The 144,179-nt window shown below is 43.0% G+C and overlaps 2 protein-coding genes across 2 annotated transcripts; both read left to right on the forward strand.

Annotated features, from left to right (window-relative positions):
• Positions 1 to 23,802: 23,802 nt before the first annotated feature.
• PHF19 (PHD finger protein 19) lies at positions 23,803 to 78,535 on the forward strand. The gene is given in 16 exon segments (XM_030207580.1): positions 23,803 to 24,105; positions 31,931 to 32,138; positions 36,429 to 36,510; positions 41,799 to 41,894; positions 44,310 to 44,413; positions 52,634 to 52,691; positions 52,694 to 52,784; positions 55,411 to 55,506; positions 60,158 to 60,226; positions 63,952 to 64,072; positions 65,025 to 65,092; positions 68,620 to 68,790; positions 69,958 to 70,045; positions 73,294 to 73,379; positions 75,686 to 75,778; positions 77,028 to 78,535. Coding segments are annotated over 16 exon segments (1,842 nt in total). The 5' UTR covers positions 23,803 to 24,043; the 3' UTR covers positions 77,377 to 78,535.
• An 18,450-nt stretch (positions 78,536 to 96,985) lies between these two features.
• PSMD5 (proteasome 26S subunit, non-ATPase 5) lies at positions 96,986 to 116,274 on the forward strand. Its single transcript, XM_030207582.1, has 10 exons — positions 96,986 to 97,368; positions 103,495 to 103,639; positions 107,168 to 107,281; positions 108,726 to 108,854; positions 110,584 to 110,693; positions 110,924 to 111,066; positions 114,331 to 114,522; positions 114,638 to 114,747; positions 115,318 to 115,458; positions 115,671 to 116,274. Exons 1-10 carry the CDS (start codon positions 97,202 to 97,204, stop codon positions 115,926 to 115,928), a joined length of 1,509 nt encoding a protein of 502 aa, XP_030063442.1. The 5' UTR covers positions 96,986 to 97,201; the 3' UTR covers positions 115,929 to 116,274.
• Positions 116,275 to 144,179: the final 27,905 nt, after the last annotated feature.

Below are 144,179 nucleotides of genomic sequence, written 5' to 3' on the forward strand. Positions count from 1 at the left end.
ATTACTATAGCCCTTATGGCTGAAGGGGGGCACCTACATGTGGGTACAGTGGGTTTTGGGGGCAGTTGGGAGGGCTCCCATTTACCACCACAAGTGTAACAGGTAGGGGGGATGGGCCTGGGTCCACCTGGGTGAAGTCCACTGCACCCACTAACAACTGCTCCAGGCACCTGCATACTGCTGTGATGGAGCTGGGTATGGCATCTGAGGCTGGCATACAGGCTGGAAAACAAAGTTGGTAAAGTTGATTTTTTTTATGGTGGGAGGGGGTTAGTGACCACTGGGGGAGTCAGGGGTGGCCATCTGGTCATTTAGGGCACTTTTTTGGGACTTGTTTGTGGAAAAAATGGGTCCCGAAAATGACCCAAATTCGTACTAAAAACGCCTTTCTTTTTCAATTATTGGCCGAAGGCGCCCATCTCTCCTCGGCCGATAAACACGCCCCAGTCCCGCCTTCATCATGCCTCCGACATGCCCCTGTCAACTTTGCCCATTTCCGCGACAGATTGCAGTTGAAGACACCCAAAATCGGCTTTCGATTATACCAATTTGGGCGCCTTTGTGAGATGGGCGCCCATCACTTTCGAAAATAAGGCTGATAATGTACCAGGATAGGGTTGCAGAAATTCAGGACTGGCTCAGAATTTCCTTCCTGGAACCAGGTAACTTGGCAGCTCTCCTTCTCTACCATTAAGCCCTCTCCATTCAAACCATGTGCTTGCATAGTCCCTATGCTCACTCACTATTTCTGCTATCATACTCACAGCTAGGCTCTGCACTTTCCCTGCTACTTCTGGAGAGGTAAAAATGATGGTGGGGGATGGGGTCCCTGGTAGTGGGGGGGGGGGGGGGGGGGGGCACAAATATATGTTGGCCAAGGGGCCAATATAGTGTTAATCTGGACCTGCTAAAAATCAGCTGAGTCAAACTGAGATCCCTGAATTGTCCCAAACCAGCCAATGCTCTGCCATCCTTGTGGGTGCTTTCCTGATCTCTCTCCCTGTGATCTACTGATTTCAATTACATATTGATTCCAAGCTTTCAGGATTTGGTTTGTAAATCATTATCAGGTTTTTGTGTTTGACTGATTTATTGAGTTCCAGTAGTATCCCTTTTCTGGATTTATTTTACAGCAGATATATGGTGAGAGTTTGGTAAGAAGGCCATGTGAACATTCAGCAGCTAAAATCCAGCCCAGCCTGGCCTATTCTCAGCCATGTCACTGGTCACCAGGGGTTCACTGCTACTCCCAATCCAGCTAGCTCTGCTGGCCTTCACCTTTGTTACATCTGGCTGTAGGTGTCAATTTTAGCAAGTGTATTTTAATGTTGATAACAGATCCTTCACCTTGGACAGGCTGACAATACACCAAACAATTTATACAAGAAATGTGACCATCTTCTAAGGGTCTTTCCGGAAATGAATTAATCATCTCTCCCACCCCAATCTTTCTCAGAAATGATCCTGTAGCTGAACTGTGGAGTTCCAGCTCTCCACAAGTTTTCCGGGAAGGGCTCACAGTGATGTGAAGCTGAGTGCACAGCATCTGATATCTGGGTCATGTTACAAACTTTTTTTTTCATTGGAAACAAAGCAAAAAACCCAAGGGAAATGTTCACTGTAGGCCACGTGTCATCCACTCAAGATAATTTAAAAACAAAACTGCAATTAGGTGAAGCCAAATGACTGGAGGGAGAAAGTTCTGATTTAAGAAATCATGCATGAGATTTAGCCTGGGATTTTTTTTCCCAGAGACATACAAGAGTAAAAACCAGCTCTTGACAACTTGGGCCTTGGATCTTTATTTAAGATCAACTTTTTTCTGCCTAACTACTCCTGCCAAACTCCACAGTTCTTGGCCAAGGGCCAAAGACCTCTCTACACAGAACCTTTCCATTTCTTTCCTTGATGTCACTTGTTTTCTGTCTGCTTTCTTCTCTCCTCCTCTTTATTTCCATAGTAATTTGAAATTATAGGGCAGTTCTAAGCCTGGCAAGCTGCTAGTGGCCTCCACAGTGGTAATACTAAAACTTACATCTGACCACATCCAGGCAAATGTTTCAGTTCCCTGTTGTGTTGCCCTGTGTGCCAGCTTTATCCAGGGCAGATGTTCCATTTTCCCCTTGTGTTGCCCTATCTGAATGCCAGCTTTATCCGGGCAGATGTTCCAGTTCCCCATTGTGTTTTTGATTTATTTAATACATTTATACCCCACATTTTCCCACTAGTTGTAGGCTCAATGTTGCCCTATCTGCATGCCAGCTTTATCCAGGGCAGATATTCCAGTTCCCCATTGTGTAGCCTTATCTGCATGCCAGCTTTAACAAGGGCAAGTATTCCATTTTCCCTTGTATTGCCCTATCTGCATGCCAGCTTTATTCAGGGCAGATGTTCCAGTTCCCTGTTGTGTTGCTCTGTCTAAATGCCAGCGTTATCCAGGGCAGATATTCCAGTTCCCTGTAGTGTTGCCCTATCTACGTGCCAGCTTTTTCCAGGGCAAGTGTTCCAGTTTTCCATTGTGCAGCGCTGCGTACATTTTGTAGCGCTATAAAAATGTTAAATAGTAGTAGTAGTAGTATTTCCCTATCTGCATGCCAGCTTTATCCAGGGCAAATATTCCATTTTCCACTTGTGTTTGCCCTATCTGCATGCCAGCTTCTGAGAGGGAAAAGGAAGGTATAGAATTCCGAGAAGATCCTGACATTCAGATCCTGTCCTCCCACTGGCTGTCTGTATGAATTTGGGGAAAGTCTTTTATCAACTATGGAATTACTCTTTATAACTTCGTAAGGGGATAGTAACATGTAAATGAACTGCTGAACAACAGGGATGAGTGTTTTTTTCTAAACTCCTATAATTGCAAAGCATGTTCTGAATTGCTTTCTTTGCAGTCTGAGTTCCACCTCTAGTGATGCCAGTCTTGGGACAACCAATTGGACAGGGCCAGAGCAAGGGTATGGGGTGCCCTAGGCAAATCTTCAGTCTTACGCCACCTACCTCCTGAAGTTTGAATAATTAAACTCAAGAATCATGATCATCCCAATGCTATCCCTTCCACAGCAAATTTATAAAATTCCATAATAGTAAATCATGTTTTTCACTATTAAACTTTGCTTTGTATGTAAACGTGTGAGTAATGAGAGCAAGTTCCAAATATTACTATTTCAGTTTTTATCTGCCATTATTTACCAGAAGGACAATTTTATAAACTGGGAGTTAACATTTACATACACTTCTGCTGGATTCTTTATAGGTCGCCCAAAGTTGTGGGATGCAGATCTGCAGATAAGCTAATTGACTACATTTATTTTTCACATTTATATCCCGCTTTCAACCAAAGCGGGTAACAAATCAAACAAACAATAAAAAGACATTATACAACAGGTTGACAGGTCATAATGAGTGCTCGTCTATTATTCCTGTCTTGATTGGACAGCCAGTAGTTCCAGTGGGGTGTTTACGGTATTTGGGTGTGCTGATTGATTCACACTTAATGTTTGAAGATCAAATTAGGAAGGTCTCGAGGGAGTGTTTTATCAGCCTGCATAAATTGCGCTCCTTGCAATATCATTTCAATGAAGCAGCTTTGCACACACTTTTGCTTGCATTGATAATTTCACACATTGACTATGCAAATGTCATTCATGCAGGGATGCCTGAATATAGATTGACACACCATGTATAAACTCCAAGTACTCCAATAGTTCAGATGAGTACAAAAATTTCTCTTTAAACAAATATAAATAAATTAAAAGTTCAATTAATGGTATAAGGAGGTGCTGTTGACCGATGATAACTGTGGTGTGTAATTCATTGTGGTAAAAGTATAATACCAGATATGGCACTTCTGAGAAATTTTTGTACTCATCTGAACTATTGGTGTTTTTCTGCAGTGTCCACTTAGGGGAAATTAACATCTGATATGGCACATGTTTCGCTTATAGCTTCTTCAAGGATATCCCCTTATTATAGCCCACGCTCATCCTGCCAACTGAATCTAATATGGCCATAGATTGAAGCATTTACAAACATTTCAAAATGTAGTGATTTGGCTCTTAGGCTGTAAGTCCAAATATAATCATGTTACACCATTGTTTATTCGATACCACTGGCTGCTGTTAAAATATAGAGTGAGGTTTAAGATGTTGGTTTTGGTGCATAAAGCATAGTAAAATAGTAACATAGTAAATGACGGCAGATAAAGACCTGTATGCTTCATCCAGTCTGCCCAACAAGATAAACTCATTTACATGGTATGTGATTCTTTATACCCGAGTTTAATTTCTCCTTGCCATTCTCATAGCACAGACCGTAGAAGTCTGCCCAGCACTGTTCTTGTACCAAGTTCTGACGCTAACGTCGAAGCCCCTTAAAATTTACACTCTAGCCCATCCATATCTATTCAGTCACGATCAGGGCATAGACCGTAGAAGTCTGCCCAGCATCGGTTTCGCTTCCCAATTACCAGAGTCGCCACCTAATCTCCGCTAAGATTCAGTGGATCCATTTCTTCTAAACAGGATTCCTTTGTGTTTATCCCATGCCTATTATATACAGCAACCTTTATATTAGAGTACCCTGGTTAAACCTTATACACCAACCAGGGCACTTAGATCCCTGCAGGAACATAGACTGGTAGAACCAACTAGAAATAGAATAAAAAGGGATTGGAGTAGAGATGGGTCTATTTCTTGTTCCACCCCATATTTGTGGAATACTTTACCAGAAAGTTTAAGAGCAGAAGCTAATCTTAAAATATTTAAAACTATGCTTACGAGTCTATTTATGTTAGGTGTCTGACATCTTGCTAGAGGGGGAAGTGAAAGTTTACCAAGATAACTGCAATTTTTAAAGACATTCTATATCAGTGAAATAGTTGTGACTGTTGGTTGGCTGGTCTTTCCTGTCTGGAACTGGAGTTCTTTTCTATTAAATAATATGGATATTTATTTTTATTGTTCACCGCCATGATCTGTACAAGCTTGGTGATATATAAAACTGTGAAATAAACATCCATAGATATCCCAGTGTGTTTATGATATTGTATTGTAAAATTGGATTCTTACAACAAATTACTTTTTTATGCATTATTCTCCTATACTGTTTATTGTAAGCCACATTGAACCCAAAGTTGTTTGGGATAATGTGGGATATAAATGTCACAAATAAATAAACAAACAAACAAACAAACATCAAACTACTAATTTCAACAAACTATCTCGTGGCATTACTCAAAATGGTGATAAGTCAGAATTGGCCGGCATAAGTGCTCATGCCCAAAATTAGGCACAAAATTGCTTGTTAAACTAATATTCTATAAAGACAGCTCCACGTGGAACTGCCTTTATAGAATTTTCACTTAGCATGCATCATCCTGGTGCCCAAGGAGGTTTAATTGACAAGACAGCATCATGTGACAAGGCTGAAGCCGTAGCTGCCATCTTGATACACTCAAACCAAAGCAAACTATTGATGCATGCCAAGCCATACATAGGCGGTCCTTATTTCTAATAAGCACTTGCTATTGTTTTGGGTGACTTAATATGGTGGCAAGTTCTGCCTACTGGGCCAAACACGCTCCCGCTGTCTCCTGTCAATTAAACCTCCATGCCAGTGCCTAACTATGGGCAACCTTTACTGGATTTTCCCATTATGTGCATAAATGTTTAGAATCAGGGCCGCCAAGAGACTGGGCCGGGCCCAGGGCAAGGGCGCCCCGGGGCCCTGCCCCCGCTGCCACCCCGAGGTCACCGCTGCCGCTCCCCCTCCACCCCCCGAGGTCACCACCGCTCCCCCTCCACCCGCCCCCCTCCGTCCGCCACTGGGCTGGGCCCCCTGCATTGAAATCACAGCGCCTCTCACCTCCGTGTGAAAGCGCTGCAGGCAGCAGGGCAGCAGATCGCCTCCCTTCAGCCCTCCTTCCCTCCTTGTGTCCCGCCCTCGCGGAAGTTATGTCAGATGAGGGCGGGACACAGAGAGGGAAGGAGGCCCGAAGGGAGGTGATCTGCTGCCCTGCTACCTGCAGCGCTTTCACATGGAGGTGAGAGGTGCTGTGATTTCAATGCAGGGGGCCCGGCCCGGTGGCAGACGGTCGACGATGGAGGACGGGTGGGACTGCGGCGCCGGGCCCCCCCTTGGAGGCCCAGGCCCAGGGAATTTTGTCCCCCCTGCCCCCCCTCTTGGCGGCTATGTTTAGAATGTTGGCCTCTCATTTACATGCATAACTTACAGTGTTTCAGTATCAGGTTACACTGATATTCTATAACAGAATCTAAGCACCTAGTGGGTTTTTCAGGGCACCTAATGGAGATGCCCTTCCCTTGCCTATCTACTATAATTCAGCATCACCACTTCCCTACTCCCTCCCCCAACATCCAGTATTCCCTGTACGCGCTGCGTACGCCTTGTAGCGCTATAGAAATGCTAAATAGTAGTAGTAGTACTTCCCCTACCTATTTCCCATAATCCAACATTACCCCTTCTCTTACCCCCTCCCATGTCCAGCAGCTCCTCTTTTCTTACCTCTCCATCCTCTCCCTTTCCTTCCCCCATCTCCTCACTGATGGTGCCTCAAACAAATTCACCAGGGTTGCTGCCCTGCTATGATAAAAGATGCGTGAAACCTTGGAGCACATGGGTGCACTCAAGGCTGTGTATCCTGCCCCTCTGAAGCAAAGTTCCTGTGTCTAAGGAAGTGGGACACAGCAGGAATAGAGTGTGGGTGTGTACCAATACCCCATGCTGACTCCCTGTTGGGTTGAGCATGGGATTTGTTTTAGCTCTGCTGCCAGAGGTATTCCAAACCTAGGCAGATACTCACATTGTCTAGTGCTGAGGCCAGCCCTATCATAGGCTGATCATGGAGGTAAGAAGCATAGAATCTTATTTTCTGCCACGTACTTGTGACCTGTATTGGCCACTGTTGGAAACAAGATACTGGACTTGATGGACCTTAGGTCTGATCCTGTATGGCTACTCTTGTGTGTACTTCCTCTCCCTGCTCCCAACAGTTCTGTAAATGCAGCAGTGATATGGGCATCCCTGAGTTGGTCTAGACCAGAGCTCAGAAAGAGTATGGGTGCAGTGCCTAGTGCACATTGAAGATGCCACTGGAAGTTAATTTGTTGCTTAACTCAATCTTTTTTTGGCTCGCCTCATTTAATTATTCTATTTGCCATGTACAGGCTGGTATCTCATCTGAGAACCCAGAGGAATCATCCTGGGTGATAAAATTACTCGTTTAGGTTGCTTACCAGATAGGTAAGCCTCTGTGTAACCAGATCACATGGAATTAGTTACTGTAACACAGAACTTGAACCATACTGCTTTTTTGATAAAATATTCTTGTCTAAAAGCCCAGCTGCCACAGAAAAGCTGAGGATTTAGCACTAACAGTGATGAGGCTGGTTCCAAACATAGACATGCCCTTTCTAAGAAAGCCTTCAAGCACATTGAACAACATATTATAACCACTCCCCCAATAAATATTTAAAAAATCATCAGTCAATCTTGCTTTGAGGATGCAGTATTTTTAAAGCCTAAAACGTATTAGTTCCTTTTCCTTAAATATTAAGATATACAAATGAATATTTGTGCATATAAATCAGAACTGTAGTGTTACTGGGTCTATATGAAAATCAGTGAACACCTTAACACTAGACATGACCCTAAAACCCTAATCTTCCCCCTGTACCTGACCTAATCCTGCCCCTGTCCCTAACTCTAACCCTAAAACCGCAAAACTAACCCTAAACCTAACCCTAAAGTAATGCTAACCCTGGCCCTATTATCTTAGAACTAACCTTAATCCTATTCTTGACCCTAACCCTAATCTAATGTTAGCTCTTACCTTAAAATTAACCTTAATCCTGATCTTGACCCTAAACCTAACTCGAACCTTGTCTAGCACCCTAAAACCACTAGATCTAACTTTAATTCAAATCCAAACGTAACCATTACCCTAAATGAAATCCTAATCCTTTCCCTGACTCTAACCCTAACCCTAATCCTTACCCTAACCTAAAAGTAAAGTCATGATTGTTTCTAACAATTTTTTTAAAATTAAGCACGATTGCATTTTTGGCATAAATATAAGTCCCATTATTCTCTCTCCATCTCAGAATTTGTTGATGTAATGAACAAAAACGTCTTAAAGTAGCACTTCATGAGAGCTTAATATTTTTCAGCTGTGCTGAGAGATCTTTATGATTGAGGGCTGTACAAATTTGGGTGCACAAGTTACAGAATAGTGCCAGTTGCATGCTTACGTAGGGGCCTTTTGCTAAAGCTTTGTGTGCACTAACAGAATTAGCAACGTTAAATGCTAAGATCAAAACTCCAGCGCTGTGTGGAACAGCACCGGAGAAATACCACTGGAACAGCGTGGCAGAACAGCTCCCTAATGCTGAATGCTAATAGTATGCAAATATAGGCGTGTTGTTAACGTTGAGCATTAGGAAGTAAGGATGGGGGAATATGCCCAGCACATGCTCACCAGAGTTGTGTGGTAAACACAGCTCTTGTGCTCATGTGCAGTCAAATTGGGCATCAGGGAGCCTTTTCCAGGGGGAAGAGGTGGATGTGGACCACTTTTAAAATTCCTCCAGAAAGTGCTACCCTTGCCCCTCTACAGTCTTCTCGCATAGAAGGCTGAGATCTAGCCTGGCTGTAGAGGAAGGAGCCCCCACGACCTGGGCTAAGATTTACTATCCCTCCCCATCCCAGGGCTGGCAGAGAAAGAGCAGAGTGAAAGAGAAGAGGCAGGAAAGTTTCCCTGAGGAGGAGGAGAGTGACTCAAAACTCACCGGACTTCGGTCCATGTCTGGCAGATATCCCATCTGCTTCTGATTTAAGCTGCTGGTTTGCTGCTATCCAGTCACCTAATGCCAGCTCCTAGTTGGCGTAAGGTTTCGAGTGGTAAGGGTGCCCTTGTGAAGAACGATGTTCTCTGAGCATTGGAGGGAATAGGAAATGCCCTTATTTACATCCTTCTGACTACATTAACATCCTATTTGCAGTGTTTCTTTGTGAGTTCCTTCTTTCCTGCAGTAAGAGCTTCTGTGCATTATGTACTGGTAATTGCGGGCAGTAGTCCAGTCATTTACTTCTGAGCATCAGGCCGCTATAGGTATAAAATGGGCTTCTTAGCACTCAGGGATCTTTTTACACAGAGGGTAACAAGCCCCTAAAAAAGACATGGCCATGTGGTAAGATTATTCATACCGAAATGGCCATACAGGAGGGGGGATCACTTACTGCCACCTATTAAGGTGGCGGTAAGGGCTCCCATGATAACCCAGCAGGAACCGGGCAGTGTGCAGTGCTGCCACATTACTGCCGGGTTAGTGCCGCGCTACAAAAATTATGGAAGTATTTTTCATAGTACCAGAAATGGTGCATTCTCAAGGCGGAACTAATGCCGGAGCCGTGTTGGTCCAGCTGTAGTTCCGGGTTGCTGGATGGCAAGCCTCTTGCTGCATGGCAACCCTTTAGTAAAAGGGCCCCTTGGTGCGCTAATTCTGCTAGTGCATGTTAAGCCTTAGTAAAAGTGTTCCTTTCTTGTTAAATTAGGGGCCAACTGGCCTTAAGTACCAATAATAGCCCTTAAGTGGTGTAAATTGGTGCTAATTGACACTAATTTATAGTTATAGTAACATAGAGGGGTATAATCGAACACGAACGCCCATCTCCATGGGCGTCTACTCCGAGGATGGGTACGTGAAGGGGCAGGCCGGACCGTATTTTTGAAAAAGATGGGCGTCCATCTTTTTTTTCGATAATACGGTTTGTGCCGGGCAAATGCATCGGATTTGGGCGGATTTGAGCTGGGCTTTATCGTTTTTCAGCGATAATGGAAACCGAAGGCGCCCAGCTCAAAAACGAACATATCCAAGACATTTGGTCGTGGGAGGGGCCAGGATTCGTAGTGCACTGGTCCCCCTCACATGCCAGGACACCAATCGGACACCCTAGGGGGCACTTGTAACAATTAAAAAAAAATTAAAATACCTCCCAAGTCCATAGCTCCCTTCCCTTGGGTGCTGAGCCCCCCAAATCCCCCCAAAACCCACTGCCCACAACTCTACACCATTACCATAGCACTTATGGCTGAAGGGGGGCACCTAGATGTGGGTACAGTGGGTTATGGGGGGTGGTTTTGAGGGCTCCCATTTACCAGCACAAGTGTTACAGGTGGGGGGGGGGATGGGCCTGGGTCCACCTGCCTGTAGTCCACTGCACCCAGTAACAACTGCTCCAGTGACCTGCATACTGCTGTGATGGAGCTGGGTATGACATTTGAGGCTAGCATACAGGCTGGAAAAAAGTTTTTAAAGTTCTTTTTTTTTTGGTAGGAGGGGGTTAGTGACCACTGGGGGAGTCAGGGGAGGTCATACCCGATTCCCTCTGGTGGTCATCTGGGCAGTTGGGGCTCTTTTTGGGGACTTGTTTGTGAGAAAAAAGGGTCCAGAAAAAGTGACCCAAATTCTCGCTTCTGGCGACCTTCTTTTTTCAATTATCAGCCAAGGGCGCCCATCTCTCCTCGGCCGATAAACACGCCCCAGTCCCGCCTTCACCACACCTCAGACATGCCCCCGTCAACTTTGTCCGTTCCCGCGACAGATTGCAGTTGGAGACGCCGAAAATCGGCTTTTGATTATACCGATTTGGGCACCCACGGGAGAAAGGCACCCGTCTCCTGATTTGGGTCGAAATATGGGCGTCTTTCTCTTTCAAAAATAAGCTGGATAGGAACATAGTAGATGACGGCAGAAAAAGACCTGCATGGTCCATCCAGTCTGCCCAACAAGATAAACTCATAGGTGCTACTTTTTGTGTATACCTTACCTTGATTTGTATCTGCCATTTTCAGGACACAGACAGTAGAAGTCTTGCCCAGCACTAGCCCCGCCTCCCAAACACCAGCCCCGCATAACTGTGCATAGGTGTTATTCTATATTTCTTTCATTCATTTATTGATCTTGATATACAGCAAATAGATCCAATACTGGCGACTAAGTGGTTTATGATAAAAACAAATCAAAGCTGATGGTGGAGGGGACAAGATAAGAGGGAAAGGGGAGGGGATCAACAAGGAAAGGGAAAAGAAAAACTAAGTGGGAGTACCTGAAGATTGAAGGGTGGCCAATAGAATGCTGATTTTTTTTTTTTAAAGGATTCCCCGGGTGATCCAGGAAATTACAGACTGGTAAGCCTGACTTCAGTGCCAGGGAAAATAGTGGAAACTATTATAAAGAATAAAATTATGGAACATATAGACAAACATGGTTTAATGGGACAAAGTCAGCATGGGTTCAGCCAAGGGAAGTCTTGTTTCACCAATCTGCATAATTTCTTTGGAGGCGTGAATAAACTTGTGGATAAAGGTGAGCCTGTTGATGTAGTATATCTAGATTTTCAGAAAGCTTTTGACAAAGTTCCTCATGAGAGACTCCTGAGAAAATTAGAGTCATGGGATAGGAGGCAATGTCCTTCTGTGGATTAGGAATTGCTTATTGGACAGAAAACAGAGGGTAGGGTTAAATGGCCATTTTTCTCAATGGAGGAGGATGTGTATTGGGACCGGTGCTATTTACCATATTTATTTATTTATAAATGATCTGGAAATCAGAACAATTGGGATGAATAAATTTTATTTATTTATTTGTTGCATTTGTATCCCACATTATCCCACCTCTTTGCAGATGACACAAAACTATTCAGTTGTTAAAACACATGCGGACTGTCAAAAATTACAGGAAGACCTTAGGAAATTGAAAGACTGGGCATCCAAATGGCAGATGAAATTTAATAAGGACAAATGCAAAATGATGCACATTAGGAAGAATAATCCAAATCATAGTTACCTGATGCCAGGGGCATAGATACGAGTGGGCCTGGATGGGCCCAGGCCCACCCAGTTTAGCTTCAGGCTCGCCCGCCCACCCACCCTGAAACAGATCCTTACCCTCTCCCACCCCTGCCACAGCGCTTCATTTAATGCTGTCGGCGCTGCTGTTGCACAGTCTCCCACCCCCACGGCGACGCTTACACTTTGCTATGGCGCTGCCTGACATCAACTCTACAAATGCGGCACCGACGTCCGACGTCCTGCTCCGGGGCCTTCCCTCTGACGCGCTGATGTAACTTCCTGTTTACGGAGGCGGGGTGCGGAAGGCCTTGGAGCAGGATGTCCGACGTCGGTGTCGCATCTGTAGAGTTGATGTCAGGCAGCGCCATAGCAAAGTGTAAGCGCCGCCGCGGGGGTGGGAGACTGTGAGGTGCAACAGCAGCGCCGACAGCATTAAATGAAGCGCTGTGGCAGGGGTGGGAGAGGGTGAGGAAGTCAGTGGGGTGCTGGTCCAGTAAGGGGAGGCTGGGAGGGGAGGGGCCTGAAGGGAACAGAAGGGTGCTGGACTTGCCAGGGGCAGAGGGTTGGAGGAAAGGGAGAGTGGTTTTGGATTTGCAGAGGGGAGGTTGGAGGGAAGGAGAGAGGTTTTGGATTTGCAGAGGGGAGTTTGGAAAGAAGGGAAGAGGTTTTGGATTTGCATAGGAGAGATTTTGGATTTGCAGAGGGGAGGTTGGAGGGAAGGGGAGAGGTTTTGGATTTGCAGAGGGGAGGTTGGAGGGAAGGGAAGAGGTTTTGGATTTGCAGAGGGGAGGTTGGAGGGAAGGGGAGAGGTGCAGGGAGAAAGAGCCAGATGCATAAGGGGAAGGAAAGAGAGGAAGAGAAGCTGGTTGGGGGGGTGGGATCACAGAGGAGAGGGACACATTGGTGTGGAGGAGGGAGAAAGGGGACATAGGGAAGTATACAGAAGGGAGATGATGGACATTAGGTGGGAGCATGGGGACAGGGACACACATGTGAGATGCTGTATGAGGATGGCACATGGGCACAGAGGGGTAATGCCTGACAAGGGGGGGGGGGGGGACGAGGATATGGAATAGAGATAAAATGCTGGACACTGGAGAGGGGGTTATATGGACACAGAGTGGGGAGGGAGAGATACCAGACAAGGGGGAGAATAGGAACACAGAAGGGATATGCTGGGCATGGGGTGCATAGGTGCACAGAGGAATGATGATGGATGAGGGGATATGAACACAGGGGAGATACTGGACAAGGAAATATAGGAAAACAGAGATGGGAGATGGATGATGGACATGGAGAAATAAAAAATGTCAAATAGGAGACCCTGGCAAGTGAGTTAAGAGAAGACAGAGGGAAGCAGAAACCAGAGACTGGAACCAATATGATTTGAGAAAAAATGACCAGGCAACAAAAAGATATAAAAATTATTTTATTTTCAATGTTGTGAATATAATAGGTTGGATTTGGAATGTACATCTTGCCAAAGTTGATGTTAAACATGGCTGGGGTCCAGGACAGAAATCATGGAAAGGACCCCAAAGTCCATTACCAGGCTGCGCCTTCAGCTTCCAGCATGCAGGCTTTCTCTGGCCAAGGAACCAAGCACAATTGCCCAAGTTGCAACCACTAACACCATCCCTGGCATATGCCATCTTTATATTTTGCACAGGAGCAAATGCCTTTCTTTCTTGTTTCTCTGGTGTTGTACTACATGCAAGGTCTACTTTCTTGGGGTTTCCGTTTAATTTATATTTCTAGAGTTTGTGGTCACTTATTCTGTATTTGGCATTTGTGTCTTGTGTGTGTGACTGAGGTATTCTGTTAGCATGAAGTTTCCATGTAGCATTCTGTAGTAATTTGGCTTGTTCAGCTTTCCTGATAAATGTATTTGTATTTTAGGGCCCTACTATAATATTTAAGGCACTTCTTTTTCATAGGTAGGATCTTTGTTTTTGGAAGTTAGTGTTGGCATGGTAGATTTGCTCTAGGTTCTGAGTGACTTTTGTTTTATAGATTTTTTTTAAATTAATTTATAATATGTCTGTAATTGAGATTACACTAGAAAACAACATTTCTTTGTATGATGAGTTTTATGGAGAATTGCCCTTGCTGTGCTCTGTAACCATTGTTGGTGGAGGGCCAGGAGGTTCTCTGGATGCAGAATGTGTTTGGCTTCAATACCATATATGTGTTGGAGGACCATGGCTCAATGGGGCTGAATAGTGCAGTATATTGTACTTCCCTTAGCTCTCAATTGGCCTGCAGCCACTGAAGCCTGCACTGCAACCCTCATTGAAGTTATGGGGAGTGGGGTAGGGACAGAGCATGGGTGCATCAGGTTGCTGTTTTTTCTCTTTCAAAAAAGTTGGCAACTCTAGTGCCCACCCATCCAACCTGTTGGCCCACCCAAAAATTGCCTTCTGGCTAAGCCACTGCCTGATGCTAGGATCCACCTTGGGAATTAGCAACCAGGAAAAAGGTCTAGGTGTCATTGTAGACAATACACTGAAATGTTCTATCCAGTGTGTGGTGGTGGTTGCCAAAAAAGAAAACAGGAAGCTAGGAATTATTAGGAAAAGGATGTAAAATAAGACCAAGAATATTATAATGTCTCTGTATCGCTCCTTGGTGCGACCTCACCTTGAGTATTGCATTCAGTTCTGGTCTCCGTATCTCTAAAAATTAGCGGAATTAGAAAAGGTCCAAAGAAGAGCAACCAAAATGATAAAGGGAATGGAACTCCTCCCATATGAGGAAAGGCTAGAGGTTAGGGCTCTTCAGCTTGGAAAAGAGAAGGCTGAGAGGAGATATGATTGAAGTCTACAAAATCCTGAGTAGTGTAGAATGGGTAGAAGTGAATCCATTTTTTTGCTCTTTCAAAAGGTAGAAAGACTAGGGGACAATCAAATAAATTACATGGAAATACTTTTAAAACAAATAAGAGGAAATATTTTCTCACTCAATGAATAGTTAAGCTCTGGAACTCATTGCCAGAGGATGTGGTTACAGTGGTTAATGTAAAAAAGGTTTGGATAAGTTCCTGGAGGAAAAGTCCATAGTCTGCTATTGAGACAGACATGGGGAAGCAACTGCTTACTCCTGGATTTGTAGCATGGAATGTTGATACTATTTGGGTTTCTGCCAGGTACTTGTGACCTAGATTGGCTACTGTTGGAAACAGGATACTGGCTGGATGGTTTGATGATTTGTCCCAGTATGGCTATTCTAATGTGTTATGAGGTGGATCAAAAGAAGTAGAGAAAAAAAAACGGTTTTAAGAAGAGCTTTAGAAGACTGGGGAGAGGTAGCAGAACTAAGAGAGAATGGGAGAGAATTCCAAAGCAAGCTTCAGGCCCAGATAGCTAAAGGCACTGTCACGTGAAATAGAGAGATGTAAAGCGGAGGGGGAGGGAACACACAGTAGATTATCAGAAGATCGGAGAAGACAAGAGGGGGAATAAGGGATCAATAACTTATTTAAATAAGTGGAGCAGAGGGAGAACAACCTTTGAAAACCAACATAAGCAACTTGTAGTGGATTCATGAGGAAAAAAGAAGCCAGTCCTCAAGACGAAGAAGAAGGGTAACATGATTAAGCAGGTGCACATGATGGATACGTTTGATGGAAGTAGATTGGATTAAATGTAAATCTTTCAGAGAATAAAGGGAGAGGCCAGCATCGATAGAATTACAGTAGTCAGGGTGAGAATCGGGGAACAAATAAAATGAGGGGAGAGAAAGGGGTGGACAGAACAAATAGGGATGGTGAAGTGCGAAGAAGGCAGAGCAAACTACAGAATTGATCTGAGTCTTAAAGGTAAATTTTGGAGTTGAAAACTACACCCCGAATTTTAATCGAGTCACTAAAGCTGCATGGGTGGTTGTCAATAATGGGAGTGGGCAGCATGGAGGAATGGGTGTTGGGGAAGACAAGGGATTCACATTTAGAGGAACTGAGGGCCCATTGTCTTTGAGCAAAGAAGAGACGGAATTGAGACAAGAATTCAGCACAGTAGGGGAAGAGGACAGATCACAGATACACTAGAATATTTGTATGTCCTCCACCAGGGATGGCCCAAGGCAATCTGCTGCCTGAGACAGGAATGAGATGCTGCCCGCACCCCCACCCCCATCCAGTCTGACATCTCCCCCCTTCCTTCCTTGACCCTCTTTCCCACGTTTACCTTATTTTTTTCATTTCTAAAATGCGGCAGCAATTCACATAGACTGCCCTGCTGTGGTGCCACTGGCACTGGCCTCTTTGCTTTGCTGCATCCCACCTCTGAGGAAACGGGAAGATATGTCAAGAGGCAGACAGCAGTAGGGAGAAGAGGCAGGTGCCAGCGGCACCACAGCAGGGCAGCCTACAGGAACCGCTGCCGCCTTTTGGAAAAGAAAAAATAAGGTAAACATGGGGAAGAGGGTCGAGGAGGGAAAGGGGAGATGCCAGACCTGGTAAGGGTGTGGGGCTGGCATCTCATTCCTGCTACAGGCGGCAGATTGCCTTGGGCTATCCCTAGCAGAGGACATATAAATGTTCTAGTGTGTCTCTTATCCATCCTGTTCCCCCACTGTGCTGAATTCTTGTCTTAATTTCATCTCTTCTTGGCTCAGAGACAATGGGCTCTTCCTCAGTTGCTCTAAATGTGAGTCCATTGTCTTCCCCAACACCCATTCCTCCATGCCCCCCACTCCCATTATTGACAATTACCCATTCCTCCATGTCCCCACTCCCATTATTGACAACCACTCACTCAGCTTTAGTGACTCTATTAAAATTCTGGGTGTAGTTTTCAATTCCAAGCTTACCTTTAATACTGTAGTTCTCTCTGCCTTCTTTACCCTTCACCATCCTTATTCGTTCTGTCCTCCCCTTTCTCACTCCTCACTTTATTTCTTTATGAATCGCTGCTACTGCCACCTTTTAGAAATGAAAAAAATAAGGTAAACGTGGGGAAGAGGGTTGAGGAGGGAAGGGGAGAGTGTCCCCTGAGGTCCCCGCCTCAGTTGGCCTAATGGTAGGGCCGCCACTGTCCACCACGTAGCAGAAAGGCACACAACCGTTTTCTTGAATGACTGTCAGAAGAGGTGTCAAAAAGATATTGTATAGAGCAGGAGAAAGAATGGAACCCTGGGGGTCACCAGATTGAAGAGAAATGGTAGGAGAGGGAGAGCCTAGGTGAGAAAGATGAAAAGAGTGGCCAGAGAGGTAACTAGAGAACTAGGAGAGGACAGGGCCAGAGAAACTGATGATACGAAGACAGCAGAAAGGAGAGAATGATCGACTAGCACCTAAATTTTATAGCAGGCAACTACAAAGGATGTGTGCACATGTGCAGAATAGTATCACTTACATGCACAACTGCAAAATTTAGGTGTGACCATTTACACTAGCCTTTGACATGGCTTAATTGCTCATGCCTAAAGTTAGGTGTGCACCTGAGGTCTTATGCTCTATTCTAATTGCTGTTATAGAATTGCTACTTAGCACCCATATTTTTCACGCCTAATTTTTGCCACACTTTTTGAATCTACCCTGAGTAGATAATGTGATACCCTTTGAGAATACAAAGCTTCAGCCTGTACCTTTTCATTTGTAGCTCCAGGTGATTTATAGTCAGTTATAATAGGTATTAATAAGGCATCTTTTGCTACAACTCTAGGCCAAGATCTGATAATTGAGCTGAGGATGGTATATTCTTAGCCTTTTAGCTGATATTGAGATCCTTTATAATATTAGGATGGGGAGGGGTGGGGGAAGGAGGGTTAATGCCATGCCACATTGGAAATATGATTATGTTACAACTTACAACCAATAAAAGAGACAAAAAGTTGGACCACAGAAGGGTCCTTCCTGGTGGTGTTCCCGATCAACTTCACTAGCCACAAACCAGCTATAACCTCTTTACACCATGGCAGTAAAAAGTGGCAGACATTGCATGAGAGTACTAAAAGCAGAATCAGCAGGAGTGTGGTCATAAGGAATGGGACACAGAGAAAGTAATAGAGCCAAACATAGAGAAAGCATTAGAGTCAAGCAGGAAGAAAGAAATAGATCCAAGCAGAGAGAAAGTAACATAGCCAAGCACGGAGAAGGTAACAGAGCCAGAGCGAAGCAGAGATAAAGCAATAGAGCCACGCAGGGAGAAAGTAATAGACCCAAGCAGGAAGAAAGCAAAAGAGCCAAGCATGGAGATAGTAACAGAGCCAAGCACGGAGAAGATAACAGAGTAAGCAGATAGAAAACAATAGAGCCAAGCAGGGAGAAAGCAATAGAGCCAAGCAGGGAGAAAACAATAGAGCCAAGCAAGAAGAAAGTAATAGAGTCAATTGGGAAAAAAGCAATAGAGCCAAGCACGGAGAAAGTAATAGAACCAAGCAGGAAGAAAGCAATAGAGCTAAGCATGGAGATAGTAACAGAGCCAAGCACGGAGAAGATTATAGAGTCAAGCAGAGAGAAAGCAATAGAGCCAAGCATGGAGAAGGTAACAGAACCATGCAGAGAGAAAGCAATAGAGCCAAGCAGAGAGAAAGCAATAGAGCCAACTAGGAAGAAAGTAATAAAGTCAAGTGGGAAAAAACCAATAGAGCCAAGCATGGAGAAAGTAATAGAGCCAAACAGGAAGAAAGCAATAGAGCCAAGAAGAGAGAAAGCAATAAGAACCAAGCAGAGAGAAAGTAATAGAGTTGAGCAGATAGAAAGCAACAGGGCCAAGCAGGGAGAAAGCAATAGAGCCAAGCAAAGAGAAAGCAATAGAGCCAGGCAAGAAGAAAGTAATAGAGCCAAGTGGGGAAAACGCAATAGAGCCAAGCACGGAGAAATTAATAGAGCCAAGCAGGAAGAAAGCAATAGAGCTAAGTATGGAGATAGTAACTAACAGAGCCAAGCAAGGAGAAGATAATAGAGTCAAGCAGAGAGAAAGCAACAGAGCCAAGCAGAAAGCAATAGAGCCAAGAAGAGAGAAAGCAATAAGAACCAAGCAGAGAGAAAGTAATAGAGCTGAGCAGGGAGAAAGTAAGTAATTAAGCCAAGCAGGGAGAAAGCAATCAAGCCAAGCAGAAAGCCAATCTTTTAATAAAGCTTGCGATACTGGAACATTTCTTCTAACCTTCTTCAGAAATGGGAAAACATGATGTCAAGATAATTGCCATGGAGCTTGCTGCAACGTCCTACTTCGCTTGTTCACTAATAAACTTAGTATTCATGCAAATTGGGTTTGGCAATGGTCTTCTCTCCTGGACTGGGATCAGAAGTATAATATATCCTTGGCAGTCCTGACTGTGCAGAAACATCAGCACAGAAGTATTGTCGTTGTTTCCAAGATGTGTTCAGTTACACATTAACCTCAGGCAAAGATCCGATGCCCCCAAGGAATGCCATGTGATGCTGTCTCGCTAATCTCAATCCTCTGTTTCTCCTCTTTTATAAATGCTCTTTAATGTTTGACAGTTGGTGGACTTGCTGTGAATGTCAAGTATACAGGAAACAGTTTGGAATTGAACAAACTTTTCCAGAGAGAAATATATTGTGTGTGTGTGTGGGGGGGGGGGGGGGGGGGGGGGGGGGCAGGGGCTACTCTTGTTCATGATAAAACAGTGAATAACTGGCAACAGTTTGGCTCATTTTTAATAGATTGGAGTAGTTTAAGATACAATATATATTATACATTCCAACACATAATCTGCTGGATTCTATATATCGTGCATAGTTTTCCGCACCAAAATCCAAGTGTATTCTATAACAACACACGTAAATGGATGCACGTAGCTTTAGGTGCTGGGATATCAACTAGGTGTATTCTATATACTTTGCCTAAATCTAGGCACTGCTTCTAGGTGGAAATTTATTCCGTGCATATTTTTCAGGCACCATATCTAGAATCTAGCCCAATATACATTTTGATAAGCTTTAGGTTTTTTGTTTTTTTTTAGAATATCCATTTTATACGTAGCCATTCATATCTGCTTGTTCTAGTTTGTAATGACTGGTCTGGAAACCAGCTGGGTCTGTCTGGCAAGTTGATGGAGGCCTGACTTTATCTATGATATTTTACATATACTATCTTGTATTATTCAACACTCAGTAACTGGTTGCAATTTTTTTCACTAACAACAGTGTTTTAGGTGTTAACTCTTGATTATTGTTCTTAAGATACTTTCACCTATTAAGTCAGACCTAATGGTCTGAGGATCAGAGTTCAAGTCCCACTCCCTCCCACTAACACTCCCTGTGACCTTGGACAAGTCATTTTATCACCTCAGTTGCCATTTCTATTGTAAGCTTTTGGAGCAGAGACATATTGTACCTGAATTACTAATGATACAGTAAGCTGCTTTGAGAATTATTTGGAAAAGTGGGCTAAAATCCCATACTATTATTATTATTTTTTAAAATTTTATTTATAAGAATTTAATTTTACAACTTGCCAGAAATACAGACAAAATAATACAAGAATTATTTCAATCAGGTAATTATAAACTCTTCCTTAGACCACAAAATAGGGAGAGTGAAACAAGACAAGGAGATCAATTAAACAACAGTAAACAAAGAAAACGTGGTATTAACCTGATTATCCCCAGTTATTTATTATCTGAATCATTATTCCACATTGATTGTCTGGTTGGCTTCTTCAAACCCAAAATGGTGTATAGTCAATTTATTTCATTGGAAACATACTTATTGTCCAATATTAATGGAAATAATACAACTGATTTCATTTTTTCTCTTTTAAAATCAGAAATTATTTAACAATACAAACACTTGGGTCTCTAATCCAATTCCCACTGATTAAGGTAATCTCAGTTTCACAGGCTTCACTCCTTTTGAATAAATATACTAAGAGGAATCATTTCAGAGGAAAAATCTTTAGGAGTCATACCCGGAACTCTGGGAAAACAACAATCTTGATATTAATAATCTGTAATAATATTCATTTTGTTCAAATTTTTCTGGTCTATTATCATCTTCAAAATCTTAACCATTTCCTATTCCTGTAGAATTTAATTTGCCATACTATTATTATTTTAATGGCTAAATATCTGGTTTAGTTCATGACTGCAGTAAAAATTTCATTTAGCCCTTTCCCCCAGAGATTCTATATATCGTGCCTTAATTTGCATGCAGAAATCAAAGCATATTTTATAGCAGTACGTGTAACTTAATTGGTTAACTAGCTAATCAGCGCTGTCAATTGGATGCTAACAAGCAATTATCACCACTAATTGGTATTAAGATTTACGTGCACAATTCCCTAAGTGTATTCTGTAACGTGGTACGCTTAAATTCTAAGTCGCATATTTGAAAAGGGGGCATGGCCATGGGCGAGGCATAGGCATTTCTAAAATCTATGCACATTATTGTAGAATACACTCTGTGCCTAATTTAGACATTGGGATTTACACCAAGTAAAACATGGTGTAAATGGTCACCATTAAATTTGGTTGCATGGAGAGGCGCTCGGTGTATTCTACATACTGGGCAGAAATCTAAGCCTATTCTATAAAATATAGGCATGCTTTAGAGAATACATCTAGGTGTATTTTTTCCACACAGAATTTTCAGGCACCATATATAGAATCTATGCTTTAAGCCTTTGACAAGTAACTTATTCTACTTAGTATCCAATCATTGCTTTTAAGTTTTAATTTATCAATAAAGTTTATTTGATTTAAAAAAATCTCCCTAACTCCACAAAGACTGGGCCTGAAGGTTCCTTTGGATATCAAGCTGAGGATCACCCTTTCCAGAACAGTGACCTTCTAGGGAGCTGGAAAGTATTAGCTGTGCACACAGTGCATATGTGAAGATATAGTTTAACTCCTATTTTAAATATTTCTAAAGGCATGGCTGCTTTACCTTCTCAAGACGCTGCAAGAGGACGTAGAGTTTCCAAAAGTGAAAAGTGTTTACCCTTGCGATTTGCTCTACAAGAAGGTTCTAGGGGCAGTGCCCTTCTGTCCTTCTTCAGTAAAAGTACTCACCAGAGCCAGTCATCAGTCCATTGGGTCAGACCATCAGAATTCTGCCCAAACACTTCACCCACCGTTTTATTCCCGAATCCAGGACCTTTCCAATTCAAGAGCTACCTTTTATGTGTTTAATATCAACATAGACATCCCACATCAAGTTGGAGGGCCAGTATTCACAGCGAACGGCAGATAAAAATGAAATTAGTACAGCACTTTGCCCCAAATTAGCTCTAGTAGGCCCTATCTTGAATGCAATGCTTTATGATCTGATTTTTAATTTGTGCTGTGAAAATTAGTAATTAGGAGGACGCTAAAACAAGGCAGAACTGACCAGTGTTAGCTCTGTGGGTGCAGTGGGTATTTGAGCACCCTCCCTCCCTCGAATATTAAAACTAACTCTTCACTATGGAGAGTAATTTGTGTTGAGCTTAGCACCTCTATCAGTTAGAGACGTCTCCTCCTGCAAAACGTTACTGTTGCTATCCTTGTGGATGAGATGACCTGTGAGATCCCCGTAAATCTGCACACTAACCCGGGGCAGTTGTGTTTGTCTGTTAAATACTGGACTTTACAATTCAAAACAGTCCACTACATTAGTCCAAAGGAGTCAGAATTACAAGGCCCTGCCAAGATAAATACAATACACAAATATTCAGTATGTAGGCAAACTAAAGGAAGACATTGATGTAGTCTAAATACCGTAGTCGCTTCAAAGAGTTATTATAGTTTGCGTTACAACATATTCTATATATATCTCAAGCCATGAAATCTATTTCTATCTAGTATGGCAAGAATTCAAAACGGCTGCAGAACGCGCAAGATTGGCGCGAAGATACCGTTGAGATTTTCACTAATTCCCTATGATCATTTCGGAGATGTCTTTGGAAGAATAAATCTGTGTACACTGAAAGTTACTGAAACACACCACCCTCCAGACTAAACTAAGGACCCGTATTACACTTTACATCTAGGATGGCTGTGGATCTATTTATTATGTGGATGGGTAGTTTACGAGATCTGTAGTAATTCGGAATAAGTAGGATCTATTTTCAATAATGTTATCACTATCCTACCGGTTATGCAACGTGTTTGAGGGACGCTTCTGATAAAAATACAAAAAAGTGGAGAAAAAAGACCTCAGGTCATTCGGCTATTCCTCGTTCTTAAAGGACAAGCCTTTTGTATAATGAGGAGGCCTTATCAATCATGGGTCTCAAAAAAAACTCCACTCAATTTCACGAGATCCCCATTGTAGCTCTGTGCATTAATGACATGTAGCACTAAATAAAAGCACATGGGAATCATTGGATGTCTATCTCCCCCCCCCCCCCCCCCCCTCTATCTTTCTCCCCACCCCTCCCCGTTCGTTTAAACTTTAATGGGAACAGGAAATAAATGTGTGGCTACTTTCAGTTCATTTATGCTGTTCAAAATGTAACCGCATAACTTTGGAAAGCTCCAGGAATGAGTCTGGAAAGGGAAACTGGAAAGTGAAAGGGTGCAGGGCATCGACTCCAGCAGAGGAGTTCTGCAATCCCAGTGCAGAGCCTTTTTGACCACTTCTGTCCAGTTCCTCACACAGTAACAGGCCAACGATCTCTTTTATTTTTGACAGTTTGATGTGCTCCTTCGCCACTTACAGAGACAAACTATATATATTCCATGTTCCCAAGACCGGTTAATTCTGAACGAATGCGCCAAGGGACTCCAGACCACACCGGGTGAGGGGAGTGGGATTGCTGACAATCACTGGGGAAGGAAAAAAAATCCTAACTTGCATCATCGCATTTGTTATGGGGGGTGGGGGAGAAGCGGAAAAGGCGATGTCTTTACGATTTCGTTAAAAAGAAAGCGCCTTGGTAAAATGAGGAGGGCGGAAGGCAGCGATTGGGGCGGGCTCTGCCTGCCTGGCAGTGCCAGAGATCCCGCCGGCGGGGAGCTGTCAGAGCCTCGGTCGCTTTCACTTCCTGGATGCTGCTGCTGCTGTTGCTGCCCCGCCGCTGACTCCGATAATTGCATAAGCGAAACGTCAATATTTCGCGGGAAAGAAAAAAAAAAAAAAAGGCAGCGAGTTAGGAAGATGGCGACCCGCAGAAATGCGCCCGATTAAGAAAGGCTTTACTTGGAAGCCCGGGGACGGTGCGGGACAGGGAATCTACTGCTGGTCGCGCCCCCGGCCCAAAGGGGGGTGGGGAGGGGGCTGTCATGAGGCGATCCTTGCCGAGAAGACCCGCTCCCTTTTCCACCTTCACAGACTCTAAAACTAGGTAAGTTCCAATAGCATATTCAAAAACGATTATATATAGATATAGATACAGGATCAGACGGAATGCAATGCAATATTTTACACATTGCCAAATAGGTGATAGAACTGACTTTTTATGCAGACATAGGTACAGTACTTGCGGGGTTAGATATTTTTTGCTTTCAGTTTTTCATGATTCATATTTGTACTACCTTTTTTCTTTTATTTGGGGGAAGGGGTGCTGGAGGGCTATTTCTTTTGTGAGTTGCTGACTTTCTCGTGGCCGGGCTTAAATCGAAAAACTTGCCCACCTGACTTGTGCCCTTCTTTTTATTTTCTTTTATTTGCATGGACTTTTTTTTTATGTGTTAAGACCCTGCGCTTCTACCTACTTCTTCACATCCACAGTACAGGGAAAACGCGAGACCATTTTAAATTTACTGTAGATGCTTCTAGCTGTCATGTTTCAAGTGTACAGCGCTGCGTACGTCTAGTAGCGCTATAGAAATAAGTAGTAGTAGTAGTAGTAGTAGTAGTAAAATCCTTCTCTTTCCTCCCCACCCCCCTTGCAGATTCTCTAGAATTTTATTTTATGTAGATTTATTTCTCTTTCTTCCGTTTTGAATGGCATCATGAGGAAAGTGGCAAAGGAAGATTTTATAAGCGAAGTGTACAGTAGCTCAAAGTGCATTTATTTATTTTTATAATTTTTGAATCAGCCAATCAAAGTCTGTAGTGTAGCAGATTGGGAAATTTGCATATTGTGGATGCCGAAGTGACCTGGCGGACACCTAACGGATTAGGGGAGGCGCAGGGGGTGGGATGCTTTCTACTGGGGGGGGGGGGGGGGGGGGGGAGGGGTAGGATATATCAATCATGCAGGGCTCCCAGCTCCCCTGGGCACGGCTTTGCTTGCTAAGGGTTTACGGAAAGGAAATGTCAGTTTGTGAACCTGCTGGATGTGGCTGATGTGAAAAAGGCAGTTCGTGGCTACAGCAATGACTGGCTCCTGAAACTACTTGTAGGGAGGCAGGTCTGCAAGCCCTGGCAGCTTCAAAGTGAAAATAGCCCCTGCAGCTGCAAACATCTGGCTCTGTGGCAGAGGGAAACACACTGGGTATATATATCTAATGCATCTCAATTCTCCTTCCTTTCTTTCTCTTTGATGTGTGTATGTATCTATCAATTTAATCAATCTATCTACATTTTTATTATCTATCTATCTGTCTCTCTGGATTAAACTGCCACGGAATGCAGGTTTTCAACACCTTTTCTCCACCAAACCACTTTTTGGGGGGTATTTTCATTGTAGAAGGAAAACCCTTTCAGGGGCGTGAGTAATAGTTCTGGAGAGGAGGGAAGAGTGTGAGAGGTAAGTGATTTTGTAAGTAAGGACCTGATGCTTTGCTCTCTAAGGTGCCCTTTTACAAAGGCGCGCTGAAAATGGCTTGAGGTAGTGTAGGCTTGGGTTTTGGGTGCGCACCGATCCATTTTTTAGGTCGCCTGTAAAAAAGGCCTTTTTTTGCTGAAAAATGGACGTGCAACAAAATGAAAATTGCCGCGCGCCCATTTTGGGTCTGAGACCTTACCGCAAGCCATTGACCTAGTGGTAAAGACTCACACGGTAACCAGGCGGTAATGACCTACATGTGTCAAATGGCACTTGGCGCGTGTCCATTATGCGCACCTGAAAATAGAAAATATTTGCGTATTGGATGCGCGCCAGAAATGAAATTACCACAAGATCCACACGGTAGTCAGACGGTAATTCCATTTTGACGCAAATTGGGTGCGCATAGACGCTTACGCAGCTTAGTAAAAGGGCCCCTGAGCTCTTTAGCATAGACGAGGCATGTAGACTATACATCCATTGAGCTTATACTTTTCAATGAATTATTTTCATATTTGTACATAAAATATTGTTACTCCCTCCCCCTCCCTGGAAAAGTATTAATTGAGACATTATGGACATTACTTTTACCTCACCCATTTCTATTCTTCTATCACCTTCTCCCACTACTCCAACCAGAGTTACACCTAATCACACTGACCACCCTTCAACATCTTCAGTCCTTCTGTGACTGTTCTCTTGTGCTTGACTGCTTAAATATTTTAAATTTAAATGCTTTACTTTTTGTCTATTAGATTGTAAGCTCTTTGAGCAGGGACTGTCTTTCTTCTGTGTTTGTACAGCGCTGCGTACACTTTGTAGTGCTCTAGAAATGTTAAATAGTAGTAATAGTAGTAGAATAAACTGCCTTGAGCCAATTCTAGTAGAAGTGTTATAGAAATCCTTATACTGTTACTGTTAATATCTGTGCTGTAGACTGAGTTTGGAAGGTGCAAGCTTTTTGATAAAGAAAGGGTGACTTAGCAACATTGCAGGCTATAGATTAAGTACATACCAACATGTTAAAATTGCTTTAGAAATAAACAGCATGGATGGCCATAATGTTGATGGTGGCAGGTATTTGGCCATCAAGGTCACAGGGATATATACAAGGCCAGGTGTTTAGATTCTTAAACAACCTGGAGAAAGGCATGCAGGGAAGAGACACAGGTGTGGGATTAAAGTCTAGGAGTTTGTATGTTCACCTGCCTGAGGTGGTAGAAAATCAGTGAGGAAGCTAACAGAATCTGATTTGGATGAGGATTAATATCTTACAGACAGTCAAGCTTCTCTGGTCGACAGCTGTGATTTGTCCTCAGCAGTGTGGACCAATGTTGTCAACCATCAGTAACTTTATTGACAGTCAGCAAAATCATTATCATCAACAAAACATCTCAAACAAACCATGACATGTCTAAAAAGTCTGCTAAAAACTGTTATGTTTGTAAACATGTCAGTTCGGTATTCCTGCATTCTTAGACTGTGTCATGTTGTGCAAGTGGTAAGAAAAAAAATGCAAGAACTGTTTTAAAACAAAAATTATTTTCATTGTATGGCAAATACTGATTTCTAGTAACCAGACTGTGCAGCAAACAAGTCTCTAGTGAGAATCTGGGATGGAATGGCAAAAGTAACCATAAAGGACTAGATTCTATATATCACACCTAAAAAAATCGACGCTGAAACAAAATACTCCTAGGAGTATTCTATAAAGTATGCCTCAATTTAGGCATACTTTATAGAATAAGCTTGGAGAAAAGAAGGCTGAGTGGAGATATGATAGAGGTCTATAAAATAATGAATGAAGTGGAAAGGGTAGATGTGAAGCGTCTGTTTACTGTTTCCAAAAATACTAGGACTAGGGAGCATTCAATGAAGCTACAAAGTAGTAAATTTAAAACGAATCAGAGAAAATGTTTCTTCACTCAACGTGTAATTAAACTCTGGAATTCGTTGCCAGAGAATGTGGTAAAGGCAGTTAGCTTAGCGGAGTTTAAAAAAGGGTTGGACGGCTTCCTAAAGGAAAAGTCCATAGACCATTATTAAAATGGTCTTGGGGAAAATCCACTGCTTATTTCTGGGATAAGCAGCATAAAATGTTTTGTACTTTTTGGGGATCTTGCCAGGTATTTGTGACCTGGATTGGCCACTGTTAGAAACAGGATGCTGGGCTTGATGGACCTTTGGTCTGTCCCAGTATGGCAATACTTATGTACTTCATTTCCTCATGGTTTATAGAATATGCTGAGTGCCTGTTTGCATGACTAAATTTGGTCTCAGGCAGTTACGCCAAATATTGACACCTAAAATAGGCGCGGAATGGGTATCTTTTATAACAGGATGCATAGATTTTAGAAACACCCACAACCTGCCAATTCCATGTCCCCTTTTCAACTATGCGACTTAGAATTTATGCACAACACTTTATAGAATGCGCTTAGACAGTTCTGCACTTAAATTCTAATTAATGCCAATTAGTGTCTGTAATTGCTTGTTGAGTGGCAATTATTGGTGCTGATTGGCTTGTTAACTACTTAAGTTGCACGTACAAATCCAGAATATAGAATCTGGGGGAAAGCAAATTTAATTTAACTTGTGATTCTCTTAATGTTGTCACATTATGTGAAAATTCATGCTCGCAATGAAGTCAAATTGTCAGTAAAAATCTGAGAAACTCAGTAAAACAAATTCATAAATTCAGAATTCATGGTGTGGTATCCCTGGTGTGGACCAGAATGACTGGGTAGACTGGGAGGGAAAATTTGCCTGCTTTCATTCAATGGGTTACAGACCCCAGTGTTGCATTCAGTAGACATGAGTGATTTGCTTTCTAGGAATCATTTTGGCTTTGAAGTAACAAGGGCGTAAGTACTGCTATTGTACATGTGACTGAGTTTCTGCTATTTGTGAACTCAAAGTTCCTTATGTGTGCATTTGTGTGTGAGAGAGATGGAGGGATGTTTGGGTGGCAGAGAAGTGCGTGTGGGGGGGGGGGGGGGGGGAGAGATGTTCATCAAACACTAATTCTGTTTTAAATGGACTTTTAGAGATGATTACATTAACCTCTTTGTAAACTGAAACCTCTTACTTTCATACCATTACCCTCCAAACATTAATAGTCTCAACCTCTGAAATGTCAGAATTATCCTATGGTAATGACTGAGAGTCACAAAACACCCTTGCTAATCAGTGACTCAGGGTTTGAAAGACCATGCACTAATTTACAGCTGCTTGTTTTGTTTATGTTGGGGTTAGCGCTATTACATTGATTTCATATGAAATTACTAGGCGCTTATCCAGTCCACTGTTTGCTTGACTGACCTCATTTTTCCTGTGGCAGTTCTCCACACTTCACACCCGTGTGCTTAATGTAAGAATCCCAAATAACGTTATAATTCCTGGAAACATGTTCTCTGGCCCTCGAGGACAGGAAATAAAAGCTGGAGTCTGAGCACAGGCTTTGAGACTGAGTCAGAAGGTCCAAGTGCAGCACTGGGGTAACTCATGACTTGAAGGTCAGCTGTCTGACTTCTATTTTTGGTGTCTAAGTAACAAAAAAGCAGTTGACACAATAAGAAGGGAAACTTTCATTCAGCTAAAATCAGTGGTGCAGGTATCTCCAGTACTTGATTCTTCATCCTGCCTTTCCCCACAAAGGAGCCCTTTTACTAAGTTGTATTAGGCATTAACACGCATCTAACACGGTTTAAAATGGCATACTGTGTGAGACACTCGGGGGTCCTTTTACTAAGGTGCGCCAAAAAATGGCCTGCGCTGGTGTAGATGCACGCAGGTCCATTTTTCAGCACACCTGCAAAAAAGGCCTTTTGTTTTGGCTGAAAATGGATGAGCAGCAAAATAAAAATTGACGTGCATCCATTTTGGGTCTGAGACCTTACCGCCAGCCATTGACTTAGCGGTAAGGTCTCACGCGTTAACCGGGCGGTAATCATCTATGCGCGTAGAATGACAATTACCACCCGGTTTCTGCCGCGTGCCAGAAAAGAAAAAATATTTTCCTGCGCACGTAGCGGATGCACGTCAAAAATGAATTTACTGCAAGGGCCATGTGGTAGCCAGGCGCTAACTCCAAATTGACGCATGTTGGGCGCGTGTAGGTGCTTACGTGGCTTAGTAAAAGGGCAACTCAGGCACCTAGCAGTTGCTGTGTGCTAACCATATGCTAAATATATTTACAGAAGGACTCCGATTATCCAGACTATCCTCTACTGATACCGGAGGCCACTTTTTAATGCAGCTTATTAAAAGGGCCCCCAAAATGCTGTCTTTTCTGCTAATTTTTGTTCATTAAGAAATGCAACACATGGGATATATTGTTCGAATTTCCCATGTCATGGCAAATAACAAGCACAGCAAACAGGAGAAACCTCTATGTAAACAGTAGAAGTGCAAAGGAGTAGAGGCTGGCTGAAGGACAATCCAACACAGAAGACAGTGCTTTAAAAATGCTTTATTTGCTGCTTGGGCACAAAGGACCTGACACGGTCCGGGTTTGGGCGTCACAGAACGCCTGCCTCAGGGGTCACAGTAGTGTTTGGAAAGAAACACTGAGCAACTAAGACAATCCACTTGGGAAAAAATGCTGACCAAACAGCACTGCTAAGTAGAGTTTATGCATTGTGATGGCAAATAACAGCCCATCCCTACTATTTATTTAGATTTTGCTCACACCTTTTTCAGTAGTAGCTCAAGGTGAGTTACATTCAGGATATTTCTCTGTCCCAGGAGGGCTCACAATCTAAGTTTGTAGATGAAGCAATGGAGGGTTAAGTGACTTGCCCAGGATCACAAGGAGCAGCAGTGGGATTTGAAGTGGCCACCTCTGACTTGCAAGACCGGTGCTCTAACCACTAGGCCACTCCTCCACTACTAGCATCACACACCTGAAACACCTATGGGGAATGCAAACCTTGTGAGAAGGGGAAAACCAGTTGCCATCAGAACATGACAGGTGCCATGCTGGGGTAGTCCAATGGTTCATCAAGCCAACATGTTGTCTCTCTCTGGCAATGGCCAGTCTGCGTAACTTGGAACTACCTGGCAGATTTCAGCATAGGAGCCAGCTCTGTGGTTGTGAGTGGGTACTGAGCACCCCCCAGTGTTAAGCAGGCTCCTTCACTGTGGTCAGGGAGGGGTAATTTATATTGTGTTTGGTGCCCTGGATCCCAGTTGGAAAGTGCAGCCGATAAGGGTCACTCCCTGAAGTAACTAAGGGGTCCTTTTACTAAGCCGCCCTAAAAAGTGGCCAGAGTTAGTTTTAGTTCGTGGGTTTCCGCATGCCCTGGCCACTTTTTAGCACAGCTCTAAAATGGCAGAATTTCTATTTTTGCCATTAATGGTCACACGCTAAATTCCAAATTATCACGCGGCCATTACTGCCTGAGCCCTTACCACCACCAATTTAGCAGGTGGTAAAGGCTAACGCGCTGCTTGTGTAGTAATTGGGCAGCATGCGGCAATGTGCCCATGCTGTCTGACTACCGCTAAGAATACCTACTCCCCGCCCCCGCACTAGAAAATAAAAATTGTTGCCTAGCTTGAGAAACGGCGCACTATCACCTCCTTTTTCCTGCAGGCATGACCAGCAGGGAAAAGGAGGTGATAGTGCCATTGTATAAGTCTATGATGAGGCCCCATTTGGAGTACTGCGTGCAGTTCTGGAGACCGCACCTATGGAAAGATATAAACAGGATGGAGTTGGTCCAGAGGGCGGCTACAAAATTAGTAAGCGGTCTTGAACGCAAAAATTATAGGGACAAGCTTAAGAACCTCAACATGTATACGCTGGAAGAGAGGAGGGAGAGAGGAGGCATGATAGGTTTTAAATATCTCAAGGGCATTTATGTTCAGGAAGAGAACCTTTTTCAAATGAAGGAGAGCTCTGGAATGAGGGGGCATATGACAAAGTTGAGAGGGAATAGGCTTAGGAGTAACCTAAGGAAGTATTATTTCACAGAAAGGGTGGTGGAGGCGTGGAATGGCCTCCCGGTGGGGGTGGTGGAGTCGAGGACTGTTCCAGAATTTAAAAAGGCATGGGATAAGCATGTGGGATTGCTTAGGAACAGGAAGAATTAGGGGTTACAGAGGATGGGCAGACTGGATGGGTCATGTGGCCTTTATCTGCCGTCATGTTTCTATGTTTCTATTGGAGGGTGCCTGGGCATGCCAGGTGCCAGTGCTTTTTTTGCCACACGCTACCTGTGCAGTAGCCCTACCATGCCTTCGTCAAAGAGCACCTATGTTTCTTTGGCTAACAATTATTTCTGGATCTGTCCTTCAGAAACTAGTCCAAGCCTTTTTAAAATTCTGCTGAAATATACCCTTAATGACATCTTCAGGCAACAAATCCCATAGTTTTATTGACTGAATAAAATAATTTATTAAATTTGTTTTAACTCTGCTGTGCAAGTAAATCAAATTGTCTTTCTGTTGTTAGAATTCTGTTGATGCTGATGGACATCAGCACCTTGGAACCAGGTATTCGAGAAGGCTTCCTTCCCACCATTCACCCACAGCAGGGAGCGGTAGATACATCAGCAAATAATGAGGAGAGCTGCAAGGAAGTGCGAGTCAGGCTGACCGAAGGGCAGTGCGTGCTGTGCAGGTGGACGGATGGTTTGTATTATCTGGGAAGAGTTAAGAAGGTAAAGTTGTTTTGTGCCTTTCGTACATTTAGCCTCGAAGGTTACTATTTATGTGTACAACTTGTTTAGTATTGCTCAATTTTTAGGAATAATTCCGCTCAGCAGTCTGCTTTTTTCCACCATGGTTTCTAGGGAACGGATATTTCTCTTGTTTCTTTGGTTTCCTAATTCTATGGAGTGTGAATAGCAGAGGCTGGTCGAATGAATTCTGGAGTCATTGCACTGCTAGCCATGTTATGTATTTAACCACAGTGACTCATCAAAGTTGGATTTCATGTCAAAAAGAAGGTTTTATTGTGTCACTTGGCAGCCTCCAATTCCTAGAATCAGTGTGATCACTCTACACATTCAAGCTGCTGCCTGTATTCCAACATTTGCAAGTTCTTAGAGGGAGATTGAGGGAGTTATGGGGATAATGGGGAGGGGGGTCTTACAGTGGTTTTCTGATATGGATTGTGGCTTTTCCTAGCCTTTCACCCAATTTTCCTCTGTTTTGCTTGTCTCCTTTATTTTACTTGCCTCCTTTCCAGGGCACTGATGGTAACTACAGAGAGCTTTGATAGAACAACTCCAGGCAACTAGTATTATTAGAGGCAGGAAAAAGCAGTCAATCCTGTCACTTGCAGTAGCACAGAAGAATAGTCTACAGTGTCACAGTATTTGCCAGCTTGGCAGTGTGTTTACTTTATTCTCAGGCACCTATAACCACAGTCTTCCAGTACCAGGATTTTAAGAGACCTAAAGAGAGTATATCTTTTTCTCCTCGTGCACTTTAATTAAGGAGGTTTTTCCTGTAAGATGGCTCAGGGAATTTGGGAGTGACTCCAGTGTTTCTGCACTACATTCAGGTGTTCAGGTTAAAAGTAAAGTTAGTATTTATCGTTTCTGAAGCACCATCGCTTTGCTGCTTGGTATGTTTATAATATTCCTGCCCCAAAGAATTTGCAGCCCACATTTGGGTATAGGGAACTTATGTGGCAGTAGGGGGATGAATCAGATTGTATTTCACCTGACCTAGGCCTAAAATAAACTAGGGTTATCCCTTCATCCAGGCCAACCTGAACAGGTGATTGCAGCTCTGGTCTTACTCCACTGCATGCAGAAAAATGTTATCCCCCCCTTCCTTAAGACAGTGTTTGTCAACCCAGTCCTTGGGGCACACCCAGCCAGACAGGTTTTCAGGATATCCACAATGAATATGCATGAGATAGGTTTGCATGCAGTGCTTCCTTGGTATGCTGATTTATTTCATACATATTCATTATGGATATCCTGAAAACCCAGCTGGCTGGGAGTGCCCCAAAGACTAGGTTGAAAATCATTCTCTTAAGGGACTAAGAATTATACTCCATGCTTGTAATGAGGACAACCCCTGGACTGGATCAGCCTGTTCAGGCTGGCCTGGGTCAAGCAGAAACTCAACAAACTGTCTACCTTCCCACCTCCAAACACTATGGGGTCAATATTCAAAGCAATTTCAATTGCCTGTCCGAAGCTAACTGGGGATTTTCAACGGCATTAAACTAGACAGTTCTTCTGAATATCCCCTCTAAATGCCCATGCTGAAACTGGCTAGTTTGTGGGCAATGCGGAGGTGGAGTTAGGGTGGAGTCAGGGCAGTGCGGAAAGCTAGCCAGTTAGCAGACATTTTCAATCTGCTAACCGCATAAGATTAAGACAGTAAAAAGGCAGTCCTAACTCTATGTGGCAAAGCCAACTAGGCACCTGTCTGAATATTGGCTAATGCCTGGTTAACCTTTCAGGTCATGACAAGCCCTCTTCTGATCCCTCTCCCTCCCTCCTGCAGAACCTCCCAGAATACGTACACCCACCCCTTCCGATCCCTCCCTGAAACAGAGCGTAACACCTATACCTCCCACCCTCTACCCCAAAATGATGTCAGAGACCCTCCCATCCAATGTCTACTCCCCCTCTCACCCCTGGATCCAAGGCAAGACCTCCCCTCTGTTGGATCCTCATAGCTCTCCCCACTTCCTTGGAACAGAAAGCCCCACCCCCAATGTTTTGGGCTTACCTGCCAGTTCTCTGGTGGTCCAGTGGGGAAATGGACATGAGCAATGCCCACTCGCTCCTGTCCATTGTGACAGCCTCCCGTAAATAGCACCTCTAGTGGCAGCCTTGCAGTACTTTGAAGTACCTACCCATTTCCCCACTGGACCACTAGGGGGCAGGTAAGCCTGATAAGGGGGGGGGGGGCTTACATTTCCAGAGAGTGGGGGTGGGGCTGGGATGAGGCAGGGGGGGTCTGCCATTGCTTCCAGTGGTGGGAAGGGGAAACGGGCATTGGACAGGGGCCTATATACTTACACGGGTCCTAGCCGTTATTCCGGTGGGGCTCACATAAACTCTGGAGACTTTTATATGCTGAATTAACCCTGGATTTTCAGTGACAGTGGCTGGACATGGCCTGGCATTGAATATCTGGGGCTAATTCTGCATACAGCACTCAGTATTTTAAAAAACACTGACCACTGTGGGCTAAATATTGACAGGTACGTTTTCAGAATTTAAAAGTTATATTCCAGTTTGCAATCAGACGACTGTTCTTTATTACCCTTTTTATCATTACCATTCTTCTCATGGCAGTCCTCTCCCAATATCTCACATCAAAAGAGTGTTCTCTGGATTTCAAGCATCCTATCATACCTAGAGAACAAACTACTGTATCCCCAACATCTAGCAGGCTCCCTTATGAATTTAAATTGAAAGCTGAAATGCATTTTATGTGCTGTTCAATATCTTGAGAGTGATATAGCAGAATGATTAGGGTGAAAAGTTTGCATTTTGCAGATGACACTAAAATCTGGAACAGAGTGGAGAAGCCAGAAAGTGAGCTAAGAAATCCCAAGGCATGCTGCAGTTCTTGGCAGTTAAGAGCCAATGCAAAAAAAAAAAAAAAAAAAGTGCCTTGAATGTAAAAAAAAAAAATCACTTTGAATGATTTATATTATATTGGTGGTATATACATTATATATATATAAGTACATAAGTATTGCCATACTGGGCAGAGCAAAGGTCCATCAAGCCCAGCATCCTGTTTCCAACAGTGGCCAATCCAGGTCACAAATGCCTGGCAAGATCCCAAAAAAGTACAAAACATTTTATGCTGCTTATCCTAGAAATAAGCAGTGGATTTTCCTCAAGTCCATTTTAATAATGGTCTATGGACTTTTCCTTTTTAAATCCCGCTACGCTAACTGCCTTTACCACATTCTCTGGCAACGAATTCCAGAGTTTAATTACAAGTTGAGTGAAGAAACATTTTCTCCGATTCGTTTTAAATTTACTACTTTGTAGTTTCATCGAATGCCCCCTAGTCCTAGTATTTTTGGAAGGAGTAAACACGCTTAACGTCTACCCGTTCCACTCCACTCACTATTTTATAGACCTCTATCATATCTCCCCTCAGCCATCTTTTCTCCAAGCTGAAGAGCCCTAGCCGCTTTAGCCTTTCTTCATAAGGATGTCGTTCCATCCCCTTTATCATTTTTGTCGCCCTTCTCTGCACCTTTTCTAATTCCACTATATCTGTTTTGAGATGCGGCGATCAGAATTGAACACAATATTCGAGGGAGGGGAGCTTTGGATTTGGCTCATACCTTTTTATGTGGTAGCTCAAGGTGAATTACATTCAGGTACACTAGGTATTTTCCTACATTTCTAAGAGAGGCAATAGAAGTTAAATGTCTTGCTCAAGATCCCAAGGAACTGCAGTGGGATTTGAACCCTGACTTGCCTGGTTCTCAGTCTGTTACTCTAACCATTTTTACCTTTCAGTACTTAGTGTAATCTGTCCTTTTCTGGTGGAGATGTAGGACCCTGTTTACTAAGCCACACTGTAGGTGCGCTAACTTTTTAGGACGCTCTAATGCTAGAGACACCTATTAGCATTAGCACGTGCTAATTTTTAGCGTGCGCTAAAAAGTTACCATGCCTACAGCGTGACTTAGTACACAGGGCCCGTAGTGTCAGTCTAACCATGTTGTGTGCGGATCCCTCTGCCTTTAGGGGGCAACGGTTAGCACATCAAATCCGTGCTGAAATAGAAAATAGTTTTCCCACCCTCAAGGATTTTAGAAGGGTAATCAGCCAGGAAAGGGACAGAAGCAGAGAAACATTGTGTGAGCAGGAAGTAGAGAGATGCTAAGTATTTTACCGAGGAAAGAAATAGTCCTCAAATGTGTGTCTACCAGCTAGCACTTTTTACCAAACTGTCACTACAAATTAAACTTGACAAGGGCGTGAATTTCTTTTTCTCTGGTGCTGTAGTCGAGCAATACCAAGCGGAGCTGTCTTGTAACTTTCGAAGATAATTCCAAATATTGGGTGCTGTGGAAGGATATTCAGCATGGTGAGTGATGTATGGATCTTCTGTTTCAATGTCTAAAGGCTTTCCCAAACCTCTTTAGTTTTCAGGATATCCACAATGAATAAGCTTGAGTGTATACAGGGCCTCTAGCACTTGCTGTTTTATGTTGTGTGTATTCATTTGTGCTACTTTGAAAATAGGACTGGCTTGGGAGGTTTGGGAGTCCTGAGTTAAATGAAAGCACTTTCTGTGAGTCACAGGGAAATAGAATTGCTAACTGGCTCTGTGGTTTCAGGACAGGCTGGTTCAATTCTGATATTATCTCATTGCATACGGATGATTTCATTTAATCATTTTTAATATATTGATTTATTAGGATTCATTGACCGCTTGACTGAAAAGATTTGCCCAAAATGGCATGTAGCGAGATTAAACAAAACTAGAGAACAGAACTTAACAGTGCCAGACAGTGACTGCATGCATTATCATGGTCCATTTAAGAAAAACATAGACCAATGATAATATCTTACTCCTACTTAAGATAGTGGACTTTGTAATAATTTCAGGCTTATTTTCGAAAGAGAAGGTCTCCCATCTTCCGACACAAATCGGGAGATGGACGTCTTTCTCTCAGGGTTGCCCAAATCGGCATAATCGAAAGCCGATTTTGGGCGTCCTCAACTGCTTTCCGTCGTGGAGACGACCAAAGTTCACTGGGGCGTGTCGGCACCGTAGCGAAGGCGGGACTGGGACGTGATTAAGAGATAGGCGTCCTCGGCCTATAATGGAAAAAAGAAGGGCGTCCCTGACGAGCAATTGGCCAACTTTACTTGGTCCATTTTTTCTTGCGACCAAGTCTCAAAAAAGTGCCCAAACTGACCAGATGACCACTGGAGGGAATCGGGGATGACCTCCCCTTACTCCCCCAGTGGTCACCAACCCCCTCCCACCCTAAAAAAAAAACTTAAAAATTCTTTTTGCCAGCCTCAAATGTCATACCAACTCCATGACAGCAGTATGCAGGTCCCTGGAGCAGTTTCAGTGGGTTGCAGTGCACTTCAGGCAGGCGGACCCAGGCCCATCCCCCCCTACCTGTTGTACTTGTGGTGGTATATGTGAGCCCTCCAAACCATCCGAAACCCACTGTACCCACATGTAGGTGCCCCCCTTCACCCCCTTAGGGCTATGGTAGTGGTGCACAGTTGTGGGGGAGTGGGTTTTGGGGGGGGGGGCTCAACAACCCAAGGTAAGGGAGCTATGCACCTGGGAGCAATTTCTGAAGTCCACTGCAGTGCACCCTAGGGTGCCTGGTTGGTGTCCTGGCATGTGATGCTCCGACGACGACCAAAGGGCTTGGATTTGGCCATTTTTGAGATGGGCGTCCTCAGGTTTCCATATGGCCGAAAACTGGGGATGACCATCTCTGAGGTCAACCATCTCAACATTTAGGTCGACCATCTCTAAGGTTCGACCTAAATGTTGAGATTTGGGCATCCCTGATTGTATCGAAACGAAAGATGGACGGCCATCTTGTTTCGATAATACGGGTTTCCCCGCCCCTTCGCAGGACTGTCCTGCGAGGGACGCCCTCATGAAAACTTGGGCGCCCTATTCGATTATGCCCCTCACGTGTATTTGTCCCTATCGGGAGTTTTGAGATCTTGTTTGTTTAAAAATTTGTTTGAAAATAAGTTTGAGAGTAACAGGTGAATGAGATACAAATTTTCAAATTATTTTTTATGCATTATAATGGGCCACATTAGTATAGTGAAGGGTAGTACGGGATAAGAAACCAAGAGAGATAAGCTGGTTCACCTAAGGAATGAATTTTATAGACAACCTGCGCAGCTAATTCATCTCACTTGCAACTCCAAAGGGGGTGTGGCCAATGGAGGGGCATGGGCGGGTCATGAGTGTTCCTAGGATTTAGGCGTGGAGATATAGAATACTTCCATTTCTGCACCTAACTGACAGTAGACATATGTGAGTATTTACACCAACCTTTGGCCAATGTAAATGCTCCCACCTAAAGTTAGGCACAAAAATAACTTAAGCTAGTATTCTAAAAAGAAGGTTCCATGCAGAACTGCCTTTATAGAATTCGCGCTTAGCATGCATCATTCTGGCACCTATCTTTGGGCAACTAATACAAAATTCCTTCCATTATGGACCAAATTCTGGGGCCCTTTTAGTAAGCTGAGGTAAAAAGGGCTCTGCGCTAGTGGCGGGGGTCATTTTTGCTGCATGCTGAGGCCCTTTTTACTGCAGTGATAAAAGGCATGGCCATGCAGTAAGATTGCTTTTACCACGTGACCATGTGGGGGGGGGGGGGGAGAAGCACTTACTTCCATCCATTGAGGTGGCGATAAGGGCTCCCATGCTAACCCAGCGGTAACCGGATAAGACGTGGTGCTGCCCAATTACTGCCGGGTAACACCCTGCAGAAATATTTTTTGAATATATCTGCTAGAGCCGGAAATGCCATGCACTGGGGGTGGAACTACTGCCAGCGTCCATGTTGGGACAGTGGCAGTTCTAGATTGGCACGCGGTGAGCCCAGAGTGGGCTTACTGCCGCTTAGTATAAGGGCCCCTCTAGAAATATCACCAAAAAACTGGCGCCGAAAAAAATAACGTGTAAGCACGATTCTATAAATAGTGCTGAAAGTTAGGCACCATTTATAAAATATGCTTAGCACCTATCTTTAAATATAAGGATTTATACCAAGTAAATTCTCGTCTCTAAATTAGGCACAGATCGCCCTTGTTCTATAACAGTGGGTATAAATTGTAGGAACACACCTAATCCGCCCATCACCCTCCTATGGCTGCACCCCTTCTTTGGAGCCAAACGTAAAATTTAAGTGCGGATCCCCATGACTAAAAATGTGCATGTAAATTTAAATTAATACCAATTAGTGTCAATAGTTGATTATTATTACCCAATTACCAGTGCTAATTGGCTCATTATTCAATTAAATGGTGCACACAAATTGGGTATGCCGCAATTTAAGTACCATTTATTAGAATTTCAAGGTATGTGTACACCCTTTCGAATTACTATTGGTGAAAGACTGACATGAGTGTATATGATAATGTTTCATGTTTTTTTTAAATCTTTTTTTGTCATTGAAATAAAGAAAATGATATATTAAAAAAAAAAGAAAATATGGTGTTAGATGCAGGACTCTGGCCATGGTCTCTGTTGCCAATTTTTTTCAAAAGTCCCCCTGGGTCCCCACACAAACTTCCTCCCCAGCATCTTAATCCATCAGGTGATTTGTATGGTTAAGTCCATCTACCCATAGAAGCTAACTTTGCAAAATGCTTGGTGGTGGGGGTGGGGGAATGCTATCCAACACAATCACCCCTTTATATATAGGGTAGAGCTTGCTCAGTTACTAGTGGTGCTCAAGCACCCATTGCACCCATAAAGCTCAGCCAGCACTTAAGAAAAAGATCTAGGTATCATTGTAGACAATACGCTGAAATCTTCTGCCCAGTATGTGTCAGCAGCCAATAAAAGTAAACAGGATGCTAGGAATAATTAGGAGAGGGATGCAAAATAAGACCAAAAATATTATAATGCCTCTGTATTGCTCCATGGTGCACCGGTCTTTTTAGTAGTGCAGTGGATTCTGTTGGTGAATAGTGCATATGATTTGCAAAGCCATGCACGATCTTTTTCAGTAGTGCAGTGCATGCTATTGGTGAAAATTGCACAATGTTACCAACACAGTAAAAAACCTAAAATTGGCTCACATCAGTAAGTGAATGCACATCCGTAGTGCTAACCAAAACTCCATTGGCAGGGATCCATCAGTTCAGCAATGAAGGTTTTTTTTTTTAAAATAGCATTTGGCTGACGCTTGTAACAGATGTTATTTCCTGAAAGAAGAGGCCTACAGTGAGAGACAATATGAGAATTGATGATACAGATAAAGAAGTGAGAGTTCTTGTAGAACCTGAAAAGTCTGTGTAATCAGGCATCTGATTTAGTGAATTTTATGGGCTCATCCTTGATAAGTAGGTCCCAGGACCTTCCCGAGCTGGAAATGTACCCTGTGCTACATGTTCCCCCTCCCATAGTGCTCCTACCCTGCCCACTGCATTATGGCTAAGCAGGGGAGGCAATGGAATTTGGTACTCCCACCTCTCTTGTGCCCTGTGCAGCTACACCACCTACACATAATTCACTATGACCCTAGTAGAACCCCATTTACTGACAAGAATCTGGATCAGATATTGCTTTTTGTGAAATTATTATTAATTATTTCTTTTATTTCTAATTTTCTTGATATCTAAAATACCTTAATTGTAACAATACTTTGTTCTTCTCATACCGTTTATGATGATTGTCATTGCGGCATAATGTTAGCCACATTGAGCCTGCAAAGAGGTGGGAAAATGTGGGATACAAATGCAGCAAATAAATAAAATAAATAAATACTGTAAGTTTCCCATTATTTGCTGAGCATTTTGGTTTTCTTTTCCTTGTCATCATTTGTGGGAGTAATTTAATAAAACCTTTTCCACGTGTAGTGACTGATTTACACACAGCGAAGGACTTTACTATAATTGCAACACTGCATACGTGTGTAAAAGTGCACGCATCGAAAATGTGTGCATGATTTTATAAAATCTGTGTTTAGCTGTCCCTGAGTGACTAGTTTGGGCAAGTGGAGGTGGACTTCAAATATACATGTGTATTGTATAATTTTATAATAAGTACATAGCACTTATGTTGCTTTTATTTAAAAAAAAAAAAAAAGGTGCCATTTTGTAGATCTCAAATAGACATCCTGTTACAAAATTAACCCTTTAGTACAGCTGTGGGCCTTATACAAATGGATTTTCCCCCTATCCTTTCAAATTCAAGCTCTCTGTCTTTTTTTGTTTTGGAGGCACAGATTTCTGGAATCACTCTATGCAGTTACTGGAAAAGCTGGGATATATTTGCTGTGGGAGTACATCTATTGCGCAAGGCCTGCATCCAGCACTGCTTTTTCAAAGCCATATTCCATCACACTAAATGGAGATAAAATACTGATTTACATGCAAGCCCTTGTCAGTAGCTTTTGGAGGCATATGGGATATTTTAAGGGGTCATTTTTAGTGTAAGGGCATGCTGTTGGACCAAATAGTACAGAGCAAAAATAGACATACTGGTAATCAATTTATTATACACACGTCTATCTGACTAAACATCAAAGCATCGGTTCTTTACATTTTGGCTGTCAGATTCAAGCAAATGCATTTATAGGTTCCAAATCTTGTACAGACTGTGAGATGGTGTTTTTTTTCTTGAGCTGTCAACTCTGTGTCTTGTAGCTGGCATTCCAGGAGAGGAGCCCAGATGCATCATCTGCACAGGAACCACGCCCAGTCTTCTGAATGAAATCCTCATCTGTGGAAAATGTGGTCTAGGTAAGGCTAACACATTGGTATCCTTGGGCCATAGTCTGCTACCTAGAGAGGACCTATAATAGGCCCGTTCCATTTTATTTATTTCATATTCTGCTATTTGTGAATAATTAAGCAGTTCACAGGAAACCTCATAGCTATGACGTGGCATCCAAGGGCAAGATCAAGAGTTTCTGTAATATAAGGACAATAGGCACAAAGCAACTTGACAAGAGACTGGGATCCACTGACCCTGTCCTTTGCTGGTGGTGAACAAGTGTAGGAATAAACTAAGAGGTGGGGAGGGGCGGGGAGGTGGTAAGGAAGGAAGGAATTAAAAATAGGCAGAGATTAGGGCATTTTTTTTGTTACATTTGTACCCTGCACTTTCCCAATCATGGCAGGCTCAATGTGGCTTACATGGGGCAATGGAGGGTTAAGTGACTTACCCAGAGTCACAAGGAACTGCCTGTGCCTGAAGTGGGAATTAAACTCAGTTCCTCAGGACCAAAGTCCACCACCCTAACCACTAGGCCACTCCTCCACTCCCTTGTACGGTTTACATTTTCCTGTCAAAAGCATCAGAAAGAAGTGATTCTTTGTTACTTTGTTGCTTTAAGAAGTAAGAATACAGATAGCAGTGTTTGCTTCAATTGTTAGGTTCTTTTGTGGTATGGAAGTGCAAGGAGCACTAGTGCATTCCACTTCCAGGAATGTGAAGCTTTGAATTCTCTAACCAGGGGGATGCAGGTCAAGAATTTCTAGGAGTAAGAAAGCAGGCAAATGGTGACATGTGGAGGTTTAGAAAAAGAGGGCAAACTTGGTCATTGAGGCAGAATTGGAAACTGTGCTGTAAAACTTACGGGTAACGTGGAGGGAAAATAAAGTCTTTAGAGACTTGGGGAAAAAGGGAGTAACACTTTTGGAGAATTTCCTACAAAACCGATGGAACAGCTATGATTTACTCAGAGTTTGAGAAACACTAAGCAGGAGGGGTTTCAGGGAAATTAGCCCACCGTAACTTTATTACCAGGATTTGGGAAGGATGTTAGGGAACTATTGGCCAGGGATGCAGCATGACAAATTTCAGTATCCTGGTTTCACAAGATATTGGAGGGGAAACAGCCCAGAAGAGATGTTAAGACAGTTGCAGAAAGATGGAGCCAGGAGGTAGGAAGACAAATAACAGAAGGGCAGGTACTAGCTGCACTTCAGGGAGGAATCAGGGTGGTACATAGCGCTGAACTACAGGAAAGCCACTTCAGAACGATACTCAGGGCATATTTCTCAGTCAAGCAGGAGTGGGGGAAACAAGTGAGTGTCCTAAATGTGCAGAAGTAAATGCATCATTTCTCCACGGCATGTGGCATTGTAGAGAGATACGGGGGTTTTGGTCGGCTCTCTCCCGGTTTTTCAGCTGGGTTCTAGGGTATCAAGTGGACCTGTCCTTTGAGAGGGTGATACTGAGTTCTATGATACCATGGACTAAGGGAACATTAGAAGAAAAGATGTTTCTCAGTAAACTATGTATTTTGGGGAAAAAATGCATCCTCAATCACTGGACAGTAGATAAGGGCCCCTCATATTGGTACTGGAGAAACAGGCTCCATGAGCTTATGCTATGGGAGATGCAGGATGCCCGCAACACGCCGAAGCGGGCGACAGTGGTTCATAAAACTTTGGGGGGCATACCTACATAAAATGTCGAGTTTTGAATACCTTAGGATAATGAGTATGTATGGAATAAGTGTGACAAGCAATATGAAGCAGAACCAAAGAATCAACATCACTGTCAAATGGCAGAGTACAGGGGAGGGAGGGAGGGAGGGGGGGGGGAAGATTTTGACAACGTTTTAAGGTTAATGTTGTTACTGTTTTGTTTCTTTAAGATGACTTGCACATCACTTATTGCACGAGGGGTAAGGCGCAGATGTACAGACTGGGTAACCTTTAACAACGGTATTGGAACGGGGGGAGGGGGAGAGGGGGGGAACCCTGAGGGAGGAGGGGGGAGGAGCAAAGATAAAAAGCGAACCTATTGGTTACTGAATAGCTGAGTATTTGGAATATTATAGCATGGTATGTGGTTTTGAAACTGAATCTAAACAAGACTGTAATGCAGTCACATGTGCGAAGCCTAATAAATACCGTTTTAAGTGTAAAGATGTGGGGGGGGGGGGGGGGGGGAAGAAGAAGGAGGGATGGGGGGTGGGGAGAAAATTGCTAAAATGTTTGATGATGGACTATCACAGTTAATATGTTTATGACTGTCTTGCTGTTGGCAGCTCTGGTTTTCTTTTTCTTTGTCAAATGTTGAATGCTTCCTATTTTGGTTTGTCATCAATAAAAAACGTTTGAAAATTAAACCAGCTTGAGATGGCTGTGTTTTATATTATCACTTGTCTCACACGAATTCTGAACTAAGCTTCTGTTTTACAGGTTACCATCAGCAGTGCCACTACCCCTCTGTAGGGGGCAGCAGCGAAAATCCATTATCAACACCATGGTTTTGTAGAAGATGTATTTTTGCACTGGCTGTTAGGGTAAGCATGCAATCTTTCTAAAGGGTTTAATGAAACCTTTATCTATCCAAAATGTGTGTCTGGAGAATGATCTATTCTGTTTGATTATTCAGCATGGCTTGCTGCAAAACACATAGGGTTCCTTTTACCAAGGTGCACTAATGGATTTAGGGCCAGATTCTGTAAATCTGGATGTGTCCAGAAAAAGTACTTAGCACTATTCTATAAATCGCACCTAAAATTAGGCACAGCTTATAGAATAGTGCATAGGACCAGGGAGTTCGCTTACAATTAGGCGTGGCCATTTACACCACTGAAAACGTGATGTAAATACCCATGCCTAAAAGTAGGCACGTTCCCTTGAATTTGTGTAATGTCTCAACATGCCCACACTTCTCCTATGGCCATGCCCCTTTTCAGCTAGAATTTACACCCACCACTTTTATAATACGCCTAAAAATAAGTGCATGTAAATTCCAATTAGTGATGCTAAATGGTTGTTATTAGCCAATTATCATCATTGTTTGGCTTGTTACTCAATTAAGGTGTGTGTATAAACTGGGTGCACCAGGGCCGCCAAGAGACTAGGCCGGGCCCGGGGCAAAACCGCCCCGCCACTGCCGCCCCCGTCGCTCCCCCTGCCACTGCCATCCCCTGTCGCTCCCCCCGCCGCTGCTGCACCGGTCTCACCTGCCTGCCTCCACGGCTCCGGGCCCCCTTGCATTCAAAGCGGCAGTCGCAGATCGCCTCTCTTCGGGCCTTCCCTCCCTGTGTCCCGCCCTCATCTGATGTAACTTCCAGTTTCTGTGAGGGCGGGACACAGGGAGGGAAGGCCCGAAGGGAGGCAATCTGTGACTGCCGCTTCGAATGCAGGAGGCCCGGAGCTAGGAGGCAGGCAGGTGAGACCGGGGACTGCAGCGCCGGTGGCCTGACCACGGCACCGGGCCCCCCTTGGAGGCCCGGGCCTGGGAAATTGTGTCTCCCCTGCCCCCCCAGTGGCCCTGGGGTGCACGCCCAATTTAACACGTGCTACTCACTGTGCCTTATATAGAATCCAGGGGTTAGCGTGTGCTATATGCCAATAAACCCATAAGTATAAATTGGGCTTCTTAGCATGTTGCAGGCTAATTGTTAATGCATGCTAAATCCATTTGCACACCTTAGCAAAAGGAGCCCATAATAATTGTTTTATAAGCAACTGACCAGTGTCAACTATCTGATCGGGTTGTACACTGGAAAGTTACTTGAGTCACTAATAAAATGTGTGGCATTTCCTGGTTGAATCAGTCTATGATAACAAGGGAAGTGAAATTCTGTTATCAGAGTCAAGGAATCTGTGTCATTTTTTTTTCAGTCATAGAAATGAAAATTGAAACACAGCCAAGGCTCATCCTACTTACTGCTTTGCACAGAAGCAAATTATTTTGAAGCAGATATATCAGAGAATTCCATTAGTCATAGTCAGTTTGGTCTGGGAAAAATCAGAATTCTTTTTAGGCTGTGATTCGTTTTTTATTGGGCCAAGACTGGAATGCTCAGAAACTAGTGTGGTCTGGAAGTCTCATATACCATATTGTCTTCAGAAAGTCTAATGACAGATACAATACTGCAACAAAGGAAATGGAAGAGCATTTTCCTGTATTCAATTTGCTATGAGTGATAATATTTCAAAGCCCTTAGCAGGTGGATGTCTTAATTTATTAAAGAATAAGAGAGAGTGGTTACATTCAGAATTATGAAAAAAATCTCTCAATCCATATATACTTCTATATATGGACCATGAAAATAAGAACTACTACTATTGCTACTAATCATTTCTATAGCGCTACTAGATGTATGCAGCAGGGGCGTAGCCAGATGGCCAATTGTGGGTGGGCCTGAGCCTAAGGTGGGTGTGCATGGAATTCATCCCCCTCCCTCCCCCGTTTGCTCCTCTCTCCACCCCTCCCTGCCTACAAACCCCAAATATTAAGTACTTGAGCTGGCGGGGATCCCCAAACCCTGCCAACCCTCCTCCTCCTCCTCAAGGAGCCAGCACTTTTCCAAATGGCAGCCAGCAGCACTTGCTTCAAATTGATGCTGCACTGCTGCTGGCAGGCTGTGCATGCTCAGTGCTTTTGCTTGTGCGAAAACTGAGCATGTGCAGAAGGGCCAGTCTCAGCCTCAGTTCAAGGCAAGTGCTGCTGGCCAACATTTGGAAAAGTGGGGACTGCCCAAGGACAGAAAATCTTCAGCTGGCAAAGTTTGGGGATCCCTACCAGCCCACAGCAAGAGTGTCACAATTTTGGGTGGGCCCAAGTCCAAAATGGGTGGGCCCCTGGCCCACCCAGGCCCACCTGTGGCTACGCCACTGGTATGCAGTGCTGTACACTGAACATGTAAGAGACAGTCCCTGCTCAACAGAGCTTACAATCTAATCAAGACAGACAAACAGGACAAATAAAGGATAAGGGAATTACTTAATGTGGAAATGCTAAAACAGACATAGGTACTGAACAAACAAATAGGAGCTAGGAGTTAAAGGCAGCCTCAAAAAAGTGGGATTTTAGCCTAGATTTGAAGACGGCCAAAGCTGGAGCTTGACGTAAAGTCGACCAAATGCTCGTCAGGGACGCCCTTCTTTTCCATTATCGGCCGAGGACGCCATCTCTTAAACACGCCCCCAGTCCCACCTCACTATGCCTTCGACATGCCCCCGTGAACTTTGGTCGTCCCCGTGACGGACTGCAGTTAAGGACGCCCAAAATCGGCTTTCGATTTGCCGATTTGGGCGACCCTGAGAGAAGGACGCCCATTCCCGATTTGTGTCAGAAGATGGGCGCCCTTCTCTTTCGAAAATGCCCCTGATAGTGGTTGAGAAGAGGGTTGAAAACACTTGTGGAGAGAATGCAAGAGTCAATAGTCTGAAGCAAGTGCCTAAATGAAAGACTTCATATCCAAGTGATATCTTCATGTATTTCATCATTGGTCTATTGTTTTCCAAAACGTTTTCTTTTCAGTGTTACCTGTGCAACTCAAGTCCATAACTCAGATACTTTTCAAACAATATATCAAAATTCAGTTTGTTCAAAATCACATGAAGAATTGATATGAACAGTATTGGACCACAGTATTAGAAAGTGCAGATCAGGGCCGGTCTTAGCAAGTGCGGGGCCCTGTGCAGACCAATTTGGTGGGGCCCCATCCTAGCCCCGCCCCATCCTAGCCCCGCCCCCACCCCAACCCCCCCCCCTTGATAAGATTATTCCATTTTTAGAAAATTTTTTATTTATGCAATTTCAAATAAAGACAAATGAAGCTAAACTTGTACAACTTGTACAAAAAAAACTGAAATAATAAGCCCAAAGCTATCATGAACCCCCCCTCCCCAGAAATTCAGTTCAAGTTCACTACAATTAGTAGTTCCAATTCTCATAACAAAGGAGAATAAAGGAAAAATACTAAGAAAAGATCCAGTACTTTCAAGGTTCCTTGGAAATGGATTTTATATGTGCTCTTTTCCTCTCCTAAGCTGAACATGCTTAGAGAAATGCCCCTCTTTCTGAGGCTACAATGCTATTTGCTTTGGAAATGCAAATTCTCCTAAATACACATGATCTGGCCAGCTTAGTTCAAGCTTCTCCTACTAACCTACAGCTTAGATGGACAAATTTTAGTCTGCCCACTTGGGATTCTTTAGGTTTTCAATAACTTTGGGCAAATTAACAGTAAAGTCTGACACTACTAGCCCTCTCCACTTGCCCCTGTCCCCACCCCTCACATACACGCACCACTTTAGCTAACCTCTTGATCTTTTCCTGTCACTGCCCTTCATAAAACACTGAATTTTGACTTAATCACTGATGGGAGAATAATAGACTACTGCAATAGTATTTACCTTTAAAATGGCACAAAAGGGGTTTGACACTTCCTTCTTCCTTATAAGAAAAGCTATCATCCTACCTGGCTTGCCTTTGAATGGCAGTGGCACAAACTTGCTCCAGCCTCAAGCTCCACTTGACTGTCTTTATTTATTTTTAAGTCACACTCACTCGCACACCAGCTCACCTCCGACCAGGCTCCAGGCAGCTTTCCGCTCAGTGACTCCGCCCGCCAAACAGGAAATACCTCATCAGAAGGTGGGACATTGAGTGGGAAGTGAAATGCTGGGTGAGCCGTCGCTGCAACTCTCTGTCGGGAGCTGGGGCCATCTCGCTGGTGCTGCAACTGTCCATCGGGGCTGTTGGTGCAACTGTCGGGGTCCGGGAAGGCGGGAGGATGCTGACGGCGGGCTCAGCGGGGGGTGGGCACCGTGCTGCAACGTGGCGGGAGCGGAGTGGCGGCGGCCGATTGGGATCATGATGCGGTCGTCTGAGTGGGGGTCAGTCGGAGTGAGGCAGAGTTGAGGCGCGCTGCGCGGGGCCCCCCTAAGCGCGGGGGCCCTATGCGGCTGCCTGGTCGCCTCTGCCTAAGACCGGCCCTGGTGCAGATGCAACAAGAGAGTATATCCCTGATGTAGACCTAACTCAAAACCATGATTTCATGTCAGATTGCATGTTGAATATTGGCCAAGGATTGCATTTTGACTGTTGAACAAAATGAAATGATTTTTTAACAATTTTCACATGATTTTGAACATCCTGAGTTTTGATATATTGTCAAAAAAGTATTTGAATGATATACTTTTATTTGCATGGGCTAACAGAAGATTTTTTTTTTAATGGACCCAATGATGAAATACATGGAGATATCACTTTGATATGGAGTCTTCATTTTAACTGCTTTCACATTTTGGTGGTCTACGCCACCTGAAATTAAATATGACCAAAACCGAGCTTCTCATTTTTCCCCCCAAACCCACCTCCCCACTCCCCCCGGTTTCTATTTCTGTTGATGGCTCTCTCATTCTCCCTGTCTCCTCAGCTCGAAACCCTTGGGTCATCTTTGACTCTTCTCTCTCCTTCTCTGCTCATATCCAGCAGATCGCCAAGACCTGCTCGTTTCTTTCTTTACAACATCCGTAAAATTCGCACCTTTCTTTCGAGCACTCTACCAAAACCCTCATCCACACCCTTGTCACCTCTCGTTTAGACTACTGCAATCTGCTTCTTGCTGGTCTCCCACTTAGTCACCTCTCCCCTCTTCAATCGGTTCAAAACTCTGCTGCCCGTCTCGTCTTCCGCCAGGGACGCTTTACTCATACTACCCCTCTCCTCAAGTCGCTTCACTGGCTCCCTATCCGTTTTCGCATCCTGTTCAAACTTCTTCTACTAACCTATAAATGTACTCACTCTGCTGCTCCCCAGTATCTCTCCACACTCGTTCCTTCCCTACACCCCTTCCCGTGCACTCCACTCCATGGATAAATCCTTCTTATCTGTTCCCTTCTCCACTACTGCCAACTCCAGACTTCGCACCTTCTGTCTCGCTGCACCCTACGCCTGGAATAAACTTCCTGAGCCCCTACGTCTTGCCCCATCCTTGGCCACCTTTAAATCTAGACTGAAAGCCCACCTCTTTAACATTGGTTTTAACTCGTAACCACTTGTAACCACTCGCTTCCACCTACCCTCCTCTCTTCCTTCCCATTCACATTAATTGATTTGATTTGCTTACTTTATTTATTTTTTGTCTATTAGATTGTAAGCTCTTTGAGCAGGGACTGTCTTTCTTCTATGTTTGTGCAGCGCTGCATACGCCTTGTAGCGCTATAGAAATGCTAAATAGTAGTAGTAGTAGTAGTACATTTAGGTGGGTATAAGGACTGAGACATTTTTCATAATTCTTAATTCATTGAAGGGCACAGAAGACCAGGAATGTTTTAGGCATAAGTGGTAGGAACACAGTAACATGTTAGGATTTAAAAATGAATTGGTAAACATGGAGAAATCATTCAAATGATTGCTCAGCAATGTAACAAGAGGTGTCTGTTTTCTTTCTACCCTGTTATAAACAGCAGACCAAACAGAATTATGTGGTATATAGCAGGAACCAGATAATAGCATCTCATTTAGGGGCCCTTTTAGTAAGCTGCAGTAAAAGGGGGTCTGCGCTACCATCAGCATGTGTTTTTGACATGCACCGAGGCCCATTTAATACAGCAGGTAAAAGGCTGTCTCTTTTTGAAGAAAAGAAATGACCATGTGGTAAGTGAAACACTTACTGCACGGCCATTTAGGGGGGAGCCCTTACCCCCACCCATTGAGATGGCGGTAAGAGCTCCAGAGCTAACCCCGTGGTACAAAAATAGAAGATATTTTTGTAGCACAGGAAATGGCACATGCTGGAGGTGGGAACTACTTCCAGGCCAACCCTTTAGTAAATAGGCCCCTTATTTATTTATTTATTTGTTTGTTTGTTTTTGGCCCACACCGTTTTCAGTTGTAGCTCAAGGTGGATTACATTCAGGTACCTCATAGGGTGTGGAGTATGCTGTGTTGAGCTCTGTGGCCAGAGGAGAAACATTATCCCCCTGATTCTATAAAGGTCGCCAAACATTGTGTGTTCAAATTTTAGGCGTATTCCCTATTTGTGTGCACAATTTAATAGAATAATGGCTTTTTAACAAACAATTATTGGCATTAATTACATTTAATTGGGACTTACCTGCGTAAAGCTGGGTGCAGGATCCGTGCCTCAAAATTTATGTGTGGTCCAAAAAAGAGGGTACAGAAATAGGAGGGTCATGAGCGTTTGGGGGTGGATCAGGGGCATGGTATTGAGTTACATGTGTATTGTAGAATGACGGTGCTTCATGCATAAATTTAGGCAGGGGCATTTGCATCACGTTTTCGTTAGTGCAAATGGCTGTGTCTAAATTTACATGCAACCTCTCTTGCTTAAGTGTTAATGCTATAAACCCTGCCAATTTTTAGACGCAGCTTATGGAATACCACTTTTATGGGTTTTTTTCAGTACCTGTTTTTTAGGTGACATTATATAGAATCTAGTCCTATATCCATAAGGCTGTCCCTAAAGTTGTTCACCTTCTACTGACATTTAGGGCCTTTTTACTAGGGTACGCTAGCATTTTTAGGGACATATTATTAAGCCGCTGTAGGCTCTACGGCATGCAGTGCCTGTCCAAATATTACTACCACAGGCTAGCGCGCCCCACCGGTGGTAATTTTAGATTTGGCACGCACCCATAATGCCCGGATTAATTATTTATTGTTTCCTCCCAAGTGCGCTGGTTTCTGGCGGTAATCCGCAGTTGGCGCACGCCAACCGGTTACCGCATGTGTAAAGCTACCCCTATGAGGAGAGGTTAAGACGGCTAGGACTCTTTAGCGTGGAGAAAAGGCGGCTGAGGGGTGATATGATAGAGGTTTACAAGATAATGAGTGGGGTAGAGCGGACAGATGTGAAGCGTTTGTTTACACTTTTTAACAATAATAGAACCAGGGGACACAAGATGAAATTAGAATGTGGTAGGTTTAAAACGAATCGGAGAAAGTTTTTCTTTACTCAGCACGTAGTAGACTCTGGAACTCATTGCCGGAGAAGGTAGTGACGGCAGCTGGCCTTGCTGAGTTTAAAGGGGGTCTGGTTAGATTCCTGAAGGAAAAGTCCATTGACTGTTATTAAATTTTGGTGGTTTTGCCAGGTTCTTGGGGCCTGGATTGGCCGCTGTCGGAGTGCTGGGCTTGATGGACCTTGGGTCTTTTCCCAGCGTGGCGGTGCTTATGTGCTTATGTGTTACCGCTAGATCAACGGGTGGTGTTGAGGGCTCAGGCCAGTTTTAGTATGCGCTTTTTTCAGTTTTACCACATGCCCTTTTCCCCTCACATTAAAAAAAAATCTTTTTTGCAGACGCAGTAAAAACTGGCCCGGCGCACACCTAGTACACGTGCCCTACCCTGCTGCAGGCCACTTTTTACCGCAGCTTAGTAAAAGGGTCTCTTAGTGCGCGCTAATGCTAGAGACAGCCATATATTCCTATGGGTGTCTGTAGCATTAGCGTGCGCTAACCACATTAGTGTGCCTATAATGCAGCTTAGCAATCAGGGCCCTTAATGTGCTGGGACAAATCCTAGACATTGTTAACCTTTAGCCATTATCCTACATTACTTAGGGTCAGTTGCTTCGTATGAATTTCAGTGAAATGATATCAACCCACATTCCCTTGAACATTGTTAAAGATACTCTACCATTGGTTAGTGCCTTGTAATATGCAACTGGGCAGAGAAGGATTTCACATTCTGCGCTCTGATTTTTTTTAAAGCAAATATTTATTTAGCCTTATGTTTTATCTTTCTGCAGAAAGGAGGTGCCTTAAAGAAAGGGGCGATAGCCAAAACATTGCAGATAGTCAAGATGTACTGCCATATAATCTGGAAGAGATGATTGAATGGGATTCACACCACAAAACAAACCAGCAGCAGTGTTACTGTTACTGTGGAGGACCTGGAGAGTAAGCACAGAGAAAGCATGTCTTGCTTTTGGGTTTCCAGTTACAATTTTAAAATGCATTCTTTGAATTTTCTATAAAAAATTTAAAATATATATATTTGCATATGTAAAAGTTTTAAAAATTTTGAAAGGAGAAAAGAGAAAGCATTTCTGAAGTTTATTTCCTTTCTTGGCAATGCTATAGTCCCAACTATTATTGAGCATGTTGTAAGGTCCTGGGGTCACTAACCAGTTAGATTTCAGCACATTGCAAGAAGATAAATTTGCATCATAAACTTTGCATTTTACATTTAGGAGCGTTTGTTTTCTTGTTTCTTTTTTTAAGTTAAGGTATTTTTAAAATGTCATGTTAATTAGCTTTACAGGAAAGGTTTCCCAGCACCCTGCAGGAGAATGCCTAGATGCTGTTTTACTGCATGCGCTGCTGGCATGAGATCAGTACTTCTGAGCCCAGTTCCCAGGACATACCAAGCTAGTTTATTTTAAAACTTTTATTCTGCTAGATCTAAAGTTCTCTGTGGATTACATAATCAGATACAGGATACTCACACTGAGCATGCATAAGATAGTTCATAAAATCATTCACGGAGAGGCCCCGACCTACATGTTAGACCTGGTCGACTTACCACCCAGGAACACTAACAGATCATCCCGCACATTCCTTAATCTTCACTTCCCCAGCTGTAAAGGACTAAAATACAGATTAACATATGCGTCTAGCTTTTCCTACATGAGTAAGCAGTTGTGGAATGCATTGCCACTCAACCTAAAAACAATTTACGAACTAATTAACTTTCGTAAATCTCTGAAGACCTATCTCTTCAAAAAGGCATACCCCAATGATCAATAACTGTACATGTAACACATCACCACTTTACCTTATATTCTGAATTGTTTTCTTCCTATATCTTGTTTTGCTTAATTCTATTATGCCATCCATGTTATCTATGTAACTCCTATTGTTTTCTTTTACTCTGGTATGGCGAACGCCATAACGGAACATTGTAGCCACATTGAGCCTGCAAATAGGTGGGAAAATGTGGGATACAAGTACAACAAATAAATACATAAATAGTGCATGCAGATTTCTCTCATGCATATCCTTTGTGGATATCCTGAAAACCTGACATGCTGGGTGCGTCCTGAGGGACTGGGTTGAGAACCCCTGCCCTACGCAGAAACTGAGAAAGAAGTCTGGCAGTGGGAATAAGCAAGCGAATAAAAAAAAGGGAAAGGGACTTGGTTATACTGCCTTTCTGTGGTTTTTGCAACTACGTTCAAAGTAGTTTACATAGTATATACAGGTATGTATTTGTACCTGGGGCAATGGAGGGTTAAGTGACTTGTCCAGAGTCACAAGGAGCTGCAGTGGGAACTGAACCCAGTTCCTTAGGGTCAAAGTCCACTGCACTAACCACTAGGCTTCTCAAGAGGAAAGAACCCCTGGATTACTTGTAGGGTGCGTCATTCAGTTGTCACATTTTGGTGCCTTTATGCTGAGATCCAGTTAAGGGGCCTAGCTGTCAGATGAGGATGGCTCCTTCTTGGCTCTTGACTGAGATTGAGATTCTTTCCAATATGGGGTGATGGTAGGGATTAGATTAACAACCTATCATCCAGCCCCCATTAAGAAAGCAATTATATTACAACCCTTGCTAAAGCAGGGAATGACACTTTCTATTAAGAAAAGCTTGGAAGACTTGATTAGCCAAAACTCCTTGCCTGATGCTCAGGTTGGGTTTGAAATGAGAATCTGTGTGTAAATTCATCACAATGGTAGACCTGCAAAGGCACACCCTTTCTCCATGAGGGTGCAGGGTTGCTCTTTTAAACCTAAAGAAAGCTGAATGAGCTTTCTCTAATAATTACTGTTTAAATGCTGACTTTGGGCACTTATGATATAGGATCATTATTAATATGCAGTAACTGCAAAAGCCCTGTGTTAACCGTTGGGGCTTTTTCAGCTGTTCGCTGTGTAGATAATATAGAGAAATTTTCATTATCACACATTAACTGCATAGCAGATAACATGATAGTTAGCTTCACCTCATGAGGTGGTGTTAAGTGTTTTGAGTTATCTGCAGTATTAAGAGTTAAAATGCAGTGGGACTTTTTCAGGGGCTGCACAGTGGAACTGAGTACTGGCATCTTTTCCATTACCTATTATAAGTGATCATCCCACTCCTTGAGGATGGCCCATTGGTATGTGGTAATGGCCTCCATGCTAACCGTAAGGCATATTTCCCATCATTCCCTACTTCTTCATTTCCGTCCCTAATAGCTCTTTAGCATGCGAATTACCACACACTAACTGTTAAGGCAACGCCAATACCTGTTCATACGAGCCCATTGGTATAGTGATGGTAATTCCAATGTTATTCACAGCTTAGTAAATGGATCTATACACATAGGTACTAAAAAAAACAATGACCTTGAGTTCTCTGCAGAATATGAAACTATTTTTACTTCTGTTGTTAGGAAAATAAAGTCAAGACAGTAATCCTTGCTGGAAATGCATTGGGAATGATTCTAATAAGAGCTGTGTACTGTCACTGTTAGTAGGACTTCATCCCAATAAGTGGCTTAGACAGTCTTTCCTGGTTCATTGATTTCCTTTCTCTTCACAGTTGGTTCCTGAAGATGTTGCAGTGCCATCGATGCAGGCAGTGGTTTCACGAGGCCTGCACGCAGTGCCTTAACGAGCCACTGATAATTGGAGACAGGTACTTTTACATCTAGAATCATCTCATCTAGTCTATTAGGTATCACTGTGGGAAGCTGTGCACCAACCTGTGAGATACTCCATCTTGTAAGCGTCTGTGGTCAGTGGAGAGGATTCAAGCACTGTTCCCTCTAAGCTGAGCAGGAGTCCTCCAGCTGCATTGCTGCCAGTGGAAGGTGGTGTTTCACTATTGTGTTTTCAATGGCAAGAGACAGGCAGGTTCCCTGGAGTGCTGCAGAGCTTGCCTGTCCCTCAATATTGAAAATGTAATAGGGAAACAGCACCACCCACTTGCAGGACTGTAGATGGAGGACTCCTGCTCAGCTTAGAGGTAACAGTGGATTCAAGATGTTAGGGGGTCCTTTTACTAAGGCGTGGCAAAAGCAGCCTGCAGTAATGCAGGAGCATGCATTTGGCATGCGCCAGGCCAGTTTTTACTGCATCTGGGAAAAGGTTTTTTTTTTTTTTTCAATGGGCAGGGAAAGGGCCTGTGGTTAAATTGAAACCAGCACGCGCTATTTACAGCCTGAGCCCTTAACGTCACCCATTGATCTAGAGGTAAGGGCTCATGCGCTATATGCGCAGTGACCAGTCGGCCGGGTGCCGATTGCTGGAAACACCGCGTGCTGGTAGAAAATAAATAATTTGTCCTGGCATTATGGCATGCACAAAATCCAAAATGACCACCAGGGGAGCAGTAGCCTAGCCTGGATGGTAGTCTCGCTTTGGTGCATGCTGCACGTGCGTAGAGTCTTACCATGCCTTTGTAAAAGGGCCCCACAATACCTTAGCATATACCTGTTAACTGCCATATTTATTTATCATATTTATAACCCACTTACACCTAAGTGGGGTATAAGGAAAAACATACATAAGTTTATGAACAGAAAACAACTACATACGTCATCATCACTGTGCCATTACTACAGACCAACAGAAGCACTTCACACTTTGCTGTTTAACCCATAAATGTATGGTGCTGATGGGATTATTGCAATTCTAAAGGATGAATGGAAAACACTTATTTGGCTTGGATTAGTCTGTTGAGCGATTGTTTCTGAGAATCTCAGCTCAGGTGAAAATTTGGTCCCTCTCATCCTTGGCAGTGCCTTACAGCAAAAACCTCACAACCAAACATGTGAACCTAATATAGGGGCCAATCCAGGAAGCTTACTGTAAGCTAACTGCATGCTTACTGCTGGTTTGTGAGCACTTTCACAGGCATAGAATACAAGCGGGATTGAGTGCATGAGTTTACTCATGCAGAAGACAAGTCCACATGCTGCATTAAAATATATGATAATGAGCCTATTTAAAATAGTTCTGTGCAATGCAGAGAGTATTCCAAGCGATGTAGATGTAGAGAGCTTTAGATGCACATACAATGCAAGAATTTTGTGCAGGTCTGGAGGGATTCATGGAGCGGATCTTATGCCATTTTTTGAGATTTTAAACTGGCAGGTTGTCTTCTTTTGCAACCAGAAGCACCTGCAAGTTTCAAAGGCAGACAGGTAATAGAGACGTAGACGTGACCAAACAAAACTGAGGCTCATATTTAAGCACAAAAAAGCAGAGGCGTCAATGTGTTCTGGCACTTCCGTTTTCCTTTGGACATTTTCATAATAGAAGCTCCGCTTAACGCCAAAACTTTGTGCGCATATGTCCTGCAAGCTTCCCCCTCATTAGCTGCAAGTTTTCTGTGCATTACAATTTGAATAAATTTAGCCTTCTGCTTTTTCACAGTATTAAGCTTGTGATAGATGTCCCACACGCAGACATCTGCATGTGGATCTGCTGTGAGCAGGGCCGGATTAAGGCCAACTGATGCCCTAAGCACAGCCCAACAGTGATGCCCCTTAGCCCTTCCATTGCTTGACTGACAAGACATTAAGATTCAATAAGTGCTGAGAATATCATTATTGTATAAAACAAAATTTCATATATTTATAATGATTAGAAAAACACTGAAATTCATGTTCGAGAAAGGGAGTGGCAGACAGCAACGAAAGAGTTAACAGCATGATGACATTTTCATTCTTGTTCTATTACAGCAAGATGTATTAGTAACTCAAAATTTTAATTGTGGATTGTATTGATAAGGCACATTTTTGAGCATCTTTTAATTTATTGAAGCTCAATACTAGTAAAACTAGGATGCTTTGTTAGATGTTCCCCAAACCCCCGCAAAACAAAATGGGGTTCACAATTTCCACAAAAGTCCAACGGCACAGAAAGGGGTGGAAAAAAGAACAACTCCAAGAGATCAAACAGAATACCAGTATAAGATGCTCCAAAACACAAACTTTATTCAGACCCTACACCGTCCATGTTTCGGCTTTTAAAAAAGCCTTCCTCAGGGGTCGATCAGTGAGTGCACAGTAGTATACTGATTGAAAGAGGAGCACATAAATTGATGTCTCGAAATGTAGAAAGATATATTGTCTCGCACCAACAGGTACACACCGGCGCTACAAAAAGCATTTTTTGTAGCACCACATATGATGGCACACTGGGGGTGGGAACTACCACCAGGCTGCTGCGAAAGCCTGGCGGTACTTCCTTTTTAGCGACCAGTAAGCTTGCATTGATGCCCTAAGATTAACGGTTAATCCAGGGCTGATTGTGAGCCTTTCAGCATTGGCCCCATACCCTCGGATTCTATATAGCGCCTAGTGATCTACGCCAAAATCCAAGTGTATTCTATAAAACGCGTATAACTTAATTGGCTTAACAAGCTAATCAGCGTTGATAACAGCTCTTAACAAGCAATAACAAGCACTAATTGGCAATAATTAGAATCTACGCGAATAACTCGCTAAGCGCATTCTGTAATGCAGTGCACTGAACTTCTAATACGTGCAGGCAAAAAGAGGCGTGGTTATGGGTAGGGAAATGGACATTTTGCAGGCATTCCGAAATCTACGCGCATAGGTTTACAATATAGCCCAGTGCGCCTAAATCTACATGCTGGGATTTACACCACATTTTTGTTCGTGTAAATGGAGGCACGTAGTCTTAGGTCCTGAGATATCAACTAAACGTATGTTATATACCGCGCCTAAATCCCGGTTATAGAATACGCTTAGTTGGCACTGATTTCCATGCTGTCTTTTTAGGTGTCATATATAAATAGAATCTCCCCCATAGTGACTGCAGCACCAAGTCTGCTGGTTGAGTTGAACAGACAGCAGCAATGTCAGTGGTTTGTGGAGGGGCCATTAAGGCATGAAAATGGTGAAATCTTACTTACTGGTTAATCTGCTCATGTTATAGGGAGGGTAATTTTATTTATGAATTTTTTATAAACTTATTCATGTATGCTCTTCACGTTACAGATACTGTTTATGAAAGAGCACTTAGCTTTCTCTGATGTAGGGACCAGGCACCAACATGGACCATGTTTCGCGGTGCTTCCTCAGGGCATGGTCCTTTAATGCACTACTCGGCGTCTCCTACCCCTATCGTTCTCAGGGGACACTGAGTATTGTATTAAGGGACCATGCCCTGAGGAAGCGTTGTGAAACATGGTCCATGTTGGTGCCTGGTTCCTACATCAAAGAAAGCTAAGTACTCTTTCATAAACAGTATCTGTAACAGTGAAGGGTATACATGAAAAAAGTTTATAAACAATTTTTAAAAGTTTCCAAAATTGTTTTTTCATTTGGCAGAAGATTTAGGTTTTGCCATTAGTACTGGGCCAATATTCAGACCCACAGATATCATATGAAGGTAAATAGATGGAGTTGTGCAGCCATGATTTAGCTGTTATCTGGGCCCAATTTAAAAAAAAAAAAAAACTTATGTGGTCAATGCCCGATGCTAAATGTATATGGACCTTGGAATATCATGCATGTTGAATTGCATGATGAATTAAATTTTGTAAAAGATGTCAGACTGACAGCCAGGGCCAGTCCAAGGGTATTAGACAATAGGTAACCTTCAACCATGTGTCCAAACCATGGGGTAGCTCAAGGCCCTTCCCCTCATGTCTAGCATCTCTGCTTCTCTTCCCTACCCTTACAAAATCCAGCATCTCCCCTTCCCTATGTCCCCTCCCCAAGATGTCAAGCATCCCTCTCCCTCCCCCCAAGGTGTTCAGCATCTCCCTTTCCCTACTGACTCCAGAGTGGCACTGAGGCAGCAGTCAGCTGATGCAGGGCCTTGAAAACTGGTACACGCTGAAGGCCTTCTGGGATTCACCTCCTCCAAAACAGCAAGTTTGTAAAGAGCAGGGCCTGGCAGTTCTGTGCCTGTGCTGATGCTCAAGACCCTGTGCCAGCCACAATGAATCTTCTTTAGACAAGCTGATGGCTGCCTCGGTGCTTCCCCCAAACTTGTGCCACCCAGGGTGGATGCCTGGTGTGCCTAGTAGTAGGGCTAGCCCTGCTAATAGCCTTGGGATTGGAAATCAGGAGGAGGCCTTGATGTTGGATATGAAATATTCTAGCTTTGGGAGCTCCAGAATGGAAAACAGATGAAGGCACATGCACTCTTTAATTGCTCTGACTGGGCACTGAAAGCTGATTCTGGACCGGGGAAGTAATGCATTATGCTGGCAAGAACCTCATTACTTTGGGTGATACATTCTCTTTAAAAATTGCCTGCATCCTTTTTTTTTTTTGTAGGTAAATTCCTTTTCTCTTTTTTTTCAGGTTCTACGTATTTTTCTGCTCTGTGTGTAATCAGGGCCCAGAATTCATCAGGCGCCTTCCCTTGAGATGGTAAGGACTGAAATACAACCTGGCTTTGCAGTGTGTTATTAATGTTCCTCACACACACAAACAGTGGAAAAAAAAAGGAGAAAATTGTTAGCAGCAGGCCCTTGTTCATTTGAAAGACTCAGTTGTACTGACGGAGCCTTCAAAATTTTAGATTTTGCCAAGAATTTTCCCAGATTAAGAAAGAGGGCAGGAATGAAGAGTTTCCCATTATTTTTCAAGTTGATGGAAGAAAAATCTAATTGGTTCATCCAGTCTGCCTAGTGTTACACATTTATAAACTATGTTTTCATAAGACATAGGTTCGTGAGTTAATCAGACTGGCATTTTGATTTGGGGCATTTCATAAGACCTGTTTGTGAGATGACAATGTGCTGACAGTGACAGAGGAATATATCTTTTCTTTTCTCTGTAATAGCCATTGCTTGGGAGAAGGGGAAGGAGTTTTCTGAGGAGGGAATATCAGTGAGTGATTTCTGTAGTCAAGGGAGAGTTCTGTGAAATCTGACAGTGAGTGCAGATCACAGATGAGATAGATGTGAGAGATTTTAAGAGAGCTGAATTCACGTAGGGTTTGTTGTAGTTTCCTAATGGAAAGGGAGGGAAATCTTATCCATTAAATCCCTTTTTCTTCAGGTGGAGGCACCAGGCACCATATATATAGGGGACTGATAGAGCCGAGCCCCAGAGGTTCCTGTCAGGTCAGCCCCCTGAATCCTGAGGGGTGTTATGCCACTTACTGTGTCCACACTACTAAGGGGATATTCCAACCACCACCCATAGATTGTGAATATATTTATTTATTTGGATTTTGCTCACACCCTTTTCAGTGGTAGCTCAAGGTGAGTTACATTCAGGTACACTGGGTATTTCCCTGTCCCTGGGAGGGTTCACAATCTAAGTTTGTACCTGAGGCAATGGAGGGTTAAGTGACTTGCCCAAGATCACAAGGAGCAGCAGTGGAAATTGAACCGGGCTTTTAGGATATTACTTCTTATCCAGGACTCATTGTACTCTACCTTTCAGTGTATCTGAGCCTGCACAATCCCCTTTTTTAGATCATCCACAGAATATCTCCCTTTTCCTGTCCAATCACAAGGTCCAACGATAGTCCAAGCAGTTACCAATAACAGCATGACTGCTCCTCTAACATCTAGCCTCCAAGGTATTCATAGCTTTTCTGGAAGGTGCTCCGCCATCACCAGTCTGCCACACCAACATATAGAGGTGCATAGCACAGGATGTGGTTTGGCAATTAAAAGCACATTTCATATAAAGATGTGTAAGTCTGCCCCACTCTTCAGTACCTCAGCATTTCAGCAGAAAGTAAATAATACAGAAACAATTCTGATGGAGAGGTTTATAAATCTTGCTGACAGAGAAGTGTCCACTTGTAGCATCATGTGAAGTAGGCCAAAATTTGTCAGGAACATTTCCACACTGGAAAGAGACCCACTTACCAACTTTTCAAGCAAATGGGCTCATGAAGATAGGTCCTAATTTATGCATATAGACAGATAAGCATAGCAATGGTGATTTACTTCTAAAAAAGCTTCCTCCGATTCCATGTTTGTCTATGGGGAAATGGGGCCATCTCATTTCTATATGTCATAAGGAAGCTGATGTTTTGCAATTTTTATTTCTTTGATAAGCCAAATGAACTTATTGCTATTATCAAATATAATATGATGCATGTTTATTTTATTTTGGACATTATTGTTCTATAGTTTCATTTGCTGTTGTTTTATGGTGTATGCTAACTTTAAGTTCTCATGATGACTAGGAGATGCATAAGTAAAGTAAATAAATAATAGCAATATAATAGCAATAATAAATACTATTTCAATGTTATAATCTATTAATATTACTAAGGGGCTTGTTTACTATAGTGCTGTAAGGTTTTTGCATTTACTGAGTGTTTGTTGTCAGAGCTAGCACATAGTAAGTGCAAAGCCTGGGTGGTAAATGCAGGGCATGTGTCAAGCATCTGTCTTGCATTTACTGCAGAGGGCTGACACTTACTTCACAGCACCATATAACCTACAGTGCCGGAGAGCCTGTGCTACTATAGATAAGGTGGTGCGAGCCCACTTACCAGTAAACTTATTTTATTTATCCACATTACTTGATCTACTGCTGGGGCCAATCAAGGTGAGTATGCGGTTTACAACAACAAACCAAAATAAGCAGTGTACAGGATAGCTAAGGACAGGGAAGAAACGTTTTATGAGAGAATAAAAATAGGAAGCGAGGAGAGAGGGAATATTAATGGATAGAAGAGCCAAATATTTTGGAAAGAGGTGAGTTTTGAGGAGTGTCTTGAATTTCTGTAGTGATAGTTCTGATCTGAGGTGGGGGGAGGGGGAGAGAGTTTCAAAGATTGGGTCCAAGATAACTGAAAGATGTCCTGCTGGAGATGAGCCTGTGGTGAGGGCAGGGTCAGAAGATTTATGGTTGAGGAGCTAAGAGTCCATGCAGGGATATAAGGGATGAGCAGGTTGTTAAGACAGGCTGGGGCAGAGGGAAGGTGACCTTGAACTGGATGCGGGTGGAGATGAGAAGCTGTTGGTCGGAGTGGAGGAGGGGCGTGACATAATCAAAATGGTGTGCTCTGTGGAGAAGCTTCACAGCAGTTGATTGGATAAGTTGAAAGCGTTTGAGCAAGTGGAGTGTAAGGCCAGCATAGAGAAAATTGGAGTAATCCAAATGGGACCTGACAAGAGCAATAAGGAGGGTGCAGATGAAAGAGGGGAAGAGAAAAGGACAAACAGTGCAAATGTGGTTTGAACATGAGCTTTGAATCAAAAATGCCACCTGTAATTCTGACAGTATCTTGAAATAGAAGGGGGGCACTGTTCAAGATAGGATGGGGGTGTTGGGGGATTCGATCTGATCCCCCAACACCCCTAATCCACTCCTCCTGATATCTGATCCCCCTCAATCTCCCCAGCCCCTTGATTCAGTCCCCAATCCAATAGTTTGAAAACCCAACCCTTTCCCCCCACTCTCTGACTCCCTAAGACTCCTCCCCCATCACCCTTGGCCTTATCCGAGGGCCTCCCCTGGTGGTCTAGTGGGACAGGGCAGAAGCGGGCCCTCTCTGCTCCTGCCCCATATGGCTCCGGGTGCAAGATGGCATTCGTTGACCCCTAGCAGTATTCTTGTTGTACTATCTCTAGGGGCCAGCCTTCCATATGCAGCAGGGTTGCTTGTTACTTACAGTATTCTACAAGCTACTTGTGTAAGTGAAAGCCCCACCCATGTCCTACTCATGAGTATATTCCCCTTGCAAATAAGTAAAGTGGCTATTTGAGAATAGCACTTAGGTGCTGTGCTGGCACACCCAATGGGTAACTTACACATTTAAGGGGCATGTTAATGCAGTTGCCTGGATGGATATACTGAAAGCAATGGATTGGAGATTTAAGTGATTTGCCCTAGATCACAAAAAGCAGCAGTGGGATTTGAACCCTGCATCCCTGGTTTTCAGCCTGTTAATGTAACTATTAGACTATTCATTATATTTCCCCCAGCTGTTGCTTTGGAGTTCCATTCAGATGGAGGCCTGTTAGATAGCTGAATTTAAACAGACCTGCAGCAAGTGGCCAGAATAATAGAGGAGAGAGGAAAAACCTGATGTTGTGAAAACTAGAGGGAGTGGGAAAAACAAAAGTCTGACGCTGGTTCCTGGAGTTTTGCAGGTACTCTTGTTTCCTTTTGTGTCCTAGGGTGGATGCCGTTCACCTCGCTGTCTACAATCTGGGCTTTTACAGTAAAAAGAAGTACTTTGATTTTGAAGAGATCTTAGAATTTATGAATAAGAACTGGGATTCTTTCCAGCTGGGAAAGGTATGTAGAACTACAGGAGATCCCAAAATAATCAGAGGCTGAATGCAGTCTTGGATTCCTGTCCGGGTTTTCCTCAGCTTGTCTCCCATGCTGCAAACTGACAGAGACCCTGTGAGACTTTAATATCATGGGATGAGTGGAGGGAGGGATGCAATGCATGACTCACAGCACCCACTTGTTTTATGGGAGGATTATATCTTTAAATCACAAAATATTATCCCGCCCAACCATATTCAAAGTTATTTAACATGGCCAGACACTGCCGCTGACCAGTTAAATAGTATATTGGTGCTTAGCTAATATTCAGTGGCAGATACCCTGCTATCTCCGCTGAATATTGCCAATTAGCGGGCAAAAAGGATCGTATAAATAGCTGTCCTATCTTTAACCACTAAAATGTTATCTGGTTGGCACTGAATATTGGCATAGCCAGTTAACTTTTTATTGGTTAATAAAAACCTGGATATTCAATGCTGGTCGCCGGAAATGACCCAGAATTGAATTACTGAATTTAATGCCAGCTGCGGACAGCAAAAGCGCTGCCCGCCGTCAGCTGAATATCGGATCCTATGATTATAAAACCCTAAATCCTCAACCTTCTTTCTTTCTTTCTTCTGTTCTATTTCTCTCTTTCTCTTCCTCTGTCTCTTGTGCTTTCTTTCTCCTTTCTCTTCTGCTCTCTCTCTTTCTCTTGTTCTCCATCTGCCTCTCAGATTTTGTCTATAATCAAACAGTTTCTTAAATCAGCAATGAAACCTGCCTTAGGCTGATGTGAATCACTGGTTACACTGACACGCCCCCATCTGGTTTTCATTGGAAAACGAGAATTGGCAGGAACCATTATCCACAACATACGAAACCTCTGATTAGTGTTGAGCTGCCCAGCTGGATACTTTTTCAAATCAGCATTAATCTTTTCCTTTTTTTTGCTCCTACTGTTCATCTTTTTCAGCTCTGTGCCACTCCAGTAACTGAACGAGGTCCACATGTCCTGGAAGCGTTAAACAGCTACAAGAGCAGGTCAGACCCAAGAACTGCTTCAAAAGTTCAATCTTGACTTGAAAAAGAGAAAGTCCTTTGTAATTGCACTTTTTCTCTTTAGAATCACGACAAAAGGGGTAATTCTATAAACTAACACCCCGCATTCTGTAAAGGGTGCCCAATCATCCGACGCTAAATTTAGATGTGATCCCGAGAATCGCATGCAACTTAAGTGGTTAACGAGTCAATGAACGTCAATAATTGGATGCCAAAATTATTGATGTTAATTGGCATCAATTAGATCTTTTTTAACATTACTTTTTTATTGAAATAATAGGCATGGAAAAAACAAATTAGCCACCACAATTTTTGCAGGATAAACATCGAACCTACCATTTGTAGCTAGATTCATAACATTAAGTTATCTCCAACTATCCATCACCTTAATTTATCCCTACAACAAACTTCATATTATCTCCCTCCCCCCCCAGCCCCTTCCTTGCAAAACTCTTAAGAATGTTGGGTTAAACTGGCAAAGTGTGTCCATAGATCAGAAGCAGGGTCATATCTACCCAGTCTCTTGCCGTTAATTGTTCCAGTTCTCCAACCAAAGGCAGTTTCAAAGTCCAGTCAATTTCTGTAGGTCCTTCTGATTTTTTCCAATGGCCTGCAATGACACTTTTGGCTGCCGTCAGACATTCTTTTAAAGCAGCGTTGGCACCTCTTACCACGCCTATTACCCAGCCCCAGTAAACACCATCTCGGATCTAATGGAAAGGGGGCACCTGTGTGATCGGCAATTTGAAAAACAATCTTTTCCCAAAGAGATTTTATCTGATCACAAGACCACCAGATATGTAGGAATGCTCCAACCTCGGTGCCGCAACGCCAACATTTGTGGGAGACTGTGGGAAATATCACATGTAATTTCATAGGTGTGTAATACCATCTCGTCAGTGGTTAGTGCAGTGGACTTTGATCCTGGGGAACTGAGTTCGATTCCCACTCCAGCTCCCTGTGACTCTGGGCAAGTCACTTAACCCTCCATTGCCCCTGGTACAAAATAAGTACCTGAATATATGTAAACCGCTTTGAATGTAGTTGCAAAAACCTCAGAAAAGCGTTATATCAAGTCCCATCCCCCCCCCCCCCCCCCCCCCCCCCCCCCCAATGTGGCTGTGCCTCATGAACTTTATCTTACCACAACATCACTTTGTATTTGTTCACACCAGAGTCTGCACATGCCCTCTCCGGTACTATGTAAGCCACATTGAGCCTACAAATAGGTGGGAAAATGTGGGATACAAATGTAACAAACAAATAAATAAATAAATCATTTGTATTTTATGTTTTTGTATGTTTTTGAGTTCTTTTGTATGTTTATTTGTTTGCTGCCAAGCGCTATGGGATTGTGCGGCTAATAAAAATTTTAACTAAATGAATGAATAAATAAATAAATAAATAATGTACTAGATCCTGTAAATAGTGCCCAATTTGGGCACCAAAAAACCAAAACAATGAGTACTATTCTATAAACAGCACTCAGAGTTGGGTGCCATTTATAGAAGGGGGAAGGGAATGGGGCTTGATATAGTGCCTTTCTGTGGGTTTTTTTTTTTGTAACTACATTCAAAGTGGTTTACATAGTATAAACAGGTACTTATTTGTAACTGGGACAATGGAGGGCTAAGTGACTTGCCCAGAGTCACAAGGAGCTGCAGTGGGAATTGAACTCAGTTCCCCAGGATCAGAGGCTGCTGTAGTAACCACTAGGCTACTCCTCCACTCCAGTAGCATATGGCATCAGGATCTGCACCCAACTTTAGTTGCGAGGATTTACATTAACTGTAGCCTGGTGTAAATCTTCACGTGTAAATTAGGCACGGATCTCACGCATTGTATAATACTGCGCGCATCCTTAGTGAATACACCTGAGCCACCCATGCTCCTCCCATGGCCACACCCCCTTTTCACTTGTGTGTGAAAAGATTTACGCGTGAATCTTTACAGAATAGTGCTTAGCAAGACGCTTGCATAAATGCAAATTGGTGCCAGTTAACACCAATAATTGATTGTTAGCGTCCAATTATTGGGGCTAATTGGCTCATTTCTCAATTAAATTATGCATGAATATTGAGCATGTGCCCAAATTTGCATGCACGTTTTTGACTGCCATATATAGAATCTAGAAATATATGTCCAAATTTATATGCCCTCAAAGCGGGCAGGATTTGGGGTGTTATGAGGGTGATGCCATTTAAGTGTATAACTAATATGTCTAAGTAGTAAAACTTAGCAACTAAACATATTACCCCCCCCCCCCCACCCCCCACGATATTCAAAACCAATTAACCGGTCAGGAACAGCTTGTGGCTAGTTAAATAAGGTTTAAGTGGAGGAGTGGCCTAGTGGTTAGGTTGGTGGACTTTAGTCCTGTGGAACTGAGGAACTAAGTTCAATTCCCACTTCAGGCACAGGCAGCTCCTTGTGACTCAGGGCAAGTCACTTAACCCTCCATTGCCCCATGTAAGCCGTGTTGAGCCTGCCATGAGTGGGAAAGCGCGGGGTACAAATGTAACAAAAAAAACCATGGATATTCCGTGGGAGACAACCAGTTATCTCCTGCTGAATATCCTGGTTAGCAGCTATCCTCTAACCAGCTATATTGCATGACAGAGCTGCTTAGGTGCAGATATTCATTGCCTAACCGGCAATGCTGAGTGGCTGCTTAAATAGCAGGCCTGTCTTTGACTGCTAAAAAGTTAACCAGTTAGCGCTGAATATCAGAATAGCCAGTTAGCTTTTTAGTGGCCAAAATAAACCCAGATATTCAATGCCAGTCGCCAGATACAGCCTGGCATTTAATATCTGGTTTTAATGCCAGCAACAGATAGCAAACGTGTTGCCCGCCGCCGACTGAATATCGAGCCCATAAGTTAGATATCTAGGTGGCCCGCAGAAATAGCAGGTATAAGTGAAGGTGTGCTGGCAGTACAATTTCATTTTGTGTCGTTTCTCATGCCGAGTACGGGAATGTTCATTTTGTTCAAAGCATTTTTCTTCACTGGAGCAATGTTCTCAAGAGTGCGGACTTTCTTTGGAAAAAGTGTGCATTCATCCTGGTAGGATTTTTGTGATAAGGTAAATCTCCCCCTTTGCCTAAATGTTGATATTCTGTAGTATTTTTGAGAGCAGCCCCCCACAACATTTAGAGGGTTTTTTTTTTTTCAGCTTGCTTTCATTTGACAGTGACATGAAACAACATCTGAGATACCGTTGACATTTTCCATGTTGTTTCAATGAATGCACATCCCCATTTGAAACATCTAACTTGGACTGTTTAAATTATACAAGTATATTCGGTGGTGCTGCCTTATTGGAAAGCATCGTAGAACAAAGGTATAACCTGAAAACGTCTGAGTTAGATGTTTCAATTAAACGTTTAGTGTTTGACTGAATATGGACCTCAGTATCTTGATATAAATATAGATATATCCACCTACCATTGCCTGGATTTGTGGCGAATCCCAATGAACCGTATGATATTTTGTTTTTCATGCTTTTAGATTTCTTTGCGGAAAGGAGATCAAAAAGAAGAAATGCATCTTCCGCTTACGAATCCGAGCCCCTCCCAGCCTGCCCAGTAAGCTCCTGCCAGAAAAGTTGTCTGGGCCAGTGAAGAACGGCTCCACAGACCTGAAAAAGAGAGGGAGGAGTAAGCACTCAGATAAGAATGGGTGAGTGGTGTCTGGTAGGACAGTACTGAGCTATAGTTACACCCTATGCGACTTGATAACTGGTGGTTCCCTGCCCCACCCACTTCTCCACTGCCAACCAGGGCTGCTGAGAGACACAGCCGGGCCTGTCACAGAACAGGACCGCCACGCTCTGCCCCCCACCCCCCTTACCTTTCTGTTTCTGACTCGGCCTCCAAGGGGAGGCCCGGCCCGGTGCTGGCAAGCCTCTTCCTGCCTGCCTGCTCCCATGGTCTGTCCTCTCCTGCTCCTGTCCATGCTGAGAGTAGGGACCCGAATGATTGCATTATCGCTATATTGTGCTAATGCAATCTTCCGGATCCTGGGTGGCACACAGGAGCAGGAGAGGACAGACCCGAAAGCAAGCAGGCAGGAAGAAGCTTGCCAGCACTATCGGGCTCGGGCTCCCCCTTGGAGGCCAGGCCCGGGGAATTTTGCCCCCTACCTCCCCACTCGGCGGCTCTGCTGCCAATGAGAGGAGACAATCAGCTGGGGTCCAGTATTGGGCAGGAGTCTATGCCTGTCTTAGCTCAGACTTTCCAGTTGTAGTTACTTCCTATGCTTTCCAGTCACATGGCCTCAGCAGGAGCCTCAGTCTTCTGCAGCAGGCACTGGTGGGAATGATGAGACAGCTATACACTAATCCTGCAGTAATGAATCACTTACCGTATTTGGGGCTGGGAAGGCATTACCTTTTCTTGCTGCAGATTCTGCAGTGTTGATTGGCCCATCAACGGAAGAAGAACGTAATGACTGATGTGGACTAAGTCTCATCTCCAAGTGTGCCTTTACTTTGGCATGTGTTGATGTAAATGCTGAGGACTGTGGAGTTTGTTTTTTTAGTTTGAGCAGAATAAGTAATTTAAATTGCCTTAGGAATTGAGAGAGAGGAGAGGGGGGAGAGATGGGGAAAGAGGGTGGAAGTGTTATGTTGGGACTAGTGAGACCTCTTCCATCATCATTCTTGGGGGGGGGGGCTTAAGTTGTAAATGCCCAAATAAATAACATTTGCATTTTTTACTAGGATGGGGGGCACATCTAAGTGTTTGCAATTTTCATACTTGAAAGCTGGCAATCATAAGGATTAGGTGTATGTTCATCCACCATGGATTAGGAGGTCACATTACCCTTGAAGTTTCTCTCTTGCAGTTGGTTTCTTCAACGATATCAGCGACCGAGGAGGAGAACTGTGAGGAGGAAAAGAAGCAAGTTTCTGCTGGAAGATGCCATTCCCAGTGTGAGTACCTGTCACCCGGCTCTTCCCTTTCACGTTTTCTTAAGAGGCAGTGTTTCTTTTATCTGCAGTCTAGAAGAGTGTGTTAGAATGGAGTGTGTGAGAACCCTGAGTAATTCTTTCTACAGCAGATTCCTCAGGCAGTCAAGTGACCTCCGGGTTATAAGAAATACAGTTAGCTCCTGATTTTTCAGGGCCTACTTCCAGAGCAGGATTAAAGCATAGGCAGACTAGACACATGCCAAAGACCTAACCCCATCATTCTATAATCTCACTTGAACATTTTTGCATTTATTGCACAAACTTGTGCACACAGGTTATGGCATAGTGTCAGTTACAAGCAAGAAAAGCACAATGAAAGAGACAGCAAAAAAGGAGATAGATAATGTGTAGTTCATACAAATATTTTATTCAAACATCCAATGGACCTGACACGAATTGTGTTTCAGCCACAATTGCCTGCTTCAGGAGTCCCTAAACAATAAGAAATGTGTACATATAAATAAAAATAATAAATAGATTAATAAATTAAAAATGACACAGTCACAAGGAAAATACATTGTATACCACCCATATGTAAGAAGTGATAAAGTAACTAAAGCATACTAATAAAATCAAGGAACATCACTTTAAGACATATAAAAACACATCAAACAAGTGAATGTATATGAAAACACTTGTCTACTTGGATGCATTCAATCAATAAAAACCACAAATAAAAAAATCAGCTGGCAGTAGCACTTGGGGTCAGTGCTGGTGACCACTTAAAGTGTAAGTTTGTTCAGCGGGGAGGAGGTCTTCAGCTGGCGGGGCTTGGAGATCCCTGTCAGCCATATTAAGGGAGAAGAAATTGTGGGTGAGCCTGAGCCCAAAGTGAATAGGCCCCGGGCCCACCCAGGCCCACCCATGGCTATGCTACTGGAACTGAGTTCCAGGCCATTCCCCCAGAAATTAAGCCCTGATTTATATGATAGGGGAGGGAGGGGCAGGGTCTTATTTGCCTAGCTCCCTCCAGAGGATTAATCCTGCCCTTTTTACTTCAGAAGTTCTTAATAGAACCTCAACCCAACTTGATTGAATCTTCTTCCCTATCCCAATACAACATTTTGTACTAATCCCGTACCGGAATTGGCGAATGCCTTCACGGTATTATGTAAGCCACATTGAGCCTGCAAATATGTGGGAAAATGTGGGATACAAATGTAACAAATAAATAAATACTATGAAGAGTCTCTCAGAATGCTTGGAAAACCAGAAGTGGCATGTCTGTTCTTAATACCTGGAGGCAGATGGTTACCCCGCAGCCATACAACTGAAAGGTCCCCATTGTTGGTCATAGATTGAGATCCTTGTGACGTAGATAAGCAATGTTTAGGGATGTGCATGTTTGAATAACTGTTGGTCATTTTAATTTGGATTTCTGTCCTTTATATGGTTGTGTTTTCGTACCCTTATCATTTGCTTCATTTGGGGGGTCTTTTACTTGGGCACGCTGTTGTTTTTAGCGCGTGTTAAAAATAGGCGCGTGCTAAATGCTAAAGACGACAATAGGAATACATTGGCGTCTTTAGTGTTTAGCTTGCACCTATTTTTAGCATGCGCTAAAAACGCCAGCGTGCCTTAGTAAAAGACCCCTTTGCCTTGTCCCTTTCGTTGTCAGTACACTTTGGTTTTTCACAACATACATACTTTGCTGAATTTGCTAAAACATTAACAATATTTTGTTAGTTTTCTGGGTCTTTTTGAACGGGACATTGCACAAAACATAAAACACAAACATTGATGCTTAAAACCTTTTTCTGATGGTTTCTGTTGACACCAGGGAAAGAATGCGGTGCTCCCTCTACATGATAAACTAGTTGGGGTGACAAGATATGGGTCATTCAGAGGGAGTGCATTAGGTATCTGATTTCTGCAGGAGAGGATGTGGTTGTCCCTTTATATGATAAACTAGTTAGTGTGGCAAGATATGTGACAGACAGGCAGAAGACACAAAGACATCAAAGGTAGTCCAGGAAGGAGGAACAACCAATGATGCAAGTCTACTATTTTTATTGAAGAAGGACCCAACTTGGCCAAGTTTCAACAATAAAGCCTTCATGATGGGTCATCAGATTCTTCAATCATAACTACAAGAACACACGATAAGTAAAATTGCCTCTGTGCAACTAGCGTCATTGTACTAGCAGATGAGGTTTTCTTCCCGGACTACCTTTGCTGTCTTTGTGTCTTCTATTGGTTTTGTAAAGGTCGCAATTCCTCTTCTTTCTGATCTGATCCTTGCGGAGTTATGATAAGATATGTGTCACACACAGTGAGCTTACTTTAGAAAGAAGTGCATATAGTAACAGAGTTACAGATGGCAGATAAAGACCAGCAGGGTCTAACCCAGCAAGGTGGTTAGAATCGTACCTGCCATTCTGCAGAACATGCAGGTTACCTCGTCTATGCTTTTATTTAGGATTCTATCTGCTTCTCCATGCAAGTTATATCCTTCTATGTCATTTGTTGTCCTTTGATACCATCCTCTTGCTAGATAGGAATCCTTGTTGGCTCCTGTCCTCCAGATAAGAGCAGAAAAAACAATTCTGAAATTCCCTGGGGAGGTTGCAGGACCTACAAGCTAATCTTTAAAATGCCCTATAGAATTTCCCTTTGAAATTTGTACCTACCGACAATGTAGTTTCTTGCAGATGCAAACTAAATGCAGGAATGTACACATGTGCGTTCCAGGAAGAAACCTCTATGTGCACATTCCTTTTCCTGTTTTTTCAGGGACAAGTTTTCAAATGGAGTAATCTAGACTCATTGATCATGATGCCTTTCGGAATTGACCAAAGAAGCTTGTCTTGATGTGGAATGAAACAAACAGAGCTGTCAAAAATACTGATTCTAAACTACTAACTGGACTTTAAAATCTTATATGCAAACACATGTTGGCAACATAATAAAATGTTCTTATCTAGAACTTGATCAATCAGCCAAAATGCCATTTCTGTTTAAATAATGATCCTTGCCAGCATGATGTCATATTGAAAGGTGGTTTAATGTAGGCACATCGGCTGTACCTAAACTGGACTCAGTGATTTAACCTCAGCGTGAGGTATGTGTCTCTTCTGAGAAGGTGGTTTCATTACAAAAAGAGTATGGGTTACAGTCCAGCGAGGTAAAATCCAGGAATGCAGACAGGTATTGTCCGAGTGCTCCCTTAATGCAGTCTTCTGGTGTTTTTGTTCTTTTGTACAATACAGAGCGACTTCACTTCTGCTTGGAGTACAAATCACCATCTAGCCAGTATATTTGACTTTTCACTGGATGAGATTCAAAGTCTACAAAGGTAATGCCATATCATTAGGGGCTCCTGGAAACAAGTACAGTCTATGAGAGACTGAAATATCATGGAGGTTTCCCAGTTCAGAAAAAATATCATTCCGGTAACAGGCAGGCACAGACCCTGAGTGCCCCTATCATGAAAGAACCGTTAATGGTAAACAAAGTCTAATGTGAGTGTCAGCCTGTGCTTTTCAATGTGCATTTTCTTCGCGTTGTACATAGATCCTGATGGTAGCATAGGAGGCAGCTCTGTGGTATGGATGGGGCAGCCAAAAAAAGTTTGTGTCATTGTTTTCCAGGTTGTTTTTATTCCAGAATGAACGTTGTAAAGAGTGCACCCTTTTTGCAGAGGATGTACTCTTCTTAAAGACTGCACATTCTTCTCAATAGCGTGAGCATATGCGAACCATGATGCATGTATGCACTATTAGAAAAGAGTGCACAGATAGGAAGATAATTCTCAATAGATCTCCTAAAGCGAAGTGCTGGGATGATGTGTGCTAAACACAGATCCTATGAAGGACAGGGCCGCCAAGAGACTGAGCCGGGCCCGGGGCAGAAGTCATTGCTGCCGCCCCCTCCCTCCCGCCTGCCCGAAGTATCTTGGCTGGCCCCGCCAGCTGCAGGCAGCACGGCTCCTTCCTCTGTCCAGCATTGCCTGCCCCTGCGGCTGCTTTTCTCAGGTCGCACATGCTCAGTCTCAAAACTGAGCATGCATGGCCTGAGGGCCCAGCAGCTGCTAGGCAGGCAATGCAAGGGGGGCCCAGCGCCAGAGTTTTCTTTTTCCTGCTCCTGTCGGGATGTGATCACCCGGGTCCCGTCAGGAGCAGGAGAGAGAGACCCCTGCGCAGGGCCCCCATTGGAGGCCCGGGCCCGGGGAATTTGCCCCCCGCCCCCCTCTTGACGGCTATGATGAAGGGAGTTGCGCATATAACTGCCGTTAGAGAATACTAGCGTGTCTGCTTTTATGCACAAGAGCTTACACCTACGGTAAATGCTCGGGACTAGTTGTTAGGTGCAATGCTAGTATTATATAACCTGTGCACATGAGTAAAAAAACAAGAAGGCAACCGGTCTACTAGATCCAACATGGAAACAGAAAAGGATGCAGACCTTTTGAAGAAAAACAGTCTTTTATTGGTTGCTCAAAGTTTCCAGGACTTACAAAAAAATGCCTGACAGGGCCATATTTTGCCAGAAGTACAGGCTGGATCAGGGGCAATGAAACCAGCTGGTGTAAAACTACAAACTTCACCAAAGCCGATTACAGATGCTTCTCTTTCTGGGTCCATTTGAAACCATAAAAACCCAGGAAGAGACACATCTGTAATCAGCGTTGGTGAAGTTTGTGGTTTCACACGGGCTGGTTTGCATTGCCCCTGACACAGCCTGCATTTCTGGTGAAACATGGCCATATCAGGCACTTGTTTTGTGAGTCCTGGGAGCTTTGAACAACCAATAAGACTGTTTTTCTTCAAAAGGTCTGCTTCCTTTTCTGTAACCTGAGTGTATAACTGCCTGGCCCGCCCATAGCTCGCCCACGCCCCTCCCAGGTCCACGCCCCCTTTAAATTTAGATTTGTGCACTCTGGAATTTGAGTGCATGACTTATAGAATACCGACTGGCAGATATGTGTATAGCTGTCAATTAGTGCTAATTAGTGTCAATTAACATCAATTATAGCCGATAATTGTGTTACGTTCAATTAGCATCTAATTAATCTATTAAGTTACGCGCCCAACTGACTATTCTATAAGTTGTGCACACAAATCTGCATGCTGGTCAGAAATTTGAGCACACAACTTTCTAGAATTAGGGGGATAGTGTGCACTTGTTAAGAAGCATGCGCACTATTATCAACAAATTACATTTCATTGCAAATGACTACCCATCCCTACTCTGTGGGTGCTGAGCATCATAAGTACTGAGTGAGCCACTCCCGTGATTTTGAAATGTTGGCGCCTATGGCAGGAAGTGCTTCCTAAAACAATGTCGGGATCCCCACCAGCCAACAAGGTATTTTGGCAGTGATCGGGGGGGGGGGGGGGGGGGGGCAGCGACGATTGTGGGGGAGGGCGGCCGCGATCCAGGGTGGGGGTGGCGGCGACCATGCCCCGGGCTCGGTTCAGTCTCTCGGTGGCCCTGGATAGAGATGTGTGTATGTAGTAAAGAGGACTGATTTGTGACTTCCTTTACAGCTGGGATAGGGGATTATGTGTGCATAGCAATTTCTGTATCTTCTTATATAGGCTGGACTAGAAATTCTGCCTCTGTGGGTTGGGTAATAGCCTTTTCATTCTTCCCTTTCAGTGCAAGTTCGGGACAGCTGTTCTTATCTGACCTGGACACCGATGCTGCCAGCACATCAGGCTCCGCATCAACAAATTTCTCCTGCAAATCGATGTAAGAGGACAACAGCAGCTGGATGGGATTCTTTAGTCAGGGCTTTTCACACTGCCTGCATAGGACGTTGCCAAAAGATGCTCAGTGTCTTCCTAGTTTTCTCTCTGGATGCCTGTAAATCCATCTCTGTGCCCATTTTGGTCTTTCTATTCTTTTTTTTTTGTCTCTTTTTTCCAGGTTCCGTTCAGAATCTACAATTTCTTCCTGCATCTCTGCAGCGTAGACCTACCTAATCATCAGGCTTTTTTTTTAACCCCATGCCTGTTTATCAGACTGTCTGCATTCGCACGGAACCTTCTATCATTCTGTTTTATCTTTCTCACTCACTCTTTCTTTGTCTACTCATAGGAGAAATGCATTACCTGATCATGAATCCCAGTGCAGGCTGTATGTCCACCTCCATCACTAGGAAGTATTGTATAAAGGAAGAGTGGTATATCAAACCAAATAAACCATAAATATATGGCGGCCATTTTGGGTGGAAGGCACTGTGGCCCCGATGCTCAAAAGCAAACACGGGCGCTAGAGGCCATTAGCGCCAGACTAGCGCCTGCATTAGTGAGCGCAGAATGCTCAGAGGCTCTAGCACAGGAAATTAGTACGCCAAACATTTGTGCAAATAGCATGCTAATGTAGTCAAATGAATGTTAATGAGGTCATTTCCTATTCCCTCCCAATGCTCCCAAAAGAAAGCTGCCCTTACTGTTTAAAAATAACGCCAGCTCAGAGCAGGCATTAGGGTTTTTGACGAGAGGATTTCTCACCATTCTCTCTTTAAAATCTGCTGGTTTTTCTTTCGTTTTGAAACAGAAGGAAGCCTGTGCAAGCACCAGTAGTGAGAAACAAATGTGCCTGAGTCCATGCAAACCTGAAAGTGAAAGCGCACATTGGCACCTGTTTCCTGTGTTTAAATATAAGCCTTTCAAGTAAAAAAAAAATTGAGAAGCTTGTATTTAAAGGTGCAGAAAACAGATGCTAGTGTGTGCTTCACATTTGGGCTTGCCTGGCGCATACGCACAGGAGCTGGGCTTTCCGTGAAATTTCTGCGCATGCACCAAGCACCCCCCCCCCCCCCACACACACTTACTTTTGCTTTAACAGCACGTGTAAAATTTGCATACCATGTCCTTTGAGCGTTGGCGAGCTAATTTTCTGCGTTGTTCTGGCGGTATAGTTTCAGCAATTACCATGGGAGTTCTGAGCATTGGGGCCTGTATGCAGCTGAAGTACTCTTCTGTTTGTTTTTCAGGCGGAACCTGGGAAGCCGGAAGAGGAAACTGGCAGCTAAAGAATACCCACTAATGGGAGCTAAGAGAAGGGCCTTAGAAGAAACCAGCAGACAGAATGGTTACCCGCCAGAAGCCATGGAAACAATAAGAGCACTGGATCCCCAGGACAATGGCATTGACAGCCACACCTTTGAAAACATCAGTGAGGATGACTCATCCCTCTCCCACCTAAAATCCTCCATTACTAATTACTTTGGAGCAGCGGGGAGATTAGCCTGTGGGGAGAAATACCAGGTACTTGCCCGAAGGGTGACTCCTGAGGGAAAGGTCCAGTACTTGGTAGAATGGGAAGGCAGTACCCCCTACTGATACAACAGAGAATGTACAAAAAAGGTTAATAGGCAGAATCATCTGATGATGTTAGTTAACCAAAGAAGAAATGGAATAGGAGCAGCTTTCCCATTCTGAGGAACAGCTACATTTTCTGTGTTGTATGGGGAGATTAGGGATGGGTGGTGTTACCTTCACATACAGCCTATAGCTCTTCTGTAGCAGGTGCTGTCTAAGAAGCTCTGATAAAAAGATTGAAGAGCAAGTCGCATTCAGGTCCTCGTAAACCAGCTCCCCTTTTTGACATTTAGATGATGAGGTCATCCAGTGACCAAAAGTGAGATTATCTTTGCCCTTGGTCACCTGTCGAAATCTCACATGCACACTGTATGTGAGGACAGGACATGTGTGGCCCTACGAGCTGTCACGGCTTTAATCTTCTGCTTTAGGATAGCAATGAGAAGATGGCAGAGTTAGTCCGATAAGCAGAGGCAGAACTGCTCTGCTAAAAAAAAAACCCCCAAAAAAATGGCACGCAAATTTCTAACAAAAGAGATGCAATGAAGAGAAATAATTTAAAATAAAACCAAACAAAAGCTAATATGAGGTTAGAGGAAAGGACTGTATCTTGATGTAATCAGACATTTGAATGATGCTGTTCTGCAGCAGAAGAGAGGGGGTGTGGATGCCAGGAAAAAAGTTCACCTTGGGGGCTTCTGGGGTTTTGTGTCAATTAAGCAGGGCCCAAGGAACTCGTGGAAGGTTGCACTGCATTTCCTGCTGAGAGAAAGTGTGGGAAGCTAGAAAAATCCAACCTGTTTAAAACGCGTTTCACCAGTGCAAAAATACCTGCAGAACTAAGCAATATTTAGATATCACTAAACTGTATTTTTGTCAGATTGTCACTGGTTTTTGTGGAGATCCCAGATCAATTTTCAAAAGGACTTTTGCACTTGACAGCAATGGCAGGTTGCACAAATATTTTGTGCTAAAAATATTACTGTAGCCAATCCTTAATGTTTGGCAATCTAAATTACTATACTGACAAAAGTTAAGGTGGCCATTCTATGGCCATGCAGTGAGCACCTATTCCATCAAGGCATCTGAGCACCCAGGTACTAGCGCAACCTAGTATTGGTGTACTTTGGGGCCGATATTCAGACCACGGTCAGTGGTAATGCCAGAAATTCAATGCCGGGCCATTTCCGGTGACCAGCATTGAATATCCGGTTTATTTTTGGCCAATTTTAAACTTAACAAGCCAAACCGATATTGGGTGCTGGCTGGTTAAGTTCAAACCGGCCAAAGATATTCCAAGTATACCTGTGGCCAATCATGGCCACTAAACCCACGCTGAAAATCTGCGGACAGCCGATTATATTGCGTGATATAACTGGCTAGCTGCTAACCGGCGATATTCAGCAGGAGACAACTGACTCTCTCCCGCTGAATCTCGCCGGATAGCCAGCTAAGTACCATTTAACTAGCTAGTGCCGTTTCTGGCCAGTAAAATTATTTTGAATGTCGGGGGGGGGGGGGGGGGAGGGTTTTATATTTAGGTGCCCACAGTTACACCAGCCATAGACATGGTGAACTGCAGGCAACCAAATGCGGCAAGGTAAGTTATGGGCCAGATTCTGTATATGGTGCCTAAAAAATCCACACGGCAAACATTTCTGTCTAAGCGTATTCTATAAGTGGTGCCTAGATTTAGGTGCGGTATATAGAATACGCTTAGTTGATATTCCAGCACCTACAACTGCATGCGTCCATTTACACCAACGAAAACATGGTGTAAATCCCTGCACGTAGATTTACGCACACTGTGCCATATTCTATAACTACACACATAAATTTGGGAATGTCCACGAAATGCCCATTTCCCCACCTATAGCTGCGCCCCTATTGAACTGCACGTATTAAATTTAGGCGCAGTTCATTTCAGAATACGCTTAGGGATTTGTGCAAGTAAATTCTATTTATTCCCAGGTAGTGCTCATTATTGCTTGTTAAGTGCTGTTATCGACAATGATTAGCTAGTTAAGCCAATTATGTTACCCACGTAGTTATGGAATATGCTTAGGTTTTGGCACGGAATTCTAGGCACGCTATATAGAATCCGGCAGTATGCACATAACTGGGAGCCGTGCCTATGCCCTGTCCATTTGTATGGGTAAGAAAGCAAGAAGGCAATCGGTCCACAATATCCACTGTGGAACAAAAGACAAAGAGCAGACCTTGCTGAAGAAAATGCAGTGTTTATTAATGATCCCATTAACAAATAATGCATTTTCTTTAGCAAGGTCTGCTCTTTGGGGCCCTTTTACTAAGCCTATGCGCGCCCGTGTGTCAATTTTGAATTAATGTCCAGCTACCAAGTGGCCCAGGTGGTAATTTCATTTTTTACACATGTCCACTATGTGCACCGGAAAATAATTTTATTTTCCGGTGCTTGGGCGGTAATCGGAATTTGAGCGCGCATTGACCATTACTGCCCGGTTAATGCGTGAGACCTTACCGCTAAGTGAATGGGTTGCGGTAAGGTCTCAGACCCATAATGGACGCGCGCCAATTTTCATTTTGCTGCACGTCCATTTTCGCCCCCCCCCCCTAAAAAGGCATCTTTTACAGGCGCACTGAAAAATGGATCTGCGGACATCCAAAACACACGCCTACACTAGTGCAGGCCACTTTTCAGCTTGCCTTAGTAAAAGGACCCCTTTGTCTTCTGTCCACTTCTATGCCTCCCCTTGTAGTTGTATATAGTAGCATGTACATGTGTTCTCATAGAACTTTGCTTAGAGTACTTGAACATGCAAATGCTACTTTTCTCTGCACTTATACACACAAAGGAGTGAGGAACCATGTGTATGGAGTTATAAAATTGCCCTTCACATGTTTTAATTTGGGTGGGATTTTAGGGGTGGCCAGGGATAGAAAAAAGTTATCCAGAGAGTGGTAAAATTCAGCCAGTTTCTGTATTGCTTAGGTGTCCGATATTCAAAAGGGTTTAACCAGATAGGAGAGGCTCCTGCCCGGTTAAACCCCACTGAGCTGGACCTGGCAAAATTCAGTGGCACCTAAGTGGTTAGTGCTCCTGAATACGGTCTGTGACCCGTACATGCACTGCCCGATTAGTGTCAGGGGAATCCAGGGGCAGAGCTTGGGCAGAGCCAGAATTTAACCAGTTAGCAGAAGTGTAGCCAGGTTGTGATGCCAGGAGAAACTGAAGACTCCTTCAAAGATTTATAAGAGCTCACTACTGGAGCAGGTACCATACATTGCTCCAAAGTTAAAAATTTGGACTCGCTGTCTTTGGAGGAGAGAGAAAAGAGCCTCTGGGAGCTGAACATCCCTGGAGGCTGATGTCAATTGCTCTGGAGTGGCGTCCACTGACTCGCATTAAACAACGGGTTGTGGGAGTGGGGTTCTGTGTCCTGACAAAAGGGAAACTTCCAGGAAGGGAGAGGCAGTCTCATCCTTAGATGGAAGAGTAGTTGTTGGCATTGACAGATGAAAATTCATGGGCCCCTTCACAACAACAGGGGCTGGAGCTTTCTTAACACCTCCCTTGCCTTTCTTTATAGGAGCAGAGTGCCATGCTCCACGCTCCTCAGATGCTCCAAAGGGGTGGTATCTGCCACTCTGGTCATGCCCCTCCGGGCACATGCCTATGGCCATGCACCTGCGGCCATGTCCTGTGGAACAAATGCACTTATGAAGGTGGAAAAGACCTGCACAGCTGACTCCAAAAGGTTAGGCGTCCAGACCTCTGCCTGCAGAGAACCTCACAAGGCACAGGAATGAGTCCCCCCTTCTCTATATATTTTATGTGCTATGTTTTATGAAGCAAACTTTCATCATTGGTTTCCAAAGATACAGGGAAAAAAGAAGATTAAGAAAGAACTCCTTTCTCGCAGGAGAAAAACTGCTTCTAAAAAACTCTAATTCTTTAGTGGAGGTATATGACTATAATTTGAAAAGAGGGTTTTTCTCTTGTGAGGAAGGAGGGTTTTTTCCTGCTTCTTTTTTCCCTGTATCTTTGGAAACCAATGATGAAAGTTTGCTTCATAAAACACAGCGCATAAAATATATAGAGAGGCGCTATAGGAGCTTTGAGGTTTCATTTGTTAAATATTAATATCAAAGATAGTTACATACAACTAGATTCAGCGCCAAAATGCATAAAAATGTACTTTATAGATTAAGCCTAAATTTTGGTGCGGTTTATAGAATATGCCAAGCGCCCATCCACGCAACATGGGCTAAAGAAAAGAGCTTGTGAGTAGGGGTAAAATGTATTTTATTGGGTGCAAGAAAAATATTTTTGATCTTCTGCACTGCACAGAAGCTTGTGCAGGCTGCCTTCCAAATTTTCATTTTTTGTCTGGATATTATTAAAACAAACGAGGTCAGAAATCTCAGAATTCAGTGAATTGTATCATCAAACTCTATCAACTAGTCTTTTCTGATTCACTGAGCAATACAGGGCATGACAGAATATGAAGTCATTGGAATAGCCATACACAAGACCAGGTGAGAGATAGCGGCAAGTAATGTAGTATCTTGGAACGTGAATGTGGTTAAGGTAGGAGTGGAAGCAGGCAGAGAGGGAACTGGATGATTGAGGGCATCATGAAGATAGAAGTTTCATTCTTACATGTCACAGCACTGTGCCTTCCCTTTCAAAACCTCGTGGTTCGCCATTCACAGGTCTCTACTAGCTCCTCCGGTGTTAGTTGGAAAGGGTGAGCTCATTGGTCTTTTTCTGCCACTGTTTGCCAGGTTACTTTGTTACATATTGTTTCAAAAAATAATAATCTTTCAATTTCTTGGGCAGGAGATAGCCAAAGCAGGAACATCCTCACTGCTCATAGAGTATGTAATGAACTGCTTCTCATGATGAAACAGAACAAAGATAACAGAGTTTCAACAGGGTGGGCAGTAGAGGATCTCCCATAGATGGACCAGTACAACTTCTATTTCTAGACCTGAAGGGTACAAGTTCTAATCTGAGCTGAGACATTACTGGACAAATGATTTTTGAATAGTTCTGTTGTATGCAATAAATATTCTTGAGATGCATCTACATACATTTGGGCTGAGAACCAGGCTAATTTCCATGGTTTGTGTACTAAGAATCACTTTGGGGATGAGTGGAGTCCTAGCTTATTACACATCGAGTTCCTGTGCATCCTGTGCTCCCTCTTCTTGGTCACTCTTCAAAAACAGCTCCAAAAATGTCTCACTGTTTACACTTGTTTATATATATTTTCTCTTTTGACAATCATGGCATTGACCAGAGCTATGCTGATATTACACAGTGCCTTGGGGATAAGCTGTCATGCTGGTACCACTTTTTATCAGATAAACTAAGGGCCTAATGTACTAAAGGTTTTTTCCATTTTTTATATATGGGAAAAACGCTTATTACATAGGGCTCTATGGATTCTTTCAGAATCTCATCAAAAGAAACCATTGTTTTTGAATTATAATAAAGTATTAAAAAAAGAAAATGAATTAAAAGTGCCTATAAAGAAATTTGTGTATTCATTTATTGGAGCCCAGTTCAACAAAGACGGGGTTTCTGTTTCTTTATTGCTGCTTTTGGATACATAAAAAAAGCATATTTTCTGTTTGTATTACATGATGTGCAACAGCTAAACCAAATCTTTATTTTATTGTTCTGCTTAATACTGACTGATAATTCTTGCTGTGCTTGTATATTTTGGCAGAGGTCGACAGAAGGAATGTATCCATAAAATCTAGAAAAAGAAATAAATAAATTATTCAGAATCTAGCTGTGTCCTGCACTGTTGAGGTTTTAATTCTACTAAACTGAAATTCACACTTCTTCTTTCCTACTCGGGGATTCAATACCAGATCTAATATACCCACTTTGTTCTTATGCTCCCTTCTCTGCTGTACTTGAGTTCTTAACTGAATATTCGCGGATGAACACTCCTGTGCTGAGCTGCAAAAATTTGGTTTAGACTCCTAATAAGGGGAGCGATTTTCCAAAAGTTTGCTTAGTTACAAAGAACCCACACCCAGCTATGAAGCATCTGAAGCTTCACATAGAATGCATATGTTTGAAAATGCCAAATATGCATGCTGTTATACTCCCCTTGCCTAAATAAGCCCTGGAGAAGGCTTCTTTTTTTCTGTGCAAAAAAGCTTGTGTGATATGAAAGCTCATGCATCATGAAGAAGGGCATTTTTGAAAGGGATGGCCAAGTTGCGATTTGGACATCCTTGAAAAACGGTGAAATCCAGGTGCGGGGAAACCCGTATTTTCAAAACAAGATGGACGTCCATCTTTCGTTTCGAAAATACCATCAGGGACGTCCAAATCCTTAAATTGAGACGTCCCTAGACATGGACGTTTTTTTTACTTTTGGCGATTTTCAAAACCCAAGACATTCATGTCAAAAACGACCACATGTAAGCCATTTGGTCGTGGGAGGAGCCAGCATTTGTAGTGCACTGGTCCCCCTGACATGCCAGGACACCAACCGGGCACCCTAGGGGGCACTGCAGTGGACTTCGTAAAATGCTCCCAGGTACACATCTCACCATCACTCTCTTATTCCCTCCCCCAACTGTACATCACTACCATAGCCCTTACGGGTGAAGGGGGCACCTAGATGTGGGTTTTGGAGGGCTCGCTCTTTCCTCCACAAATGTAACAGGTAGGGGGGATGGACCTGGGTCCACCTGTCTGAAGTGCCCTGCAGTAACCACTAAAACTCCAGGGACCTACATGCGCTGTCACGGACCTGAGTATGACATCTGAGGCTGGCACGACATATTTTTAAAGATGTTTTTTGAGGGTGGGAGGGGGTTAGTGACCACTGGGGGAGTAACGGCAGGTCATCCCCGATTCTCTCCATAGTAACATAGTAAATGATGGCAGAAAAAGACCTGCATGGTCCATCCAGTCTGCCCAACAAGATAAACTCATATGTGTATACCTTACCTTGATTTGTACCTGCCTTTTTCAGGGCACAGACCGTACAAGTCTGCCCAGCAGTATTTCCCGCCTCCCAAACACCAGTCCCGCCTCCCATCACTGGCTCTGGCACAGACCGTATAAGTATGCCCTCCATTATCCTCACCTCCCAACCACCAACCTCTCTTCCCCCACCTGCTCCGCCACCCAATTTTGGCTAAGCTTCTGAGGATCCATTCCTACTGCATAGGATTCCTTTATGCATTCCCATGCATGTTTGAATTCCGTTACCGTTTTCATCTCCACTACCTCCCGCGGGAGGGCATTCCAAGCATCCACCACCCTCTCCGTGAAAAAATACTTCCTGACATCATTTTTGAGTCTGCCCCCCTTCAATCTCATTTCATGTCCTCTCGTTCTACCACCTTCCCATCTCCGGAAAATATTTTTTTGCGGATTAATACCTTTCAAGTATTTGAACGTCTGTATCATATCACCCCTGTTCCTCCTTTCCTCCAGGGTATACATGTTCAGGTCAGCAAGTCTCTGCTCATACGTCTTGGAACGCAAATCCCATACCATTCTCGTAGCTTTTCTTTGCACCGCTTCCATTTTTTTAACATCCTTCGCAAGGTACGGCCTCCAAAACTGAACACAATACTCCAGTGGTCATCCGGTCATTTCAGGCACCTTTTTGTGCCTTAGTCATAAGAAAAACAGGTTCGGGTGAAAACGTCCACGTCCAAGTGTTCGTCAGGGATGCCCTTGTTTTTTTTGATTATGGGCCAAAGACGTCCAAGTGTTAGGCACGCCCATGTACCGCCTTCGCTACGCCTCCAACACACCCCCTTGAACTTTGGACATCCTTGCAACGGACTGCAGTTGGAGACGTCCTAAATCAAGCTTTGATTATACCGATTTGGACGCCCCTGGGAGGACGTCCATCTTTCGATTTATGTTGAAAGATGGACACCCTTCTCTTTCGAAAATGAGCCCAATAGTAATACTTTTAAAAATAATAGGAGAAAATATATTTTCACTCAATGTATAGTTAAGCTCTGGAACTCATTGTCAAAGCCAGTGGTAAAAGCAGTTAATGTAGCTGGGTTTAATACAAAGATTTGGATAAATTCCTGGAAGTAAAGTCCATAAACCTGGGGATAGCAACTGCTTCTCTTTGGGGTAAATATCATGGAATGTTGCTACTTCTTGGGATCTGCCAGGTACTCATGATCTGGCTTGGGCACTGTTGGAAGCAGGATACTGGGCTAGGTGGATCTTTGGTCTGACCCAGTATGGCAATTCTTATGTTCTTATGATGCTATCAAAGAGCTTAAGCCAGGTGTCTTAACCTAGTGATTACTTTACAAACTTATCTTGTATAATTGTATCTTCTGGATGTCTTCAGCTTGGGTCTCTTTCTTTTTCTGCAATATTTCACTTTTTAAATGTCCAGGTGTACAATTTTTGAGCTTCACTACAGTCCCTGTCTACTCAACTGCGTTAACACTTGCTAACAGAAGACCAAACACCTTAGCAGATAGCATGCAGTAATTTCTGAATTAGCTACCTAATGTGGAAGAGAGTGTGGACTGTGCCTTATGTTTAACATGGAGGCAATTATCACACATTAACTGCTAATGCGATAGGCAATACAGCACAGTTAATGCCACCTCACAAGATATAGCTAACTACAATGACTTATTTGCCATGCACAGTAAAATATAAGAAATGCCCCCAATAGCTAATGCAGAGGTTTTGCAGTGCTCTGTGTTAATTTAGACAATTACTGTGTAGCAACTGCAAAATGATACTACAAGTTGGGCAATTTTCATACTGGAATCCATTTTACAAAGTCTGCAAATTCTTTTTACCTACAGGCTGTGCACTGAGTTTCACAAGTGAAAGTATGAGTGTCCTTTCATGCTGAAAACTGTCTAAGGAAAAATGACCCCTAGTTGTATCAGTTTTTCTTGAGGGTATTTTCTCTGACCATAATAACCCAGATACTTTTGAGAATAGCAAACGGAAATTCCTGCTCTAACCCCACCCCCAGAAATGTCTTTGGTCAGTGTGTGCTGGAAGAACGCATGTTGGGCATTGGTGTGTGGGATTGCTGCATGCCAAGGTCATCTTTTACTACTGTGGGTAAAAGGTAATTTTAGTTAAAGGGCCAGTAAATGACCATGCGGTAATGAAATACATTGAAGCATGGCCATTTTCTGGGGAAGCCCTTACCACCTCCTATTTAGGAGGCAGAGAGAGCTCCAGCGCTAACCATGTGAGAGCCAGTGTCCTGAGATTAGGAGTGGAGACACATGGTCAAGGCAATGGGCATTACAGAGAAGTTTATTACCCAGTGCCCTTTTATGCACACTATTCAGCCATCCTGTTCCAACAGATTCTACACAAATGCAGGACTGAATCTTTTAGTACTAAGTATTGCCACACTGGGACAGACCAAAGGTCCATGAAGCCCAGCATCCTGTTTTCAACAGTGGCCAATCCAGGTCACCTGGCAAGATCCCAAAAAAGTTCAATACATTTTACGTTGCTTATCCCAGAAATAAGCAGTGGATTTTCCCTAAGTCATTTTAATAATGGTCTATGGACTTTTCCTTTAGGAAGCTGTCCAAACCTTTTTTTAAACCCCGCTAAGCTAACCGCCTTTACAACATTCTCTGGTAATGCATTCTAGAGTTTAATTACACATTGTTTTAAATGTACTACTTTGTAGCTTTATTGCATGCCCCCTAGTTCTAGTATTTTTGGAAAGAGTAAACAAATGATTCACGTCTACCCGTTCCACTCCACTCATTATTTTATAGACCTCTATCATATCTCCCCTCAGCCGTCTTTTCTCCAAGCTGAAGAGCCCTAGCAGCTTCAGCCTTTCCTCATAGAGAAGTCGTCCCATCCTCTTTATCATTTTCGTCGCCCTTTTCTAATTCCACTACATCTTTTTTGAGACGTGGTGACTAGAATTACTCCCCTATCACTCCCAACATTTCATGATTATCACAGTTCATATGTCTCAGCCAGCTGCTGGGCTCCACAGATTGAAGGACACCTCCTGTGGTAGTGTTATCTACAGTAATGGCAACAGTTGTTGCCTTCAGAGCCTGTTGGGTCTAATTTCCATCTAATAATAGTTCCTAATACAGATTCTACTACAGGTTTTCATTATGATTCCACTGTATCCAGCCATCTGTTATTGTATAACAAGGAACATAAACAGCAATATATTTTATATACTGTCACAACGCAGAGCTCAGAATGTTTACAATAAAAAAATGGTAGCATAGCCTTACATGTTGCAAAAGAATAAGTCAGCTTCACACTGATAATAAGATCCCTGTTACCAAGTTTAAATGAGAGATTTATGACAGATACTTTTTGAACAATCAAAATTTCAGCAACTTGCAAAACCTTAATTAAATCTGTTCCAATGTAATGTCAACTGGCAGAGAATTTCAAAGACGGCCGTCACCAAACTAAATAGTTTTTTAAGAGATGTTGACAATCTCATAAATGACACCGAGGATAAATCAAACTTATTTATATTAGTCATGGTTTGGACAGAAGACTGATCTGATCTGAAAAAAAGAAAGCATATAAAAAGAACAAGCTTCCTATCAGGGCCGGTCCTAGGGTCTCTGGTGCCCCCCTGCAGACTATCAGTTGGCGCCCCCCCCCCCCCCCTAGCATCTCCTTTCTCTCTTCTCCCTCCCTGCCCCCTTTTTCAGCCCAGTGCCTTAAAAGGTGAAGAACAAGTTGAAGAACTGCAGGCAGAGGGAGCACAAGATGCAAAGGAAATAGGAGCTGAAAGAGATGGAGTGCATCTTTGTGGGACTGCTGAACAAATAGAGGGTTTACAACCACTTAGCTTTTCGTGCTTTCATGTTCACGAAATTAGCAGATAGGGTAGGGACTGCCTAGGCTGGCCATGCCGCCCACACTCACAGGAGGAGCGACTCGCGAGCGGACTCAGCGGAGGGAAACACATGTTTTTCAAGCATTTTGAGGCCCCCTTTTATCGCAGTGGGTAAAAGGGAAGTCTTTTTCTCCTGCAGCAAATGGCCATGTGGCAAGTAAAGCACGCACTTGCTATGCGGACATTTCGATGGTAAGGGCTCCCGTGCTAACCTGGTGATAATCGGGCAGCGCACAGCACTGCCCAATTACCACCAGGTATAGCCCGGCGCTACAAAAAAAATAAATATATTTTTTAGCGCCGTGTGGCCATTTTGGGGGGAGGAGCCCTTACCGCTATCCATTGAGGTGGTGGTAAGGTCTCCCATGCTATCCCTGCAGTACCAGGCAGCATGCGGCATTGCCCGATTACTACCGGGTACACTCCAGTGCTACAAAAATAAATATGGGCCCCTTTTACCAAGCTGCAGCAAAAGGGAGCCTGCACTGGCGTTGGCGCGTGTTTTTCATGCATGCCGAGGCCCCCTTTTACCACAGCAGGTAAAATGGAAGTCTTTCTTTCTGCAGGAAATGGCCATGAGGCAAGTAAAGCACACACTTGCTGTGCGGCCATTTCAGGGGGGGGGGGGGGTGCTCTTACAACCACCCATTGAGGTGATGGTAAGGGCTCCCGTGCTAACCTGGCGATAATCGGGCAGCGTGCAGCACTGCCCAATTACCGCCAGGTATACCCCGGTGCTACAAAAATAAATATATTTTTTAGCGCCGGTTATGATAGTGCACTAGGGGTGGGAAGTAGCCTGGTGGTGCTTCCTGTTTAGCGACCAGTAAGCCCACGTTGGGTTTACCGACTTTTAATAAAAGGGGCCTTTAATTGGCATTTAATTGGTGACAGCTATCAATAATTGGCCTTAACTAGCACAAATTGGCACTAATTTGCAATTATTCTACTCTATGAAGTGCGCATGCAAATTGTTTAGCACAAAACTGCTCAGGGGATGTCATGGGTGGGGCACAGGTGCTCTGACTATTCTAGAGCAATAATATCAGTTACACATGCAAGGTGCCACATTTAAGTTTACATTTACACCTGCCATAGACATGACGTTAAGCGGTCACACTTAAATGCTGGGTCATAAATGCCAACTTACACTAACATTCTACAATGGTAATTTCACGTGGAATTGCTGTTATAGAATTTACACTTAGAGGCATATTTTCAAAGCACTTAGCCTTCCAAAGTTCCATAGGTTTCTATGGAACTTTCGAAGGCTAAGTGCTTTGAAAATATGCCTCTCGGTGCACAAAATTTAGGCACCTAACTTTAGGCGACCTTTCTCGAATTGACCCCACAGTAAATTACGGTATGTGTATTGCAATAACTAAAGTCTATCTAGAGAACTTTTAGAGATTCATATATATAAATAACTGCAATAATCCAACCAGCATGAAACCAAAGCATGGACTATTTTTTATGAATCCTTAATAGAAAAATAAAAGATTGAATTTGATGTAAGCTTCACAAATATTGACAAGACTAAGAAGGAGGCAAGTGCCTGCCTAATACCCTAACTACACTTCAGGATCCATGTTTCTTCCTTACTGTCCATCTATCATCAACCTCATTTTATTTTCAGTGTCTGCCTGTGAACTGGACCACAGGCTCCACTGAGCAGGGATTATCTCTGTGTAAACCTCACAGTGCTAAATAAATGTTTAATACTAGCACAACGCACATGCCGCAAACCACTCTAGCATTTCAGATGGCTTACACACAAGGGACTTTTCCACAACAAGGAAGCTCCCAAACTATTCTGCAATGGCATGCTAATTTGAGTGATGAATGACGCCAGGGCTGTTTGCTGACTAAATAAATTAACATTTCTGCTGGTGTCTTCAGGCGAAGTCATAAACTCTTCAAGCTGAAGAAACGTAGATTTACCACATTTCCTTATGTCATTTCTAATGCAAAGCGACACCTATGAAATGAGAAATCTCATTTGCAAAACACCTCCCTAATGCTGACAGTTACAGACTGACCAGGTACAGTTTATGATGATCTGTGTGGTACTGAATTTTCCCACATACTGTGCATGTTCTGGAATTCCTATGGAGGGTGAGACTCAAAATGAACTTCCTTTCACGTTCCCATGGACACTGGCTTTGCTCATCTTGGGATAAATAGAGAGTAAGATAAAGCTTTATTGGATGGTTATGTGATCAACGTCATAGGCAGTGGAATAGGGTGAGCACTGGAGCCATGGCCTTGCCAATATTTTGCCCCACACATCAGTAACAGAACAGCTTGGATGTTTATTATTATTAGCATTTGTATAGCGCTACCAGACGCACGCAGCACTGAACACTTGATACAAAGAGACAGTCCCTGCTCGAAAGAGCTTACAATCTAAGTAATACAGACAACAAGACAGTTACGGGTGAGGAAAGTAATGGGTGAGAAGGGAGGGACAAGGGGAGGGCAATTGTGGCTAGGAGCTAAAAGCAGCAGTGAAAAGGTGGGTTTTCAGCATAGATTTAAAAACAGGTAGAGATGGAGCTAGACGTATAGGTCCAGGAAGTCTATTCCAGGCATAAGGTGCCGCCAGAGAAAAGGAGCAAAGCCTGGAGTTAGCAGTGGAGGAGGAGGACGACAAGAGAGATTTGTCAAGCGAGCGGAGTTCACGGGGAGGAATGTAGGGAGAGATGAGAGCGGAGAGGTAATGGGAGGCTGCATTTAAAGGTCAGTACGAGAAGTTTAAACTGAATGCGGAAGCGGACAGGGAGCCAGTGAAGTGACTTGAGGAGCGGGCTAGTATGGGTATAACGATTCTGGCGGAAAACAAGTCATGCAGCAGAATTTTGGACAGATTGGAGAGGAGAGAGATGGCTGAGCAGAAGACCAGTGAGAAGTTAATTGCAATAGTCCAAGCGAGAGGCGACAAGAGTGTGGATAAGGGTTCTGGCAGCGTATTCAGAAAGGAAGGGGTGAATTTTGCTAATGTTGTAGATAAAGAAGCAACAGGTTTTGGCGATCTGTTGAATATGGGCAGAGAAAGAGAGAGAGGAATCAAAGATGACTCCAAGGTTACGAGCCGAGGAGACAGGGAGGATGTGAGTGCCATTAACAGAGATAGAGAAAGGGGGAAGAGGGGAGGTGGGTTTAGGGGGAAAAATGAGAAGTTCAGTTTTGGTCATGTTGAGCTTTAGATAGCGTTGAGACATCCAAGCAGCAATGTCAGACAAGCAGGCTGAGATTTTGTCCTGGATCGAGGTTGAGATTTCAGGAGTGGAGATGTAGATCTGAGAGTCATCAGCGTAAAGATGGTACTGGAAGCCATGGGATGAAATCAGGGTACCAAGGGAAGAGGTATAGATGGAGAAGAGGAGGGGTCCAAGGACAGAACCCTGAGGCACACCAACAGAAAGCGGGATGGAAGTTGAAGAGGATCCACCAGAGTGAACACTGAAAGAATGAAGCGAGAGGTAAGAGGAGAACCAGGAAAGAACAGGACCCTGGAATCCAAGCGAGGACAGCGTATCTAGAAGTATAGTGTGGTCAACTGTCGAAAGCAGCAGATAGGTCAAGAAGGATAAGGATAGAATAGAGACCTCTGGATTTAGCCAGTAGCAGGTCATTAGAGACTTTGGTAAGTGCAGTTTCAGAAGAGTGAAGATGGTGAAAACCAGATTGGAGTGGGTCAAGAATAGGTTGCGAAGAAAGAAAGTCAAGACAACGACGTTGAACGACATGTTCCAGTAATTTGGAGAGGAAAGGGAGAAGGGAGATGGGGCAATAGTTGGAGGGACAGGTAGGGTGAAGTGAGGGTTTTTTAAGGAGTGGAGTGACCACAGCATGTTTGAAGGCCATAGGAATAGTTGCAGTGGAGAGTAAAAGATTAAGGATTTGACAGTTGACTGGGATGATAGTAGGAGAGATAGTGTTAAGTAGATAAGTGGGGATGGGATCAGAGGAACAGGTAGTAGATTTAGAGGAGGAAAGAAGAAGGGCAGTTTCATCAATAGACACTTCAGAGAAGGAGGAAAAAGAAGGAGAGGAAGGAGAGTAGGGGGTGAGGACTAAGGGAGAGAGAGGTGGGGAAGGTTTGGATGAAAATTCAAGGTTAATCTTACGGATTTTATTGTGGAAGTGCTCAGCTAGGGTCTGAGGAGAAAGAGATGGGGGAATTGGGGGTGGAGGTACCTTGAGAAGAGAGTTCAGTGTGGCGAAGAGGAGTCGAGGGTTGGAGCCACGGGAATTTGTCAATTGGGTGAAGTAATCCTGTTTGGCAAGTGAAAGGGCAGACTGGAAGGAGTTAAGCATGAATTTGAAATGAATCAAGTCGGCAAGGATGCGGGATTTAAGCCAAGAGCGTTCAGCACAGAATGGTTTATTTGGCCTCTGTAACCACAAAAGAGTTCTGCTACACCTATCCCACATTATCTGACAGGGGCTCTTTATTTATTTATTTTCACAGGGCTGATATATTGCCAGTTGCATGGTTGTACTTCTAAGTGGTTTACAAAGCACAAACAATTGATAGGTTAAAAATAAAAGAAAATTATAGAGCAGGGAGGAGATGAGAAGTGTGAGGATGAGATGTTATGGTGGACCTGTTAAATGGGAGTAGCAACCAAGGGGGACTGGGAAAGTGAATGACCGTATGTTTACTGAAATAGCCAAGGTTTAATTAGCTTCTTAAACTCACGGTATGAGGATTCCAGTTGGATGTTAGTAGGTAGTGAGTTCCATAAATAAGGACCAAAATAAATGAAGACAGGCCAGCGCATTGTATCAAGACATAGTTGGGAGGTGAGGGGAGAGAAAGAAGTTACTGTTGGGATGAGCATTTGTGTCTAAGGTGGAGCATAAGGAATGAGGTTAGAAAGACAGTCCAGGGCAGTAGGGAAAAGACCCTATAGACCAGAGTGAGGATCTTGAATTTGATGCAAGTGACAAAGGGAGCCACTGTCCTGAGATTAGAAGTGGAGACACATGGTCAAGGCGATGGGCATTATAGAGAAGTATATCACCCACTGTCCTTTTATGCACACCGCTCAGCCATCCTGTTTCAACAGGCTGTACCCAAATGTAGCTGGCACTAATGGTCACTGACAAGCAGCTTTGTTTTGGTTACTGACTTACCAGTACAGGGAAAGTTGAAGACTGATTGACGGTGTCTGAACAGCAGCCAAAATTACAAGGAAGGACAGCAGCTGTTCATGAATTGTATAGGTTTTGCATTAATACAGACCATTTATCTGCACAGGAACTGCAGGAGCAATGATCATATGATGAAAATATTAAAGAGTAACAAATGGTCATTATTGATATAGTACTAATTTTGACACACACACACACACACACATATATATATATATATATATATATATATATAAATTAAGAGAGAAAGAAAATAACATGTGCGCATGATTAAGTGAAGCAAATATGGTACAAGAGACCCTTAGCCCTCCATTGCCTCAGGTTCAAAGTAAGTACTTGAGTACCTTTACATAATATGTAAACCACCTTGACTGTAACCACAGAAAGGCGGTATATCAAATCCATTTCCCTTTTCTCTCTCTCACTTGGAATTTACTCAGGTTGAGATTTTCATATCATATTCAGTTCTTATCATATAAAGAAGAAAAAAAAATTTAATTCACAAATAGGAATGATTCTCATAGTTTCTCTCAGTCAAATACCTCAGCACAATCTTTCTACTACAGGTTCTAGCTCTAAAGTATAAAGTCAGTAAATGAAGCAGTGCTCAGCATTCAAAACAGCACCCAATCACACTAACTTCCATTCAGCTTTAAAATAATATTGACTAATAATCCGTTGCTCTGCTCCCCTGCCCCCTGGCTAGAATGCTTTTCATGTTATAATCCATTGCTCCATTGCTCTGCTCCCCTGCCTCCCCCCCCCCCCCCCCCCCCCCCCCCCCCCGACTGGAACGCTTTTCACGTTTCATTCATTAGTATACTGACATTGTCAACTTTTGTTCATAACTGACCTGAAGAAAGCTATGTCTTCGAAAGCTTGTCAAAAAAATGTATTTTTAGTCCTATAGAAAGATATCGCCTTATGTTCCTTGATTTTGTTTTGTTTTCTGTTTATTAAGTTCTGAACTACAAACCCCAGAATGCTTAGAGAAACTGTTTAACAATAAACAAATAACCTCAAAGATTATCAATCTTGTCCTGGAGAACCCTCAGCCACCCAACTCATTTTCAGGATATGCAAGATGAATATGCATGAGATAAATTTGAATGCCATGTAGGTAATATGTGTAAATCTATCTTATGTATGTTCATTGAGAAGATCCTAAATATCCAGCAGTCTGCTTGCAGGAGGGGGTTGAGAATCAATAAGGGGCAGGAGTCTCAACCTTGTTTACACACAGCCAGTCAGGTTTTCACGATTCACATGCAGGAGATAAATTTGCATCCACTACTACCCCGATTATAGCAAATAATAACTGGACTGGTTGTGTGCTTGCAGGGGAGAGTTGAGAAGCATTGATCTCTAGGATAGTCAAAACTGACTCAAAGATAAGCTTTCTTATGCAACTCAGCACCCAGGACATCCTTTAGATAAAGGACTGCAGTTCACCTTAAGCACCATGTAACCCTGATGGGTAGCTCAAAGGCTTATTAAACCTCCTTGGGGCTCATAGGTAGCTCTGAAACACTCATCTGACAGTGTCTGAACTAAGGAGGTTTAATAATACAAGGCAACATGACATCAAAAAGTTGAAGCTATCTTCCCTGTGCAGCCGCTATATTGGTACGCCCTAAACAATTAGCAGCATCCATAAATCTTTCCGTCCCGCTCTTCTCTCACCTGATCTCACAGTTTTCTGCCTGATTAGGTCTTTGTATTTTTATTTAATCTCAGTTATAGAAACATGCCAACGAGTGCACCATACACACAGAATGGTCAGAACGGAATTACCTTTCATCGACTACCTGCAATGTGAATATTCCATCATTGTTTCATAATTGCATTCCATCATTGTTTCATAATTGCTACCAAGTATTACATATTTTGGACATTTGCTTTAAACTCTGATTGTTTATCCAGACATTGCATGCACATGGTATTTCTGGTTAAACAATTAGGTATAAACTGTGTTGTTTATGACTTTACTTGTTTTGGACTGCTTTGGGTCCTACTGATCTGTACATCTGTTGTGTTATTTTGGTGGGTGTAAACAGTCTGGTGGGCTTCTAGGGAGGGAGAGGAGAGCGGAAGGGAAAGGTTCTTGGGGCATATTTCTCTGTAAAAGTTTATATTGTGCTATGAAGCTTATCTACCAACATGTTGTGCTTTGAATAAACTTAATAATAGAAGTTGTTGACTTTAGCAATGTGTGTATGGTTGCCTGTTCTAGCATGTGCATGGGATAATGTTTGAACAACTGCCTATGCTTATGGCTATGACTTCAGAATATGCAGCATCATTAAAGGATAGAATGTTACATGCCCAGCTGAGCAGATAGTGTTCCTAATGACTGCATTAGGGGTTTATAGCCCATTTAGTTATGCTTGAAGAAAAGAGAGATCTTTATGACTTATAAAACCACTTGTCCCTGAAACATACTCAAAACAGAATAATCCATTTGTGTATCTAACCATGTAAACCTCTACAAAAGAGATGAAGTGAAGATGTGCCCCAGTGAAAGGAGAGTTTAATTTTACTTCCATTTAATTTCAATAAATATAGTCCATCTTTATAACACCAGGCTTCCCAAGGCAGATTACAACAATCAGTGCATTTTTTCTAGCAAAAAAGGTGCCGGTACTCATATGCCAGGCCACCTTTCAGGGGTGGGATGATCACTGAGAAAGGCACCCCTCAATAGCCAGGCCCCCCTGCAACCAGTCACAGAATCTATGACAAGGCAGAATTGGTGTGTAAAGCCTAAGATCTTTCATTAAAACTTGGGGACCATGGGTCAATTTTAGCAGACAATGGAAAAGGTGCAGGTACTCAGTAACCCCTCAAAAAAGGCCCGGACAACAACAGTTAAGAAGAACCCATCAGGAAACAGGACATCCTCACTGAAATTTGGCCATGTATTACTGTATTCTATAGAACAGTGTAAACCAATGAGCACAGAATATAGAGAGTTTATTACTGCTGTTTCTACCAGCTACAATAATTTTTTGTGCTGTTTTAGGGCATCAAAATGCGCTAGCAATTCCTAGCGCGGCAATACTGACAAAGCCCATTCTTTGAATGGGCATCGTCAGCATTGCTGCATGCGAATCACTGGTGCAGCTTGGTAAAGGAGGCACTTAGTGCTTTTCAATTTTATTTTATGATATATATCTACATATGGAAAGCTTTCAAATAAATGAAAAAGCTGTCAAATAAAACAAAAACAAAAACCCACACATAGGCAGTGATAAGCATTTGCTATTGCTTTTGTATAAATATCTTTAGGGTCATCAGAAGCAAAAATAGAGGCACATAGCGCAGCACTGAACTCCAGGATACAGAACTGAAAATAAAAAGCAAGCTCTTCAGCAATGAGAAAAAAACATTTTGAATATATAATCCTCCCCCCTTCACAGACCCCTGGAAACCCCCCCCCCCCATCCCCTCCTAACAGAAAGAATGCAAAAACAAGGAGGTTTAATAAAATAATATAATTCTCACAAGTCTGTTATTGTTTTCAATACCACCTGCGAATGTCTTGGGTCACTCAATATGGCGGCAAGCTCCGCCTACTGGCTTCAGCCGACAGAATGGTCCAGATAGGTCGTTCATGTCGTCTCCTGTCATATTAAAACCTCCTTCATCTGGACCACCAGACATCTTCCTGTTCATACTCCATGTTCAAATAAAGTTTGTAGATTAAAAAAAAAGAGTCTCCCAGTGCTGCCGGGGGTTGCTGTGGTAACGGCGGAAGTCTAGCTTGACTGGCTGCAGGTGGACGGAAGGCAGGTCGAAGCTGAGGCTCTGGGGCGGTGATGGCGGCGGTGGTAGTAGTGGAGGAGTTGCTCTTGACAGCCTCGGGGTTGGAGGAGCTCCGGGCGTTAAAGACGGCCGTACTGGCGTTGCCACTGAGCAGCCTGAGGGAGACCGCTCCGGTGCTCAGCCTGGCCCGCATCTTCTCCCTGCTGAACGATGGCGACGGGTGAGAGGACCGGCTTGCGGGTTGTTCGGGGAGAGGGTTAATGTCAGTTGGGGGAAGTGGAAGTTGATCCTTGCTTCTCCTGGCCTCAGTCCATTGCAGTAGGTATTGGAGAAGGCACAAGACAATTCCGGGGTCTAGAGATGGCAAAATATCTTAAATGATAAGCGTTAGGCTGCTTTTGCTGCCCTTGGCTATGTTTCTCAGCTTAGTCATGGTGATCTCACAGCCAGTCTAAGTTTTAGGATAGCTGCATGACTTGCATAAATCAGATTTGCATACGGTGCATGCATGTTCACTGTAGATCTCCTGTAAACAAGTGTAGACCTCCAGGAATGGAAACAAGAATGAGAGTGTTATAGTGCCTTTGTATCACTCCATGGTGCGACTACATCTCAAAAAAAGATATAGCAGAATTAGAAAAGGTGCAGAGAAGGGTGATGAAAATGATAAAGGGGATGGGATGGCTTCTCTATGAGGAAAGACTAAAGTGGCTAGGGCCCTTCAGCTTGGAGAAAAGACAACTGAGGTCTATAGACCTCAGGTTATAGAGGTCTATAAAATACAGACTAGAGTGAACAGGTAGATGTGAATGGCTTGTTTACGCATTCCAACAACACTAGGACTAGGGGGCGTGCAATGACGCTACTAAGTAGTAAATTTAAAACAATCATTGAAAATATTTCTTCACTAAATATGTAATTAAACTCTGGAATTTATTTAATACATTTATATCTCACTTTTATCCAAGGCGGGTAACTGTATTCACATACATAGACTTTGACAATCATCACATACATAGTTTTAGCTGGGTGGTAGTTACAATTATATGGAGAGGACACCTAGTCGCCTGTGTCATATAAATAGAATTCACTTATATGGACATGTGGTCACAAATAGAGTCTTTGATGAGTTGCAGTTGTGATTATGTGGTGAGGAAGCATGATCAGTAGAATGGGTGCTGGGTTTGATTGACAAGAACCACAGAACTAGGGAAAGAGTTAACTAAATTGGCCCTCCTATGGTTGGAAAGGTTTCACAAACAGATGCATTTTTAGTAACTGCTTGAATTGTTAAGTGTGTTCATATGCTCTTGGGTATCCCGGTAGGGCGTTCCACAAGGATGGGGCAGTGATGAAGGCAAGTAGACAGTTGATGTGACGTCTTAGATCTTAGTGCTCGTTTCGGTTTATATGATGACATAATGTTTCAGAAGTAGGCCAGGACTGTGCCAAATATGCGTTGATGCATCAGTACAAGAGTCTTGAACTGCACTCTGTACTGTACGGGAAGTCAATGCAGTTTCTTTAGTATTGGCTTGATGTGCATGGATTTTGGTATTCCATCGATCAATCATGCGGCTGCGTTTTGGATGATCTGTAGAGCTTGCATTCAGGATGCTGATATACCCAGAAAGAAAGAGTTACAGTAGTCAATTTTAGTCAGTATTAGGCTCTGTACAATCATTCGGAAGTCATATGGTATCACCATGTCTTTCAACTTGCTCAGTACGTGTAGTTGAAAGAACGATGCTGAAACCACATGGTCTATATGTTTTTGCATTGTCAGGTTGGTGTCTAGGAAAACTTCCAGGCAATAGACATAGGACTTCATGATCACTTTCTCACCTTGATATTCAGATATTGTTGGTAGGAATGAGTCAGGGGTCTAACCAGTGTAAATTATTTCTGTCATTGCAGTGTTTAGAGCCATTTTTGCCTGTTTCATCCAGTCAGTAATGTGGTCAAAAATGCGCTTTAGTCATAATGATAAGTCCTTTTGCTTTGTGATAGAGGTAAAGAATTGGGCGTTGTCCTCGTATATTCTATACGAGATGTGTAAGTCTTGAAAGACATTTCCCAGTGACACCATGAATAAGTTAAACAGTACTGCTGATAGGGCTGAATGCCCAGAGAAGTTGGTAAAAGCAGTTAGGGTGTAAATAAAGGTTGGATAATTTCCAAAAAGAAAAGTCTATAAGCTATTATTAAGATGGACGGGGAAAATCCACTGCTTATTTCTAGGATAAACATCATAAAATCTGTTTTACTGTTTTGGGATCTTGCCAGGTACCTGTGACCTGGATTGGCCACTGTTGGAAACAGGATACTGGGTTTAATGGACCTTGGGTCTGTCCCAGTATGGCAACTCTTACATTCTTATGACTAGGTTGAAAACCACTGCCCTACCTCACCTGAAGTCTGTAGATGTACTAAGCTAGAACCACAAGTAGCTCTACAGTTCCCTTAGGGTGTTTGGGGGAAGGGGACAGTGCAGCAAGGAGAGTGGGTGCTGTAGAAATTTCATTCTTTCTGCATTGGAAGAGTGGCGCTGACAATGTATATAGCACAAGCTGTTAATCCATCTCAGTGACACCCATGCCATGCACAAGCCATGGGAGGGTTCTAGGAGAAATCCAGTGACTGAGAGCTTTGGTACTGTTGCTAAATTTTTTATATTTATTTATGTTCAATGAGAGCAGTCTTCTGGAAAATGTTGTGCTTGTTGTTCGAGTAAAAACTTTATTTCATCAGAAGTATAGGAGTGTGGTAGCCGTGTTAGTCCACTCTTAAGGTTATCAATAGAAATCAAACAAAATAAAACATGGAAAAGAAAATAAGATGATACCTTTTTTTATTGGACATAACTTAATACATTTCTTGATTAGCTTTCGAAGGTTGCCCTTCTTCGTCAGATCGGAAATAAGCAAATGTGCTAGCTGACAGTGTATATAAGTGAAAAACATTCAAGCATTGCTATGACAGTCTGACAGGGTGGGATCCTCCCACCCTGTCAGACTGTCATAGTAATGCTTGAATGTTTTCACTTATATACACTGTCAGCTAGGACATTTGCTTATTTCCGATCTGACGAAGAAGGGCAACCTTCGAAAGCTAATCAAGAAATGTATTAAGTTATGTCCAATAAAAAAGGTATCATCTTATTTTCTTTTCCATGTTTTATTTTGTTTGATTTCTATTGATAATCAGAAGTATAGAATTTGTAGCCGGTTAATTGTTTGTGTCTGTTTTGCACCACCATTTTCGCCTTTGAATAGTGGAATGGCTTTGCAAATTTATTAACAATGTGCTTAATTAGTTTGGCTGTCTACGACAGCTGCCAGTGGAAGCAGGACCTGCTGGTACTGATAGTTGAATGCAGAGATCAAATTCATTAAATAATCTGTTGGGCTGGTTTATTTATTTATTGCTTGTTTGCCATTGAGGCTTGGCTGATCGACTGGACCTTGAAGCAGTTTGCCCCAATAGTGATAATGAGCTGCTTTCTGTGGTCCTGTAGCCTAGCACTCAACATATTCCTTCCTCCTGCTTCATATAGACACCAGCTACACATGTTCACTGGCCTTAATGAGATGGGTACAGTGAGCTATGTGGATGTTTGGTGTGCCCCAAGATGATGATGGTGCAGTGCTTGGGCTGGTCAGGACAGAATTTAGGTTCTGGAGTGCTCACTCCCCATTCTGAATTTTGCTTGCAGCAGCCCAGTTACCAGCCTTATGGACATGAGGTGCAAGAGCAGTATACTGACTGAGAAGAAATTCAGAATTGCAGACCTGCACACTGCTTCTTTGAACTGCTGCACTGTAACTCCTAGCAGTTCTCTATAGGGTTTATCTATTTAAAATATCCACCTAGTTAAAAGTACCCTTTTTCTATAACTTTAAATGGCGCATTAGATTAACCTTGTTTTTGTAGACTTCAGTGGTTTTTGTATTAGTTTAACAACGTGATGAATCTTCATAAAAACTCAGAGCAATAAGTAGAGGATCAAAAATACTATTCAAATTAAAACAAAACACACAAAATACATGACTGAATAAAACAAAACATTAAGGGCTCCTTTTACTAAGCTGCAGTAAGTGCTAGCGCGTGCTTACCATGAGACGCGCTGAGGCGTCCTATGCTAAAAGCCGAATGTACACACGCAAGCTAATTTTTGTTAATGGCTATGCATTAATAGCAACATTAGTACATGGTCATTAATTTGGAAAAAGTAAAATTGGCCATTTTCCAGCTGTAGTAAGAATGGCCATAGCACACAGGAAAAGTCCACATAAGGGTGTGCTAAGGCCACTTTTTACCACAGCTTAGTAAAAGAACCCCTAAGTAAAAGTAATTAGGGTACACATATAAAATTGTCCAAAAGAAACTTGTTTTTTGATACGTGGAGGGGCATAATCGAACAGGGCGCCCAAACTTTCCTGAGGGCGTCCTTGTAGGACGTCCCCGCGAACGGTTGGGGAAACCCGTATTATTGAAACAAGATGGGCGGCCATCTTTCATTTCGATAATACGGTCGGGGACGCCCAAATCTCCACATTTGGGTTGACCTTAGAGATGGTCGTCCCTAGAGATGGTCGTCCCTGATTTTCGGCGATAATGGAACCCGAGGATGCCCATCTCAGAAACGACCAAATTCAAGCCCTTTGGTCGTGGGAGGAGCCAGCATTCGTAGTCCACTGGTCCCCCTGACATGCCAGGACACCAACCGGGCAACCTAGGGGGCACTGCAGTGGATTTCAGAAAAAGCTCCCAGGTGCATAGCTCCCTTACCTTGTGTGCTGAGCCCCCCCAACCCCCCCCCCCCCCCCACAACTGTACACCACTACCATAGCCCTTAGGGATGAAGGGGGGCACCTACATGTGGGTACAGTGGGTTTCTGATGGGTTTTGGAGGGCTCACATTTACCACCGCAAGTTTAACAGGTAGGGGAGATGGGCCTCGGTCCGCCTGCCTGAAGTGCACTGCAGTACTCACTAAAACTGCTCCAGGGACCTGCATACTGCTGTCATGGAGCTGGGTATGATATTTGAGGCTGGCAAAGAGGCTGGGAAAAATATTTTAACATTTTTGTTTTTAGGCTGGGAGGGGGTTTGTGACCACTGGGGGAGTAGGGGGAGGTCATCCCCGATTCCCTCCGGTGGTCATCTGGTCATTTAGGGCACATTTTTGTGGCTTGGTCGTAAAAATAAAGGATCAAGTAAAGTCGGCCAAGTGTTCGTCAGGGACGCCCTTCTTTTTTCCATTATCGGCCGAGGACGCCCATGTGTTAAGTACACCCCAGTACCGCCTTCAGTATGCTTCCGACACGCCCCCCGGGAGCTTTGGTCATCCCCGGGACGGAAAGCAGTTGAGGGTGCCCAAAATTGGCTTTCGATTATGCCGATTTGGGCGACCCTGGGAGAAGGACGCCCATCTCCCGATTTGTGTCAAAAGATGGGAACCCTTCCCTTTCGAAAATGAGCCCAATGGTCTTACATGCATCCTGTGGGTAGATAAAGGAGTATATTTGAGATTTAGGAAGTAGGGGCATAAGATATTTGCAATATGGAGTGTATCTATGGTGAAGAATGGATATATATTTTGTAGTATAGTAGTTGATTTTATACTTCTTGACTTCTGTAGATTTGTTTACATAAAATGTTCTTTTAAGTTGATACACAATTCTAGTTTGATAAATTAGGTGAGGAAGAGTGATGCAAACATGTCTTATAAAACAAATAGCCCTTTTCTGCTTTATAACTGCAGTAGTGCTCTTGTGAAAGAGCAACAATTAAATGAGGATAAATCATGACATACACTCCAAATCCATCATCTGCAAATGTAAAAAATGTCCTTTCCTGTATTGCACCAAGATCATTCTTACTAGGTTATATGTCAGTCTTCTTCTCCTCCCCATTCAAATTTGACCTCCATTGGTGCACAGGAATTATTGCATTTTTACAGACAAATTTAATGTAATATAAGCTCTTTTTATAATAGTGTTGGAAAATGCTAAACATATAATTTGTGCTGTAATTAATGAGTTTTTTTTTTTTTTTTTGCAGTATATGAAGCCAGCCATGTCTTGCATGAGCAGGACTTAAATAATAGCATGGTATATTCTAGAAAGGGTTATTCTGTTTTGGTATAATAAAATTAGAGAAATGGGTTGCAGTGATTTTGAGTCTGTGCAATTCCTGAAATGATGGATTAGATGGAACTTTATAATCTCAGTTTTCTTGTGTTTACTAAAGTCTGTGAAATCAAGTAACCTTCACACAACTGTCATTTTCCTGATTTCACAATATCAAATTTTACCTTGATTCTGTCTTTTCCTATGTGCAGAGAACAAGTTGCTTTGTGTGTCACTATTTTGGAACGGGTCCTTCAGGCTTTGGAGCCAGTTCATGTGGCCCGAAAATTCAGAGATGAACTCCAGAGGGGTCTTTTTCATCCTGATGATGCTGTAAAAATTCTTACTATATCTCAGGTAAGCCCAAAGACCTTAACTCTTTCTCTTTGTTACTTTAATAGAACAAGCCCGCTCCTGGCTGTTTTTGTCTGTGTAATAAATGAAGATGAGCTGAAAAAAAGAGAGCGGCCTTGAAATGTGATTGGAAATCCTTTATCATTAACCTTGGGCTTTCTTCTAAATGAGTTTATATTGACTCATAATTAGATCATGATAATATTCCTGAAAACAGGATAAAAATGGGCAAACATCTTAGGCTTTATGTTCTTCTCTGTAGAGGTTTTTAAGGGAGGAGTTTTGATACCAAGTAGTGTTTTTCATATAAAATAGTTTGTAAGCACTTCTTTGGAATATTAAAACTTTTTTTTCAAAGGAATATTTCCATAAACCTAGGGCCAGATGTAGCAAGGTCTCTCCTCATTGAAACACAATGAGAAAACACCTTTAGAAAATAGTTCCTAAAACCTGAATGTTTTGATTTGTAACTTATCAGTAGAGAGGTGTGGTAAAAATTTGAAATTCCTCAAAAAGAATACTTGATTTTTCTGTTAACCAGCAGGCCTGAATCAGACTTTGACCACAACTTTGAATTGCACTCTGGAAAAGGCCAAATCTGCTCATTGGTCTGATGGAGGAGTAGCCAACTTATTAGTACAGTGGGTTGAGAATCTGGGGACCTGGGTTCAATTTCCACTGCATTTCCTTGTGACTCTGGGCAAGTCACTTAATCCTCCATTGCCCCCAGGTACAAAGTAGGTACCTGTATAAAACACGTAAACCTCTTTGATTGTAACCACAGAAAGGTGGTGTATCAAATATATATCAATATTGATACATTTCTTATATACTGTGACACTCCCCAAAAAGGGTCCAGAGCAGTTTACATCTTATAAAACATACAATCAAGCTGTAATAAACCCAATGATAAAATACATTATATAAACAAATAAGGCTCACTAATCAACTAAAATTAAATCATCTATAGTAGACATTAAGCAAACAAAAGGGTCTTAAGTCTTTTATGAAAAGACAGATAATTGGAAACAGTTCACATATCAACAGGGAGAGGATTTCAATAAGGAATCATAAAGTTGGAGAAAATGGTTTCAACTATTTTAAAAAACCAGATCCCCTTCAAAGCCATAGGTCATAATATCAGCAAGCTATGGAATCACATTGAAAACCTACCCATAGGAAAGCAAACTAGATCTGTTACTAAAGACAATAAAAGACCGTAAATAGCCTAGAACACTATACAAGCTGATTTAAACAAAATTCTCTGCTGCATTGGGAACCAATGTAATGCTAATCTATAAGATGAAATGTTATCAAATTTTCCAAGATTGAAAATCAGCCTAATAGATGTATTTTCAAAGTTGCAATTTCCTTGAACGTTTGGCCAATAATCCCAAATAACGAGCATTACAATAATCCAGATGTGGAAGAACCAGCATCTGGACTAATAAAGCAAAAGCAGATTTATAAGATCATATTTTGATCAATCTTAATTGCCTCAATTTAAAAATTGTCTTTCTCCAAAGCTGGTTAATTTGAAGGTCAAAAGTCAGAGAGGAGCCTTATATCACTCTAAGGTCTCTGGCTTTATCTTCGACCAGATTGTTCTATCACAAAATAAGATCTATCTGCTTAGGCACAATAAATTCAGAACTACTGAACCAAAGGATTTTTAGTTTTATTAGAATTAAGTTTCAACATATTTTCTAAGGCCCAGTGCTGGATCTTTTCCATGCAAAGAGAAACTCTATCCGCCGTATCTTGCAGATTAACAGACGTAGGTACTAGCAGCAGGATAATGTCTGCATAATATAACATCTCATCTGAATTCAACTGAATACTACCTATGACAGAACAGTGTGTTTTAAACCTGTAAAATCTACTTTATTAAACCTTGAAGTGCATTTCTCTAGTTTGGCCAGCAGGTGGCGCATGTTTTATGTTACAGCTGTTATAGAAAAGTGAATGCCCTCTTTTAGTTTCACTCGATGAAGAAGTGAATCTACAGTACTGTGGGCAGTATACTTTTAAAACTTGTTGACTGAGCTCTGATTGGCCTGGAGTTTGAAGTTATCCAGTAGTTGCTGGCATTTACTCCAGTTTCAGCCCAGGAGAAGAGAGAGAGAGAGCTCTTTGCTGAAGCCCTGTAAAAAATAGTTATATTTGATAACTGGTGAAGAGCTATATGCCCTGATCTCCCCAGGTACTTTCTAGGAACTAAACAAATGTTTAGTGTTATAATTGATCCATATTTCAGTTACCTGTTATTGTTTGCTGATTGCACTTTTTTTTTGTTCATTGTTCAGTTTTTTAAGACAATAAACAATTTAGTTTGTTGCCTCTCTGTCTAGACTGATAAAGAATCCTAGTAGTTTGTATGTTGGGTTTGTGAGTGCTTTCTGGGAACTGTGGGACCACTGGGAGTGTGGCCCCAGTAAGCTAGAAATCACTGGGGATAATTGTAGAGTGGGAGACTTGCCCAGAGGTGGTTGTGACCCAGTCGGTGGGAGGAGGGTGCTAGTGTAGAGCACAAGCAGCAGGTGGACCTGAGCAGTGCTGGGGATAATCCCTCTAAGTGGCTGCAGGGTAACCTCAGGCGGTCGTGACAAAACCTAAAGAAGCCTTGAAGAAGTTAAAAAGAAGAGGGGATAAAGGAGAGCCTTGAGGTGTACCCTACATTCTGGAAATCAAAATTGAGAAGAAACATGATCCATGCTAACTTTATAACTCCTATATGTTAAAAACTCCTGAAGCCACTTCAGCACAGGGCCCCCAATGCCTATCCCAATTAACCTCTCCAGTAACAATTTGTGATCCACCTCACCAAACGCGGCAGATATGTCAAATTGTAGCAGTACTGTTTGTTTCCACAGACTCGGTTGCTTTCTAACATAAGAAGTCAGTACTAAAAGAAAAGCTTCTGTGCTGTGACCTGGTCTGAAACCAAATAGAGACGTATGCAGACATGAAAATTTGTTCAAATAATCAGTAAACAGTCGACTCATGTAAGATTCTGTGAGCTTAGTAAAGAAAGGGATACTGGCAATCGGACAAAAGTTTGAAGGTAAAATAAGATGTAGATCAGAGCCCTTGGATATCGGTGTTAGAATAATTTTACCCATATCCAAAGGAAGAGATCCTAGTTGTTACAAATCATTAATACCTGAAGTAACCCATTGAATAAAGACCAAAAGGGCCGTAGAAAGCAAATATTTCAGAGTGGCATCCAAAAAACATTGTGAGCCCTCTAGGGACAGAGAAAGTACCTGCATGTAATAAATGTAAATTGCTTTGGTTGTACCACAGAAAAGCGGTACCTCAAATTCATGACCCTTTACACTCTTGATTAAAATTCCATTCAGCTGTATGCAGGGTTTTAATTAGGCCCTCTGAAGTTCTCATTTCATTATGCAATAATGGAAACTGGGTACTGGATAAGACTTCAAGAGTGCAGAAAGTTGTGTTATTGTTAAATGAGTAATACTATAGCTATAGATTTGTATTAACATTATAATGTATTACTTTTTTAAGGTTGGAAGGATTGTTGAAAATTCAGAAGCTGTTACAGAGATTCTTAATAATCTTGAGTTACTGAAGCAAATTATCCTTTGTGTTGGAGGAGAGAAAATATCAGTAGCCAAAGAGGTAAAGTCTGCAAGCTAGTGCTACAGAGAACAGGAGGATGTAATGTTGATGTTAGTTACAATAAGGAAAATGTAGTAGAAACTTGCTGATAGTTAAACCTTGCTGCTTATTCTTCTTTGAAGTATTCTTTTCTTTTTTTTTTTCCAAATTATTATTGTTATTTTACTATTTTTCTCCATTCCAAGTCTTTGTTGTATCTGAAGCTGAACAGACCACTATGGAAACTAAAACTGCCAGTTCTAAGGGAGCAGGGCAGACCAGACTAACTGCAATTCTGAAGTAAACAGGCCGTCATAAGTGGTCACAATTTCTAGAACGATTTGTAGCTGGGTCCCCCTTCCAGGACCCAGCTGGGCTCGACCCTGCTTAGCTTCCTTCTTCATCCGACTGTTGCCTCGCTCCACACCACCTTGGCCTGTTCTGGGAACTCAGCATCAGACCCCCTGAGAGCTTGCAGGACTTCCTCCTCTCTCTGTTGTTTCCACAGAGGCTCAATCAAGGCAAAACGTTTATAGAAAAAAAAACTTTATTTTCTTGCTTCCATTCAGCATAGACACAAAAGGAAAACACCTTACTCCCAGGTTGTTAAGGTTTGCTGCCAAAGTCTCATTCAGGGTTTAAACAGTCCATATAACTTCACTTTAGCCAAAATTACTTCTTTTAGGGAACAGTACATTATCAGAAAGAAAACACAATAGCTTGGTAGGTTGCAGGCCCAGACCTTTCCAGTATGAAACAGTTTACACAGTCTTTCTTACAGCACAGGTTCACAGCTTTGGTCCCACCTGGTTCAGACTGGGGTTTCAATTGTGCCCAGCCCTCTTTCTCTCCCAGGGGCTGCACCTGTTTCCTCTTTAGTAGAGATCTCCCCCAGCGCCTCAGTCTCTCTCCTCTGGTCTTCCACCAGTCTCTCCAAGGCACAGCTAGCCACCCTCTTACAGCAGCTTTTCGGGTTTCAGCCAGAGCTCCAATCTCCATCTGTTCCTCCTCTACTCCTTCAGTAACCTCCATTTTATCCTCCTCTTCAACTTCCCCCGCCCCAACCTCTCCAGCTGGCCCTCATCACCTTCCTCAGAGACCATTTCCCAATCTTCTATCTCCTCCCCTAACTCTTGCACAGCCGGGTGGGGAAGAGAGGGATTCTGGGACGGGTAGTTCCTCCTCTTCTTCCTTAACCCGGCCAACCTCTCTGCCTCCGGTAGCCCAGCTTTCTGAATGTGGGTGTTGTGCACATGAAGTGTGCCCCGTTGGGGTTCCCCGGCTGCCTGCACCCCCCTTCTGCGTGCCTTCCCGGATCCCCTTTCACCTACCCTCTCACAGAATGTAACAGTTTTTTTTTTTTAGAAGTTTCACATTAGTTTAGAATATTTTAGTGAATTTGTTTCTTTGTGATTTTTCTTTGTTTAGCGTCTTATTGTGGTCTCTTTTCTCTCTCTCTCTCTAGGCAATAGAAGCACTTGCAAAAATAGCCCAGACCAGAGCTGGACTGGATTCTTTGTTTCTCAGCAATTTGCTAATTGATTTGAAGAATGTCATGGCAATAAGTGATATTGTGCGGTACCGGGTATATGAGGTAAGAGAAGTTATGTACACATACTTTACTTTCAGTTGCAAAACAAGTGATACCATTAGTGTACTGAATTGGAACTCGGTGACAATAGTCAGCGTGCTATGGTAGATACAAAGTACTTCATGTGCTAAGTGAATTCCCCAGAGACTCAAAATTATACACCCTTTAGTACATTTGACCCAAAATGGCTGTTGTATTTGCTCTACAGGCTGTGCCAGGCAAGATTGAGTTTAGCTTGATTTGTTCAGAGTAGCCTTTTATTCAGTGAAATTTGGAGATGTGCAAACAATTTATACACAACAATTTATCACTGTGGGATAACGCTCAATATTCTATTATAAAGGATGTGAAAATCATACTCTCTTTGGCTTTAAATGGGAGAAGAATTTTACAGAATTGAAAGCTGTGTGGTGAATCTCATCTCCTGCCCCTGTTGCCTCTGTTAGATTGCTTTCATGAAGGATGCAAACATTCTCCAGACATATAACATAGCTCCATTTTGCTTCTTCAGATAAGTTTTTCTAACAGTAGTTGACAACTGATGTGATAGGTACAGAATTTTTAAGTTAAACATATTGGAGACGGCTCATGGTATGTGATGTGTTTGGTGTCACCATAACACAATTACTTCACTACTGATGGAGTTAGTAAGGGCTGGTTTCCTTTCATGAGCTGTGTACTTCTATCTGCTAGGTATATATTGATAAACGTTACCATGTTGCAGAAAGGCGCTGCTCATGTTTGCTTGTAGTGTGAGGAGACCTGAATTCAGAAATAAGCAGGCAGTGCTCAATCCTTATGGTACTGAGCTCTAACAGTGGAAAGCAGATATGGCAGTGAATACCTTGATTTGCAGCAGCTTTCTGTTGTGGGTGTGTGTAACAGAATCTGTACAAAACAAGCTCTTTATTAGTTGGTATCTAGTTCTTCAGTGCCTGAGGCATTGTTCTTGTAAACATAAGAGAAAAAAATGGCAGTATTTTAAAATAATAAAATGTAACAAAAGAACATGAGTGAATTTAAAACTCAACTGACTGTGTGGTTCATAATGACAGAAGTTGAGTATTGCTACTGTTCATTGCCACTCAGTTTTAGTCACATGGGGCCAGATTCTATCTATATATGGCGCATTAAAAAATCCATGCAGAAAACATTTCCACCTAAGCGTATTCTATAAGATTTAGGCACGGCAGGTAGAATACTCTTAGTTGATATCTCAGCACCTAAAACTACACACTTCCATTTATACTGATGAAAACGTGGTGTAAATCCCTGCACATAGATTTATATGGACTGGGCCATATTCTGTAACAATGCACGTAAATTTGGGCATGGCCACGAAATGCACATTTCCACGCCCATAGCCACGCTCCTTTTGAACTGCGCGCTTTAGAATTTAGGTGCAGTTCATTACTGAATACGCTTAATGAGTTATGCGCGTAAATTCTAATTATTGCTAATTAATGGTCATTATTGCTTGTTAAGTGCTGTTAAGGTGCTGATTGGCTTGTTAAGCCAATTAAGTTAAACGTTATGGAATATGCTTAGATTTCAGCACAGAACGCTAGGCACGATATATAGAATCTGACAGATGGTGCCTTTCTTGACGACCTATTTGAATTCTTTTTGTATCCTGCCATTCATGTTTTATAAGAATTTTGTGTGCTTTCAGCTGTTGGAAATTGTATTCCATATAATGTTAACACTAGGATTTTTTTCTCTGCTATCATAGCTGATTGTGAAGATCTCTTCTGTGTCGGCAGAATCTTTGGATTACTGTACAAACAGTGGGCTGGTATTGCAGCTCATAGATGAGCTCACAGGTGATGATATTCTGGTCAGGTAAGTCTGTGTAGAACATCTTGCATGAGATGATGTTCATCATTCACCTAACTGGACAAGAAATATTATCAATTGTGTGTTTATTGCCTTGAAGCAAAACCCAGTTGGTAGTATTCTGGCACCTTTTGCTGTGTAGAAGATTGTAAATGGTTTATGCCTGTCTTCCTGTGATCTTAGCTATTTTTGTAGGTGTGATGTGAGTATCTCCAGTTTACTTTGTTTTTCTGCAGGGTCACCTGCACAGAAATGGTAACAGCACTGGCCTGCACCCAACATGGCCGCCAATATCTGGCACAACAAGGAGTGATCGATAAAATTTCTAACATGATCATCGGTGCAGATTCTGATCCTTTCTCTTGCTTCTATTTACCTGGTAAGGTCCTGGTTAAATGGCATTCTTCAGTGCAAGACAGAGTGCTATGCCACAGCTGATTATTAAGAAGGTAGAAAATATATCTTGGGAGTGATTTTAAAGGCAGTTGAAAACATGTCTGTCGACCTGTGACTTATAAATATATCTATTAATGTAGAACATGGTTCTTGCTTGTGACAGTTTTTCTCTAGACACATTTAGCCAGTATCACAAACAATAAAAGATATCTGAATGATAAGGTTAAAGTGGCAGGGAGACACTCGGAAGGAACTTCTAGCTTGAATTTAGAAGTACTTTTGGAAGGTCACTTTAGGTACATGTGCTTTTTTCAATATATTTCAGCTTTGTTCCTTGGATACAAACCACAATAATATAGAGTAATAACCAGAGAAAAGAGAAACAAAACAACCTAATTTTATTAAGAAGTTATTTTTTCAGTACTGTGGACTTAGTGCATACTTGGAGTCCTCTTTTTGTCCCTAATCTGTGTCAAACTCCTGATCAGCTTTTGGAAATGTGTTGAAGGACAACTGAGTAAAAACAGCTATTGTTAGTAATATGTAATTTATCCTTAAAATTGAGTGTGTTACCGGAAGATTGGAGGGTGGCCAATGTAACGCCGATTTTAAAAAAAGATTCCAGAGGAGATCTGGGAAATTATAGACCGGTGAGTCTGATGTCGGTGCCGGGCAAAATGATAGAGACTATTATTAAGAACAAATTACAGAGCATATTCATTAGCATGGATTAATGAGACAAAGTCAACATGGATTTAGTGAAGGGAAATCTTGCCTCACGAATCTACTACATTTCTTTGAAGGGGTGAACAAACAGGTGGATAAAGGGGAGCCGGTTGATATTGTGTATCTGAATTTTCAGAAGGCGTTTGACAAAGTACCGCATGAAAGACTCCAGAGGAAATTGGAGAGTCATGGGATAGGAGGTAGTGTTCTATTGTGGATTAAAATCTGGTTAAAAGAAAACAGAGAGAAGGGTTAAATGGTCAGTATTCTCATTGGAGAAGGGTAGTTAGTAGGGTTCCCCAGGGGTCTGTGCTGGGACCGCTGCTTTTTAACATATTTATAAATGACCTAGAGATGGGAGTAACTAGTGAGGTAATTAAATTTGCTGATGACACTATGAGGGGCATAATCGAACGTCGCTGGCGAAATAGATCGCCAATGAAGTATTTTGGCAGCGGTGCAACAGCTGGCCAGAACCGTATTATCGAAAAAGATGGCCGGCCATCTTTTTTTCGATAATACAGTTTAGCCCGGCCAAATGCCAGAGTTCGCCGGGTTTGAGATCGCTGGTTTTGTTTTTCAGCGATCATGGAAAAAAATGCCGGCCATCTCAAAACCGGCGAAATCCAAGGCATTTGGTCATGGGAGGAGCCAGCATTTGTAGTGCACTGGTCCCCCTCACATGCCAGGACACCAACCGGGCACCCTTGGGGGCATTACTAACAATATTTTAAAAATACCAAAAAAGCCCCCAGGTGCATAGCTCCCTTACCTTGGGTGCTGAGGCCCCCCAAACCCACTCCCCACAACTCTATACCATTACCATAGCCCTTATGGGTGAAGGGGGGCACCTACATGTGGGTAGAGTGGGTTTTGGGGGGGGGGGTTTGGAGGGCTTAACATTTACCACCACAAGTGTAACAGGTGGGGGGGATAGACCTTGGTCTGCCTGCCTGAAGTGCACTGCACCCATTAAAAAAACTGCTCCAGGGACCTGCATACTGCTGTCAGGGAGCTGGGTATGACATTTGAGGCTGATAAAAAAAAAGGTTTTGATTTGTATTTTTTTAGTGTGGGAGGGGGTTGGTGACCACTGGGGGAGTACGGGGAGGTCATCCCTCATTCCCTCCAGTGGTTATCTGGTCAGTTGGGGCACCTTTTTGAGGCTTGGTCGTGAAAATAAAAGGACCAAGTAAACCCGGCGAAATACTGCTTAACGCCTCTTTTTTTTCCCATTATCCGCGAAAGCCGGCCATCTGGTAGCCCCGCTTTTGCTACACCGCCGACACGCCCCCTTGAACTTTTGCTGGCAAGGCGACGGGAAAGCGGTGATGCTGTCAAAAAAGCTGCTTTCGATTATACCGATTTTGCCGCTTTTGAGACTGGGAGGATTGTGAAAAATTACAAGAGGACCTTACGAGACTGGGAGACTGGGCGTCTAAATGGCAGATGACATTTAATGTGAGCAAGTGCAAAGTGATGCATGTGGGAAAGAGGAACCCGAATTATAGCTACGTCATGCAAGGTTCCACGTTAGGAGTCTCGGACCAAGAAAGGGATCTAGGTGTTGTCGTTGATGATACGTTGAAACCTTCTGCTCAGTGTGCTGCTGCGGCTAAGAAAGCAAATAGAATGTTAGGTATTATTAGGAAAGGAATGGAAAACAAAAATGAGGATGTTATAATGCCTTATGCTCCATGGTGCGACCGCACCTCGAATATTGTGTTCAATTCTGGTCGCCGCATCTCAAAAAAGATATAGTGGAATTAGAAAAGTTGCAGAGAAGGGTGACGAAAATGATAAAGGGGATGGGACAACTTCCCTATGAGGAAAGACTAAAGCAGCTAGGGCTCTTCAGCTTGGAGAAAAGGCGGCTGAGGGGAGATATGATAGAGATCTATAAAATAATGAGTGGAGTTGAACGGGTAGATGTGAAGCATCTGTTTACGCTTTCCAAAAATACTAGGATTAGGGGGCATGCGATGAAGCTACAATGTAATAAATTTAAAACGAATCAGAGAAGATTTTTCTTCACTCAACGTGTATTTAAACTCTGGAATTCGTTGCCAGAGAATGTGGTAAAGGCGGTTAGCTTAGCGGAGTTTTAAAAGGTTTGGACGGCTTCCTAAAGTAAAAGTCCATAGACCATTATTAAATGGACTAGGGGAAAATCCACTGTTTCTCGGATATGCAGTATAAAATGTTTGTACTTTTTTGGGATCTTGCCAGGTATTTGTGACCTGGATTGGCCACTGTTGGAAACAGGATGCTGGGCTTGATGGACCTTTGGTCTTTCCCAGTATGGCAATACTTATGTACAGTTAGCCACAAAAGTAAATATGTATGGAAATGTTCTGCATTAGAAGGCTTGTCCTGTATAATAGCATTATACATTCTTACAGAGTTTCAGCTTACTTGACTTTTTATTCAGCTTCATTTTAAGTGATCTTTTGTTTGTAATTATCTTCCAGAAAGTACTGTTGTCATATTAGTTTTGTGTTTTTTTAATTGCTTGTGACAGGGTTGGTGAAGTTTTTTGGGAATCTGGCTATTGTGGACAGTCCCCAAGAGATATGTGAACAGTATCCAGTATTTATCAATAAAGTCTTTGAAATGGCCGAAGGTCAGGACATAACTATGATAGGAGTGGCTGTGGACACGCTTGGAATTCTGGGATCAAACGTGGAAGGAAAACAGGTTTTACACAAAACAGGTTTGTAGAATTATTTTTTCCTTCACTGTAGTGTAATAGTTTTGTTTGTACATCATTAACTGGACTGCATCCTGAAAGGAAAAGGAAAGATTTTCTTGATGTATCTGTTTTACAGCGAGCAGATTTCAGAACCTCTGTAAGAAGTTAGGTCAACTTGCGATGAGTGCCCCCACAGAGCTGAGGCTTAGATGCTTGGATTCCATATCTTCTCTTCTTTACCTGCCAGTAAGTAGACCAGCATTAAGGGTAAGCAAATTGTGTATTTCACTAATAACCAGCATGCTACATTGAAATACAGGGATGGGGGTGGTTTTGAAAAACTGCGTTATTTATTTATTTATTTATTTGTTACATTTGTATCCCACATTTTCCCACCTATTTGCAGGCTCAATGTGGCTTACATATTACCGTTAACGGTATGAACAAATACATGGTAAAAGGAAACGGTATTTGATTCCTCCATGCAGCATGTGGTTCTTATTTTTTCTACAGTAATACTGCAGCCTTTTAAGTCACTTAATGGCTCATTTACTAATACTGCAAGCTAACACTGTTTCATGCATTATTTACCACAGGGCCCATTGCATAAAATGAGACCTGCAGCAGATAACGCATGCTTGCTGTTTTAATAAAAATGGCCTTTCGATGTGTGAGCAAAACTCTCTCGATGATATTATGTTTTATCTCTGCTTCCTGAGAGAGAGAAGGTTGTGTGAGGAGCCTCTGCTCCCAGTCATTTTACTTCTTTCACATCTTGGTACTGGCATTTACTACTACTTTTTGTCCCCTGTTTAGCCAGACCAACATACAGAAGATCTGTTAGTGATGACTGAATCTTGGTTTGCTTCTTTGTCTACCCAACCACTGGACCTGTTCAAGAATATCAGCACCCAGCCTTTCCCGGATCTCCACTGTGGAGCTCTGAAAGTATTCACAGTAAGATCAGTCAAGAAGCTTCTTTGTTTTTTGTCAAGTTAACTTTGTGTGCTGCAAAACTAATAAGTACTGAATATCTTTTACTAACTTTGGCTAACTTATTTTGACTTCACCTGGAAGGCTTGTGGTCAGTGTACATTCATAACTAGTTTTGTAGGTGATTGAGGCATTTAGGTGTAACGGCCTAAAAATATTCAATTTCTGTTATCCAGGCTATTGCAAACCAGCCCTGGGCCCAGAGACTGATGATTGACAGTCCTGGATTCGTGGAGTACATTGTAGACAGAACAGTGGATCCTGACAAGAGTTCAAAAGATGCCAAATTTGAACTGGTGAAAGCACTTGTAAATTCTAAATCAATAGCAGAAATCTTTGGAAACCAGCACTATCTAAGGCTTCGGGCATACGTGCGAGAAGGCCCTTATTTTGTGAAAGCTATTTCTACTGTTGCTGTGGAAGGAGCAGAATAATGACATTGACAGAGCCCTTGGTATGATCCAAAAGCAGTTTCTGCATCCTCCCACATTCTTAAGGTTCTTGAATTCAGGAAAGATGACATCACAAAAGAAAATGCTGAATCATTTGCTGTGATTTTTCACACAGCAGCTGCATCATTAATGAAGTGTGCTGTAATATTTTCTCATGGAAAGATCCATGCAGATAGCTGTTATATATGCCACTTGTATTCGAAAAACTTTTGGCCACAGGTCGGTATTCCTGCCTCTGCTTTTCTGCTGAGATGGTCTGCTTAGGCTTTGAACAGCTGGGGATTAATTTACTGCCATGTCTTCACAATAAACACCTGGTTAATCCCTTCTCATGGTTTGTTTATTTCATGTCTTCTGTCATTTCAGTGCAGTAGTCAGTATTACAATCTCAGATTTTGAGCTAGAACTGTACATTCATAAATTTCACAAGGGTGGAATTTGACGTTCTGCCATGAAATCTTCCAGGTTCTTAGTTTTTTTTTTTATAATTACCAGTTTGTTAAAGTATGGAAGCAATTTCTTCCTACCAGTTTATCATTTGCCTCTTTGTGTTGGGTTCACATGAAAACAAGGTTTATTTGTTTTGTTTGTTACATTTGTACCCCGCGCTTTCCCACTCATGGCAGGCTCAATGCGGCTTACATGGGGCAATGGAGGGTTAAGTGACTTGCCCAGAGTCACAAGGAGCTGCCTGTGCCTGAAGTGGGAATTGAACTCAGTTCCTCAGTTCCCCAAGACCAAAGTCCACCACCCTAACCACTAGGCCACTCCTCCACTCCTGTTGAAGTTGCTTGCATTGGCCATTCAATGTTTTAGCATCACAAACTTTGTGGCTTCCAAGATCTATGGAAGAAGCTTTTCTGGCATTAAACTGCAGCTTACCTGTTGTAAATAAAGACTCACATTGGAATAAAAAAAAAACACACACAAAGCCAATGGGAAGTGACCTTCATATGAGAAAGCATGTGTAAAAAGCAGATAACTAGTAACCAAACAACAAGGTATTTTAAAATCACGTGACCTATTTAATTTAAAATTGGAAATTTTTAATAAATTAGCAAAAATTGCAGCCCAGTTCCAGTAAGAGACCGGTGTTCAAAACAATGAGGGAAAAAAGCAAAGCCCCAAAACAATTAAATGCAAATAACTTTGCAGAACTTTCCTTTTTCAAAGGAGAAATGGTTCCATGTTTTTATTTTCTCTCTTCACATGATTGTACTTTTTGTTGTCACCAAGTCTTACAAAGCTGGCAGAATTTTTAATGGCTTATAATGTTTTCTCAGTCAATGTCTGATGCTTTAGATTGAGAGAACAGCATATGTGTTAGGAATAAGACACTTATTTTTCACACATTTTCCCCTTTAATGGTAGAGAGGTTAGGTGGTGGTATACAATAGCCAGCCTTAGGTTTCCTATGACTGTTGATATGACATCCTTGAAAATATCAATGCCTTAAAGTGTTCAGCCTTGAAGGAGGACTATAATTTTTTTTTTCAAAACATTTTTGACATTTTATTTACCTGAGTTCAGAGAGCTCAGATGACTTGTGCAGGGCATGGCAGTCATTAATGACAGACAAGAACTTATGTCCCAGAATGACTCAGAATTTGGAAAATATTTGTATCATCTTGTTTCCATCTTATATTTTGTCAGCCCTCTCCTTGTCTCCAGCTCCTTGTCTGTGTGTGGCATGCAGCTCTCTCTCTTTGTGTATGGAACGCAGCTCCCTGTCTACATGCAGAGCGCAGCTCCACCGCTTGTTGAGTGTAGCTCCATCTCTGTGTGTTTAGCACAATTCTTCTCTGCAAATTGGGCGAAGTTCCAGGGTGGTATGTGGAGCACAGCTCTGTGACTGTAGGTGCTACACAGCTTCATGTCTGCGTAGGAAGCATAGCTCCTTGTCGGTGTGTGGAGCGCTGCTCCTTGCCGGCATCTGCAGCACAATTCCTTGCCGGTGTCAGGAGCGCAGATCCTTGTTTGTATGTGGAAAGTAGCTTCTTGTCTGCGTTTTATACACAGTTCCATCACTACTGCAGCTTCAGTTCTGCTGGTACCTCTAACATCCAGCTCTTTCAGTGGGGCACTGCTCATCCTCTGTCTGTTACTCTCAGCTTTTTCTCAGCTTGTTCAGTGCATTTCTATCTTTGTCAGAGGTGTGCAACTCTTTCTCTGCCTGTGGTGCGTGGCTCAGTTTGTGTGCTTTGAGTGCAAATCCATTTGTTCTCGTTGAGCACGGATCCTACTCTGAGATTAATGAGTCTAAAGATTTTGAGGTATGTGGAGATAAATGATAAATAGTGAAAGGACAGTGTGCCTAAAATGGGCTTGAGAAGGAGTGAGGATCACCCACTCTCTCTAAAATATCTAAAGGCCTGGTATTTCCAAAAATGTTTTGAACTTAAGTTTGTTTGTAATGGGTTGGGGGACTTGTATAAGCAATGTTATTCAGTGTAATTTTTATTGTGTATTTTTATTTAGTGAGGTGTGTCCTCAAATAAAGTAAAGTAAGTCTGACTGTAGATACTGTCTTATCTCAAAATGTCCTGCTCATTCTGCTGGAGGGAGATGATTCTCTTACCACTTAAGAATGTTCATATTTGGCATTTTTTTTATTTGTAATTTATATTGTTTTTTTCACATCAACCATGTTAAACATGCATTTTGTATTTTGCTAAAGGCTTTTATTTTCACCTCTGGCGGTAACCCATCTTTTTCCAACTGTGAAGCACTCACCGTGAGGTCTGTACACTTTCTCACGCTGCTTCCAGACCATGGTCAGATAGTTTTCCTACTTCCTCTGGTATTGTTGTCATTCTCACATCTGAGTTATTTTAATGGAAATATTTTAGCATCCGATGAAGAAACATAACAGTGGGGAACTAAACCATTAGCAAGCTTCCCATAAAGTATAGCAAAATGTAACCATGTGCTTTATCTTGTGTGGTGCTGTGTATACTACCATTGCTATGTAAATTAATATTATAATTGTATTTGGTATAAAATATGAATGCTAATAACACAGCCTTCAAAAGCATATGAATGTTATTATTAAAATCCCCTTTAAAGCTGAAAATATTAAAAACAAGGGTTGCATTCCACTTAAAAAAAAAAAACATTTAGATTCCCAGCTTTGAGCTTCCTTAATGTTAGAAGCTGCCCAGGAGTTATCACAGAAACTCCTCTCCCTTGTTACAGTTTTTGGCTGTTATTTTTTTGTAATTAGTGCTCTGAAGACAAAGTATGAACAACATAGTAGAAAGCAATGGCTAGTCCCATCTATCTGCCATCTAACTTCCTACTGCAATTCTGCAGACACAACTTGACTATGTGGTACCCTAGGGTCCCCAGTACTTGCTCTTCACCATCTCATGAGCTGGTTCAACACCCCCCCCCCCCCCCCAGGAAATAGGACCAGGCATCCACCAACCTGTCCATACAGGAACACATTCTGATGTTTTTATGGAGTTGACCCTCTCACTCTCATTTCACAACATCTTATTTTAGAACTTTCTCTCCACTGAAAAATGTTTACCTTTTCTGCCTCTTTCACTGATTAGTAATAATCCATATGAACAGAACATAACATAAGAACATAAGCGTTGCCCTACTGGGACAGACCGAAGGCCCATCAAGTCCAGTATCCTGTTTCCAACATTGGCCAATCCAGGTCACCTGGCAAGATCCAGAACAGTAAGTTAAACATTCACTTAGGACAAAGAGGCCATATTTCTCACATGTGGATGATGTTATCCACTTCGCCCCATGCAGTGCTTTATCAAGCTAGTATAATTTTAAGAACATGAGCTGCATTCTCATCACACATGCGTGAGTAACCTTCTGCCCACCATGAAAGCGCAGGACCATGTGTCTCTTATTATCAGCAGTGAGGAGAGAATGCGAATGTCTCACACTCCGGACAGCATCTGGTGCATGAACATTTTTTTCTTTGATTTTTCTGCCTTCCCTTCAGGGGTTTTTACCCTGCTTTTTCTTTTCTTTTTTTTTTTAGGAAAAGCTCTGTTCCCCTTCCTATATGGTTTTAGTTTGTTTTTCCCCACTTTTTTCTTTTATTTTTGGCACTCTCCATAGGTCTGAGCTGTGGTTGGGTGTTGTCCCTTGATTTTTTTTTCTGGTGCTTGTCCCTTTTTTAGTCACCATTGAACTGCTTGTTTTGGTCATGGCTGTTTTCCCTTCCATGTCATCGAAGGTTCCCAGTGGCTTTAAGCGCTGAAGCTGGTGCAATAGGACCATCTCTGGAAAAAGACACTCATTCTTGGTGTCTTCAGTGTTTTGGGCCTGAACAAAGCCCTTTCAGAGGTGTTCTTTGCCTTCGTATGAAGAAAAAAAACCTAGCTGGCCAGAGAGGCTCAGAGAGAGCATTTTTGGAGCTTGGTCCAAAACCTCGGCATCGGTATTGGCGTTGACTTTGAGAGTTGCATCGGCATCAAGTGCATCGGTCCACATGGCTGAGAGGCCTGTGTCAGACAGTGGGAGTGGATGTGCATCGAATGAGTCACCATCTGCCCCGATGCCAACCGCTGTGCAGGGCTTCCAGGACTAGTCAGCATTGGACCCTACCCCTAGGCAACGTGGGGATTTGACATTGTCATGGGCACAGAGAAGCATCATTGATCGGAATCGGGCAAAGGCCAAGAAACATCGGCATTGATCCCCCCCCCCCCCCTTTGATTCACAGTGCCGGGAGCTCCAGGGCACCGAGGGATTCGGTCCCCAAGAAGCGTCGGTGCTGGGAGGACTGCTTCTCCTCCATACAGAAGATGCTGATGCGCAGTCTCCATGCAGCCAGGACCAGGTACCTATCTCAACTCCTGAAGTTCAGCAGTCTGTCTCTGAACTGGCACCCCAGCCTTTTCTGATGGCCTCTCTCGATAAGCTCATCTAGGCCATGCTCCCTGAGCTCTTGACAGGGTTTTTACTACAGTGTGCATCGTCATCTGGGGTGCTTACACTAGCCGTGCCTCTTGCTGTTACCGTAGGTGCTCGGTATAAGAGGCTTGGGGAGGCTATGCCTCCACAGCCATAGCAGGATGGATCAGCTGTTTCTATAGAAATGCTAAATAGTATTAGTAGTAGTTCTCCTGCAGAGTCCTGCTGCTCTGGGATAGCAGCAGCTGCGGTGAAAGCCTCTAGCCTTGTGTATAACCAGTTGTAATTTGATCATCTTACTGCTGGGAGAGCAGGGGAGGGGGGGTTGGCTGGAGGTGTCCTGGGTTGCCAGGGAGATATTTAACTAGGATCATGAATACCTGCACATGAGCAATTCACACCAAAGAGACTTGCACTGACCCCTGAAATTTTAAAAGTATTTGCATTAAATCTAATTGCAGAATTTAGGTGCTAGAAAGTGGGATTGGTATGCTATGTACTCAAATTTGCTCAAGCCATATGCAAATTAGTCCATTTTTGGGAGGTTCTCATTTGCATATTTATGGGTAAAAATTGTTGGAAATGTTTACAGCCTTAATGTTAGGGCATGGCTCTGATCAAAAATGTGAACTTTGATCCAAAAATGAAGGGTTTAGCTAGTGTTTTTGACTAAAAATTCCCATTAGAGTGTCTGTATGTTAATCTGCATTCAAATAGAGCTCTCTGATTGGATGAGCAGCTCCTGTTAGAAAATCTGCCCGGGGAACAGAGAGGAGAGGAGAGAATGGGTGGGTGGGTGTGGATGGCTGGAGGTGGGGGCAGGGGAGAGGAGAGAATCAATGGGTGGGTATGGATGGCTGGAGGGGGGGGGGGGGGGGGCAGGGGAGCGAGGACAAGAAATGAAGAAGAAAGGCAGAAAGTAAAGAAATAAATGGAAAGGAAGCCCTGGAAACGGAGTTAAGAGGACAGATAGCAGCAGAATCGGATACTGGGCCAGCATGATCAGAAAAACAAAGTCACCAGACAACAAAGGTAGAAAAGATAATTTTATTTTCATTATAGTGCTTGGAATATGTCCACTTTGATAATCATGTGCTCAACATTAAATGTTTATATTTATTTACTTATGTATGGCATTTTATCCCACATTAAACATGAATTAGGATGTTTTGTGGCTCTACATGAGAATTGTGATATTATGATCCTTGTTTCATATTGTTGACAGTCTGCATTTTCCGTATGGGTGGTATATTGGTGTATTAGGTTCTGCCCAGTGTAATATGTATGGTACAGTAAGGTTCTGAGTGTGTTTTTGCACAAAGTTGTGCATAGTGTTTTGTAGTTACGATTGTGGTTAGTATATGCTTTGAGCAACCACTTTATTCTTTGACATATGATACATATCTAATATCTAAATTTAATAAAATGTATTAATTGTGACTTTTTATTTATTTTTTTCTGTGTGTTATCAGGCAATTATGGATTTAAGCTCCACCCCTGGCCCACCCCTACCCCGCCCCCTTTAGCCTCCCCAAACAGTTGGGCCACTGACCGCCTATGGCTGTTACCCCACAAGGCCCTCAGCCTATGGTGAGGTCTCCGATGCCAATGTTGCATGCTGTACTGGTGTCGACAGCCGCCCATGTGGGTACTCCCTCGACGTCAGTGAAGGAAGCTTTGCCAGAGTTGAGGGTGGAGCTGACACCTTGACACCCATCTCGAGGACATGGTTCCTCTGTACCTCTGAGTTCTTCGCCAGCACCGATGAGGACTGCTCATGGGAGCATGATGAAGATTCACGATACTTCTGGAGTCCTGTGGTATCCCATCTTACCCATCCCCTCCAGAGGAAAGGATGAAGTCTCCACCTGAGTTCCTTTCCTTCCCAGATTTTGTACGGGAAATGGCTGCTGCTATTCCCATTCATTTGGAGATGGAGGATAAGCCCAAGGCTGAGATGTTTGAGGTCCTAGACTATGACTCTCCTCCTAGAGAGTTTGTGATGGTCCCCCTTCACCAGATCCTGAAAGATGTTTAGGTGAAGAACCGGGAGTCCCCTCTGTCAGTCCCTTTCTTGCCCAAGAAGATAGACACCATGTATCAGATCCAGAGTTCCCCAGGGTTTGACAAGCCTCAGTTGCCTCATCATTCCTTGGTGGTGGAATCTGCGCTGCAAAGAGTCAGGTGTTACTACTACTACTATTTAGCATTTCTATAGCGCTACAAGGCATACGCAGCGCTGCACAAACATAGAAGAAAGACAGTCCCTGCTCAAAGAGCTTACAATCTAATAGACAAAAAATAAAGTAAGCAAATCAAATCAATTATTGTGTACAGGAAGGAGGAGGGTAGGTGGAGGCAGGTGCTTACAAGTGGTTACAAGTCAAAAGCAATGTTAAAGAGGTGGGCTTTCAGTCTAGATTTAAGGGTGGCCAAGGAAGGGGCAAGGCGTAGGGGCTCAGGGAGTTTATTCCAAGCGTAGGGTGCAGATTATGCTTTGACTCCCCCTGGCAGAGAAGCTAGAACCCTGGATTCTTTTGGGCAGAAAATGTGTCAGGCCTCTATGCTCATCTCCTATATTCAATATTACTAGCTCTACACGAGCCTATACTTGCAGAACTTGGTGTGCAATATGTCTGATTTGGTGGATTCTCTCTCACAGGAGCAGGCTGAATCTCTTCACCAGTTGGTCAAGCAGCAGAAGGATGTAGAAAGTTCATGGCCAGGGGAGCCTATGACACCTTTGATATATTTATTTATTTGTTTGTTACATTTGTATCCCACATTTTCCCACCTATTTGTAGGCTCAATGTGGCTTACATAGTACCAGAGAGGTGTTTAGAGACTCTGGTGTAAACAAATACAAAGTGATGTGGTAAGAAAAAGTTCATGTGGCACAGCCACATTAGGGAATCGTACAACGGAAGAGTTGTGTTATGTCCACTACGTACTTTAGTTTTGTTGTGTTGCAGAGATCAGGCATTTATGTTGGATCGGTAGGGTATGCCTTTTTAAACAGGTTAGTTTTTTCCGGAAGTTTAGTGCATAGGTGGTCGTACATAGTTTTCAAGGCTTTTGGTAATGTGCTCCACAGTTCTGTGCTTATGTAGGAGAGACTGGATGCATAAGTTGATTTGTATTTGAGTCCTTTGCAGCTTGGGTAGTGCAGATTCTCCGAGGACAAGCAGGCTGCTTGTTCTCACGACTGGGTTGACGTCCACGGCAGCCCCCACCAACCGGAACAAAACTTTGCGGGCGGTCCCGCACGCAGGGCATGCCCACCGCGCATGCGCGGCCGTCTTCCCGCCCGTGCGCGACCGTTCCCGCTCAGTCTTTTCTTTTCCGCGCTGGAGAGAGCCGCGTTCGTCTCTCTCTCTGTCAGCCCCGGAAACCGGATCGCGCTTTCGCCGCAAACTTTTTTCTCTTTCGTTGTTCGCCGTTTTTCTCTTTTATTTTGTCTAAAAAAAAACCAAAAAAAAACGCTGAACTTTGTTTTCCCTCGTCTTTGAGGTCAATCAAGTCTGTCATGTATCCCAGGGCTTCACCGTTGATACTTTTGTGAACCAGAGTGCAGATTTTGAAAGTTTCTTTAATGTTTGTTCTTTGCATCCTGCATAAATTCCATTGCAGTAGTCTACATGGCTTAGTACCATTGATTGTATCAGGTTGCGAAATGTTTCCCTCGGTAAGAATTGTTTCACGCGTTTGAGTTTCCACATTGAGTGGAACATTTTCTTTGTTGTGGATGTCACTTGGCTCTCTAGTGTTAGGTTGCGGTCCAATGTAACGCCAAGGATTTTCAGGCTGTCTGAGATAGGGAGGGTGTAATCTGGGGTGTTGATAATTGTGGGGTTGTCCGCATTGTGTTGGGATGAGAGAATAAGACAGTGTGTTTTTTCTTTGTTGAGTTTTAGTTGAAATGCATTTGCCCAAGAGTCCATGATGTTCAAGCTGATCTTGATTTTGTTGGTGATTTCTGTCAGTTTAGATTTGTAAGGAATGTATATTGTGACATTGTCTGAATAGATGAAAGGGTTAAGGCCTTGGCTGAATAAGGACTTGGCTAGTGGGGTCATCATTAGGTTGAAGAGGATCGGTGATAGCTATGATCCTTGTGGTACTCCACAGTCTGCTTTCCATGGTGATGATATGTTTGAGTTTGATTTTACTTGATATGTTCTTGTGGTTAGGAAACCCTTGATCCAGCTAAGTATGTTGCCACCAATCCCGAACTTATCTAGTAATCTTATTAATATATTGTGGTTTTTACCATGTAGCATCCAGCATCTCTGCCCAGAGTATCGCATTGTGCAGCCTCTCATGGCTGCATGTCTTTGACTTCAACCCGGTGGCCTAGCAGAGGTTGGCGGATACCACATGCTGGGGAGATAACCTTTTTGGCAGTGGCGTACCAAGGGGTGGGGGCGGTCCGCTCCGGGTGCACGCCGCTGGGGGGGTGCCGCGGCGCGCACCTGTCAGCTGAGTTCGCTAACTTCGCTGCAGCTCCCTCTGCCCCGGAACAGGTTACTTCCTGTTCCGGCCAGGGCAGAGGGAGCTGCAGTGAAGTTAGCGAAGTCAGCGAACTCAGCTGACAGCGGCGTGCACCCGGGGAGGGGTGTCATTTCGCCGGGGGGGGGGGGAGGGGCCCGCGCTGCACCTGGGGGGAGCGCATCGGCGATCCGCCCTGGGTGTCATGCCGGCTAGGATCGCCACTGCTTTTTGGAGACAAGGTGGAGGAGGTCATTAACCTCATCAAGATGCACAGTGACACCATTGATACTCTCTCCAGCCGGAAGACTTTTGCACCTTCCTCCTCATCTAGAAGGTTTTTGGGCACGTCGAAGAGGGGTCCCTACTGCTCTCAGAGATGTAGGTATGCTCTTTCTTCTCACCAGTTTCAACAGACTCAGCCCCAGCACACTGTTCTCGTCAATAGTGTGCACCCAAGGCCCAGCCAGCTACCCAGTCAAAGCTGGGGATGAGCTTTTAACTTGCTCCAGCAGAGTATAGCTGCAGTAAAGATAACAGTCCTGAATGACTTGCTGTTTGGGGGGGGGGGGGGGGGGGAGGCTGAATTTTTTCCAAGAAAGGTGGCCTCTTGTAACCGACCGGTGGGTTCTCTAAATAGTCCATCTCAGTTATGCCTTGCATTGGCATCAACAACCACCAAATTGCCCACTGACAGTGTCTCACTTCAGCTCTGAGCACAAGCAGGTACTTGCTGAGGAACTCTCCACCCTTCTTAAAGGCCCATGTGGACGAGCCCGTTCCACCAGGGGAAGAAGGGCAGGGTTCCATTACAGGTACTTCCTTGGCCCAAGAAAACAGAGGCGATGTGTCCCATCCTAGACCTAAGGGCCCTGAACAAATTCCAGGTCAAAGAAAAGTTCTGGATGGTTTCCCTGGGCACCCTTCTCCCCATAATCCAGGAAAACAATTGGCTATGCTTTCTGGACACAGGAAGTATCTTCCAGTACTGTGTGTTGCCTTTTGGCCTTTCGTCAGCTTCCAGAGTTTTCACCAAGTGTCTTGCAGTAGGCGCAGTGGCACTATTCAGACTGCAAGTCCATGTGTTCCCCTATCTGGCTGATTGCCTGGTGCACATTGAAGTATGGTGTTCAGGAGTCCATGCAGAGAACTATTTGGGTCTTGGAGCTACTAGGGTTCATTTTAAACAACCCCAATTCCCATCTCCATCCCATTCAGCAATTGGAGCTTATCAGAGCCCTGCTAGACATGCAGCAGGTGCGGGCTTTTCTCCCTGTGCTGGGGGCGGACACTCTTGTTGCTCTTGCCATTCGGGTCCGAGCCAGCCAGAAGGTCACATTTTGGAAGATGTTGAGATTCTTAGGACACATGGTCTTCACTGTCCATGTCTTGCCCATGGCATGTCTTCACATGAGATCTGCCCAATGGACCCTCGCTTCCCAGTGGTGCCAAGCCTCAGGGAACCTAGCGGATGTCATCTGAGTAACACCAGAGTTAATTCAGTCTCTCCTTTGGTGGACAATTTGGTCCAATTTGACTGTGGGACGTTCCAGAGTCCTCAGCCCTAGAAGGTACTGGCGATGTAACAATGGATGCATCCTGCATATGGTGGGGGTGGTGGTGGTGGTGGGGCTCATGTAGATGGGCTTCACACCCAGGGTGCGTGGTCAGCTCAGGAATCAGATCTTCAGCTCAATCTTCTGTAGCTAAGGGAAATCTGGAACACTCTAAAGACTTTCAGAGATCGGCTATCCAACCAAATCGTACTCATTAAAACAGACAATCAGGTTGCAATGCACTATACTAACAAGCGGGGGGGGGGGGGGGGGGGGGGTACCGATCACACCCACTGTGTCAGGAGTGGCAGTCTGGATGTAGCAGTGGGCAGTCCAGCACGGGATGCTTCTCAAGGCCACATTTCTGGTAGGCACATCCAACAGCCTGGCCGACAGACTGAGCAGGGTCATGCAACTGCACGAGTAGTCACTCAACAGGGGTGTTGCCCACAAGATTTTCCAAGTGTGGGGTACACCCTCGGTGAATCTTTTTGCTACTCAATCACAAAGTCCCTCAGTTCTGTTCCAGGTTCCAGGCCCAAATCAGACTAGCATCGGATGCCTTCCTCCATTGGGGAATGGGTCTTCTCTATGCATATCCTTCCATCCCTATTGTAGAGAAGACTTTGATGAAACTCAAGAAAGATCAAGGAACCATGATCCTGATTGCTCCATATTGGCACAGGCAGATCTGGTTCTCTCTTCTTCTGGAGTTGTCCTCCAAAGAACCTTGGAGATTGGAGTGTTTCTGACCTTCATCATACAGAATGAGAGATCTCTTCTGCATCCCAACCTCCAGTCTCTGGCCCTCACAGCCTAGATGTTCAGAGTTTAGAATTTGCTTCCTTGCATCCCATGTCTTGCCGGCTTCCAGGAAAGATTGAACTGCAAGCGAGCATTGGCCTTTTACTTGGAGTGGACTAGGCCCTACGGACAGTCCACCCAGCTTTTTGTTTCATTTGATCCCAACAGGATGGAGGTTGCCATCGGGAAACGCAAAATCTCTGATTGACTGGCAGATTGCATTTCATTCACTTATACTCAGGCTAGGCTGATTCATGTCAAGGCTCACAATGTCAGAGCCATGGCAGCATCATTAGCCCACTTGAGGTCAGCCTCCATTGAGGAAATTTACAAGGCTGCAACATGGTCTTCAGTCCACACATTCACATCACACTACTGCCTTGAGTAGGATACTCAATGTGATAGTTTGGACAGATGGTTCCGCAGAATTTGTTTGGGGTCTAGAATCTAACTCCACCCTCCTAGGCATGTTCTGTTCCAGGCTGCATTCTCACACAGTTGTATATAGTTTCAGGTTACTTAATATTTTGCCCTCGCTGTTGCGAGGTCCAATTGACCAATGGTGGTGGTTTTCAGTGAGCCTTGTAGCTAGGGATTCCCATATGTGAGTATGTGGGCTGCTTGAGGACAGCAGGCCATTCATTCTCACATACCCTCCCACCTACCCTTGGAGTTGACTCCTTTTTATAGTGTGCTGTAGTATTGTACTTATGGTCTCATGCTCTTGTGGCAGGCGGGAAGGTACTTGTGCATGAGCGGTGGAGATGCTGCATGTTTTCTTAAAGCTATACTAGCTTGTTTGAGCTCTGCACTGGGCAATGTGGATGACATCACCCGCATGTGAGAATGAATGACCTGCTGTCCTCTGAGAATATGTTACAAGTTGCTTTTTATGCTGCTTATCCTAGAAATAAGCAGTGGATTTTCCCTAGTCCATCTTAATAATGGCTTATGGACTTTTAGGAAATTATCCAAATCTTTTTTCAAATCCTGCTAAGCTAACTGCTTTTACTACATTCTCTGGCAATTAATTTCAGAGTTTAATTACATGTTGAGTGAAGAAATATTTTCTCTGGTTTGTTTTAAATTTACTACTTAGTAGCTTCATTGCATGCCCTCTTGTGCTAGTATTTTTTGAAAGAGTAAACAAGTGATTTTTTACCCATTCCATTCAGTATTTTATAGACCCCTATCATATCTCCCTCAGCCATCTCTTCTCCAAGCTCCCTTGCCTCATAGGGAAGTTGTCCCATCCCTCCACTTCTTCTTTCTTCTACAGCATACTTCTCTTCTCTGCAGATCCTTCTCCCCGTTTCTCACGGCCACTGCACTCAAAGCATGTTGCGTGCCACCCGGCTCCAAGCCTTCAGGAAGTTCTGTCAGAGGAGACGGAGCTTCCTGCTACAGAGAGGCTTTGATACTGGTGACAGTATGCTTTCACTACAGCAGCTGTGAGGAGCAAGGAGAAGGAGTTGCAGAAGTGAGGGGCTGCTGGAGAGGTAAGACAAGTTTGCAGAAAAAAAGGAGAAAGATACGGACTGTGCTGGGGTGGGGCGGGTGGTGGTAGCACCAGCAGAAAAAGAGCCAGAGATACGAGGGAGGAGGGGCAGCGGTGGGAGAAAGAGGGGGGAACGGCAGGAGAAAGGTGAAGAGCGAGCGATGCAGGGGAGGGGTGGCAGCAGCAGCAGTGGCAACAGCAGAAACAGAAGAGCAAGAGATTTGGGGAAGGAGGGGGGGCAATGGGAGAAAGAGGAGAAGAGCCAGAGATGCGAAGTGGAGGGGCAGCTGCAGTGGTGGCAGGAGAAACAGGAGTAGAGCCAGAGATGCGGGGAGGAGGGGGCCATGGCAGGAGAAAGAGAAGAGCAAGAGATGCAGGGTAAGGGGGTGTTAGAGAGAGAAGTAAGAAGACGTGCCAGGAGAAAAAAAAAAGGAGAGAGAAAGAAATATGGGGACTCGGGGGGGGGGGGGGGGGGGGATGGAAGACTCAAAGAAGGGAGATGGTGCCCACAGAAGAGAGGGGAGAAAAAAAGAGAAGGAAAATAAATGGTAATCATGGATGGCGGGAAGGAAGGAGTGTCAGGGGAGGGAAAGCAAGGGAGGAGAGGAAGATGGGAGGAGATGGAATCAAAGTTATTGGTTGAATGTTTCGTATCAATTAAAAAAAAAAAAGTAAACTATGGGGCTCATTTTCAAAGCACTTAGACTTACAAAGTTCCATAGGTTACACACGTAACCTTGCAAGTCTAAGTGCTTTGAAAATATGCTTCCACCTGTACATGCTAAATTCATTTCAACTCTTTTACATTTGGATCACACGATTAATCATTCAGTTAAAAATTTTAATCGATGGACAGCCGTAGTTTTAAATAAATGAACAAACAAAAGAAAGAAAGAAAGAAAAACCCTCTTTGCGCACCCTTATCCAATATATCATCCTGTAGACCTCCAGAATTCTAGATGTTTCAGCTTCAGGTGTTCACATTTATTTCAAGTATAAAGCTGATCAGTGTTTTATTTCTAGTTCAGCCTTTCATGATCTTATTGTTTGCTGGATGTTCAAGGTGTAAACAAAGTTGCTACTCAAACAAGCCAGAGAAACTTGAGAGAGAATAGGACACCAGATATGGGAAAGGGTGAGGGACACAAAGAAACCCCTCAAGGGTTTTAAATGATTCATGAGGTGGAGAACAAGTTGCAATAACCATAATTATGTGTGTGATCTTTTGATAACAAAATGTGCCTTCTGCAAGTCAATGTATACATCTTACTAGCTACAGACAGTTTGTAAAAATCTCTGGTTAAAGATAATGTCCATATTACAATCTGTTGTAAAGGGCATATACCATCAGCCTCATTGAAATATCTATCATTTTAATTTAAGCAGAAATTCATAAGCATGAATGGTGTTTTCCGAGAACACTTAAACATAGCCTGAAGATGCTTTAATTTTACAGGTTTATTCCTTGAAATAAAGTAATGACCTGTGCTTAGTTCTCTTGAAACTAAAGCACAAACCTACTTCTTAAATAATACACCTCCCACTTACTAATACAGTACTAATGATTACAATAAGTCAAAATACATTTTGTGACATTTTTCTGGGATGTAAATTCATCATAGTAACATAGTAGATGACGGCAGATAAAAACCTGTACGGTCCATCCAGTCTGCCCAAGAAAAACTCATTACATCAGGTTTCCTTTGGGACTCGCCCACTATTTCCATCTCAGTAATTTTTTACTGTGGTGGAAATAGCAGGAGGTTGCCTCCAGGAACTTTAGTGCATTGGCCCCTACGTATTCTAAGAGCCGGAAGAAATATTACAACTGAGGGGCCAGCGTACTATGCTGTGTTTTAAAAATGTATATCAAAGGCCAATGGCAAACTGTAGTTAATGTGAAAACCTTCTCAAACTTAGAAATCACACGTATCAGTTCCCACTCAATCACTACTCATATATCCAATTCTCTTCCACCAAATACTCCAATGTAGCCAATAGCACATCCTAGAGTGGCCTAGTGGTTAGAGTGGTGGACTTTGGTCCTGGGGAACTGAGGAACTGAGTTTGATTCCCACTTCAGGCACAGGCAGCTTCTTGTGACTCTGGGCAAGTCACAACCCTCCATTGCCCCATGTAAGCCACATTGAGCCTGCCAAGAGTGGGAAAGTGTGGGGTACAAATGTAACTAAAAATAAAAATAGCACATCCTACACATCATGTTGTCCAGAACTAGAGATTCTAAAACAGGATACATTTTATACCTAACTAGTAATGCATGACTGTTTCTAATATGTTTCTAGTAGCATGCATTCATAAAATTGATTTTAAGTTGTCATTAAATATAAAATGAAAACCATATTTCTTTTGCATTGACCTTTTTTTTTTTTCTCCTTATTGAGTTCCATGTTCCATGTAGGTAGGTTTTACTGTATTAGTTCTAAAGACCTGCTTGGTGATGTGATACAGTTCTTGTATCCCGCTAACTCCCACTGAATCAATGGTTCAAAGCGGTTTACAACAAATTAGAAACATAAAATACAACTTAAAGTGTCCAACATTTATATTTGAAACAAATGTGAGTGCCTGAAGCAATGCACTGCCATGCACAAAACTTTGTATCCATTTTAGTCTGGTTTTCTGCTCTCTGGGTTTGTTGAGAGATGGAGATACTGCAGAGACAGCATTCGGGTGGAGGGGAGAAGAACACTAGTTATCATGCACCCATTTAAGGTCCACAACTACAGAAGCAGACCTGGTGCATAGTACTTGGTCAAAGATTCACTCTTAATGACCAAGCTAAGTGAATTGGGAGGGAATATACCAGTAAAGTAAGGGCAAATGTCTGGGTGGTTCTATTCTATCCTATCTGGGTCTTGTATACCAACCATTATTCCCAAAAAAATGATTCACAGCGGTTCACAAAGCAAGAACTCTCTACAACAAGAGAGAATAACAAAATCACAAAACAATACTGCTTACTAATATAAACTCAAACTAAAATTCATATAAATAGGTCTTTAGTGTCTTCCTAAAAGCTAAATATGGCAGAAATTTCAATTGACAAGCAATGCATTCCAATAACGTGCCCCCTGAAAAGGGAAGGAATTTCCAAGAATTGATGTTAACCTGATATTTTTAATTGTAGGAAAGCCTAGTGTAAGAGTGCAGTGAAATGAAAAAGAAAAAAAAACCAATGAAATGAAAAAGAAAAAAAGAACAAATGAATGATAAAACAAAGAATGAGAATGAAAGAACAAAAAAGAATAAAAAGGAAAGAATGAAAGAACAAAAAAAGAAGAATGAACAAAATGAATAATAGAATGAAACAGAAAGAATGAAAGAAAGAAGAATGAATGAAAAGAACGAAACAAAGAATGAAAGAGTGAAAGAAAAAGAATGAATGAAATGAAAAAGAATGAAATAAGAGAATGAAAGAACGAAAAAGAAAAAGTGAATGAAACGGAAAAAAGAATGAAACAAAAAGAATAAGAATGAATGAAAAGATTGAATGAAAAAAAAAAAACATGAACAAAGAAAAATAGTGAATGAAATAAAAAACAATGGAAAAATGAAAGAGAAAGAACAAAAAAGGAAAAAAACGAATAAAAATGAATGATAGAATGAAAAAATGAATGAATGAAAAAGAAAAAATGAAAAAGACAAAGAACAAATGAAATGAAAAAGAATGAAAGAACGAAACAAAGAGGAATGAAAGAATGAAAATGAATGAATGAAAAAGAAAAAATGAAAAAGACAAAGAACAAATGAAATGAAAAAGAATGAAAGAACGAAACAAAGAGGAATGAAAGAATGAAAAAGAATGGAACAAAAAGAATGAAAGAAAAAATAAAAGAACAAAAGAATGAAAAAGAAAAGTATGAATGAATGAACAAAAATGAATGATAGAAACAAAGAATGAAAAGAACGAAATGGAAAGAATGAAAGAGCGAAAGAATAAAAAAGAAAAAATGATTTGAATAAAAAGAGAAAAGGAATGAAACAAAAAAGAACAAAACAGAAAATAAAAAAATAAAAAATGGAATTAATGAACAAAAAAGAAAAAAAAACGAATGAAACAAAAAAGAATGAAAGGAAACAGAATGAAAAGGAAAAAAATGAATGAACAAAAATGAACAAGAGAACAAAAAAGAGAGAAGAACGAATGAAACTAAAGAATGAAAAAGAAAAGAACGGATTCACGAAAATGAATAGAATGAAACAAAGAATGAAAAAGAAAAAATGAACAAAAAAGAGAAAAAGAATGAATGAAATGAAAAGGAATGTAAGAATGAAACAGAAAGAATGTAAGAACAAAAGAGAATAAGAATGACTGAAATGAAAAAAAATGAAAGAATGAAAAATGAAAGAACGAAAAAAGAAAAAAAAATGAATGAACAAAAAAACAGAAAAAGAATTAATTAAATGAAAAATAAAGGAAGAATGCAAAAGAATGAAAGAACAAAAAAACGAGTGAATGAAAATGAACAATAGAATGAAACAGAAGAAAAAAAAGAACAAATGAACGAAATTGATTGATAGAACGAAACAAAGAATGAAAGAACAAAAGAATGAAAAAGAAAAAACAGAACAAAAGAAAAAAGTGCAAATGAATGAAAAAGAAAAAAGAATTAATGAAACAGAATAAAAGAATGACACAAAGAATGAAAGTAAAAGAGCGAAAAAAACTAGAATGAATGAGAAAAAGAACAAATAGAACAAAAAGGAACGATAGACTGAAAAAGAAAAAAGAATGAACGAAAATGAACGATAGAAAAAACAGAAAGAATGAATGAAAAAGAATGAATGAAAACAATGAAAACGAAAAAAAAAGAATGTTTCATACTTTCGTTTGTTTCATTCATCAAAGGACGGGTAGTGGGTGTGGCTTGGGCATATTATCACTTCTGATTGACTGGAAACCTGGAAGTGGGCTTGTCACCTCTCTAAATCAATTAATTTTGACAAATGCTATGGTGGTACACTACTGACAACTCAAAAACGCTCTTATCTAATTCCTGGAATGTTAATTCACTAGCTCACTAGCTCTTAACTCTTAAAACATCTAGGTGGGGGAGAGTGGTCTTTGCCCTTTGGATGAGCAATTGAGTTTAAATCTTGCTTCCTAAGGCCCTAAAGCTCAGAAGCAAATGCGAGTACTAGAGCCCATTAGCGCCAGACTAGCACCGCATTTGCAAGCGCACCATGCTTAGAGACAAAGCGCAGGAAAGAAGAAACACGCTGAAGAACATTCAACTGTAATCAAAATGATGCAGATGAGAGAATTTCCTATTCCCTCCAATGAACAGCCAACAGCACAGCTAGCAAGGGAACCATTACCACTGCAAACCCTATACCAGTTCTGAGCTGGTGTTAGGGTGTCTGCAACATTTTGAGGCCCCTTTCTATCTCCAGCAGGCTCGTTCTTTGGACTCTTCCTCCACATCATGATCGCAGGGGTGAATTGTTATGAAATAACGAGTTGTCTGGAAGGGAAAGGGCAGTGCATTTGATGACTTCTCATGTCATTAGGGACCCTCAGTGAGTGGATTGCTTTTCCAAAGCACCAAAGCCTGCAAAGTGGTGGGAAAATGTGGGATACAAATGCTACAAATAAATAAATAAAGGGATCAACAGGACAAGCATAGTTTGAAAATAGTAGACAAATTGAGAAGGCACATTTTTGTTCCCCATAAATTGGTCAGCACTGGTGAATGAGTCAGTGACCATGCGATCATTTTTCATGCCGGATTTTGCTGTCAGCTCGACATATTTTTATTTAGTGAGGTGTGTCCTCAAATAAAGTAAAGTAAGCCTGACTGTAGATACTGGCTTATCTCAAAATGTCCTGCTCATTCTGCTGGAGGGAGATGATTCTGTTACCACTTAAGAATGTTCATATTTGGCATTTTTCTATTTGTAATTTATATTGGGGTTTTTTCACATCAACCATATTAAACATGCATTTTGTATTTTGCTAAAGACTTTTATTTCCACCCCTGGCGGTAACCCATCTATTTCCAACTGTGGCAGCCTCTTGACATGTGCACATGTGCTGGGCACATCTCCCCCTCTTACTTCCCAATGCTCAGCGCTAACAGCGCACATAAAATTTGCATGCCATTAGCATTGAGCATTCAGAAATTCTTTTTCGGTGCTGGAAAGGTGGAATTTCCCACCAGTGTTGGTAGAACGTTAGAGTTTTGAGTATCTGGGCCTAAGGTTTCAAGGATGTTTTCCTTACTCTTTAAGGGAAGAGGGATAACTTTGCTGGAATGCAATGAAACAGCTGAAGTTAAACATACACTTCATATAGTTAGAATAATATTTCCTGCATCTAAATGAGAATGAAGTTCGCTGACAAGGGCTGTAACTGTAGTCCCTGTGCTATGATTGGCACAGAAACATGTTTGCCTTGGGTGGAGTATTGAGAAATGTTGGACTCTGTCTTGAAGTTGCTTGAAGACAACCTTCTCTACTATCTTTGAGATAATACACTAATTTGAGCCTGGTCTGTAATTCTCAGGGAGAAGTGGGTCTAAAGAATTCTTTGATATGGGAATGATTGCAGCCGCTTTGCAAGAAGGGAACACCAATCCTTTAATGAAACTTTGGGTAATCATATCCAAAATCGGAGGTAATAAACCATAATGATCCAGTTTAATCCAAGTGGATGGGAAAGGGTCCAGGCGACTGGGGCTTAGTTGTATATGACTAATTATTTTCTCTAAATGGGTCAAGGAAGGTAAAGTGAATGTACAGCAAGAGGAAGAGAAGACTTGTGTATTGGAAACAAGTGATGGTGATCAGGGCCAGTCTTTTAGCAAGTGCGGGGCCCTGTGCAAACCAATTTGGTGGGGCCCCATCCTAGCCCTGCCCCACCCTAGCTCCGCCCCCACCCTAGCTCCACCCCATTGATAAGATTATTCCATTTTTAGATTTTTTTTTATTTATGAAATTTCAAATAAAGACAAATGAAGCTAAACTTGTACAAAAAAACTGATTGAAATAATAAGCACAATGCTATCATGAAACCTCCCCTCCCCAGAAATTATTCAGTTCAAGTCCACTACAATTAGTAGTTCCAATTCTCATAACAAAGGAGAATAAAGGAAAAATATTAAGAAAAGATCCAGTACTTTCAAATTCCCCTATTACTCTGTAACCCATCAAACCAGAGAGGCAAGTAGCCAAAAAAGAGGTAAGTGGCTCTATAAGTGGTCACTAATATAGGTGCTGACTGGCAGTGCTAGATGTGTTAAGCAGGACATCTGGCACAGGGGAGGGGACAGTGCTGGATTCAGGACTCCCACAGTGACTCCATTGAAGGGCAGCCTGAAGGTAAAGGCTGCTGTGGGGGAGGGGAGGCAGGAGGGAGATCAGAAAGGGAGCTTGAGCGGCTTCCAGATCTTTCATTGTCTGCAGAGAAGGTAAGGGAGCTGGGGGGGGGGGGGCGGGGCGGGGCAGAGTAGTGCTAAATAAGAGAAGAGGGGGCTCACCGGAGTAATGGGAGGGAGGGGGGGATCCATCCATCATCCTTCCTGTACTGTAACTTGTGAGTCAGAGCCCAGAGTCTGGAGGGATTCCCAGCAGGAGGAGCCGTCGTCGTTGTCCCAGGCTGGGACTGGGAGGCAGGAGCTGTTGGCGGGCTCGGCGGGGGGTGACAGGAGCGAGCGATGATCGCGGTCCGGAGCGACGAGCGAGCAGCGGGATCGGATCATGATGATGGCGCGATTGGTTGGTGGTTGTGGTCCGACGTCCGAGCGAGCGGGGGTTGGAGAGGCAGAGATGAAGCGCGCCGCGTGGGGCCCCCTTAAGCGCGGGGCCCTATGCGACCGCCTCGGTCGCCTCTGCCTAAGACCGGCCCTGATGGTGATAATGAGAAAACAGTAGATGTGGGAAATGAAGTCCTGAAAGTCTCAACTTTAAATTCAGAGCAAGAAGAAGTACGCAAAAATCCACCAGAGAAAAATATATGCGAATATAAGGGACCTGACACAGCTCCATGTTTCGGCATGAATGCTTGCTTCAGGGGTCACTATATCTGCATTCTTTAGTGTCTAATAACCAACAAACACCTCTGTAGGGACATCAATGAACAGAACTTCAGTCTGCTCTTTACTGTTCATTGCTGTCCCCACAGAGGTGTGGTGAACCTTTACAGCATCCGGACTATTACTCTTGCTTATTGTGTTTTATTAAATTATTGGCATTTATTTTCACATTACAAGATTAACTTGCAAATTGCAATACAGAGAAAATCAAACTATAGGAAACCATTCTTAGATTTTTGTTCGCTCTCTTTCTTAGACCACTTATTAAAGAAAAAGGGAGGAGTATTATTAGATGAGGAGATCAAAATTTAAAAGTAACAATAGAAAAAATGTCTAGCCTGAATATTCCATCTTATTCAATTACTTAATCAGTTATTAGTTATCATTCATACATAGAGTCTATTTGACCACTCTTTTCATATCCAAAAAGGTTCGAAGTTGTTCTGGTTAAAAAAAAACCAACATATTTGTTACCCAAGAATCTTATAAGGGCATTTACACAGATATGCCAATAAGAATGTTGCTCCTAATGCCTTAGTCTCTTTCCTGAGAGCTAGAAACCTTTTCCTTCTATCTTAGTGGCATCTGGGTATATCCATAATCTGGAACCACAAAAAGTCTTTAAGTCCTGCTCAAATATGAACAATACTATTAAAGTTTGCCGTATTTTAACTTCTGATATTGATTCCTCAAGCAAAGCAGAGATATCATGAATTCCCAACTCAAGAACATTAACTGAAGGCAAACGCTCAGAAGCTTCAAATCCCACTCCTGCTTGTAAAGATGGTAGAAGGTAATAAACTTTATTTAAGGGAGGAATAGCCACGGAGGGATATTGAAGAATATCTGTTAAATATTTTTTGAAGAAATCTGTTGCATTCATTCCTTCCGTAATCGGGAAATTCAAAACTCTAAAGTTTAAACGTCTATTATAATTTTCTATTTGTTCAATTTTACAAGATGTCATAAGTTTATCCTTAACCAAGGTTTCAGTAGTGGATCTACGTTTATCTGTTATGATAAGCCTCTAGTGTCTCTTTTCTTTCTATGGATATCTGTGGATCAATTCTTTTGTGGACTTTGCACACTAATGGCAACATTAGCACATGGCCATTAATTCAATAGAAAATCAGCAATTTTACAGCTGTGGTAAAAATGGCCTTTGCGCACGGGAAAAATCCACACTAGGGCACACTAAGGTCCCTTTTAACTGCAGCTTAGTAAAAGGACCCTTAACATTTCTCCCCCTTCTATGTCTACTGAGAAAAAGCTGAGCACATCAAACACACAGGGGGCCCATTTACTAAAATGTGGTAAAGGATAGGCTTAATGCATTTTAATGCATGCTAAGCCCAAATTTAATCTGCCACCTTTTTAGAGATTTTTAAAATAAATTTGAAAGTCATGCACTAATGTTGCCATTAGCATGTGGTACCTGCAAAAAATTAATGTAGGAGCACTTACCACTCACCCCCTGTTAAGGCCCAAAATGGACGCGTGTCAATTTTCATTTTTGCCGTACGTCCATTTTGAGCCCCCCAAAAGAGGCCTTTTTTTGTAGGCGCACTGAAAATGGTGGTGGGAGGTGGGGCTGGTGGTTGGGAGGCGGTGCTAGTGCTGGGCAGACTTATATGGTCTGTGCCCTGAAAAAGACAGATACAAATCAAGGTAAGGTATACACAAAAAGTAGCACATATGAGTTATCTTGTTGGGCAGACTGGATGGACTGTGCAGGTCTTTTTCTGCTGTCATCTACTATATGTTAACTCTTTGTTATCAAGTTAGCGTGTGCTATCACAGGGCCTCTTTTACAAAGTAGTGGTTCCCATACCCACTATGCATTATATCCAGCAGTACAAAAATATTTTAATTTTTGTAGCTCTGGTGTGTACTCGGCAGTAATCGGGCAGTGCCACACGCTGCCCAGTTAGTGTAGGAGCCCTTACCCACCCTTACCCACCACCTCAATGGATGGCAGTAAGGGCTCTCCCCTGAAATGGCCGCTCAGCAAATGCTTCACTTGCCGCATGGCCATTTCCTGAAAAAAAAAGAGACCTACCTTTTACCTGCTACGATAAAAGGGGGCCTCAGCGCAGGACAAAACCACACACTAACACCAGCACAGGCTCCTTTTTGCCACAGTTTCATAAAAGGGGCCCATAATGCGCTAGCCAGATAACACAATATCACCCAATTTCTGCACATGGTTAATGCACATAAACAAGCAAATTAAAAACCCATCATTAAAAACCCATCTGTTCAAGCAAGCCTATCCAAATGACCCAAGCTAATTCTTTGAACCCTTCTACCCAACACATATCCAGATGACGATGACGACAATGACTCAGACTACATCTCCCACCAAACCTCCCTATGTTCTTCCCATGTCCCTTTTCCCCTCCCGCCTCCTCTACCCGTCCTCCAATGATCATTTACCCCTTGCTCATACCTCTCCTACTCCCTTCACTCTTCCCATCTCTACCTACCTCTCTTCTATTATTCTAATATGTTTAACCTATATTTTCTCTTTCATTATTCTGTATTCCATATTATTATGTAAGTCGCATTGAACCTGCTTTGAGTGGGAAAGTAATAATAAATAAGTAAATAAATTACTGCAACACACTTTAATAGGAGGTGGTTGAAAAATCAGTTTTTATTTTAAGACAAGGGAATGGGACGCCAAGATTTTCAACTGAATTGTGTGTAATTGCATATCAAGGTGTTTTGAATATGATGGTGATTTAGAATCTGCTGTCGGGCTTTAAATTTTTCAAAATGAGGATCAGTTTGGAGTTAGCTTTACCTTTTGACTAAGTTATATTTTTTGAATCCCTTGCCCCCCCCCCCCCCCATCAAGAATTATGCTACACACAGAGCAAAAAATTAGAACTAAAGAACATAAAAAGCAATATTTATTTATTTATCAATGTATTTATACCCCACATTATCCCCACAAACATGCAGGCTCAATGTGGCTTTCAAAACTAGAGAGAGAGAGATCTCTGAGTGATATCAGATACAAATTAGAATTGAAGAGCAAATGTGCAAGAAAGAAAAGACACTTTACATAGAACATTACAAAAGAATGGGTCCAACCAGAATCCACGTTTGCATGCATGTAGGGGTTATAGTCCTACATAGGTCCTGTAGAAAATGTTTTTGCAAACAGATGCATTTTTAGTGCCTTGCAAAAGAGAAGGTAGACACTCAGACTGGTTATGGCTCAGGGAAGTGCATTCCAGTTGTGCGCACTGATGAAGGGAAAGCTAATATAGACTAATATGTGGACATTTCTGATCTTGAGGCTTATGTTTTTCCATGTACTTACCTTTTCACATTTCTATTTTTCTAGGCATGCAAAAGATTTCCATAGAATAAAAACATTCAAAATTTAGCCATGAAAACGTTTGCCAAAAGGATACCTACAGGCCTTTGAGATGTGGTGTTTTTTTGTTATATATGGTCTGCAAATCTCATTTTGTATATAGGGCCCTGTTTACTAAGCTGTACTAGTGTTTTTAGTGTGCACTAAAAATTAGTGCACCCATATATTCCTATGGGTGTCTCTATGATTAACACATGCTAAAAATGGTAGCATGCCTTTAGCGCGGCTTAGTAAGCAGGGCCCCTAATTTATTTGTGTGCTGTTTGTGAGCTACTTTGCATGATTTTACATTGCAGCAGATCATAAATTTAAATGAAACTTTGTCCATAGAGAGCTACTTTAAGTTTTATAAATGTGAAAACATTTGCAAATGGAGCTTCATGCACTAACACCCAGATGATCAAAAGCCCCGCTCTGTTCCAAACAGCGCTCTAAAATAGCACTGGAACAGCACGGGGCGCTTTTGGACCTATGATCAGAGATAATGTATGCAAATTTAAGCAGCCCAATTATCTCTGATCATGGGGTAGAAGTGCGGGAGAATTGTGTCTGAGCATGCGCTCAGCACAATCCTCCTGCACTTGTTTGACAGGTCTGGGCTGTCAAAAGCCCAAACCTGTCAAACACAGGGGCTGGAGGTCCATGGGACCACCAGGCCCTGACTACCCCTGCCCCGAGCAACGGGGGCTGGAGGTCCGGCGGACCTCCGGTCCCCCCGATGATCCCCCCCCAGGTTCAGGGAGGGCTGCATATCCGGTGGGTCTCCAGCCCCCCCAACCCCCAGCAAATGGTCCCTGGTGGTCCAGTGGGTGCCGACCAAGCCCCCCCCCCCAGCGACAGGGGGGCTGGAGGTCTGCTGGACTACTGGTCCCCCCTCCCCAACCCAACCCCCAGCATTGACAAGAGTCCCTGTGTGATGGACCTGTCACTCCATCCGCCACCCGCCACCCGCGCTCTCTCTCTCTGCCTGCCTGCCCCCTACCTTGGTTGGAGGAGGGACGCAGCCTGCCTCCCTCCTCTTCCTTCGACGCCGCAAAATGGTGGCGCCCAGCCCTGCCCAGTGCATCCCAGGATTATCCCAGGATGCACTGTGCAGGGCTGGATGCCGCCATTTTGCGGCATCGAAGGAAGAGGAGGGAGGCAGGCTGCATCCTTCCTTCAACCAAGGTAGGGGCCGGATGGCGTGTCAGGTCCATCACACAGGGACCCTTGTCAATGCTGGGGGTTGGGTTGGGGAGGGGGGACTGGCGGTCTAGCAGACCTCCAGCCCCCCTGTCGCTGGGGGGGGGCTTGGTCGGTGCCCACTGGACCACCAGGGACCATTTGCTGGGAGGTTGGGGGGCTGGAGACCCACCGGATCTCCAGCCCTCCCAGTCCCCTGTCGCTGGGGGGGGGGGGGGTTTACATCGTTGGGGGGAATGGGAGCCTGCTAGCATGCAAATGCATGCTGGACAGGGCTCACCGTTCCTCCCCAATGATCTGCAAACCCTAACGCCAGCTTGGAGCTGGTGTAGGGTTGGTCGTGGCCAGCGACCTAATCTTTGGCCCGCTGGTCGCTGATCATTGGGGATGAATGCGTTAAGCGCTGATTAGCATGCATTTGCATACTATTTGCGCTAAGAGCCCTCGAGCGCGTTGTTTCATGCGCTCGAGGGCTCTGATCATGGGTTGGTAGCAAACGCCGGTGCTAGTATGGCGCTAACAGCTTCTAGCACCGGCGTTTGCTTTTGATCATCTGCCTGTAAATGTCAAAACATATGACCATGTTTACTAAGCCACGCTGTAGGTGTGCTAGTATTTATTAGTGTGTGCTAATGCTAGAGACACCCATAATACACCTTAGTAAACATGGCCCATAGTGTTTGTCATTATAAATCATGTGTATTATTTGGGGGTTTAGCACCTGATGCAGGGGCGTAGGTACGGGTGGGCCCAGGCCCACCCAATTTCAGCTCAGGCCCGCCCACCCAGCTGATCTCTCCAGACTAGCAGCAGCGGTGAACTGGCGGGGGGCGGCAGCGGCACTAAAAGCATAAAGCAGCGAAGCTCTTCGATTCCGTCCTTCGCTTTCCATTTCCTGCCCTCTCAGCGTCCCGCCCGCCCGAAAGGAAATGACATCAAAGGAAGGCGGGACGCTGAGAGGGCAGGAAATGGAAAGCGAAGGACGGAATCGAAGAGCTTCGCTGCTTTATGCTTTTAGTGCCGCCGCCCGCCAGTTCGCTGCTGCGACCACAGAAGGAAGCCATTTAAAATCTGTTTCTACTCCCCTGCGCAGCCGTTGCCATTCACTTAAAGCACAGCAAGCAAACCTAGTGAGCTGCTGTGCTGCCTGTATCCATGTTGTCTTCTTTATTCAGCAGAGGGTGGTGAGCAGAGGGAAGGATGGGACTGGGAGGGGTGGTGAGCAGAAGGAAGGAGCAGGAGATAGATGGGACTGGGAGGGGTGGTAAGTACAGAGTATGGGGAATGGGGGACTAATGAACTGGGTGAAAATGGGGGAGGAATTTAGGAGACTGGGTAAGGGAGAGACAGAGGGGGGAATGGGAGTGCTGGAGAGGGAATGAGAGGGAGATGGTCAAAGGGGAGAGAGGAGCATCGATGGACATGGATGAGAGGACAAGGACCAGGGAGAGAGGAAAAATTGCTGGACATGGAGGGGAGGGCAGGGGAGAGAGGAGGATTTCTGGATATGGATGGATAGATGGATGGCGGGCAGGGGAGTTGCTGGACATGGGTGGATAGAGGGGAGGGCAGGAGAGAGGAGAGTTGCTGGACATAGGTGGATGAAGGGGAGGGTAGAAGAGAGTTGCTGGACATGGATGGAGGGAAGGGCAGTGGAGAGAGGATGGTTGCTGGACATGGGTGGATGGAGGGGAGGGCAGGGAGGGAATTGTTGGACATGGATGGAGGGGAAGGAAGGGAAGACAGGAAGGAGATGCACATGGATGGAGGGGAGAAAGAAGAAATTCTGGACATGGATGGAGGGGAGGGAAGACAGAGGAAGGAGATGCACATGGATGGAGGGGAAGGGAGAGAGAAGAAATGCTGACATGGATGGAGGGGAGGGAAGAGAGAGGAAGGATATATGAGGGAAAAGGAAGAGAGGAGAAAAACAGCACATGGATGGAGAAAATAGGCAGAAGCTGGATCCACTGGACAGTCAAGTCTGCGGAGGACCCAGCTTTTACTTACAGATATAGAGCAAGAAATGAAGAAGAAAGGCAGAAAGTAAAGAAATAAATGGAAAGGAAGCCCTGCAAACGGAGTTAAGAGGACAGATAGCAGCAGAATCAGATACTGGGCCAGCATGATCAGAAAAACAAAGTCACCAGACAACAAAGGTAGAAAAAAATCATTTTATTTTCATTATAGTGTTTGAAATATGTCCACTTTGAGAATCAGGTGCTCAACATTAAAAGTTTATATTTATTTATTTACTTATTTATGGCATATTATCCCACATTAAACATGAATTAGATTGGAACCTGGGATCATTTAATTTTTTTTTTCCTGGAGAGAGTAATGCATTGCCTCCCCCCCCCCCCCCCCCCCAGGCTC

This window comes from Microcaecilia unicolor, chromosome 6 (genome assembly GCF_901765095.1).
Source record: "Microcaecilia unicolor chromosome 6, aMicUni1.1, whole genome shotgun sequence".
NCBI lineage: Eukaryota > Metazoa > Chordata > Amphibia > Gymnophiona > Siphonopidae > Microcaecilia > Microcaecilia unicolor.

Excerpts from the sequence above, each read along its gene's own strand:
- PSMD5 (XM_030207582.1), top strand. The coding sequence starts at position 97,202 with ATGGCGGCGGTGGTAGTAGTGGAGGAGTTGCTCTTGACAGCCTCGGGG. Across the intron at positions 97,369-103,494 it reads CTGCTGAACGATGGCGACGG|AGAACAAGTTGCTTTGTGTG; the intron begins GTGAGAGGACCG and ends TCCTATGTGCAG. Across the intron at positions 115,459-115,670 it reads GAGCTCTGAAAGTATTCACA|GCTATTGCAAACCAGCCCTG; the intron begins GTAAGATCAGTC and ends TCTGTTATCCAG.